The following is a 144,179-nucleotide window of genomic DNA, read 5'->3' as shown; positions in this document are numbered from 1 at the left end:
GAGGTCTGTGGGTGTTTTTTTCATGTGGTATAACTGAACCGGGGTGGTATACCACCGGAACATTGTTTTGAATGATTGCTCCTGCATCGTGACGCAGATGGAGGTTTTGGTATTTGTCTCCCAGATGTCCTGCCAGTCTATGCCCTCTAGGGTTTCCCCTAGATCGTTTTCCCACCTGTCAGTGTAATGAAGGGTACCCCATTCCCGTGTGGTGGAGCAGAGGTGGGAGTAGAGGAGGGATATCATGCCCCTGCGGTAGTGCTCGGTTAAACATATATTTTCAAAGAAAGTTGGTTTGGTTTTAGCCGCTGATTTGACCGACTCTTGGTTAGCGTAATGTCGAATTTGTAGGTATCTAAAAAAATCTGCCGGGGTTAAAGTCGTTCTCATTTGCAGTTCCGAGAACTGGACGACCTCGTTCCCTATGTATAGTTGATAGATTCGTTGTAGGTCCGCATTTTCTAGGCCTTTAAAATCTTTAGGCCTCATGCCTGGGGTGAATGCTCTATTTCGATATATGGGGGTGAGGGGGGATGATGTTACTGTTAGGTCATATTTTATTGCGTACTTGTCCCAAATGTGGATTGAGTTTGTGATGGCTGGGCAGTCGGTCCGCAGGAGCGCTCTATACTCTTTCGGGGTCCAAATGTAGAACTGTGGAAGATCCGATTGCATAATCAGAGACTCCAGGTCTACCCATCTCCTGGTCTCGGGGGGGGTGTGCCACATTGCAATTTGCGTCAATTGGGCCGCTAGGTAATAGAAATGTAAATGTGGAAGGCCCAGGCCGCCTCTTGCTTTGGGGCGGTATAGGATGTTGCAGGCTACCCTATGTCTCTTGTTGTGCCAAATGAAGCGGTCAATAGTCCGCTGTAGCGGCTTTAGGTCATGCTTTGTTATGGGGAGGGGCAAGGCCTGGAACAGGAAAAGGATGCGGGGTAGGACATTCATTTTGACCGAATGGATCCTCCCGATCCATGAGATTGGTTTGTCCGCCCAGGTCTCCATATCCGCTATAAGTTTTGCGATCTGGGGGGTATAATTTAAGTTGTGGAGTGCTGCATGATCAGCTGATAGTTTAATGCCGAGATAGGCGAGATAGGATCGGGATACTCGTATGTGGTACTCCGAGGTAATTCGGGTGGTCTCGTGTTGTGTGAGAAGGATTGGGAGGGCACTGGATTTCTCCATGTTGACCTTGTAGCCCGAAATAGTGCTGTAGTTCTGCAAGAGGGGCATTAGTGCGTGTAGGGATTTGAGGGGGTCGGTCAAGGTGAGGAGGACGTCGTCCGCATAACCGGAAACTATGAATTCCTGGTCTGCTATTCTCGCCCCTGTTATGTCGGGGTGTTCCCTGATCGCCTGTAGGAGGGGTTCAAGAGTTAAGACAAAAAGCAAAGGGGAGAGAGGGCAGCCTTGTCGAGTACCGTTGTGTATACGGAATCGTGGGCTGTTCGACCCTGTCAATTTTATTTGCGCTGTCACGTTCGTGTATAGTGCGCGTACTGCTGTGATGTAGGGGGGAGGGATGTGTAAGTGTTCCAGTAGCGTAAACATATAAGGCCAGTTCACCCTGTCGAACGCTTTCTCAGCGTCGAGGGATAGGGCTACTGCTGGTGTTTTGGTTGTAGTGAGCGTTCAGATTATGTCAATGTTTCGTCGGGTATTTTCAAAAAGTTGTCTGCCGGGTACGAACCCTACTTGGTCAGCGTGAACGAGGCGGGTAAGGTGTGGGTTGAGTCGCGTCGCTAATATTTTGGCTAGAATTTTACTGTCATGGTTTATGAGCGAGATAGGTCGGTATGCCTCGGGTTGGGAGTGGTCTTTGTCTGGTTTCGGTAGCAGTATGATGTGTGCTTGGGTCATGTCTTGAGTAGGTGGTGTCCCCTCCATTAACTCACGGAACAGAGTTTCCATGTGTGGTATCAAATCTTCTCGGAAGGTTTTGTAATAGCTACCTTCGTAGCCATCAGGGCCCGGGGCTTTGTGGCTTTTCAGAGAGGAGATGGCCTGGTTGATTTCGTCCTTGTTTATTGGGGCGGAGAGTTCCTCTATGGCTGCGGTGTGGAGTTTGGGAAGGTTAAGGTGCGTTAGGAATTCTAATGTTTTCTCACAGGTGGTCGTATTCGGCGCGCCGCCTAGAGGGGTGTGATTGTATAAATTTTCATAGAAGGAGGTGAAGACCTGTGCTATTTCTGGTGGTGTGGACTTCAGGGAGCCGTCTGGGCCTCGTATGGATGTAATGTGGGGGCGTTGTGTTCTGGGGCGTAAGGTGCGGGCCAGCAATGTGTCCATTTTATTTGATTTGTCATAAAATGTCCGTTTAGTCCATGTCAGCGCGCGTGCTGTGTCGTCTAGTAGCAATTGCCTGAGGGACAGGCGGGAGTCTTGTAGGTGTTGTAGTGTTTGTGGGTTCGGGTCTGTTTTGTGGCGCTGTTCCGCAGTGCGGAGGGTGTTTAACAAGTGGGTGAGTTTTTGGGTTTTGATTTTCTTCTTGTGTGTCGCGATTTTAATGAGGTGGCCGCGGATTACTGCTTTGTGGGCTGCCCATACTACTGTCATCGGTACATCTGGTGTCAGGTTTTCTGTAAAGTATGTGTGCAGTTGTTTTTGTATATCTGCAACAACAAGTGGGTCGTTTAGTAGGGAGGTGTTGAGCCTCCATGTCCATGGGGTGGGGTGATATAGGCCGTTCAAGTATATTGCTATGTCCGCGTGGTCGGACCAGGTAATGGAACCTATTTCCGTTTTCTGGGTTTTCGTGAATCCTATTTGGTTGGTCAGAAAGATGTCGATGCGGGAGTAGGTATCATGAGGGGGGGAATAGTAGGTGTAGTCTTTTTGGCTAGGGTGTTGGACTCTCCACGCGTCTATGAGACCTGTTGTGCGAATAAAATTATGTAATTGTTTATCTTGGGCGCCCATGCCGTGGGATCGAATTTGACCCGGTCGTGAGCTTCTGTCGACTGCTGGGGAGGGGGTTGCATTTAGGTCCCCCCCAAGTATGATAGCTCCAGTAGGTAAGGCTAGGACAGAGTCTGACAGTTGGTTCCAGAACTGTGGGGAGGGGGTGTTAGGGGCGTAGATATTGATCAAATGTATGGTTTGGGAGTAGATCTGGCCTGTCGCTATAATATATCTACCGTCCGGATCAGTTAGTACACTGGTGATGTGTAAAGGGCATCTTTTATGGACGAGGATGGTCACCCCATTCCGTTTTCGGAAGGCTCGGGCCTCCGCTGCTACTCGGTAGGTATGGTCGCGGAGAGAGACCTGGGCGGATTTTGGTAAGTGGGTCTCTTGGAGGAACGCAATGTCTGGGTTTAGTAGTTTCAACTCACGGAAGAGCGTTCTCCTCTTGCGTGGGGCATTGAGGCCCTTAACATTGAGTGAGGATATTTTCATAGCCATGTGTTCTGGCTTAAAGTGTCTCCAATGGTGTTGGGGTGTCGGGGTGAGTCGCGGGGCTCAGCCCTCTCCCACCTCTGCTCCCCCAGCATCCGGCCTGGGTGTGTCTCTCTGCGGGGCGGAGTCTTAGAATTAGTTTGTGACTGAGTTACGTGGGTAATGGGGGTTGGTACCAGTTGTAGCGGTGTAGATATGAGAATAGGGGGGGGGGAGTGGGGTTGGGGATGTGGGGTGAGGGGAAGGTACAAATGTACCTGTCTGGTCTTATGCCTTGCCAGACCGTGGGGGGGTACTTGGGCCCTAGCCTCCGTCTGGTTGTCTCCCATCGGGGGGATTCAGGTAGTGAACCAAGTCTCCGGGGGCGGCCCCTATACCATTAAACTGTCGTGTGTCGATTGCTGCTTCCAACTGAAAAAAGTCATATATATTGGTTGCCCTTTCTGTCGCTGGTGCTAATGTTCAAAGCCACTCTGGGCATTTGCGTAAGGGGTGTGGGGTCCTCTGAGTCGTGCCTTTTCTTAGCATCCTGGTGCATATTATGGGGTGAGAGGGGGGGGGAGGATAGGGAGGGGCGTTCTGCCCTGTTGGACTCCCATTGCTATGCCTGGGTGTAGGTACCTGTGGGCATGTGAGAAGAATCTTGCCCTGTATGTTTACTTGCTGGGGGGGTATGAGTTCCCGTTAACACTATAGGCTGCATTATGCGCCAGCGGGGCCCCGAAGGGTAAAAAGGGGGTGAGGAGCCTTTGCCATTCTCTCTCCCACCTGGCCCATCCTGTGCTCCCTCCATGCCAGTCTGTTTCTGTCTGTGAGGTTGCCTTTTTCTCTCTGAGAGTGGACCCTGCCTGTGGGTAGTCGTGCGGGGTGGGGTGTTGGGGATGCGTGAGGGGGGGGATGTCGCTGAGTTTCCTCCTCGGTCGTCAATTCACATGTCGTATTGCATATAATACATAATACATACACATACAGTAAGACATTATCAACAGTTTCTCTACAGTTTCATCAAGTTGTTTGCATAATGAGTTCAGTGTCCCTCCTACCCCTGTATCTGGTCTACAATGTTGCTTGATCAGGTAAGATAGGGCCTTGTTTAGGTAGCGGCCTTGTGGGCGTATGTAGAGCCCGGCTTGCCGGCGTAGGCTAGTGTACCGTGTGGGCGTCCCTACAGTGGTTGTGATGTCTATTGGGATGCAGGTTTTTGCTGCTGCGCCGTTTTTTATTGTAATTAATTAGTAATTTTTTTTTTCTTTCTTTTTCTCTCCCCCCCCCCCCCCCCCTCTGTGTGCTTTGGGTTGCTCTAGTGTAACAGGTGGAGCTCAGATGGGTGGAGTGTTTCGTTTTTTTTTTTTTTAAATTTAAATTGTTATTTAATGAAGGTTTTTTTTATTTTTTATTTATTTATTATGTTTGGGGGGGGGAGGATTGTGTGTGTGGTACTAACTGTCCACCTTCTCTGCAGTATTCCCTGTCTGTGTTCGTGGTGAGTAGGTTCCTATGGGAGGCTGTGTGGGGTGTGTGCTACCTCTAAGCTAGGTGTCTCGTCTGTGTGTGCTGGATATACATTACATTGCTGTTCATTTGGCAGGGGGTGATGATGGTCGTGCTGAAAGTTTTTAACGGGGTGGTTCTGCCGCAGTCCAGGCAAAGTCAGCTGCTGAGCAGCGCTCGGTGGTCAGCTCCAACAGTCTGTCTTTCTCAGGTACCGTGTGGGTAATTCCGGTGTAGGGCATGGGTGGTGGGAGAGTCGCAGATGGTCCCTGCGTGGTTTGCGGCAAGCCTCAACGAGCGTCTTAGTGGGAAGGGTCCGCTCCTGATCAACTGCCGTCGTGTGCCATGGGTCTCCGCTGGGTCGGGATGGGGAGTGGTGAGATAGTGCAGGCAATGGGTGACTCCAACAGTGATGGCGGTGGTGGTGCGTCCTACTCCGCGGCCAGGTACCAATCCCGTGGTAGGGGTCGGAGGGCTGGGAGTGCAGCTGTAGGAAGGCTGAGATTGTTGGGGGGTGCTATGCCCAGGTTTCGAAGGAACGGCGCAGGATTTACTCCCGGCAGGAGGATGTGGGGTCTACCCTGCTTGAATACCATTAACTTGAAGGGGTGACCCCACGCGTATTTCACTGCGTTTGCCCTCAGCAGGTCTGTGACTGGGCGCCACTCACGTCTGCGCTGGAGTGTAATGGGAGCTAGATCCTGGAAAAGGGAGATCGCTGCGCCGTTGTGGGTGATTGGGTTGTCTCTTGCCTTCTTAAGAACGGCTTCTTTCGTCTGGTAGTGAAGGAAGCGTACTATAATATCTCTAGGCCGCGTGTTGTCTTCCCTTCTGGTGCGCAGGGCCCTGTGCGCCCTATCAATATGCCAGTGTTCGTCTGGGATGTCTGGGAGGAGGGGTTGGAGAATGGTAAGCACCGTGGATGCAAGTGAGCCCTCATCTGCCCGTTCGGGAAGGCCCCTGATACGTACATTGTTGCGGCGTGTGCGATTTGCCAGATCTTCCAGGGCGGCCTCTGATGCCTCCAGGCGTGTGGTGAGTGCATTGATGTGGCCAGAGGCCGAGTTATGTGCTGCCACTGTGGCCTCGACGCGTTGCTCTAATTCCGAGGTCCGCGCCCCCAATGAGTGTATCTCCGCCATAACAGCCTTGGAGCTCCGCTCGATTTCTCCCGCCAGGAAGGACTTCATCGCCGCCATTTCGGCCAGTATGTGTGCCGTCTCCTGTGTGGGTGAGTGCCTCATCTGGGGTAGGTCTTCATCCGTCGGTGAGGTAGGAGTTCTCAGGCCGTGCTCGGCGCCATCTTGGGAGTCTTGGCGGGAGTGGCGGGAGGCCGCGAATAGATCTTTTACCGTGGCCGGAGTTTCGGTGCGTTTTTTGGTCTGCTGTCTGGGTGTGCGCTTGTCCATTGTTGTCGGTCAGCGAGTTGGTGTGGGTAGATTGCCGGTGTGATGGCTAAAGTTAGCTTTTGGTATAGGGGTCGGTGAGGAGCGCTAGACAAACACGTCCAGCTTGGCTCCCGGTCAAGCCACGCCGGAATAATCTATTTCTGAACCTAATCAAAACATCCTGTGGATGGCTTGCAAAGCTCATTGTATTTGTACAATTACATTTAAAGGGACATATAGTTACCAGAACAACCACAGCTGCTGTTGTTCTGGAGTTTACGGTGTTGCAGGCTTTTTATTGTAACCATTGCCTTTTCAGAGAAGAGGCAGTGTTTACATTGCTGCCTAGTAACATCTTGAGTTGCAGTCACTGAACGCTCCTCATAGAAATGCATCAATTTAATGCATCTCTAGGAGGAGATGCTGATTGGCGAAGCACAGCATTTTTCAACACATGCACAATAGCTTCCTTATGCTTTCCTATGACAAAACATTGGATTGGCTGAAATAGTTGTTTGATTATCTCAGCCAAAAAGGCAGAGTGGGGGCAGGACCAGTCAAAAGGAACTCCCCACCCAACCCTTCAGGGAAAACACTACATGTGAAGGACCTCCACAGGCCGTGGGATAATCAATGATCACAGGGCAGACCTCACACACTGTACAGTCCATATCCTGTACCTATACACACATGAACACACACACACTACAACCCTGTTCCCCCACCACACACACACTACTTCCCCTATCCAGACACACACTAGACTGCAAACAGCAACATGCACACACAACCACACATGCATAAAACCCCACAGGTAGTCTGCCCATACACACATCATCACAATCAGTCTCCATATAAATAAAACACCACATTTATCCTCTCCTCTACACACATGCAAACACACTTTCTATCGTCTTCCAATCCTGTCCTGCTTTTCTCCTCTGATGTCTCACATATGGGGACATCAGAAAACTTTCACCAGAAAATCCAGAGTGTCATTAGATTGCACTGCATTGCACAAACACAAGTCATTTTCCCCATGTGAAAGCTCTCCAGCAGTACCCTGCAAATCGGCTGCCCAGGAGAGTTATTCAATTGACATGCCCATTTTGGTGATCGTGTGTGCCAATCATTGCATAACATGCCCGTCCTATTGGGCTGCTCGGCTTCAACATGCCTGGGCTGAATAATTTTCACAGTTTAGTCCTGGCCCTTCCTGATAAAACTGAACTATTTACAAAATGTAAAAATGTAAATAATAAATGGTATCCCTAGGCCAGGGGCATCCTGTGTGCCGTGCAAGGCACACATGATGCCTTTGAAAGACACACAAGACTGCTGGACCACTGTGGGATAGTTGGGGCGTTCAGAAGTTCTCCCCATCCGGCCTAGAATACCAATCTGGGAGTACAAGGAAGCCTGTACAGACAGCACACACACATATCGCAACAGACATCCCAATTAAACATACGCAATACTGCAAACTGCTTATATACACACATACAACACCAAAGACCACCTCCACCACACACCCACACAATCTCACATTTCAAACTGCAAGCCACCATACAGCTTTCTACAATATACATAAACATTACCTAAATAAAAAGATAGTGACACAATAATAAAATTAAAAAATTAGTGACATAAGAGTTTTACTTCGGAAGACTGCTATCAAAAGGTTGCATACCACTGCCCTAGACCTAGAAGGGACAAGGTGGTATTATCACTGCTCAACCCTTATACAAAACACAGATTAAAGGGACACTTTTGTCACTAGAACAACTACAGTTTCAGGTAGTTGTTCTGGTGTCTACAGCCTGTTCCTGCACCTCTAGTGGCAGTCACGCTGAACGCTCCCCTTAGAGATGCATTGATTCAACTGATTGGTACTGCGTGGCATTTTCCTACACATGGTCAATAGCCTCCAGGTGCCTTCCTATGGGAGAACATTGGATTGGCTGAGATTGTCACATTTGATAATCTTAACCACGGAGGCAGAGCCAACCGCAGAGCAACCAGTGCTGCGATGGAAAGAAGGTCACTTTTTTAAAGGGAGGCAAGGGGGACCGAACACCTAAACCGTGTTTTTACAGCTACAGTGTCAGGAATACTGCAGTGTTCCTTTAAGAAACAGCACACACCAAAAAAAAAAACAGTTTTACTTTTTTACAAGGCTACTTAAATTCACCTATCTCAGCAAACAAATATGGGGATTCAGTTCCACCTTAATTATTATTTTATTATTTATATAGCGCCATCAGATTCCATAGCGCTACAATGAGATGGCATATTGTGTTAAGTCCACCACTAGATAACAGTACTCCAATATCATTGTGTCCTACACTCAGCAGTGGAACTACCGCTGGTGCAGCCGGTGCCCTGCAAAGCTAGCAAACAGGAGGGTGGCTAAAAAAAAAAAATTACATTTTTCATGTGTGTCTGTTTGTGAGTACTTGTGTGTCAACTGCTCAACCCAAGATAGGGGCGTGGCCAGCGGAGCAACCGACCAGACGCGTGTATGCAGAGCTCCTGCTCCATAGACTATATTTATTGACAAAAAGCCACGAAAACGGCCAAAAACAGGAGCCAAATTGTGCCCAATACCTCCACAATTAAGATGGGGCGCAAAAAACGAAAATCAGTCCACTCGGAAAGCCTTTACCAACCTGACATCCGAAGATCCTTTGACGGACCGAGGCCACAGGCCCAATCCAAGATGGCCCCCAGCAGACCACGAGTCTCCAGCACTTCGGAGGGCTCCGATGGGGAAGATGGATCCGCGTCCTCACAGGCGCATAGCGGAGTGCACCGCACGGCGGACTCGGATGCCGACACATCCCCAGCCACTAAAGGGGACATTAAGAGGCTGTTACTGGACCTCTGAGCGGTGTGGAAAACAGACCTAACTGGAGTGCAGGCAGAGGTCAGCGCATTAAGTCGCCGTGTAGACGAAGTGGAAGCCAGAGAAGGTGACAGGGACAGCCAGCAACTAGGGACGCAAGCACAGCTGGAAACTATGGCCCAACAGGTCCGGAGCCTGACCAGGACAGTCACCGCTCTTGAGGCCCGGCACCGCAGGAGAAATGTGCGGATGCGAGGGATACCGGAGACTGTGAACCCAGAGGCCCTAATGGACTTCACTGATAAAGTTGCTAAGGCTTTGGGCGTGCGGGGGGACAACAAAGCACCCCCACTGATAACAGCATTCAGAGTTCGGAAAGCACCCACCGCCCCAGCTGACGCACCACGAGATACAATAGTGGTGACAAGAGACATCGCGGTCAAAACGGCCATTCTCACCCGATCCAGAAGCCAAGCCTCAGTGACCGTGGACAACTGCCAGATTAAAATATTTGAAGACCTACCATTCGCAATACTGGCAGAACGTCGCCGGTTCCAACCGGTCACCAGAACACTGAGAGACCATAATATCAGATACAGGTGGGGAGCGTCTGGAACCTTAGTAGTTCCCCACGGAGACACAGTGCTGATCCTGTCTGCAGGGGAAGACCCTGCGAAGCTCCTCAACACGCTGCAGCTACCTCCTGTAACGCGGCTAACACAGGGAACAGCCGAAGATGCCAACGCTATGACCCTGACACCGAGAGGGGTGACCCGGAACAGAGCTCACCACTCGCCACAGAATGGTCCGACAGATGAAGATCAACCCCCATGATTAAGAGAGGGGCCCTGCATTTCGCCCAGGTACCGCACGGACAGCATGAGAACTCCAGTTCCTACCTTGTGGCCCACTGAGACCTGACTCTTTTTGTCATATGCCCTTACCCCTGAAGACTCACCCGCCAAGCTGTTAAACGAGAGCAACGTAAACTTTGCAAAGAGACAGACTAGCTATAAAGGCAACCCATCGCTGCCCCCATGCCGTTTTAGCATACTTTAAGACTGATCTTAATGACGGTTGCTGTTCTTTCCTTTTCATTCCCTTTTTTTTTCCTTTAATTTTTTTTTTTAATTTTTATTTTTTTTATTGTTTAGTTAATCATATATGTATACCAAGCATTTTATATGAAGTTGGTCATGCAGGTGCGAGGGGAGGGGGGGTAAGAACACATAGCAACACACTTCGAGTTGCCCCGTACCCCCCCAAATACAATACCATACCAAGGCACACTATTTCGCGCCCGCTGCCCATAGCTGTGCTCAAGCCGACAATCACACCGTGGCTCAGACGGACGCGTTATCCCAGTTGAGAATGGTACCAGCCCATCACTTACACTGCAGAATACTAGCAGCAAGTATCATGTCACTTACCTGGCGCTGACCACGCTATATCACATCAACCTTATCTATAGGCTCACTGAGAGTCCCCCCTTGGTCTAGCACACCGAACCCACACAACAGCGCCAATCAGCAACCAGTTAACAGGTCTAACCTGATTACTCCTAACACTCTTTTATGCCAGTATAGGTTTATATCTGAATATCTATTATATTATGATGTTGCTCTGGTACTCAGAGAGGGGGACCACCATGTAGAGGCTGAGGCGCGTAACGCATACAAGGCACACAGACCCATAAGTTTTAACCGGACCCACTGTTAGGTCTCTGCCACCTACGGCTCCCTCAGAGTAAATCCATGAAGATCTTGCCTTTTGTAACTACCCAGATAGCTAGCAATACACGATCAAATATAATGCTAAGACCTCAAGTCTCACTGTTCAAGTTAATGCATAAAACCTGATTGTTCCTTCTGTCTTATTCTGTTAATCCATGTTTACCTTTGAATCTTTATTCAACAAAAAACAAAGTGCACCCTATCTTGCAATACTGAAACTTGTATTTATACATGCACTTCCAAAAATAAAGAATTAAAAAAAAAAAAACAAAAAAAAAAAAAACTGCTCAACCCAAAAGGAATCTGGTCTGGAAAAAAGAAGAAATAGGGGCACATGCACAGTGGTGCTGCCGTAATTAAATGCACTTTAGTTTTAGTTATATTATTTTTGCACTTGCACTATTTAAGTAGAGTTTTTCCAGTGATCTTGTCCTGTCCAGTAGGTAGGTAGTCTTGTCCAGTAGTCAGATACTGCTAGCTTTTCTAGACTTTTCCATCTGCAGCTATGACATTTATGGGCACAGGTGCAGGATGGGTATCAGTGTCTCTATAGGTGTCTCCTCCTGCCCATGACCCATGCATAAACTTTTGTGTGGTCCTAATTTCAGTTGTAATTATTCTAGTTTAAACAGTTGTTTTTGTGTTACTGTGGATGATGGTCTTTTATTCGTCAATAGTTTGCACGTATAAAGAACACATTTTGTTGGGTCTGCTGCTGTTGTAGCAGTTACACAGGGCTAGGTTCTCATTCTTACATCTTGTCCATGAACATACTCCCCATTCAATAACCAACTTGTCAGATTGCCTTGGTTCCTAGCATCTGACGCCAACCTTGTTAATCTGCTTGACGTACGAGCAGGCATGACTCTTTGAGTTCATGTGACACATACTTTTGAGGTGTCCTTTCTGGTGAGGTGATCTGAAAGGATTGAAACCTCTGTCTCCTGGCTGCAAAGCCACCGTGCCTTTTGCAAGCCCTCATATGTTTCTATCTGTCCACATAATGTTAGACTATGAATAATTATACATTTTTGTTTAGCAGTGCAGGTATATTAAAAATGTGTGGCACTTTTTAGATTTTAATGTTAAGAAATTCATAATCATTCACGGGAAGTATCAGTTCCTCCCCATTTTTTTTTGTGTGATTCTTAATTCTAACTTTTGTAAACATTCTGCTTCCGTAGCCTATTCAAACACAAAGACAGATTTGGCATGCAATGTGAGCATGTTTTTCTTATACATTACTCCCTCTGGTGGGGAGTTTGTATATTTCTTTTAAGCCACGACTACTAAATTCTGATTTGTCTCAGTTTTGGACGATTCTTTCAAACTGTGAATTCTTTGAAATTACACATAAGAATTATTGAAGAGGAGGCGGAGCCTAACAGCCGAAGCAGACGGACGCACAACCCTGGAGCTCCGGGCCAAACCAAAAGATAATAAGCCTGAACGCCGAAAATATAACCCCCAATACCCATGGACAACTCACAAGACCTCCAACAGCCCCATGGGACGTAAACATAAAAACCAAAAGCCGGACAAACCTGCCCCAGGGCTCACAATTGGGGAGATGTGGCGGCAAGCATGTGGCCCGAGTGAATCCAATATGGCGGCGCTCCACGGAGGCTGCTCAGATTTCTCGGAAGACTACTCGGAGGGAGCTGATGAAGACTATCCCCGTGCACCGACCCCAAAGCCGAAGACAAAACCAAGCACACCGAAGAATAAGAATAATCCTGATGCTGATCTGGTGACCACTGGGGTGCTTAAAACTCTGTTAGCGGACTTACAGAAAAACATCCTTGCGGATGTCACCACCCTGAGGGGAGAGCTGCAGGGCCTGACGGGCCGTATCACGGCACTTGAAGACACCTCGCAGGAACACCAGCACATTATCGCCACGCTGCAGAAGGACATGCGAGACCTGACCCTTAAAAACAGGCAGCTTGAACGGCGCTTAGATGCCCAAGAGGACGCGAGTCGGAGGTGCAACATTAAGGTAAGGGGGTTACCAGAGGGGCTGCCGGAGGCAGAGCTGCCGCACATGATCGGGCGCCTGCTGACCACCATCCTGCCCCCAGGACAGCCTAGACCTGTTGCACCTACAGACCTATTCAGGATCCCGAAACCCGCCGGGGCCCCAGCCACGGCCACAAGGGACACCATACTCACATTCAAAAATGGATCAGACAAAGCAGCGGTCCTCACCGCCCTCAGGGTAAAACCCCCCATGCAATTCGAAAACACAAAGCTAACCTTTTACAATGACTTGACTAGCGGAACTTTGGCATGGCGCAGGACCCTTCGGCCCCTTACAGCCACACTCCGGCGACATAACGTGCAATATCGCTGGCGGTCCTTCCGTACGCTCCTCGTGCAGCAGGGCGAGACAACTCACCAGATCCAGGGTCTGCGAGACGCAGCGGCCCTTTTGCAGACCATGGGTCTGCCCCAGGACTTGCTCACGCAATAAGTACCCCGAGCCCCCACCACCCCGACTCACAACTGGGATCCAGAGAAGAGCGCACCATTTATACCACGGAACACCACGCCGGTTACCTACGCCTCAGTCACGACTTAAAAAGGAGCTTGCACCCCAACCACAGCCACACCACAACCTACCCGCGCCTCACTTTCACACATGCCCTCTCTGAGGAACTTTCCCCCTTCGGGAACCCGACTGATCTCACTTCTCGGACTGGATAAACACCTTTCCCAAGAGACTAGGCGACACCCGGGACATTTGCATAATGGTCGCACATCAATTGCCACTTTGGCTCCCAGCATCTCAAGGCGGCCTCCACACTAGTTTACCGTATCCATCTCGAAGACCTGATCGGCCTGGACGCCGATGATTGCACTGAGGTAACACCCCGGCACAATCTATGTCCCGCTGGAGGCACCATGGCCTGGAAGGAATATGGACTGTCCACACAATGGAACCCCGCACCCTCAGTTGAGAGACTCCCAGGGATCACGCGGTCATACCAGGCCGGAGCATTGGCGATCAGTGCCTCTTGTCTCAGAGCGTGGTACCCGTACAAGCACCCCAGGACTCGAGCCGCCCAAAAAACGGTTACAAGGTGCCAAGACACCATAGTTAAAATGATGTTCTAATATGTTTTGTTCATGTTCAGCCACAACTTCAGGCCGTAACCAGCCTACACAAATGTTAACACCAGATACACAGAAAGAGCAGAGGGGCCGGGAATAGTCAATAGCCCGCCAGATTACTTTATTTTTGATTTTTAGCCATGCTCTTTCCTCGTTCCGATTGACATTTTTCATGAGTTGATCACACCTAGCCCGGCACTAGAAATATTTACCTCGATAGACAAATCCCTTTTTTTCCCATTTAAAGGCATAATGTTCATTTAGATATTGATAATCTTCCTCTTGCATATAAAAGGGTAATACCGTCGTTTTTTGAACATTAAGTTTATAGTTTGACAGACGGCTATATCTTTCAATTACTTGCATAGCAACTGGGACTGACTTAATTGGGTTGGTTAACGTTAACAGTGTATCATCCGCATATTGACTTATCTTAAAATCTTTATCTTTCATTTTAAACCCTGTTATTTCAGGATTTTTTCGTATTTCATATGCCAGTGGTTCAGCTGTTAGAATATAAAGTAGTGGGGATAAAGGGCATCCCTGACGGGTACCATTCAATACCATAAACCAATCAGACTTAATCCCCCCCCCCAACAATCCTACTTGATGGTAAGGAATAACAGGCCGAGATTGCCGGAATAATCCGCCCTGAAAACCCGAAAGCTTTTAAAGTTGACTGCATAAAATTCCATCCGACCCTATCAAATGCCTTTTCTCCATCTAAGGCCATCGTTAAGAAAGGGGTTTTATTCGCATGAATCTTTGTGAATATATTTAATATCTTCCTAATATGGTTAGAAGACATCCTACCTGGTATAAAGCCTACCTGATCGTCTGAAATCAGAGAGGAGATTATATTCTTAATTCTTTTAGCAATGATTGAGGCATAAATGTTATAGTCATTATTTAATAGGGCTATTGGGCGATAGTTAGTTATTTCTTCTGGATTTCTATTGTTTTTAAATAGGGAGGATATTTGCAACCAACATTTCTTAAGGTAATTTGCCTGTATTCATCGCTAAATTATAGCAATCTACCATTCTCTGAGCCAGCCTGTCCTTATATGTTTTAAAAAAGGAGTCTGTGAACCCGTCTGGACCCGGCGCTTTATTTTTTTTCATAGCATCAATGGAGTCAAGAACTTCTTGGAATGAGATCTCTGTATTCAATTGCTCTAGTTGAGAATCATCTAGCCTAGGGAGATGGATATTCGAAAAATAGTTATTTATCTCATCTTGGGATGATATGGCCGGTAAATTATATAGTTTGTAGTAATAATCTCTAAATACTTCTCCAATTTTTTTAGGGTCTAATATTGTTACATTTCCCTGTTTTATTTTTGTAATTAATTTATTTTTTTGTAGGTTTTTAACTTTATTAGTAAGTAGTTTGTCTCTCTTGTTCCCCCTATTATAATAATTTATTTTCATATACTGTAGATTTCTATTTATTTTAGAGATCAAAATTTCATTTATTTTATTTTCTATAGTCCTAATTTGATTCGATATAGTTCTTACAGGTGCCGCAATGTTTTTTTTTTTTGTCAATCTGTATTTTATTGAGGCATATATGAAGGGTACAGAATAAAGAAAGGGAAATGCAAGGGTATTCCATAAGAGATAAGGGTAATACAGCAGTAACAGTGTCATTTACATTTCCGGATTATACTTGCCTCATTTTAATTTTATAGGGCGTAGAACAGAAGCGTATTTTAAACAAACAATCTAAGCATGTTGCAAGGTTAACACATATTAGACAGTAGCCTGAGTATTTGCACGTTTTTAGGATATCAACCAGCTGAGTTAGGCGATTATACTGTCAGCGAAGACATGTTTAAAACAACAGGTAACAAATAACGCTTAGCAATGAGAGATTAACCATAGTAGTATCATTAAAATGCCGTCATGTTTCAGGGTTATGGTATGTTGAGGCTACGACACGTTAATATACATGACATGAGACCATTTGTTAAGATAGGCAGCTGATCACTAGCTATACACGCTAAATAGGTCTGTTAACAGGTTGGTACGAGTGAATGAATAGCTTATGTTATGATTACAGGTAACATCAGAATATTGATGCGTATATAGCGTATAGTCATGTTGGGGATGAAAATTCTAGAAGATAAATGAGATGGAAAAACATGACTGGTATAACGAGTACTTTAGCAAGATTATATAATGAGTACATGGTAAACTGATTAGTGATGTGTCTACGTATACGTCTTGTCTGGCTAGGTATGCTTTTAGCAGTAGCATGCATGCGTTAAGTGTCAGCTTTCTTAGGGAGGCAAGGTTTGAAAATGCTGCAGGGCATAGTCCTACATGACTGAGTGAGCGTTGTAGCCGTCCAGGCCACAGCGAGAGTCAATAAGAGTCAGCCGACTCCTATAGTCGGCACCGGCCGGGCACGTATCGGAGAATCCCACGTAACCACGAGTGTCTTACAGTGAGGGCGCCTGAGAGCAGTCCCGGTTTCCCTCACCTTCTTCCTCTGTGCACGTTGCATTGGCAGGTGTATCTCTGCTCCCCAGGTCTTTATTTCCTGGGTGTCCGTCGTCCAGGCACCATGTTTCTTTGGCCCGAGGCCTTAGTAGGGGCCCTTGCCACATGTCCATTGACCCCATCAACAGGGTCGGGGGCCCAAGGGTCCGCCAGAGTGTGGCTGTCCCCTCGGGTGTATGGGTGGCGTGGAAGGGTTACCTCCAGGTGAACCCCCAGCTCGGAAGAAGTGTGCGTGGGCCTGGCGATGGTGTGGCGCTGTTCGTTGGCTCGTTGCGGTAGTCGTGGCTTCGTGGGACAGAGCTGGTAAGGTGTATCGTGTCTAGCTGTATGCAGGGTGGGTGTCTCGCTGTTCCCTCTGACTTGTCTTGACAGGTTTGGCAGTGCTAGGGTCTAGTAACCTCCGTGAATCTGCTGTATAGGGGCGGTTCAGTAGGGACCCGTTTTGTGGATGCCCCCTAATACTTGCTTACAGCCTGTACCTTAATCTTGCCAGCTTAGTTCTGCAGCGGAGGCCTGGGTTAAGCTATCCTGGTGGTCTGGTGATGATTTCCCCCCACTCAGCTTGATCGGTCCAGCAGCTCACGCACATGGCTGGTGTGCGGCGGCCATTTTGTAGATTGTCGCCGGTGAACATTTCTCGCCAGGGCGGGTGTTTAGGCCCCGAGGTGACCCACCGAGGTGACCCACTGCTCGATGCCCTTGCAAACCGGGATGACCCCCCCGGTCCAGAGGGGGGGGGGGAGCACGACCCCGGCCGGAGACCCGAGAGAGCGGCCGTCTCAAGCTCCATCCAGCTCCGGGCCCCAGTCGGGTTACTGTCGGCACCCGGGTAATCGGTTTCCCTGTTCGCCCCAGCTCCTGGGGGCCAGTGCGGGTTTGGTGTGGCTTGGTGGTCCCGGTTTGCCTCCAATTTGCGCTGTCTGTTGGGCCCTGGAGCGGGAGCTCAGACGAAGTGCGTCTGATCCCGCCGGCGGTCAGGCCCTGCCCCCGCAATGTTTTTTTTATAACATTCGCTTAATTCAATATATAGACTTGACAGGGATTCCTGCCGATTTTTCTTAGCCTGGGCTTCTAAGCTTATAAAGTGTCCCCTTATAACACTTTTTTTTTTTTATATTCTTTATTTTTGCTGTGCATGAAATAACATACGCATGTCTAATGCCACAACAGCAATCACAGGCAATTTGGAAACAAGTCGACAGTTACATGGCATGCAAAGAAATGCACATTTTTTTAAGGTTTATAAAACAAGCAAAATACAAGCTGATTATTTAAGTCTTGTTATAGTGGTTTGCGTCGTGGATGTCAGGCTTATAACATTTAAACAAGTAGGGGCATTCTCATAGTTTTTAATTAGCCGGGGTTCTCTGCTCATGTTGCTTATACCAGGCTGAAGCTAAAGTGGAAGCCCTGATAACGATATTCATGTCTTAATGCTGAACAAGGCTGGTGTAAGTAAGTAGTTAAAGAAATTATAGACATGGTGAGTGTTGAATATGTTCTAGTGTCAAAATCAGGCTATTATACCATGTAGCGACCACTGAAACGATGTACCTTAGTAAGCTAGCACTCTAACCTGAAATCAAAATGGTCAAAGCATAACAAAACAAGAGAGGATCTACTAGATTTGCATGGACGTAGTGGGAAAATAGCAGTCCATCAATCTATGAGGCAGCGAAAGTCACCCGACTCCCACACTCGGTAAGGGCCGGGCACTTACAGGAGAGTCACTGAGGGAAGGCGCCTCTCTAACCCCGAGTCTTTCTGGGGCTGTTATCACCAAGACATGGACTCGGAGGCATGCTAAGTCCTGGCCCCACTTCAGTGGAGAGCTGTAGGAGGTGTTGGCGGTCCGTCGCTTCTTTCGGTCTGCAGGCTTCTGTTTGTGTGGCGGGGCTGACTCCTGAGTTGCCCTCGGCCCATGGGGGCCTCTGACGGTACTGACAGGTGCTGACGGTTTAGGTGCTCTGCCTGGAGGGATCCCTCTCTTATTACCTCTCTGGCCTCTCATATGGGGCAGGGGTGGTACTGCTGCTGCGCGTTCTTCTAGTGCTGCCCAGAAGCGATCAAAAATCTCTTCAAGGTGTAGCAGGGTTTTGTCTATGTGATCTTGCATGTCGCAATGGATTTGATTCAGGCTCCGCTTTTCAGGAGCGCGTCCGGGCGCCATCTTGGGAACCGCAGTCATCTCCATGTCGCAGATAGTAGCCTTTAGTTTTGATGTGGAAATACCGTTCCAGCGGGGACCGGGATAACCCCCACCGGTCCAAAGGGGGGGGGACTCGCAGCCTTCACCTCCGACATACTAGACATCAGTAAGCGGTAGAAAGGTAAGGAGGCGGCCGTCCACCTCACCTCTCTCTCGGCTAGGCCACAGACCTCCGGTTGTCTCAGAGTTGATCGGAGCTTCAAAGCTTCTGTAGTTGGGTCATTCAGTGTTGTCCCCGGTCTTATCTACTTTATGGCACAGCTTTTGGCGTCGAGTGTGTAGAAGCCGGTTTTAATCGATTTATAAAGCCATAGGCTTCAGGAGCCCATCAGACATGCGGCTTATCGGCATGGCGGTCCGGCCCCGCCCCCCCTCCCATATAACACTTTTAAATGCGCACCATTTTGTAACAGAGGACACTTCATTATTATCATTGTCCAACCAATACATGTCTATAGCCTTTGCAATCTGTTCCCTATTAGTTTTAGAAATGAAACTTAGCATTTAATTTCCATTCTGATCTGTGCTTTATGAAGTTATTCTTTAGTTGTATTTTCACCATATTATGATCAGACCATGTGACCGTAATTATATTCGTAGATTTCACATTTTCTATCAAATTTCGGGCTCCAAATATAAAATCTATTCTTGAATATGAACTATGGAATAGCCTGCCTACCGCCATCAGACTCTCCCCTAGTCTTCCATCTTTTAAGAAGTGCCTTAAAACCCATCTCTTTAGGAAAGCTTATGGCCTCCAAGACTAACCCTTACCTCACATACCTGTCTCTTGCCCTCTCCTAAAGGGCAGCCCACCTTATTTGATTGTAAATTCCTGTCCTAATGTGTTTTACACCCCACCTCCTATAGAATGTAAGCTCGTTTGAGCAGGGTCCTCTTCAACCTATTGTTCCTGTAAGTTTATTTGTAATTGTCCTATTTATAGTTAAATCCCCCTCTCATAATATTGTAAAGCGCTACGGAATCTGTTGGCGCTATATAAATGGCAATAATAAATAAATAATAAATAATGAGTCTTACTAAAACATGTAAAGACGTGCAGTCAAGAAGGGCTTCATTTTGTATTATATTGCGAAATTTTTTAGCCTGATTAATAACGGGAATTTTTGACTTTTCGGGCCTATCTAAATTAGGGTCCATTACCAAATTAAAATCGCCCGTAACTATGGTGCGACCTTGTTTGATTTTATCTAATTGCGCAACAAAATTTATAAAGAAACTGAATCTGAGAGGTATTCGGGGCGTAGATATTAGCAATTGTATAAAGTTGATCTTCTATTGTACATATAAGAATAATCCATCCATACAGCTTCATTTTGTATTATATTGCGAAATTTTTTAGCCTGATTAATAACGGGAATTTTTGACTTTTCGGCCCTTCTATCTAAATTAGGGTCCGTTGCCAAATTAAAATCGCCCATAACTATGGTGCGACCTTGTTTGATTTTATCTAATTGCGCAACAAAATTTATATAGAAACTGAATCTGAGAGGTATTCGGGGCGTAGATATTGGCAATTCTATAAAGTTGATCTTCTATTGTACATATAAGAATAATCCATCTGCCCATCGTATCAGTTTTCGTGTATTTTATAGAGACATTTATTGTCGATGAAAAAAAAAAAATAGCTACTCCTCTCTTTTTTTTGTCTTTATAAGAGGAGCATACTGAACTAGGGAAGTCTTTAAAACTACATTTCCCCTCATCAGCTCTGCGCCAATGGGTCTCTTGAATACCTACAACTTGCGCATTTTCCCTTCTAGTATGATCAAATAGCAGTTTCCTTGCGCAGACCTTGCGCATTGATTGAGACAACATTAAAGATATGGTTCTTGTCCTACTTTTTCCTTTTTTTCCCCTTTTCTTTTCCCTTTCCTTTCCCTTTCCCTCTCTCCTCCTTTATCTTTAACTTTCTCCTTCCCCTTTCTGTTATCTTAGTTTCTTTTATACTGCCCTCTTAAGCCTAAGTCCCCAACAGGGTGGATATCTTTTTTTTCCTTGACTACTAGCTTGTATAATTGAATTTTATCTTTCATCTCGGACTTCGTCAACTTATAACATACAAAAAAACAAAAAACATTTACAAACACAAACAGCACATATACAATAGACATCCCTTAAAGGAAGTTTGGATGGTCCTGTGGTATACCCTCTTTCACAGAACCTCCAAATAGATCCTAATCAGGATCATTATTTTGATACTGAACTGCCCCTCTTGGAAAACATTTGAGCCAGTTATTTCCTTAAACCCCCGGTTAGTCGGGTGCACATTCCTAGATGCCACTAGGCATCAAGAGAGAGAGAAAAAAAAGCTAATTATCTTGCTTCTAATATATACATAAACCATTGCTTTTAGTATGATTTCTATCCTATTTCCATCACCACTTTATATTTAATAAATTCTTAAAAAAAAAAAACAATACCATAAATCATTATAAATTTCAAATAGTCCCTAGTGTTTAAGCATCCCATTCCATAAATAACATACTATGTCAATCTATATTTTTCTATCCTTGATTACAACTGTTTGTTCACACTCAATTTTCTATATAGCATTTGTAGCCTTACATTCTCATATCTATATTTTATCATCTAGCACCCATTGTAGAAATTAAACTTTAAGATTATCGTACTATAACTATAGTTGAAGTTGTCGATGCCAAAAAGTCTGAATATTAAACTTGGCTATTTAAGGACACATGACGGATATATTCCGTCATGATTCCCTTTTATTCCAGAAGTTGTGTCCTTAAGGGGTTAATCCCTCATCTTAAAACCAGTGTTTATATACGGACTGTCGATTTGAGGTCATTTATATCCTCAGAGATCCCTCTCAACCTCTTCCTAAACTGAATTCAGTGAGAAAACCCTGTGATCCTAGTGATTGTGTATTTCGAATTCCTTCAATAATAATATTACCTAATATACAAAAACTATCATATTGTCATTCCTTCAATCGTTAACTTACATCCTCTTATTACTGTGAAAACAGCAATCTCCCCTTTAATTACCAATATTATCTAAGTGAATCACCTTTGTAAACGTCAAATATCCTAAATTAAATAATTTCCAATCCTAATTTCAGACTGTTTGTGTAGAATTAATTTCCTTATATCTGTGTTACAATTGATCCCTCTATATACATTTTTGACCTTAGTTCCCAATGCCTATTTGAAGTGTCAAGTGATCAGTTGGGAGGAATCCCTGCATGTGATCTCAGTCTCATGTACTTCATCATAAACATTAGTATTTCTGTGAGTAGTGTCCTTTTTCATTGATACTATCTCTCTTCATTTCCTTTATCTGCCGCTTGGGCCGGGTGTAGAAAGGGAGAGAATGAGAGCATGAAAAGAAAAAAAACAAAACTTTTTTCTTTATATTATACAGCTTCTCTCCTCCGTCCGTTGTCTCCATCTACTGAATTATTCAATTCAAAATTCTGCTCTCTAAACCATTTCGAGATTGCTGTAACATCCGAAAAAGAGTATGACCTTGCATCATTAGAAACAATGATTTTACAAGGATAACGCCATGAATATCGAATATTCTTCTGTCGTAAAATCTTTGTGTAGATTGCAAACGGTTTTCTTTTAGCCCTGGTATAGTAAGAAATGTCCGGAAAAATCATAATGTTGCTGTGTGGATCCTTCAGCCTAATAAGTCTTGAAGCTTTTAAGACTTGTTCTTTCATTTTATATGACGAACAGCAGATCATCACATCTCTAGGTTCACTTTGGGCCACAAAATCTGGTTTCATAACTCTAACATCTTTCTAAAAAATTTGATGAATTTGTCATTTGTATGCCCAATTGTGAAAAAATCTCCATTATATAGTCTTGCAATTTATCACTATTAATAGATTCTGGGATTCCCCTGATTCTAAGATTGTTGCGTTGAGAGCGATCTTCCAGATCTGCAATTTTAAGTTCCAGTTCTTCTATTTTTTGATTTGCCTTCCTCATGGTGTCTTCTGATGAAACTTGCTGGTAATCCAGCGATTCTAATTTTTCCTCATTCTGCTTAAGGCACACGAGGCCTATTCAGAGAGTGCTGCCCTGGACCCAGCTTCCATACGGGACTGGGCCCTGCGCTCTATTTGCCTGCTGGGCAATACTAATGTGACGCTCTGCACGGAACGCAGAAAGGCGGTCCTTCTTTGCATAGACAACAAGCTGTCTGACTTGGGGTCGAAGGAATTGGGTCCCCTGTCGAAGGGTCTTCTCTTCGGGGGAACCCTTCATAAAGGAGCTTCATGAACATGTGAATTTATTAACTTCCCAGACCTCCTTGAAGAGGGTCTTCGCCAGCAGAATTCTTGGGTCTTTGGCAGGGCTGGATGACAGCGGGGTTGTGTCTTCAGCCGCTTCTGGCCGCCGAGGATCCCATGGGCCATCCTTCCTTCCATTATACCAGCCACGGTCCTTCTACTCCCAGAGGCCGGAGAGAGGTAGAGGATGTCGAGCCTGAGGACTTGTAAGAATGTCCTCAGGTGAAAACATACACTACCAGTTTTCCTCACCCTATGTTGCATGCGGGCAAACTGTTTCACTGCAGGACCAGGTGTCGAAAGGGGTCCTCAGATGCGTGGGTTCTTCAAACCGTTCAAGGATATGTCAGACTTCCTTTCCCCACCGACACAGGTTAACCCTCTCCCGGGCCCAGTCTCCTCGGGGGTACAACAATTCCTGATAGATGCAGAGATTCGAGCCCTGATCAGCAAGGGCATGATCCAGTGGGCACCGGACGCTGGAGGTTTTTTCGGCTCGGTTTTCCTGGTGAGGAAGAAGTCCTGAGACTTTCGCCCAGTGATCAACCTGAACGCCTTCGTGGTATACCATCCTACGGGACTTCCTCCGTCCAGGAGATTGGTTCACAAGGCTGGATCTGAAGGACACCTACCTCACGGTCCCAGTGGAACCCGTATGCCGATGTTTCCTCTGGAAGGGCAGGCCTTGCCAGTTCACCTGCCTTTCATTCAACTTTAGCTCGGTTTGGCTCTTTGGTGCTTCACAAAGCTATTGAAGCCGGTGATTGCACGTCTTCGATCAGAGGGCGTCCGTTGTATCGTCTAGCTGGACGATCTGCTGATTTTCTGCGAGGAGCCCTCCTGACTGAGGTGTCCGACACACTTTGCAGTCTCCTTGTTCAAATCCCTGGGTTTAGTGGTCAACCAAGAGAAGTCGGCCATCACTCCAACCCAGGTAGTCTAGTTCTTGGGTTTCGAGATAGATGCGAGAGAATGTCTCCTACGCCTCCCTCTATCCAAGATAGCGACCAGTCAGAAGGAAATAAGGAGGATTCTACGGCAAGCGATCTACACGGGCCCACTACATTACAGGGCCATGCAACGCCTGAAAGCCCGTTTTCTACGCAATAGGCCTTCCTCCGACCATCACTCCGGACATGGAGACCGAACCTGGACGACCAGCTCCACCGGGGGACCGTGGTTGGAGATGGAGTCAGGGTTCTACAAAAAATACCTGTTTGCGAGATCATTCGTGATTCGGAGCCTGGTGAGTCACCTTTCCGATTTTTGCGTTCTCCTTAGGATGGACAATATCTCGGCAGTACAATACATCAACCGTCCGGGAGGAGCCCGCTCCTGGATACTCTCAGAGGTGACGAAGGAGATTTTACAGCGCAACATCAACCTCCAGGCGGATCATTTCCGGGGTAATCGAACCTGGCGGCGCATTGGTTCTCCAGACATAAGGACGCCAGCGATTGGAGACTCTTTTGTCCCATTTTCCTCGAGATCGCAGACTGGAAGGGTACGTTCTCAGTGGACCTTTTCGCATCCAAGACGAATTATCAGGTCCTGTGATAGAATATACTGTTGAGCTTACAAAGACAGGCAAGCAAGGAAGAACATGACCTCTGGAGGAAACAAGATGCAGAACCTGATGATGACAGAATGTGGAGGAAAGGTAAAAGACTGTGTTTGCCACAAGTGTTGTACCCCATGATGGCCCAGATTGCCCATGGACCTACACATCTATCCAAGATGCACATGAACAGCATAGTAAACACCCATTGGGTAGCACCCGGATTTACTGTTGTAGCAGCTAAACACACCCAAGCTTGCTTGATTTGTGCTAGAAACAATCCAGGACAGGCTTTCAAAACACCAAGTAAGCACACACCAAGGCCACTTTACCCGTTTCAAAGACTGCAGATAGACTATATTCAACTACCTAAGGTAGGAGTGTATGAATATGTGTTGGTGTGCATTGATCTCTTTTCAGGTTGGCCTGAGGCCTACCCAGTGTCGAAAGCCACAACGAAGGTCACAGCAAGTGAGCTTCTGAAGGAACTGGTATGTAGATATGGAGTACCTGAAGTGATTGAAAGTGACAAAGGTAGTCATTTCACTGGGGAAATAATGCAAAAAATTATGAAAGCCTTAGGGATCAGTCAGGCCTTCCACACCCCCTATCACCCCCAGAGTAGTGGGAAAGTAGAAAGGGCAAATGGCACCTTAAAGAACAAGATTGCAAAAGCCATGCAAGGCACAGGGAAGCCCTGGACTGAATGCCTTCCCCTAGCACTCTTTTCTATGAGATTCACCCCCAATTCCAGACATGGCCTATTGCCTTTTGAGATCCTGTTTGGATGTGCCCCAAAGACAGGCCTCTATTTTCCCCAAACCCTCCAGATGCAGCATGGTAGTATGACTGCCTATGTTCAGGCCCTACACCAAAGATTAGGCAGGGTGCATAAACAAGTCTTTGATTCTATTCCAGATCCAGACTGATTCTGCAACTCACAAACTGCAACCTGGTGATTGGGTGGTGATAAGAGGCATGTGAGGAAAGGACTTGAACCACGCTTTGACGGTCCATTCCAAGTGCTCTTAACTACGGCTACCTTGGTGAAACTAGAAGGAAAAGCCACGTGGATACACGCCAGTCACTGTAAACAAGTCACTCCGACTGATCCACCAACATGAAGCTGTTCTTATCCTTTACCATTTTATGTGTTCGGATATGCTACTCTGACTTAAGACCAGAAAATAATAATGCATGGCAGGAAAATATATGGTTGCGGTTAGCAAAGGCTTTTAATTTAACCTTCTTTTGCCTCAACCCTCTCCTCAGTACTGAAAACGCCATTGAATCTTGTCTTATAGCTGTCCCTACCCCCATCTCACTGTTGAGGAAGTACCTACATACCCATAGACCCAATAAATCTCTACAACTATATTCATATGCCTTCAACCCATTGGTAGGCAAGCCTACCCTAGCCCTGAAGACAATTAATGTGACAGGCGCTGAACTATGTTGGTCTTTTTCATGTAATTGTTCAAGAGACCCCAATACTGAATCCCTGTTTTGCCCCACATGGTGGAAAAATACCACGAATTGTGGAGCCCTGAGCACCACTATGAATTGTACCAAAACTCACCAAGTTATGAGTTACCACTATAATGTCTATCTTCCTAAAGGATGGACTTTCTCCTGTGGAAATATTACTTATGCTTATGGGACAGGTAACATTACAGGAGGTCCCTGTGCAATCTCTCGCCTAACCATGACCATGTTTTCCAAATCTGACCTGATCACTAAAACCACCCAGCTACACAAACTGCTGAGAGACAGGAGAGATGTTAAAAACACCCTTACTTCAGATTGTAACCCTGAAATCACTATCTTATCTAAAGCTGAATACTCTGCCCTAGCGTACACCTTGGTAGGAGTCCCAGGCTTAGCACTGTATAATAACAGAGTAGTTAATGCTGTAGCCTGTTCCCTTGCAAAAGGTTTAAATGCACTTCACAGGCCCTAGAAGAGTTACTTATGGACAACCAGGCAAATAAGAAGGCAATCCTTGAGAATAGAGCAGCCATTGACTACTTACTAATGAAACATGACGGCTGTGAGGCTGTGAAGGTATGTGTTGTTTTAACCTATCTGACCATGGCACTATGATCCATAAACATATAAAAGATTTACATGACTTAGTACAGGATATCAAACAGGATACTGGATTCTTTGGGGATTGGACATTTGGGCTAGGAACATGGTTGACTTTACTATTAAGAAAATGTTGTACTTTTTGCTATTAGCTGTATTTGCCATTATTCTAACCTTTAGATTTTTTTCATGTCTACTAACCTCTCTATGTAAAAGCAAACCTACTGTTGGTCGTACCTTAACTTACATTCCAGCTCCGACTTCGAAAGCGTTTTATGATGTTACCTCGCCTAACAAATGAAGGAACTCTCCTCCGCTGATTCTGGTGGTCTCTCAGTCCAAGGGAACCATGGTGAAGCAATAAATGAAAGTCCCACAGGCTATGGCTAGCAGGCCTGGAAATACCTTGGACATTTGGGTGACCCTTGGATCAAAAGAGGGGATTGTGCTAGAATTTATCTTGATTCCAAGGCTCAAGCTTATAGGTGTCATATAATGATATCCTATATTAAAATTGGCTAACTTGGACTCAGGAAATGCTTGATGCTTAAACAACACTTAAGACCATATATGTCTAAGTTCTGGGAACAGAGAGCCCCCACCTAAGATGTCTCTAATCGAATATTTTTGTTCTCTCTTACCTTTAAACGTATTTGTTATGTGTACATGACGCTCATCCCTATGTCTTATCTGTACTCCCTTCAAATTACTGTGCTAAGAGTATTTGCACGTAAGCACTTACTTTTTAATGTATAAAACCCAGCTGATGCAGAGGCTTATTTTGAATACCAACAGGTGTCTGGTGTCGAATTCTCGCTTCTCCAAGTGCACTTGTAACAACAATTTGGGCTTCCTCTGAATATAGCAAAGATCAACATTCTGATCCACAACAGTCCCGACCTACTTCAGCTGGCTTCCGGATTCGGCTTGCACAGCGGTGGATGCTTTCCTTCAGGTGTGGCAGTCACGGGGAGCTTATGCGTTTCCTCCGTTTGCTATGATACCCAGGGTCCTACTTCAAGTTCGACGTCAACGTGTGTCTTTGGTATTGCTGACTCCTCTGTAGCAGTCAAGCCTGGGTTCCAGAACTGCTGGATCTCTCCCATCAGGATCCACTGCTTCTACCATCCCTGCTGATGCTACTCACGGACTCCCGGGGCAATCTTCACCCTTCGTGAGGGACGGCCGCCTTCGCTTAGAAGCCTGGACTCTTTCAGGGGTGCCTGGAATGTTGAGGCGTTATCGCTGTCGGCCAAGGGCCTCCTTTGGGACTCCTGGGCCCCTTGAACTAGGAGATGTTACTTGTCAGCATGGAACTCTTGGTGTCGTTGGTGCCTGGAACGGGATACCGATCCCTTTACGGGCCCGGTAACCAGTGTTCTGAACTTTCTGTTGCACCTGTTTGACCTGCGACATTCGTATCGGTCGGTTTACGTGGCAAGGTCGGTGATTTTGGCGGCCCACGTACCTCTTCGAGGTTTTCCCATCAGTCAGGGCCCGCTGATTTGCAGACTTCTCCGAGGCATGAGGCTTTCGCGGCCTCCGATGCCCAAGTATTCTTCCCTCTGGGATGTATGCAGGGTTTTGTAGTTTCTCCAGGATTGGCCTGGTAATCAGGATCTTTCCCTCTGTCAACTTTCGGCTAAGTTTGCACTTCTCCTATGCCTAATTTCTTTCAGATGAGTTTCCGACGTCCGGGCCTTCGATGTCGACGCCTTTTCTTTTTCTCCTGAAGGGGTCACCTTCAGCGTCTCTCGACGTATGAAGTTGGATTTGACGGCTAGTTTTTTACCCTTATTTCCGTGACTCACCTAAACTCTGTGTAGCGACGACGCTGTCTCATTATGTGGCGATTACCTCCGCATTTCGCCCTTCTCGTTCCAGTCAGTTATTGATTTCTTATGTCAGACCTCACAAACCGGTCTCGTCTCCTACTCTGGCGTGATGGATTAAATGGTTGTTTTGCATTGGCGGGTGTGAATTCAACTTTCGGAGTGCATTCGGTTACAGGCGCGGCGGCCTCTGGGGCCGTCTTGGCGGGCGCCTCTCTCAAGGACATCATGCATTCAGCTGACTGGTCTCGAGAAGACACCTCTTGCCAATTTCATTTTTGACCGGCGGGTCATGCTTCTTTGCTGTCGGAGTGTTTAAACGGCAAATATGAAGCCTCCTGTCAAGTTATAACATTGTAGATTATACTAGATTTAGTGTAACTATAATCTTAACTTTATTAATGTCAGGAGGCGAATATTTCCCTCCCAGTTTATCCCTTCCCTTGTACTTTTTGTTTGTTTTATTTGACCACCTCTAGTTGTTAGTCTGTTCTCAGGGCTGTGATTAGATAGGTCAGTTATTCGCCTTCCTTGGGAAAGTCTGGGTGTGATTTCATGGATGTTGTACTGTCTGTGATTGATTATGGGTCTTCATGTTTTTCACAGTACATTTCATTCACTAATCAGAGTTTTCGACTCTTGTTTCAGTTTAATGGTTCTTCTACGGATCCAAGTTCAAGATCTTCAGCTGGATAAAATTCAACGTTTCATCTTCTGATCCACGTTCATTTTCCAGTTTAGGATGAAAGTCATCGGCTGACTTCATTTGAGTTCTTTTGATACTGCTATTGGGTTATATTGTTTATGTACTTTGTTTTGTCGCAGCTTGAAAGAGGAAGTAGTTGGCTGGCAGTGCACTTTTATGGTTTAATTACTTTTTTCTGATTGGTTGTTTCTCTCTATGTTAATGTGCTGCTGCGCAGTTTTAGTAAAGAGAGACTTAAGCAAATATTCACCTCCTGTCATTAATAAAATTAAGATTATAGTTACACTAAAGCTAGTATAATCTACAATTATTTTGGCTTAAAATGGGTATTTACAATAGAAAATGAAAAGTGGGAAAAAAATCTGCTAAAAAAAGAGCTTCTTCAGATGTATTTAAATTTTAATACATAAATAAATTACTAAATGTATTTTAGTGCAAAAACAATATAGCAGCATAACCATTTTTGTTATCAACACAAGAACACCAGAATAGACATACGCCAATAAGCATAACAATATTAATGTATTGATTTTATATAGCTGAACTATTTAAGTGAGCAGTAATCAAAACATTTAACAGCCTGTGCTGGTAACGGTACTGTTCAGACAGTAACTTCCATCCTTATTTCTTTGCAGTTTCCAGTTTTAAATAAGATTTTCAGGTCTGCTGATGCAATGACATGGGCACTTAATCCAAAAGGAAATCTACAAAACAAAAACGATAAGATTAGCATTGCACATAAGTTAGATTCACTACTATAGCAGTTATTTAAAACAGTAATATTGTATTCACTATGGGATGCAGTATTTATTTATTTAATCTTGCGTTATGTCTGAAATGTTTTAGAATTTTTGAGAAGGTCTGATTTTTTTACCCATTGCCACTTACATGGGGTATCTAAAGGCCACCCCATCTTGGAACAATTTTATGTGGCATTTTACACAACTGCATTATCATTAGCATTTCAATCCAACCTGTGAATGCTGGTGGCAGATTAGCCAACTCTGCGATGAGTCTTAAAAACACCAACATATATTTAGGTTTGAGCATACATTCACACTCATTTTCTAGTAGATGAAGGAATTAATTTTCACTGCCATATGTAAAACTGTCACATGTACATAGTTTTTAATTTTTTTTATTTTACTTTGTACAACTGTATAAACTAAAGTGATATAATCATCATAATTTTTTGTATTTATTTACAAAAGTGGGAAATGAAGAAAATTAAACATTTAGACTAAAGTAGCCAAGGTGGCTGTTTTTATGGATAAATAAATGCAATATTTTTCCATAAATGCCAGGTGATACACATACCCCAATATTTGACCATTGTATATTTAGAGCCAACTGCTCAAGACTCAAAAGAAAATAGAAAAAAAATCTATCCTGTTATTCATTTAAAACGTATTATATAGTCTAAAATTAACCTTTGGGTTCCTGGAGGTGACAGTTCCTTGTTCCCTACTCAGTGGCGGACCTAACAGAGAGGGCTAGACAGAGAGCGATAGTTTCACTGTGGTCCCTTCTGATGCATTTAAAGCCTAATGCCTCAGCTGGACTGAGGTGGCATGCCCAGTGGGTAGGATTCATTATTCCTTGTTAAAATATTGTCAATGTGGTGTGTATTCATTATTCAATTTTCACAATATGAATCATGTGGTGTGTGTAGTGGATGCATGGAATGTTACCCAGTAGGACTGGTATGATTGATTATGACATCTTAAGGGTTCATTTGGCTGATTTAACAAGACCTGTGAGGTGAACTGTGTCTGGAAAGCAATAGGTTAAATCATATTGGTGTCTGGTAAATACTTGAAATGGAATAACAATTATGGCATATTTTATTTTCCTGTTTGTAACTTAAACAGTGCAGAGGTAATTATGACTGCTTCTGAGATCCAGTGATTTTTTATTACCACAGGAGCCTTATCAAATAAGTTGACTGAGTAGTGAGATAACATAACAATAACAATGTATATTGTAAGTTCAATGAAGGGTAACTAACTTAAAGGAACACTATATGGCAGTGTTCTGCAACCTTTTAACGCCCGTTGGCCCAGCGAAACAAGGAGAAATATTTCACAGATCAGCGTCAGCCAGAAATAAAAACCAATGGTATGTGTGAGGGATAATGAGTGTGTGAGGGGTTCAGTGTGTGAGGGGTGCAGTGTGTGTGTATAGGTGGCAGGTAACCGCAGCAATGCTCCGAGCTTGCGGGAGAGAAACCAGACACAGCTGCAGTTTAGCACTCCCCCGGGTCCTCTCTGTCAATTCCCTGCCGGCTGCCAGCATTACAGTGCTAGCATGCCGGTGAGGGAGATCTCTGATCTCCCCTTTGTTCCTGCAGAGCCGGCAGGGGAGAGGGAGGCACGGTTCCCGGTGCTATGATCATATGATGGTGGAATACTTTGGGTATGCGGTATGCCGATGTCAAAAGTCAGCAGGTGGTGGTCAGATAGAGGAAATGGAACATTGGAGAGATTGAAGGTGGTACAAAGATTGGTGAAGACTAGGTCAAGAGTGTTTTATTACTTATAGCATTACCGATGGATTTCTTGCCGCCTTTATGTGGTTTGTACTTTCCGATTATTACTCTTCTCATTCCAGAATGATGAGGACAGAGTGGCGCTTTAATAATGGAACATATTTCTTTTCTTGTAGGAAGCAGCTGTGAAAAAGCCATTGCAGCACAATTAAATTATAAATATTTGTTTTTCAGTTATGTAAGAAAACACTATTTTAGCCTGGCATGTTTAAAAATGTACTAAATTCTGATTACATAAATCCTAAAATTGGAATGAAAGAGTCAACACAATGTAGTCAGGTACTTAAAAGAACACTCCACTCACCAACACCACTACAGTGTATTGTAGTGGTTATGATGCCACAAAGCTAAATGTGCACTCCCTTTTTTTTTTAGTCAAAATGTTATTGCCAATAAAATAGAAATTCCTGCAATTATAGTAATGTCATAGATAGGAATTCAGTAGCACCCAAATAGTTAACCGTGAGTTGAACCATACATAAATGGCGGCAGCAGTCTGGCACTTTTGAACTGTCATGCAGTACATGTCAACAGATAAAAGCGAATGATATTCTGACATTGGAAATTAATGGTGCAGCATTGTGCAAGATTCTTTGGGTTTTTGGTCAAGTGATTTTACAACATTTAAAAAAAAAAAAAAAAACCAAAAAGGCCTGCACCCACAGCTACCTATTACCACTACAGTAAGCCATAGTGATATTGATACGTCCTTATGTTGGAGCCTAGAAACAGAAGTGTAGGGATTAAGGGCATAGCACACAGATATGTGTAATATTGAATCCTGACTTTGCCAGGTTGTGTTAATTTGGCAATGCTAGAACTAAGCAAATGACGCACATGCAGTAGTGTGTGCAAAATAAAGTACATGGAACCTGGCTTACAGATGTCAAATATGCTGCAAAAAATGCAAAGGAAACTCCCTTTGAAATATATACTTCCTGATTTTGTGCATTAAAAGACCCTAAAAGGACCCAAGACTACTCCAGCTTACTTAACCCCTTAAGGACCAAACGTCAGGAATAAAAGGGAATCATGACATGTCACGTGTCCTTAAGGGGTTAAAGCGGCACTGTCATGCCAAACTTACCCTACTCGCTTCATCTTCTCTTCCTCTGTCAGGATCTGTTCTTCATTTCTTCCTGTATGCTCTAGTTTTCTTTAAAACATAAGACAAAGTAGGTACTACTTGTCTTATGGAGGTTTCCTATGCCTGACCATCTCTGACCAGCGGAGGAGCACAGTGTGCTTCATTTCCGGTGGTCAGGGAAATTTTCCCACAAATCTTAGCTTTCCTCCCTGTTCCCGCGATGCTTCCTATCAGTATTCCCGAACATCCTGTCATTTAGACAGAACGCCGGCAAAACTGCCAAATTGTGTCCTAACAGAATGAGAACAGTTTCTCAATTCGTGTTAGAACGCAATTTGGGACTTTGTTCAGATCAGAATTTCATTCTAACGAATGAAACTCCGATCCTATTCGTGCCGCGGCTGCATCTTGCAGCTGCTTAGTAGATAACTCCCTAATTCCCACGGTATTAGGGAGCTATCTACCAAAAGGCTGAAAGACCCCTGTGGCTGCTCACTGTTAAAAAACAAACAAACCACATTGTTATTTATGGCCCCCACCCACCACTCATTGTCATTATCCCCAAGCCCCTAGTCACCAGCCCCACCCAAATAAAAAAAAAACTATCCCCCACCTACCCCCCTCACCCTAAAAATAGTGAGGGGGGAATAAAATAACTAACCTGTAAAGAAAAATAAAACTTACCATTTGATGTCTTCTTTTTTCTAAAATCTTCTTTTTTCAGCCCCAAAAAGGTCAAATAAAAAACCGTTGAACATAAAATAACAGAAAAAACCTGAGCGAAAAAAAAAAAAAATACAGAAGAAAAAGAAAAAACTGGCCGCTAAAAAAATGAATCCATCTTCACCCGACGAGGGCACGGCGCAGACTGAGCTCCGCAGGGCGGGGCAAGGCTTATAAAGCCTTGCCCCGCCCTGCAATTAGGATAAGAACACTGATTGGTCGGTTTAAGCCAATCAGAGTGCTCTGTCATTTTACACAGCGTGGGAAAATTCCAAAGAACTTTCCCACGCTGTGTAAAATGACTCATAACACTCTGATTGGATTGCTTGAAATCCATCCAATCAGAGTGCTCTGAGTAATTTTACACAGCGTGGGAAATTTCTTTGGAATTTTCCCACGCTGTGTAATTTGACTCATAACACTCTGATTGGTTGGCTTGGAATCTAACCAATCAGAGTGCTCTCTGTCATTTTACACAGCGTGGGATGATTATGATTAGCAGCATATACATCATGGTTAGCTCCGTCCCTTACAGCCGAGAGGACAGGAAAAACACCAAAGGCTTTAAAAGGAGGCTCCATTCCTAAGGTCCTCAGTCTTTATATATGCTTCCTAGTGCTGGCAAAGGGGAAATATGAAATTGTTTGTATTTCCATGATGTATATGCATACTCTGTTTTTCTATCTCTTGCTCTCAAAGAAGAAATTGTCACACATATGTACAGAATGTATACGCTTGTATGTTTCTGGTTTTAAACAACCAATACTTTGTTAATACGCCAAATAATGTACCTTATTCGGTGTCGCTTCTACTTTACCAACTGTGCTGCCAGGAATACTTGGATTTGCATGTACAAAACAAGTCCTTGGACTTGGCTGAGGTACTTCATATGAGGTGCATTCAGTTGCCTGCACTTTCTGAAAGTTATAATAAAACAAAATTACACCTGTTATATTTTGATAAAATTATACTCTGGCATTTACACTGTTACCTAAAACAAACAGCCAAACACCTTATATAGTAACTGCATATACTTATGTAAAATAATTGGCAAAGTTGACAGGATTTCTGTCAAGGTGATAGATATGAAGTTCTCCATTTGCACAACCAGAAAAATTCTAGCACAATGTAAAATTCCCATAAATGAAATAAGACACAGATTCATCTAACTGGCTGAGTGTAATATTTTAAAGGGAAACTATAGTGCCAGGAAAACAAACTTGTTTTCCTGGCACAATAGCTTACCCCGTTGTCAAGGCCCCCTCCCGCGTAGCTGAAGGGGTTAATAACCTCTTCAGTCACTTACTTGGGTCCAGTGCCGATGTCCCTCGGCACTGCCTCAGCTTCGCCCACGCTCCTCTCCCGCCGGACACCTAATGCGCATGCAGGGCAACGGCCGTGCTCGCATTAGGATCTTCCCGTAGGAAAGCATTATTTAATGCTTTCCTATGGGGATTTCGGCGACATTGAGCGGCATTTAGACGATTAAATATCGTCCAAGAAGCCGGAAGTCCCTCTAGTGGCTGTCAGAGTGGTGCCCACGGAAGGAATCCCCATAACCCAGCTCCCTGCATCACAGGGCACGAGTGGGAGCAGAGTAAGAAGATTAAAGCTCCCTCGCCGTGTACTTCCATTCTCATAAAGTGAGCTGTACCATGAGAAACAGTAAAAAAAAAAAAAAAGTTATGTGCATGAACAAAAGAAGCATTCCTTAAACCATATGTATCCTCAAATGTGAAATATAATGAAATATTTTATATTTCCATTATGTTTTTATATCCATTGCTCTCAAAGGAGAGAGTCATAATTCTGAATATAAATTGTCACTTGGTATGTTTCTGGTTATAAATAACCAATACTTTGTTAACACCTTGAATAACACACCTTATTCGGTGCAGCTTCTACTTTATAAAGTTTAGTGCCAGGAGTACTTGGGCTTGGTTGTGGTCCTTCATATAAGGTGCTTTCAGTTGGCTGGACTTTCTGCAAGTAAATAAAACTGCAATGTTTTACAATTTCCTCAAACTATACATCTACATTGCTACCTAAAACAAAAAAACAATAACCTTATAAGGTATATATGTAATCGTGTACAACTATTTGCAAAGTTGTCAGGATTTCTGTCACGGTGATAAATATAAAGAATTCTAGCACAATGTAAAACTCACATAAATGAAATAAGACACAGATTAATCTAACTGGCTAAGTGCAACATTGTTTTACATTTTACTTTTATATGGTCTTTATTATAATTTTTATCATTACAACATATACAACAGAAGTACATGCAAATAAACTTAATATCTATCATCAATTAATTTATTTAAAACAATTAACCCCTTAAGGACACATGACATGTCATGATTCCCTTTTATTCCAGAAGTTTGGTCCTTAAGGGGTTAATCATACCTAAAATGCAATCCTGGGCTTCTTATTTGCCCAAATAAATCCAGAGATTATTTTTTGAGAAATTATGCAATATTACAGGACTTACTCTGATTGGTATTGTTCTAAATAGAGTAATTCTGGTAGCAAATATGCATTTACAGATTCTAGTCTACCCAACCATGATAATTAAATTTTATTCCATATTGTACAATTACCGTATTTATTCGAGTACAACGCGCATTTTTTTTACCGATTTTTAATTTAAAATTAGGGGTGCGCGTTATACTCGAATAAATATACCTCCCAGGACCGCCGGGCTCATTACAAGCCTGGCGGTCCTGGGGGGGCGGGCAGCAAGCGTTTACTCACCTCCGTGCAGCTCCTCCAGCTTCCCAGTGTAAATCTCGCGAGACCCGCGGCCAGCTCTGACGACGTCGTCAGAGCTGGCCGCGGGTCTCGCGAGATTTACACTGGGAAGCTGGAGGAGCTGCACGGAGGTGAGTAAACGCTTGCTGCCCGCCCCCCCAGGACCGCCGGGCTTGTAATGAGCCCGGCGGTCGGTATTATCGAGCACCCACTCGAATATTTATTCGAGTATAACAAGCACCCTAATTTTAGATAAAAAATCGGTATAAAATTTTATACCGATTTTTAATCGAAAATTAGGGGTGCGAGTTATACACGTGTGCGCGTTATACTCGAATAAATACGGGTAGTTTTTTCTTCCTCTCTCTGCTCCTTTCCTTCACACCTCTTTTTTCCTTTTTAATCTGGAAGGAATAAATACAGTGAGGGAAAAAAGTATTTGATCCCCTGCCAATTTTGATCAAAAGAAATGATCAGTCTACAATTTTAATGGTAGGTGTATTTTAACAGTGAGAGACAGAATAACAAAAAAAAGTTATAAATTGATTTGCATGTCAATGAGTGAAGTAAGTATTTGACCCCTTTGACTTAGTACTTGGTTGAAAAACCCTTGTTGGGAATCACAGAGTCATACTTTAATTGTAGTTGGCCACCAGGTTTGCACACATCTCAGGAGGGATTTTGTCCCACTCCTCTTTGAAGATCCCATCCAAGTCCTTAAAGTTGCGAGGCTGACTGTAATGATATTGATGTTACAAAGTTTTGGAGTCCAGTAGCCAGATCAGCAATGTTTTCTGCCAGAGGTAGCCACTCGTTACCCAGGTGGTTGAGCCCCTGAGCCTTGAGTGGCCGTCTGGTCTTAAGCAGAGATGAGAGACTGCAACAGAAAGATGATAATCGTAGTGAGGCAAGCCAAGGTCAGTGGGAAGGAGAAGCAGCAAAGTAAAAACGGTCCAAATTCAGCAACAGGTAGGAGAAACAGGAACAAGCTTGATTAGAGAGTACAGGAACCACAATAATCTGACAAAGGTACAGAGACCGGAAGTGGCGTATATAGGCCAAGAACCAGACACCTGACAAGACACAGCTGAAGAGAGTTGTCACTGATATCATTGCTTGTAGAGTCAAGGTTATCAGATCTCAGGTATATTTGCAAAAGGCAGGCTGGTGTACTGGTAAGGAAGAGGTTTAGCAGCATGTAAACCAGGGTTTGAAACCCAGGAGAGTCAGTTCCCTTCAGCTCCCACCATAGATTTTCTATGGGATTAAGATTTGGAAACTGGCTAGGCCACTCCAAGACCTTAATGTGCTTCTTCTTGAGCCACTCCTTTGTTGCCTTGGCTGTGTGTTTTGGGTCATTGTCATGCTGGAATACCCATCCACATCCCATTTTCAATGCCCTGGCTGAGGGAAGGAGGTTCTCACCCAAGATTTGACGGTACATGGTGCGGTGCAGTTGTCCAGTCCTCTTAGCACCCCAAAAGCATAATGTTTCCACCTCTATGTTTGACGGTGGGGATGGTGTTCTTGGGTTCATAGGCAGCATTCCTCCTCATCCAAACACTGTGAGTTGAGTGGATGCCAAAGAGCTTGATTTTGGTCTCATCTGACCACAACACTTTCACCCAGTTCTCCTCTGATTCATGCAGATGTTCATTGGCAAACTTCAGACGGGCCTGTACATGTGCTTTCTTGACCAGGGTGACCTTGCATATGCTGCAGGATTTCATTCCGTCATGGCTTAGTGTGTTACCAATTGTTGGACTGGATGTAGAGGGGGATTCAAATAGTGGAAATTCCAGATAAACAAATGCATTTAAACTACAGTATGCATGTCTTTAAAGTTTGTATCACTTCATACCAAGGGGTTAAATTCACCTTATAAAAGAGGTTACCTATATAATGTTATGAAGGAGATTGATGTGGTTTCATCCAGGAAACCCACCGGGTAGAGGATCCAAGGAAATTATGAAAATATTAAAGTTTCCCTCAGATTTATGTGGCAAATTCTAATGACAAGAAAAATAGGGGGGTAGTAATCTTTTCAAACAAATTAAAAGTGAAATTAATCCACAGTGATGGGGACATAAAAGGACAATACCAGATTATAATAGTCAAAATCAACTACATAACATATACCTTACTCAATATATATATGCTTCGAATCAACAACCCTTTTTTATTAGGAAAACTTATTTTAAGATTGAAAAGATCAGGGTGGGTACTTTAATTAAGGGCAATTTTAATTGCGTGGTAAATCCCAAATTAGATAGAAGTATCAATAAGATTCAATCTATAAAAACATATCCTACCAGTTCCCAAAACGCTTTATATGATTCCTGTAGAGCGTTCAATCCTTTAATCAGTGATTATACCTTCTACTCAAATCTACATCAAACATATTTATTTATATATATTTTTTTTTCCCAGGATTGATTGCTTACATTTAATTAAGAGCATTAATATAGCACCAACAACATAGTCTGATTATGCTCCTTTATTTATGGAATTAGGTAATAACTTAATACAAAACTAGAACAAGATGGAGACTAAACGATAATTTGTTGAAATCAGATGGAAGTTTGAAGTATTATACAAAGAAGCAGAAAAGGCCAGGGAAATTAATAGCCACGTAAAAATATCTGATGTAACTCTATGGGCATCCCGTTAAATTATTAATGAGGGTATTCTGTATTAAGATGGGTTCACAAGTTAAAAGGAAAAAAAAAGCGAGAACCTACTAAATCTCTATATCGAATTGTCTAAAATGGAATATATTCATAATAACAATGCAGAGGCTAATATAGTAAATAAATTAAATGAAATGAGGGAACAGATGAAGGGGGAATGATCAGAAAACATCAGTAGAAATATTTAAAGATTAAAACAAAAATGGTAATATTGCAACAATAGAACAGGGAAATCATTACCAAATAAATGAAAACAAAAATGTAAAACTGAAATCATCAAAAAAATTCATTGTAGCAAATCAAACTTTCCTATCCCCACATAAAATTTCAAAGGCTTTTCATGATTATTATAATTCACTCTTTAATATTAATTCAAGTAATATTTGTAAATCTCAAATTAAATCTTTTACAGAATTTAAAACTTCAAAAAATGAGTAAGGAACAGTTAGAGAAGTTAAATCATGCATTAAGGCTTATTGGAGATTGAAGAGGTTATAAATACATTAAAATCAAATAAGGCCCCAGGATCGGATGGCTTTACAGCTATCTTCGATCAGAAAATTCAAACCTATAGTGGTGCCTTTACTTATGAGATGGTTTTCCCTTCTTCCAAAGACAGAGCAATTGCCAAAATAATTCCTCCAAGCTTCAATTCTCCTGATTCAAAAATGTAAGAAAGATTCTACAAGGATTTCTAGTTACAGACCCATATCACTCATAATTTGGATATCAAGATATACTCAAAGCTGCTTGTAAATAGACTCAAAGAGGTCATACCATACTTGAGTTTTTTTTGTCAGGCTCCTGACCTCTCCAGGAATAATCTTAATTTTAACCTCCTTGCACTCATAATTCATCACAACTATTTCAAGGACTGCACATATCACACAATTGGATTTACCAAAATTGAACGGATTGCATTGCTAAACTGAGATACACAGCTGATTAAATGCTCAGATTTCATTTCTAAATGTCAAGAAAACTATTTCACTAAAACACATTGGTTTTGAACATCTGTAATCTGACCTGCATGCATGCTTTCTTATCTGTTATCTACAATGCAGCCTGAAGTGCAAAATCTCGCACCTCACTCTGGCCTGACTCCAATAGAGCAGGGCAATGTAACCAGCCCCAACTGCTAACATCCCTATAAAAAATAGAAGCTATTTTAACTCCTTTACTGCTGAGGGAATGACCACCTATACTCCCTCATATCTGTATTCCTTAAGACCCCAAAAAGCGGTCGCTGCACTCAGTCCCTCTCTAGCGGTTACCCTAAAATCATTTGGCATCTTCAAAGGGACTGATAGGGGCTGCCCTGGAGGAAAATCAAAACTTAGTTCAATACCCTGACATTATCACAGCTGCTCCACCACCCTGTCTACCTGCCATCCCAATTGAAGTGATTCAACCTAGAAGCCACAAAAAACGCACTAACAAATCAAGGAATCCTTGTGTGACACCCCCCCCCCCCCACACCCCATTAGAAGACACACTGTTTTCAAAGTAAAGAGCAAAAACTCAGAATCCCAAGACTCTCGTATCATATCAATCCTGTGCAATGCCAGATCAATAAGGAACAAAACAGCTATTATTGCCGACCTTATTGAAACATGCAAATTAGCGTGCATTACAGAATTATGGCTAGGTGAAAATGCGGGCCTATTCTAGAGGCAGCTATTCCAGGCAATTACACGGTGTTCCACCGCCCGAGACAAGATCGCAAGGGAGGTGGAGTTATGATCTTTGCGAAATCATCCTTAAATCCCAGACCAATATCAGTCCACTAACCCCAATCTTTTGAATGCATAGCTACCAGCCTCTCAATAGATACAGGATTCCGGATACTGTTAATATACAGACCCCCCAGGAGATGGAAAGAAATGTATTCAGGAACTCTCAGACCTTTTGGCTGGCTTTGCCTTGAACACCCCAGATGGCTTATATTGGGAGACTTCAATACTTGGATTGATGACACCCTATCCCTGCTTGGACCGGATCTCCTCAGCTTGATGAGTGCACACGGCTTCACACAAATCGTCGCCACTTCCACCCACAGAAAGGGTCATACACTTGATCTAGTGTTCCAGTCTGGACTAGAAGTGTCACCAGTAACTGTAAATCCAGTTGTTTGGTCAGACCACAACTCCATTCACTTCTCCATTGTATCACAATCAGCCAGACCCCAGTCTAAGAACCTGGTCAAAAACCACTCATTAAAACGGGTGACGCCATTGGATGTAACATCACATATGGATCTAAGTGAACTAATGGGCACCTGTGAAGACCCCAGCTCCTTAGTCCGACTCTACAACAAAACCATGAGAGACACCCTAGAAAGCATACGCACTGTCAAAACCCACAACAATGCACCGTGGTTTGATAGCAATCAGAAATGTAGAGAACAGGCCGTAAACTCGAGAGAAAGTGGCGCAGCACACATGATCCAGAGGATAAAGCCACTCTTACCAAACATCTAAATGAATATCTATTCAAGATAACTCAGAAAAAAAATCTTCATTTTTATCACACGAAATTGCACTTTCCCACAATAGACCCAGGCCATTGTTCCACACAGTAGAAAGGCTCTACAAACCAGCATGCATGCATATCCCCACCAACTTTTCTCAGGATAAGTGTGAAGTGTTTGTGATCTTCTTCAGAGACAAGATTTCCTCAATCTGAGCCTCTACCATAGCAGGTCAAACAGTTACACACCAGTAACACTACAATGGAATGCCAGATTGGGCCAGTTTATGGTCCACTGTTACAAATGTGGATATAAAGGAAGTTAAAAAAAACATGCAAAAGTTACATCCTACTACGTGTGACTTAGACCCTGCTCCAACTCGGCTTATATCTGCATGCATTGAAACACTCACCTCAGCCCTCACAAAAATAGTGTAGTGTTCACTAAAAACTGGAGACTTCCCAGATCCTCCTAAAGAAACCTTTATTAGACACAGGGTGCATGGCTAATTACAGAACAGTATCCAACCTTCCATTTCTGGACAAAATAATAAAAAAAAAAGTAGTGATAACTCAACTGGAGGCTTGAACATCTTTAATCCTTTCCAGTCAGGTTTCAGATGCCACCACAGCACTGAAACAGCGCTAGTCCCGAGTGCTAAATGATCTCCTTATGGCGAGAGACAAAGGTGATTATACCATCCTAATCCTCTTGGATCTCTCATCTGCATTTGACACCACTGACCACAGAATGTTAATAGAGCACTTGCAGCACATCTGTTGTCTAGGAGGCACAATCCTTAACTGGTTTAAATCTTTCCTCACTTGTAGATCACAGAGAGTAACATCAAGATCAAGCTCATTGGCACAGACAGAACTGGCCTGCAGAGTTCCACAAGGATCCATCTTGTCTCCATTCTATTCGCAATTTACTTGCTACCACTGGGGGACATAATTAGGCAACATGGCCTAAGGTATCATTGTTACACTGATGACACACAACTCTACTTCTCCTTTGCTCCAGATACCACAGACCAAACATGCCGCATCAACAGTTGCTTAGCAGACCTCATAGAATGGATTAATACTAGTTGGCTTCTGGTGAACCCAGAAAAAACGGAGTTACACTTAGTGAGGGGAACCTGGGCAACAAAAATATCCCATGATCACCCAACTGGCCTGGAGCTTGGAGGTTCTGAACTCATTAGTTCATCAAAGGTATGAAACCTCAGAGTGCTGATTGACTCTGGACTATCATTTAAACAGCAGATTTCCTCCGTAATAAAATCGGTCTACTTTCATCTGAAAAACATAGCCAGGATACAACACTTAATTCCACCGGATGATATGTCAACATTAATCCATGCATTTGTATCCTCTCGGCTAGATTACTGCAATGTACTTTACTTGGGCCTCCCAGAAAAATAACTCCATCACCTTCAGACTGTACAAAATGCAGCAGCCAGACTGACCAATCAAACTCGCTCCTGCCACATAACACCTGTTTTCCACTCCCTGCATTGGCTTCTAATTAAATTGCAAACATATTTTAAAATTGGCCTGCTAACCTTCAAAGCCTTAAACAATCAAGGCCCACAGTACCTGAAGGAGCTCCTGGCACTCTACATTCCATCCTGTTCACTTCGGTCAGCCAGCCAGCAAAACCCTCCTGTCAGTGCCAGGAATAAAAAGACAGACTCAGGTTCCAGGGCATTCAGCCATACTGCCCCTACCTTCTGGAACTCTTTACCGTGCACAGAGAGGCACTTACAGACTTTAAAAAAAAAAAAACACGTTAAAGACCCACCTCTTCCATCAGGCATTCAGTCCGCTCATCTGACCTTCAGAAACTCCTAACTTTTATGTCTTCATGTTTGTATATATGTAAAGTGCTTTGAGTCTCACAGGGAGAAAAGTGCTATAAAAATTGCAAATATTTATAGTTATTGATACATCAAGACCAATCGGGGATCGTCAGGGCCAAGGGAGCTTCAGATAATATTAGGTCCTTAACCTAATCCATAGAGTTAGCGATAAGAAGATCATAGCGTCCTTTTTGGCGTTAGTTGATTCAGGTGGCACTTGCAAGTCAAATGCTTCCCTGAGCAGTTTTTAGCCTACGGCAGCAACCTATTTGAAGTCAGGGTGCCACACACAATTGGTCATGTAGTTGAAGTAATCAGAAGCATTGACACACGACATGCAACGGAGCTGCTTATCACTCTTTGGTAAGCATTATTTTACTAGTGAGCGGATCTTGAAGTGGCTGATAGGAGTGTGAAATCACATTCTTTACGCTCACTGAGCAGTTCATAGTCACTAGAAGAATGCAGTACACAGCAACAAAAAGACACATTGCACATCACCTGTCACTGCTTCTCAGTCCTACAAACACATTATCAATAGTACGGTTAATGCACTATGGTCAGCATAATGACTTGTTGCTGTGCTGCATCTAGAAAATACTAACTGCAAGAAGCATTGACATTTAGCTGTGATATGCACTGCCTGTCACTACTTGTCACTGCCTGTCACTACTACAGTGCCTCAACCACTAATAAGGACCCAGGGTTCATGTAGTAATGACTTGGAATTGCCACATCAGATTTATCTTCCAAAATTTATTTCCCTGCCATATTTAATTCTGTTTGTCTTTTGATTATTCTTTCCTATGTACAACATCAGAGAAAAAGCATCATGATGTGTATGCATACTATGCTTTAATATCTCTTGCTCTCGAAGGGGAAATGGTCACACGTAAATGCATTACGTAGAACTTTGTATGTTTCTGGTTTCAAACTACCAATACTTTGTATATAAGGCAAATAACACACCTTTCTGCGTATAGCTTTTATTTCACCAAGTGCAGTGCCAGTAGTATGTGGATATGCAGGTACGAAACGAGTACTTGGAGTTGGTTGTGTTTCAGCATATGAGGTACATTGAGTTGACAGGAATTTCTGCAAGTAAATATGCAGAAATTATACTTTTATTTACATTACCTAAAACAAGTCCCCCTTGATTGTGGCCTCCATCCAGTGGCCTCCCTCCACCCGCTAACAGACACACACATTTACTGACAGACACACACTCAGTGACAGACATACATACACACTCACTGACAGACAGACACATACACACACTCACTTACAAACACACACACTCACTAACAGACACCAAACAGACTCACTAGCAGACACACACAAACTAACACACTCAGTAACAGACACACACACGCAATCACTGACACAAACTAACACAATAACAGACAAACTAACACACTCCGTAACACACACACAGTAACACTCACTGGCACACTAACACACACTCACTAGCAGACACTCAATAACAGACACACACAACACACAATAACAGACACACACAACACACAATAACAGACACACACAACACACAATAACAGACACACTAACACATACACACTCACTTTGCCAATATTAACAGTGTCCCCCACACCCTGCCCCCTCCCCACTGTCACACTGCCCCCACACCTTGCCCTCTCCCCACTGTCACACTGCCCTCCCCACTGTCCCATTGCCCCCCATACTCCACACTGTCACATTGCCCCTCATACTGCCCTCCCACATCCAGCCACCTCCTTACTGTCACACTGCCCCCTTTCTACTGTGCCACTGCCCCCCCCACCCAGCCCCCTCCATACTGTCACACTGCCCCCTACCCACTGTCACACTTCCCCACCCCACACTGTCACCTCCCCAGTGTCACACTGCCCCCCCACTCCCAGCCCTCTTCCTACTGTCCCACTGACCCCCTAACCACTGTCACACTGCCCCCCACACCCTTCACCCTCCCCACTGTCACAACGCCCCCACCGTCACACTGCCCCTCCCCAAACACTGCCCCCTCCCCAAACACTGCCCTCCCCACTGTCACAATGCCCCCCTCCCCAGTCACACTGCACAAAACTGTCACACTGCCCCCTCCCCACAGTCACACTGCCCCATACTGTCACCATCCCACACACTTCCTTCATCCCCAAATACTGCCCCAACACGGTCAACCAGAGAAGGAGCAGGGAGAGCCTTGGGGACAGGAGGAGCAGAGGAGCCTGGAGGAGAGGAGGAGCAGAGGCAGAGCAGGGGGAGAGGAGAACTAGGGAGCATGGGGGAGAAAATAATCAGGAAGACTGGGGGAGAGGAGGAGCAGGGAAGCCTGGGGCAGAGGAAGTCTAGGGGGAGAGGAGAATCAGGGAGAGCCTGGAAAAGAGGAGGAGCAGGTGGGAGCTTTGGGGAGAGGAAAAGCAAGGGGGAGCCTGGGGCAGAGGAAAAGCTGGGGAGGAGCCTGGGGCAGAGGAAAAGCTGGGGAGGGGCCTGGGGCAGAGGAAAAGTTTGGGAGGGGGGCCTGAGGCAGAGAAAAAGCAGAGGAGGGAGGTATTAGGCAAAGGAAAAGCATTGGAGCCTGTGGCAGAGGAGGAGAAACAGGGGAGCCTGGGGCAGAGGAGGAGAAACAGGGGAGCCTAGGAAGAGGAAGAGAAGCAGGAAGAACCTGGGGGAGAGAAGCAGGCCAGCCTGTGGCAGAAGAAGAGTAGGGCTAAAGGAGAACCAGGGAGCCTAGAGCATAGGAAAATCAGGGGGAGCTTGAGGCAGAGAAAACACAGGGAGGAGCCTGGGGCAGAGGAAAAGCAGGGGGGGGGACTGGGGCAGAGGAAAAGCAGGGAGACCCTGGGGGCAGAAGAAAGTCTTGGGCAGAGGAGAAGGAGAAGCAGGGGAGCCTTGGGCAGAGGAGGAAAAGCAAGGGGTGAGCCTGGGGCAGAGAAGGAGAAACGGGAGCCTTGGGCAGAGGAGGAGAAGAAGGGGAGCCTTGGGCAGAGGAGAAGGAGAAGGGGAGCCTTGGGCAGAGGAGAAGGGGAGCCTTGGGCAGAGGAGAAGGAGAAGAAGGGGAGCCTTGGGCAGAGGAGAAGGAGAAGAAGTGGAGCCTGGGGCAGAGGAGAAGGAGAAGAAGGGGTGCCAGGGGCAGAGGAAAAGCAGGGGGAGCCTGGGGCAGAGGAGGAGAAACAGGGGAGCCTTGGGCAGAGGAGAAGCAGGGGAAAGCCTGAGAAGCAGGGGAGCCAGGGCAGAGGAAGAGAAACAGGGGAGCCTTGGGCAGAGGAGAAGCGGGAGAGGAGAAGCAGGGGTGTCTGGGGGAGAGGAGAAGCAGGGGAGCAGCAGGTATAGAACACAAAAAACAAGGGTGGAACAGCGCTAAAATAACTGATCACAAGGGGGCTGCACACCTGAATAGGAAGGTAACCCTCAAAACCTTCAAGGATAAATCAAACAGAACAAAGGATACAGGTAGCGCCAAAATAAATACAATATTGTGGTAAGTAATCAAAAGGTACCAAATAAAATATAAAAATGTCCTTTTAAGGTTATAAAAGTCTTCAAATGTTGAATAAGATGTCTCCGGAGTGGTATCACACATCAATGGCATATGCAAAAGAAAGAATAGGAGACCAATAGTGCAGTATTGTAAGTCTATGGACTACAGGCAACGTAGAACTAAAAATTGCCAACGTTTTTCATAACCAGCTCTCGGTAAAACAGCTTACAGTGATATTTCAACTCCCCACTTGTAGGATATCCCTCAAACGGTAGTTGTAGTGTAGTTTACATGCAATTAAAGAAAAAGAAGGCCCATAGTGCACTCCATATTTGCAAATAAGTAGTAGTAAGATTAAATATAATTTTGGGAGCAGACAAACCGCTCTAACAGTATGGGTGGAACAATCCCCACCTAGGATACTTTTGATGATGGACCTGATGTGTACGGAAAATAGGTTGCGCCAGGTACAAATAAAATAAAACAAAGAACTAAATAAAATTATAAAGAGACTGCCCCAAAGCAAATAGGTAGTCTAAAAATCTTACTTTTATTTAAACAAATATTAGTAAAATCACAACGCTGACTGGAAGAAGCCTAATAAGGTGAAACGCATTGTGATTTTATGAAAGATAGTGATATAACCGAGAGCTGGTTATAGCTCTGAAAAATGTGAGTTGGCAATTTTTAGTTCTACGTTGTCTGTAGTCCATAGACTTACAGTACTGCACTATTGGTTTCCTATTCTCTCTTTTGCATATGCCATTAATGTGTGATACCATTCCGGAGACATTTTATTCAACATTTGAAGACTTTTATAACCTCAACAGGACATTTTTATCTTTTACTTGGTACCTTTTGATTACTTACCACAATATTGTATTTATTTTGGTGCTACCTGTATCCTTTGTTTTGTTCAGAGGAGAAGCAGGGCAGCCTGGGGCAGAGGAGGAGAAGCAGGGAGAACCTGGGAGAGAGATGAAGCAGGGCAGCCTGTGGTAGATGAAGCGTAGGGGAAGAGGAAAAGCAGGGGGAGCCTGTGGCAGAGGAAAAGCAATGGGAGCTTGAGGGACAGGAAACGCAGGGGAAGTCTGGGGCAGAGGAGGAGGAGAAACATGGGAGCATGGGGCAGAGGAGGAGGAGAAACAGGGGAGCCTGGAGCAGAGGAGAAGGAGCCTGGGGCAGAGGAGAAGGAGAAACAGGGGAGCCAGGGGCAGAGGAGGAGGAGAAACAGGGGAGCTTGGGGCAGAGGAGGAGGAGAAACAGGGGAGCCTGGGGGAGAGAGGAAACAGGGCAGCCTGGGGCAGAGAAGAAGCAAAGGAAAAGTACGGGGTAACGGAGAAGCAGGGCAGCCTGGGGCAGAAAAGAAGCAGGGGGAGCCTGGGGCAAAACGGGGAGCAGGGAGAGCCTGTGGCAGAGAGAGAGGGGATAGCCTAGGGCGGAGGAGCAGCAAGGAGAGTCTGGGGCAGAAATGGAGCGGTGAGAGCCTATGGCAGAGGAGAAATGGGGCAGAGAAAACATATACAATTAAAATAACCGCAACTATATTAATAACAAACATTTCGCTAATATGAGGGGTACAATTTTTGGAATTAGACTGACATGGTGTACTCAAGTGAAAAATGGTTGGGAACCACTGCCTTAAACCATATGCATCCTAGTGGTGCTCAAATGTGAAATATATATTTTTAAATCCATTATGTATATGCATACTCTGTTGTCATAATTATGCATCTAACTTCGAACTTTGTAGGTTTCCGTTTTTAAACAACCATCTCTTTGTTATAATGCCAAATAACACACCTTATTCTCAATAGCTTTTACTTTACCAAGTATAGTGCAAGTAGTATTTGTATTTGTATGTACAAAACGAGTAATTGGACTTGGTTTTGGCGCTTCGTATGAGATGCATTCAGTTGTCTGAACTTTCTGCAAGTAAATAAAAGTACACGTTTTATCATTTTCACAAACTATACTTCGATATTTAATCTGCATTGCTACCTAAAACCAGAAACAAAACACCTTATAAGGTAGCTATATATATTACAACAATCGGCAAAGTTGACAGGATTTCTGTCACCGTGATTAAAATAAAATTTTCCATTTGCACTACCAGAAACATTCTAAAAAAATAATGTCTGTATTTAAAGGCATGCCCCATATATGGTCTAATATATACCATTTACTAATAATTTTGATTATCACAAAGATTAGGTTGCTGCTACGTTTATTATAATGACAGTGCCATTTTTTCCTTGTTATTGTTTGTAATATATACAATAAAAAATTTATTTTTATGTATATGCATAGTCTGTTTTCATATCTCTTCCTCTCAATGTCCTCTCATCCTCAATCCTCTCATGTCTCTGGATTTAATTTACAAATACTTTAATAAACCGAATAACACACCTTATTCTGTGTATCTTTTACTTCAATAACTGTGCTGCCGGGAGTACTTGGATTTGCATGTTCAAAATGATTACTTGGCTTGGGCGTCCCTAGTCACTGAGTGGGGGGGGTAGTTGTTTTTTACAATTAGCCCCCACCCGCCGCTTATGAGTGGGGCTGGGGGGGAACAATTCCCCTGTGTCCTTGTTGGCGAGGGACGCTGTGGCTAATATTGGTGTGGATACTGTAATGGATTGACGGGCACCCCAACTGGGTACCTTCGTTGAAGGATGATCCTAGCGCTTCCTGAGGTCTTCAAGCACTCCAGCCGACACCATAACAACCGTAGACTCCTTCAGAGAGCACGACAGGAACAAGCTCTTAAAAGAGCTTAGGAGTGATTATAGCAAAGGAATATGCAGAGCATAGCAATCTCTTGTATCAGATTCCACCAATAAGAAACAGGACTCCAAATCGAGGGTGAAGTAGAACTCAAGCTTTTTAATCAAACACTTTGCTTTTATGCACATTTTATACGCATAGTACCGCCCACAGGGTTTTGCAGAACAACCAATCAATACGTACAATACCCACAGACACCCCCACACAAAATCCTCCCCTCTGCCAATACAGAAATAGTTTTACACATGCACTGTAACTTTAAAAATATGCATTCAATCTTCATAACATTACATATTATTATTCAGCACTTTAATTATAAACATAGTCAAAATTCAGCCAATTCCATACAGGGGTTAAAAAATTAACTGGAAGTCCTTTTATGACCGACCGCAAGCACATTTTCATGCCCAAAACAGTTCCATAGATTTGGCCTGTGCGGTCGGTCAATTTTACACTGAAAAAAATGACTAAGTCCCATTCGAACGTGCGTTCAAATTGCCGAACGGGACTTGGTCTATGCAGCTGAAAATTCAGTGTAGGAGAAGGTAAGGTCAGCGGTGTTCGTGGAACTGTGTAGCCGATTTCAGTTCCATGAGTTTGGCTCCACACACCACTGACCACATTTGAATGAAAAAAGATGGCGCCGCGACATGTTCGTTTGTGCGAACGGCGGCCCCCCAGCGGTCGGCAATTTACCTACAGCAGTCTTCAAGCCTGGGAGGTAAATTGCCTGTTCGCTTCCAGTTTTGGGTGGTCCGTCTGTGTGGTACTTGGTTTAGTAAGCCCCATTTTCTGAAGCAAGTGGGAAAAGGGCACAAACCAAGTATATTAGGGGGACAAGGGACACAGTCTTAAAGGGGCATTGTTCCCAAAAGTCACAGTATGTCCCCAGATGGTTCTTAAAGGGCCAGCAGCAGCATAATAAAATACAATATGCCCAAATACTGTATTTAAGGGGCCAAATCTCCCAGGGGCCATAGTCAGCAGGCAGGCAAACAGGCTTCTCCAATGCCCAGTGGCGAGGTTGGTTTCGCCACAGATACCTTTGCCTCTGTGCCACTTGAGGGGCCCCGGTGTGATACAGCGGACCTTCGGGGGTTGGGACACTTCCATGTGCGATGTGAGATAGGGAAATTGTTAATGTGTAAAATTATAAGTGCGGTGTAAGTGACAAAGAACTTATACCAATAAGTGGAGCGCTTTAACACATATAGCTTACCAAAAATGGTCGAAATGATCTTACATTCAATGATGTTGTGTAGGGTACATATCGAGAAAAATATAAAAGGGTACAATATAGTGCAGATGGTTTTAGGATAATAACATATAACACAATCAGTGGTATCTTAAAAAAATGGAACACTCACATTTAAAGGAGCCTGTATGTGAGAACACTGGCTCAGTATTATGGCTTGTGTGCTTATTTGGGGTAGCACGGCCCGTCTCCTTCAATGTGGGGTGTTCCTCAAAAGAAAAGAATGGAAGAAGCAGACCAATGTGTGGAAGGTGTATAAAATAATCTCAATGTTTAAGAGATAAATGGTGTGCTCACCTGGTCCTGAGCCTGTGGGTCCCGGCTCTAGGTGTAAAAGTATTGTGCCAATTTGAGTGGGGATGGCACTACCCCTAGGAAGATATAGCTGAGTTTTTTTCCCAAGAAAAGGACTTTAAAGGATTGTAAAAGAAAAGTAGTACATTTATTCTATTGTAAAACAAAATAAAATAAACCGTATAATAAAAAAGTCCTTAATTAAAAAGTCCTTTTGTAGTAGCCAAAACGCGTTTCACTCCTTGCTCTGGAGCTTCCTCAGTCAGCTGTGATGCTTGGTCCTCTAAATCTTCCTTTTAAATGTTTGTAGGGGTCCTCCCCATTAAGGGTTGCAGTCCATATTGTCCAATCACAGTGATAGTTACATTTTTCCTGTATGGCATTTTGTGTGTGTGTTTCTTTAATAGGTACTGGTGTTGGGCGCCTTTTTTTCCCTTAAATTTCATTGGTGGACAGTGGTTGGCGGAAATAATCCATTTGTGTTCGGGCGATTGGCGGAAATGACGTCACGGACCCACGTGATCGTCACTCCGTCATACCCCGGAAGTGTGCCGGCCTCTCCATGGCGCATGCGTTCCTCTGCGGTCAGACGGAGGGGGGAGACCATGTGAAAACCACTCCGGAATTCTCCACCCATTAAGGAGTGCCGGAGTGGTTTTCGGCTCCTCCCCCAGTTCGCCGCAATCATGCAGAGTAAATGGAGATAGAAGCAGGCCAGGAGAGGCTGGAGGATAGACCTTACAAACGGTCTTATACAGAAAAAACGAAGTGTATAATCAACTACTGTGAATTAAAGTGCAGTAAAGTGAAAGTGCTAAAAATAAAGTGCATCAATGTGGAATGTATGGATAACAAGATATCCTTCCTTAGTTATGATGTGATAGTAACATCTTTAAAGACATATCTTGAGGTGATAATGATTTTACATATTGAATGGTATTCATAGATTATAAATCAATAGGAACTATGACAGACAAAATAATGATAATGACAATTTTGAGTACAAATGATCAATGAAAATAATTTAATGCCTATGAATTGGAGATAAAATTGAGATAAAATTTAAATCTGAAAAATAAAATCTGAAAAATAAAATGAAATATGAACATCCTTCTGTAATAGGAGGTACTCTTTTGATCAGTATTCAGAAATTGTTAATGTGTGCTTAACCCCTTAAGACCGCAGCCAAATGTACAAGTTGTGAACCAAAAAAAATGTAAACAAACCAGATTTTGACTATATGTCTGTTCAACAATAATTTACCTCTTTCATATTAAATGCACCCACACTTATTATATATCATTTTGTTCAGGGGAAACAGGGCTTTCATTTAACATCCAATATTTAGGTATGGAACATAACGTAATATGAATAAAATATAAAAAAATGAGAGAAAATATGATTTTTTTTAAATTTTCTTAGTTCTATGTGACATTCTAACTGTGAATGTCATAATACTGTTTGCTTTTACTGCAATAAAATACACATATTTGTATTCAGCGATGTCTCACGTGTAAAACAGTACCCCCTATGTACAGGTTTTATGGTGTTTTGGGAAGTTACAGGGTCAAATATAGCATGTTACACTTTTCAGTTTTTTCACATTGAAATTTGCCAGTTTGGTTATGTTGCCTTTGAGACTGTATGGTAGCCCAGGAATGAAAATTACCCCCATGATGGCATACCATTTGCAAAAGTAGACAACCCAAGGTATTGCAAATGGGGTATGTCCAGTCTTTTTTAGTAGCCACTTGGTCACAAACACTAGCCAAAGTTAACGTTAATATTTGTTTGTGTGTGAAAAATGCAAAAAACTAATTTGAAAGCCAATTTTGGCCAGTGTTTGTGACTAAGTGGCTACTAAAAAAGACTGAACATACCCCATTTGCAATACCTTGGGTTGTCTACTTTTGCAAATGGTATGCCATTATGGAGGTAATTCTTATTTCTGGGCTACTATACGGTCTCAAAGCCAACGTAACCAATCTGGCGAATTTCATTGTGAAAAAACTGAAACGCAAGCCTTATATTTGACTCTGTAACTTTTGAAAACACCATAAAACCTGTACATGAGGGGTACTGTTATACTCAGGAGACTTTGCTGAACACAAATATTTGTGTTTCAAAACAGTAAAAAGTATGACAGCAAAAATATCGTCAGTGTAAGTGCCGTTTGTGTGCGAAAAAGGCAATAAATTTCACTTTCCCTGACGATATCATTGTTGTAATAAATTTTACGGTTTTGAAACACAAATATTTGTATTCAGCGATGTCTCCCGAGTAAAACAGTACCCCCCATGTACAGGTTTTATAGTGTCTTGGAAAGTTATAGGGTTAAATATAGTGCTAGCAAATTAAATTCCCTATACTTTCGGCCTGGGTTGTTAGGCAGGTCCCGCTAACTGTAATTAATTAGGATACCTAATTATGTAAAATTATTACATAAATATATATGTAAAATTATTATATATACACGTGTGTGTATATATATATATATATATATATATATATGTATATATATGTATATAATTTGTTTACTATTATTTTTATTTATATATAGGTATACATATAGTGATGTATACGTATATACTTGGGTATATTATTTCGTTCTACGTGTATTTTGATCTATATATATAGATATATATATATATATTATCAAAATACAGTTAGAACGAAATTACACACATATATATTTTTAATTATTTATTTTTTTATTTTAATTTTTTTTACGTATTTACATATTTTTTTATTATAATATATATATATATATATATATATATATATATAATTATGTATATATTTAATCAATATCCTTCTACGTGTATTTTGATATTAATATATATATATATAATTATATATATAAATATTAAAATACACTTAGTGTATGTGTAAATGTGTGCGTATATATATATATATATATTATATATAGATCATATATATAATATATATATAAATGATGTAAGTGTATTTTATTTTTAACTCTAATTTTTTTTTTTTTTTTACATTAAGGGGTTAATAGGGGAGGAGAGGGGCAGAGAGTGTCAGCCAGTGATTTTACATCACTGGCTGACACACAGGATCAGTGATCACAGTGACAGGCTGTCACTGTGATCACCTCCTGCAGATCGCGGTAATTGGCCACAGGGGGAGTGCCTGGGTGGCCAGGCATGCCCCCCACCGCGATCTGCAGGGGGATCCTGCCTGCAGTTACTATGTGTCAGCCAATAGGCTGACACATAGTAACTCTGATCGCAGTGACAGGCTGTCACTGCGATCAGATCGCAGGGAGAGGCTGTCTCTGCATTCAGATCGCAGAGACAGCCTCTCCCTGCGATCATACTCTGCAGATCGCGGTCACTGACCGCAGGGGGACTGCCTGGGGGGCCAGGCATGTCCCCCGACCGCGATCTGCTGCAGAGAATTCCGCCGGCTCCATGTGTCAGCCGATTTTAAAATCGGCTGACACATGGTAAATACCGATCGCAGTGACAGCCTGTCACTGCGATCGGAAGCTGCAGACCGCGGTCCCCAGGCACAGGGGGGCTGCCTGGGGGGCCAGGCATGCCCCCCGACCGCGATCTGCAGCGGCCATGTTCTGCCGGCCACGTGGGGCTGAAGACCGCCCAGGACGTACTATGCCGTCCTGCGGCGTTTAGAGCCACCAAAATAAGGACGGCATAGTACGTCCTGCGGTCTTAAGGGGTTAAACCCCTGTACCCGATGAATAAACTCTACCTACTTCTCATTTACCAAATATCATAAACAAAAACTTACACTTTCGCATAGCACACAGGTTATTTTATACATTTGCGTATGGATAGTCGGAGGCTTAAATCTATAGGTATATATTTTAGATATTTTGTGTCTTTATCTATCTATATACAGACACACCATGTATGAAAACATTTCCATATAAACATGAATTTATTTTGTTTTGTGTGTTTTTTTATTTTCCTCCATCTCTCATCTCACTGTGTCACACATCAGGGTTCTTAACATGTTAATTTGCTATATTGTATTATTCAAGGTTTCACTGTTACTAAGAAAATGTTGACTATAGTACTGTTATAATATTCTCCCGTCTCTTCAAAATGTAACTTTCACCTCTGAGGAACGGTTCCTTGTCTGTCACCTCATTTGTGTTACATATGATTTACCTGGGGTAGTGGTTCTGAAATCTCTTTCTCGTCTTCTCTTTTCAACACACACTTCACCTGGGCGGCCACAGCCCTACTAATCCCTTGGGTGTGTTACCTTTTTTCTCAGTATCAGGCTTGGGGAGTTATTGACTTGCTTCCATACCAATGCCGGTGGCACCTCTCCCTTTTTAGTTGTCAAACAGGTAACTGCTACTCTTACCACTTTCTGCTATCTACAGCTCCTCTTTCTTTCTCCCACCTGCACCCCCTTCTTTTTCCTCTTCCCTCCTTGATTACTGACATTGCTCCTCCCCTGAAGACTCACAATATATCTGATTAATGCATTGGGTCTCAACTTCCATAACATACGAGCAAGTGCACGGTGCAAACTCAGGGCCCTGCGCGCATCTGTGGCGTTCTAACCCCATCTCTCCCTGCCCCCTCCCCACACTGTAACCCATTCTCTCCCTGCCCCCTCCCCACACTGTAACCTACTTCACGCCCTGCCCCCCCACTGTAAACATTTCTCTCCCTGAACTGTAATCCTGTCAGTATATTTATAATGACAGACATTTTGTGTTAAGACAGAAAAAAAGTGTATACTGTAAGTCATCATCAGAACAGAGGTGACTCAATTTTGTATTACAATGCAAAGACAAAACACATTTTTACTTCTCTGTAACTATTGATTTAAGCCTGAGCTAAGGAATGCGACTAATGTAAATATTTGGCAAAGATAAGATATGATGTCTGCAACAACCCAGAGACAAATTATATACACACATACACACACACTATCCACATATAACTTACTATAATTATATTAATCATATATAAATAGTACTAAGTTAATATAGAATATTCATGGATATAATATCAATGAAGAAATGTCATTATTTACTAACATTAGTGACATATATGTGTAATATGACTATGTGCTACACAGCTTCACACAGGATTACCAATGACAGATAACACTAAGTAATTAATTTAACTTTTTGAAAACTGAATCTTACAAAGTTCCACTGTATAGAGAGGTGAAGAAGAGTTTAGCATGTGTCAGAAATCTAACGAATGGCGAAAATCCAGACAACCTGGATTGTAAAAAATAACTAAAACCTTTGAAGATTGACAGCTTCTTTGACAAATAGATATCATAAAGATAACCCAGATGACATCAAACGCATCACAAATTCAGTTAACCCATTATACAAAAAGGTAAATGGACCCCTGTCAAGAATTTTGTGATGTAATTGCGCCATCTATTGACCAAAATCAAGATGATAGTTGCACCATCTACTGACCAAAATCAAGATGATAGTTTGTAGGGAAGACACACCCACAGTTCTCTATTGGTCCTATCAACTAGTGACGTATAGAGAACTTTTATTTAAAAAAATAAGGACAAAGGGGAGAGGAGGAACACTCAGACATTCAGACACTCACACTCTGAGGATGGACTCACACCTAACATCTGGAGCCAAAGCTGGACACACCTAATTCTCTGTATATTTTCAAACTAACACTTATATTTGAAATTCTTTAAAATTCAGAACGTTTCTATTTTCATACAATTCTCTATACCGTACATTATACTTGCATTCAAAATTCCTGGGATACATCTCCAAGCCAGAGATAAGAATATCTACAACATAACTGATAATTATGCTGGTTTAATTTAATTCAATTAATTTAAATTAATTGATTTTGCCAAAAGGCAGAATATACTTGGATAAAAGCTGGTGAGTCCAACATTAAGGAGTCATGATTAGTTAATAATATATAGAATTCGTAATTCCATTCCTGCAGGCGAACCAATGAACTCTATATCCCTTTTAACTTTAAAATAGAATACCAGGCAATTATCCAGATATATTAGCTTACGTAATTTAGAAATAGTAAATCTTAATTAGGAAAGTTAAAATTCTGCAAACGTTAAATCTGGTTAGAATTATTCTTATTGGACGGACATAGGAATGGTCAAATGATCTAGTATGAGAAATATTGTATTTGTCATTGAAATACAATAGGATATCTTGCCTATGAGAATTGTAGCCAGCAGTGAAAGAGTTAATTCAGTGTGATTTGACTGTCAGCCAAGTTTTTATTGCTTTAAGCTGTGCTGCTGTGAGATGCTGTTCTGTATTAAGGAATGTGTAGTAACCTGATTTAAAATAGAAGTGTCCTGTCGTAAATCTCGTTGAAAACTGCATATATGTCGGTATAACTTGCTATTTAGCTGTCTATAATGTGTGTTAAACCACTGCCATATTGTATACTTATATTATACCTAAATATTCACTGATTATTGTCATGCAGGTTACATATTATAGTCACAATAAATTATAATTTTATAATTAACTTGTGATTATTTTGTGAAATAAAATCCTCTAAAGAAACTTACTCCAGGATCTATGAGAATTAAAATAGTGGGTAATTCTCAGCTTTAATCATTAATCGGGGAAACAGTGCCAAGATATCAATTTTGATATAATAAAAATTATTAATTTAATGTTTGATAATTTTTATGAAAATATTTTTTATATTTATCACCCCATAAATATCCTCACAATCCTCTCTCCCTGCCCCACTGTATAAATTTCTCTTCCTGCCCCCCTACTGTAACCCTTTCAACCCTGCCCCCCACAACTGTAATCCTTTCTCCCCCTGCCCCTCACAACTGTAATCCTTTCTCCCACTGCCTACCCATTTCAACCCTGTCTCACCCTGTCCTCACACTAAACCTGCCATGATCTGACAATTGTTTGCACCTAAAACAGATTGCCCTGGTGTGCCAATGATATGCCTCTAATGCCGATTGCCCTGGTGTGCCAATTGTATGCCTCTAAAGCTGCCATGTGCCAAGTTTATGCATCTACAACTGTTTGGCATTGTGTGCATCTGTTTGTCATGATGTGCCAAGTTTATGCATCTAAAAGTGATTTCCATGATGTGCCAAGTTTATGCCTTGTGTTTACAGAGTTTGGGTTTGAACCCCTTAGAGTTTGGGACCCACTCCTTCCTGATTGGGGCTGCAACACAAGCATCTAAGGTTTGGGGACGAGTTAGTTAAGCGTATAGGACGATGGGAATCGATAATATTTTGTTCGTACATGCATCCTCAGCTGATTTCTTAAAGGGTTTTGGGAAAAGGGGGGAGGGGGGGTTGTATCAGAATAGTCACGTTCTTGTTCTCTTTACAGGTCAAGTAGCATGGTCCGTCATCTATTGGGCAAGCAGGAGAGCATCTGTTCTGAATCCATGAATGCAGCTGGTGACATCATTTCATTGTGTTGGATGGGTTTTCAGGGTTACAATTGGTCAGGCGTGAGCAAAGAAATTAGCAAATGCTTTGGGCCTTATCCCCCAATGGGAATTAGTGAGAATTATGAAGAGGGACGTGGACCGGATCAAGGAAATGGTTCCTGACGTGGTTGTGGTGTGGTCCGAGATGGTTCCTCTGCTGCATTGGAGGCATGCTGGAGACCTTGCTGTGGTAGCGCGTTATAGGGGGAAGGTCAACAAGACAATATCAGCTTTCATACAGCGGACAGGAGGGGTAGTGGTGAGACATAGGCTATTTATATGTCGGATGTTGGTTAGGACATACTTAATCTTAGGTTCCAGTAGGGCATCAGCAAGGCCTTATTTCTGCTGGGTGGGGGCACTTAGGTGGCTTGAGGTGGTCAAGACCTGAGCTGTGAATTTAATTACGTGCAGGGTTAGGGTGAGTGGAAAATACTCACAGGGGTTACAGTGGTTTGGTAGGTTCAAGCTCGTCGGTGGCTCCGAACCTTGGGATATAGGGGTGTCACGGTATACCGCTATGGTTGGTCATATATTGAAAAGCATGCCACTTGGTTGGTGTGTTATGTAATTAATTACTGTCATATCATGGTTTATATGTTTGTGTGGGTCATTGCCTGGGTTAATTACATGTGTGGGGGGGAGGAGAGGATGTTTAAGTAATGGGTTTTGGTGGGGGCAATAACCTTATGTTTAGAATGTGTTTTGTAATAAAGTTGTGGACAAATACTTTCCAACTTTAAATTGTAATCTGCATTTTAATGGGTATGGGTAATAGGTTAAAGGACCACTATAGGCACCCAGACCACTTCAGCTTAATGAAGTGGTCTGGGTGCCAGGTCCATCTAGGGTTAACCCTGCCTGCTGTAAACATAGCAGTTTCAGAGAAACTGCTATGTTTACATATGGGTTAATCCAGCCTCTAGTGGCCGTCTCATTGACAGCCGCTAGAGGCGTTTCTGCACTTATCACTGTGATTTTTACAGTGAGAAGACGCCAGCGTCCATAGGAAAGCATTGGGAATGCTTTCCTATGGACTGACTGAATGCGTGCGCGGCACTTGCTGCGCATGCGCATTGAGCCGATGCCGTCCGAAGGAGGAATTTTCTTGCATGGAAAAGACCGTGGAGTCTGAAATATATGCAAATGGTTGTCTGGTCACCCCTCACCCACCCTCCTCCCTCTCCCCCTTTTTTCACTCTGTGCAGGCACACATGTACACTCTGACTACTTCATTTAATCACACACCCTGGTTTATCCCCATAATTTTTTCTTTCCCTCTCACGAGGAAACTTATCTAACTAAATGTTCCTTGCATTATATAACAGCATCATATTGCACAATAGGAATCTTTTTTTGGAAGGAGACGTTATTTTTTTTTCTTTTATATCTGCATGACACCTTATGTAAATGTCATATAATGATTGTTTACTTTAGAATATTTGGTGCCTTAAGAAGAGTTTTTCCCTGTATCCTGGAATACATAGCTGGGATTCTTGTTCTTCATGCCACAAGAATCAATTTTGATGTATCTGATTTCTGTTTTTATCTTGCAAGTGCAATCTGTATTAAAACATTTTCACTGTGATTGGAAGCTCTGCTCCATTATTTATTTTCCTTTCCTTCCGTATGTACTGAATTTGTCATGAAGAACGTCTTCAGTTATATTGATATGCCTTCAATCAATTTGGGTTTGTGAGGGAATTTCATTGCATTATACCTCACACCATACTACTCTGTCTTTTTGTTATATTTTCTTGTATCGTAGATAACCCCTTTTTGGGTATTTTTTCATTTTAAATTGAAGACCTGGAGGAGTCTTTATCTACATACTTACGGTGGATAGGGGTAATTTCTTTGACTGATATATCACCCCCACTGAGTGCTTTTTCCACCGATTTATAGGTGTTTGTTATATTTTCTACTTTAGTTTTAATGTTGCCTGGAGACCACTGGAGCCATCTTATTGAATGGTGTAACACTGAAGGTGTGTCCTCAGGTGCTGCCCCTTCTCTTTTGGTGCTTGTGTTGGGCCACTGTGATAGGCTGAGAATGCCACCTAACATGCTCAGCCTACTAATACTTGAGCTACTGTTTTTGCATTAGTCCAAGCACAGTTGGAGAGGCAGCAGACTGGATCCTGGGGACAAATCATCAGCGTAAGATGCCGCCAGGTGACTTCAGCCATCACAACCACTTCTCTGAGATAAAGTAGTTAAGGTGCCTGGAATGTTGCTTTAATTCTGTATTATCAATGCAGGTTAAGAGGGGTGGTCTCTGAGTAAAAAGTAATATTCCAGGTTTTTGGCAAACTACTTTCTTAAAAACAAACAAACAAAAAAAAAAAAACAACACGGGTACAGAGCAAGTGCTTTTAAACTGAAAGTATTAAAAGTGGAGAGAGAAAGGGGCGGAGCTTAGCTGCCGAGCGAGCCAGACGTTTATGGCGAGAGCTCCCGCATCTGAAACCCTGATTCTGGGCATTACGCCCGACCACCAGATCGTGCCAGCTGCGGATCACTACCCTCCAGCTCAGGAGGGGATGCTGAACCTGGGGATACCCGACACGGGGCTCCCCGCCGCTAAAACTACCACACCGCAATCTGCGGTCTACACGGGTGGGAGCCGCGGAGAGACAGCCGCTCTCCCGGTTCTCAGCCGCCCCCCCCCCACATGGACCGGAGGGGGTTATCCCGGTCCACACCAGCAAGAGAGGCCAGAAACTCAGACGGACTAGCAGATGCTGGTGCACACTCCAACAGCACAGAAAATACAAGGCCCAAAATGGCAGACAGGCCTGGTCTCATTACACGCGGTCTGAATCAACCGCAACCTTGTGCAGAAAGCCCCACAGCACAACTGACAAAGCTGGCGACACAGGCACAACCTGCAACAGGCAGCACCCTTGCCACCCCACCCAGACACACCTAAGAGTTCTTCCATCAGCTCTGCACCATCCTTTGGACAAAGTTCCGAGGCAAGGACCGGCCCTTCAGGCTAGCGGTGCAGGCGGCAGCAGCGTGGATCCGTCCGGTCACCCGACGCCAACTATGTGAGTACACACCGCGAGCCCCCAAGGCACCCTCCCGAGGGAGACGACCCCAGAGATCTAATTGGCGGGCAACGGCGACATGCCTTGCGGGCGCTAACACCCACACGCTCACATATCAGTGCAAGACCGCTGTGCAAGTACGACCTATCCATCACCCAGCAATGCCAGAGACCACCGACCAGCGAGGCACCACCCGGCAATCAAGAACCCACGCTGAGGGCCCTGTGGCTAACCGGGATGCAGCGAAGTACCCGGCACACAATAGACATGCAAAGAGCCCCCTCAGAGACCAGTGGAGGCGATATCTCCTCGAGACGCCAACCCTGCCACTATCCATGGCCTACCTGTCAGACGATATCGTCGGATCAAAAGCAGGCTAAAACGCTCCTGACTCCACAAGCAGACCGGCTCCATCTGACAGCGATTGGATCCAGAGGCCCGCTATGCATCTCCAAGCTGCAGGACTGCTCTGGCAGGCATCGGCTGAGTGAACTCTCGGACTGAGCAAGGGGGAACTTAACCCCCACCAGCTTCTCCTGTACACATCGATCACAGGGAGAGCAACGCTAGTTAACTTTTTGTCTCTTATTTTATCCAGCGCTATTTTGTTTGCCCTTAACTAGTTTAGTTTATGACCATATGGAAGCCTCCTTGGGACCATTACCTAATTCTTGCTTACACCGCTTTAGTCACCATGTTTTAGTCACCCATCTGACTAGTTTGTCTCTCGTCATTTAAAATATACTCACTTTCCATGTAAGCCTCTCCCTCATGCATAATCTACTGTTTTTACCGACACATGTACTTCAACTCATTATAATAGACACAACCTGTCCACACAATGCTTAATCGTTATAGACGCTACCTGCGCTGTGACCATAGTCTTGATATCGCTAAAGCACACAACAGTTTAAATGCTCTCACAAGTTTTTAACAACTAGCACACCACAGCCACACTAAACATATTATTAACAAGCGCAGTACCAGCTTTAACATACATATGTGTAACAGGAGGGGATGACATTGTCCCATCGGGTCCAGGAGTAGTTCCGGACACGAAGGCAATAGTCTGGGATGGTCCACTGTAATCTCGAGAAGTTGAGGGAACCATGACTGCATCTCCCAGAAGGGAGTCACCATGACCAATTCGGCCCGGTGCCTGCGGGTTTGCAGGAGCGAGCGCGGGATCATGGAGAACGGGGGAAAGGCATACAGGAGGTCTCTGCTCCAGTCTTGCATCTACTGCCTCCGCTGTCGGATCCAGCCTCCACCTGAAGAAACGTGACAGTTGGGTGTTGAGCCAGGATGTGAAGAGGTCGATGGTAAAAGGACCCCAGAGAGATGATATACTGGAGAACACGTCCGTGTCCAATCTCCAGTCGCTGGTGTCCGAAAGATATCGTGATCCCCAGTCCGCCTTAACATTGTGCAGGCCTGGTAAGGTATTCCACGTAGACCATCAGGTTCCGCTCCAGGCAAAACTCCCAAAAGTCTTTCGCCAATCTGGCTAGCACCGCACACTGTGTACCGCCCAGGTGGTTGATATCTCACTGCCGAGACATTGTACATGCGGAGGAGAATGCATGCCAGAGCCCGGTCTCTCGCAAAACTGCGAATCGCGAAGGAGGCTGCCGGGAGTTCCAGCGCGTTGATGTGTAGTCGGGATTTGGATTCTGACCATCGACCCACTGTCAAAACTCCCTCGCAATAGGCCCCCCAGCCATGGAGGCTCACGTCTGAGTCGATGGTGAATTCCGGCAGTGAGCCGAAGATCACCTTGCCGTTCCATGTTCCTGAATCTGCCGAGAGGGAGGTGTTAACACTCCCAGCAATACAAATTGCTCACTGGACCCAACCACGTAGGTCTTCAGGGTCGACCATGCCGTTTCCTCGCTCTGGCGTCTTCTGCCAAGTCAAACAATTTGGCCAGGGGACCGAAAATATCCAGGTGTTTGTCCTAGCATGACTTCAAGGCAGAGTCTAGCCCTTTACATGCGTTTCAGCCCAGTTTAGTGAGGAACGGTGTCATTTTGGGGTCTACCTCAGGAGTGTCACACACTTTATTTGGCACCACAGGCATGGGACACTCCGCCCTCAAATTGTTACGTGCCGCTTTGCTAAGAGGGCGCCGTACCCAATTCTCAAGGTACATGGCAACATGGTCAGCCGGGAGCCACTCCACCAACCTCGGATGATGTAGGTCATCCAGGTCGAAGAGTGGGACACCCAACGGATCCATGAGGGTGGACCCCGAAGCTGCGAGGTGCCTAGTCCCTGTATCGCCTCCAGACGTCTCTGCCTGAGAAGAGGGAAGGAGGTCAAAGCCCATATCTGCGGCATCCATCTCAGAGTCACTGTCCGACTCAATCTTAGCCTCCTCACTAGACCAGATATCAGAGTGGCTCTCTAGCTGTGCTCTGGCACATTTCCATAGACGCGCCCGTTCTGCCTGGCGCGGAAAGGCTCTTTTGCGTGGATGATACACGCTTTCTGGGGCGATCCTAGCCAGTCATACAAATTATGGAGGCAGAGGGGTGTTTGGACTTCTGGTTAGCCTTTCTGGGTGCCTCTCCCGATGGGTCCACAGCAGGATGCGACAGCGGCGTTGTGGAACCCGAGAATTGCGCAACCGAAGGACGTAGGGCAATAGGGTTTGGGATATAGTATGGCAGAGGTGTAGATGACAATGGCCCCATGGCTGCCATAATGGAGACTGTCACCGGACGCTGTAGTGCTAAGAATTATGCCCGTTCAGGGTGGATGGGCCTATCTACTAGAGTGGGTGGAGTGCCCGAGGTGACAGGGGTCTCCCCCAGAGTAAATGGGGCATCAGTCTCCCCAGAGGGTGGGGAGCTGGAAGGTACCCTGTATTTAGGCATAATGGAAAAAAACAGGACCTAGTCCCTAGTTACTAAGTTAGCAGAATAGTATGGGTTAGTCACCCAAACTGAAAGCAAACAGGTATAAGAGAGATCTCACCAGGTCCCAGACCAGTGGCACAGGCACACACGAGGTAGTCAGAAAATGGCTGCCGGCAATCTCGCGAGATTCGCAGCAAAATCCTATGAATTCGTCAAGTTAGAGAACCGAACGTTCGGTAAAAGAAACGAATTCGTGTAAATAGATAGACTAGTATATAGGAAGAGGAAAAACAGACGAACGAGCAGGCTGTTCATATAAAATTGGTTGAACGCGGCAAACAAGTGAATGATGGTATATGCCGGTAAAACTAACGAACAGAACAGCACAGAACACAGTGTTTGTGACGAATTAGCCGAACTGGCTTGATTCCTTCACGAAAAACAGCCGAACAGAACGGAGAAATGGGCGCCAAAAGGACAGGGAGAGGTGAAGCAAGACGGAGATAAGGAATTGAAACGGAGATTAGAAAACCACAAGGACAAAGTCAAGTGAAGGAGAACAATCAATAATACAGCAAGGGAGGTCTGGACCCTGGGTTCACATGCAACACACATATGTGTAGCAAACAAGCAAAGGAAAATTATGAACAGAGAAAAAATTTCTAATAGTAAATATAAAACAAATAAAGAATCAATAAACAGATAAAAACAATACAGAGTAATACCAAGAATAAATAACAATAAATAGGGGGGCGGGGCCCGACCAGCATGGCGGACGGTCGCAACATGCAGGAGCTCCCTACTAATCTACACTTTCAAGCGACTTGCCGGGACTCCTGCCGCTCACAACCTGACCCAAACGGGTACCCACCTGCCGCAGACAACGGCTGGAGTGTCCCGGTGTGGAAAGCCAAGACGCTGACCGACAAAAGGCATGTGAAGCGGTTGCGGCCTAGCGGGGGCTGCAGGCGGGGGAATCGGCCGATCTCTCGTCCCTCTCCTCTCCTACTAACGCGACCTCACAGAGTCCCGATCCTCCCCTCCCCCCACAGTTCCGGGGGGGATATCCCGGTCCACCACGCACAGCATGGGGTTGACCCCGACCCATATACAGGTGACCATACTAGCTGCATGGAGGACGGGGGAACACCAGCCACGTGGAAGCCCGATGAAGCATTGGGCGAGCTGAGATATGAATCGAGGCTGGAGAGAATATTCCAAGACTTTTGGCGCAAACTGGAGGTAAAAATATCCCGTCCAGCCCAGACCCTCCTGAGGGCTGAGCCCTCACACCACCGACTGCCTGATTCACGGCAAATCAGCAAGCAACCTGTCACTAAAAGACCTCCAGCATGGCGGTGGAATAACGAACACCAGACTAAAGCAGACAGCGAGAAGGGCCAGCCACGACCCCACATTTCAAAGGAATCTCAAACGCAAGCCAAAAGGCCTAACTCAGTCAGCCAGGCTCAAAGTCTTACCTCAAGGCCCAAAGCTTCACCCACAGCAGCAGGGGCGCGGTACTACGACAGACCGCCCAAAGACTCACTCACTTACCAGAGGCTTCTACCATGGGCCGCCTACAACACCTTCCCAGGCCGAAGACCACATGGAGTCAGACTCCAAGACACCGACCACACCGCCGGAGGCTTGCCCGCCGCTGGCGGCGGCAGCAGAACACCTGAGCCCCACATGGCGCCCGACGAAGGGACGACCCGGCCTCTCCGAGCAACCGAGTCGGTGGAACACAGGTGAAGGTCTTCATGATGACCTGGGGCTGGCCGACGGCCGACACTAACACGCACCATGCCACACCCCTGTGGCTTCTATTGAACGACGGTGCCTTCTCCACCCTACCCAGCAGAGGTATAGGCTGAACTGGCCCCACTAACCGACAGTCCCACCACCACCACTCTCAGCCAATGGCTGCAGTGACCTAGCTTGAATGACCCACATGGACTCTCCTTGCTGGACTCCCACTTGTAGCTATACTTACCACGTTGCCTACTGGTATAACTTATTATTTTTTTTTTTTTTTTATTTTAATTTTTTAATTTTTTTTTTTGTTACACAAATTTAGAGGGTTGGGGTTTGGCCTGGCATGCTTAGATCTGTCTTGCTTTTCTAATGGGTGTTAAAATTATGCTTAGCATCCTAGGACCTGATATTTTACGATACCGACATATAATGACCCCTAAGAAGCAACCTGCCTTTGACAAGCGCACAAAGCTCACGGATCCACATAGGATCGCCCGCAGGTTTACTCCAACTTGTCAGTCAATTTATAAATGTTAGGCCAAAAAGCCACTGGAAGAAAGGGACTAGGATTAGTATGCCTAGTGATGCATTAACTCAAGTTTGACACCCTCCAACAAGATAGTGAGCAACTAGTCATACTGCAGATATTGTAAACATTTCAATGATTTTTCTATACACTTATCTACACAAAGTTTTGTTCAATTACATGTCACATACTACTAAAAAGCACTAATAGATTATCTCTTGATTTTAAATATGTGTAAACTAGCAGTAGCTCAAACTGTAGAAGCATGTTCAACACTCGAATGTGCTATGTTAGCGATGCCATACCAATGTTATTATATGTTTACGAATTTGTCTGCACCAGATGTCGTGGCAGTGCAAACGTATGTGTTCTTATTATGCACAAATAAAAGATTGACAAAAGTTTAAAAAAAAAAAAAAAGAAGTCAGAATTTCTTGCACATACTAAGATTTCATGTGTTGCACTTTAACCTCTCCATATGGGCTTTATTTTAACTTTTCCAGATTAAATTTTTCATGTACTTTTGTACACTTCAAAAAAAATAAAAATAAAAATAACAATAAATAACAATATCAATAGCAAGCAATCAATAAGTAAATCAGAGAGAAAAATGTGAACTGTACTTATCTTTGGAGGGAAATGAAAGGTAAGTGCTGCCTATTATACTGGGACCTGAGCAGGGAGGGGCCTATGTTAGTGTATGTTCATTATTTTTTTTATTCTGTTTGTATTCTTTGCTGCTATTGGTGGACAGTAAAGAAAGGGATATGCAATATGAGCCTCCGTGTCTTGTTGTAAAATTAACAGTTGTCTTGTAAACAGACAAGGATGAGTAGCCAAGGGCTTTACTTACAGCTCAGTTCTGGAGCCCCGTTTAGCCTATACCATCTCGGGGTAAAGCATAGTCCCAGATTGTTAAAGCATGCAGGGACAATCCCCGTGATTATGCAGAACTTCAGGCCCGACATTGAGGGTGCAGTCGATAGGCCTCTTGTCTGCAGACATTTTTCTCCCTTCTATTCCTCCCTCTGTGTAAGCCCAGGCTTGTCTTGTGAGTTTTCAGTGACAAGAGTCAACGTGTGAGGTAAGTAGAGTTTATTCATCGTTTCACTGGGAGCTCTCTAAAAGTGCAACTTGTCGCCATGATAAGCAGGCCCCATCCCCCATCCCCCATCCCTTTTTTTTCTCTTGATTTATTGTTGTGTATACAGTAAGCAGCCTCAATTGGACCCTCAAGGATGCTACAAAGAAAAAGTAGTGAGCATGGGTTTGTCTCTTGTACTTGCTGTGATTACCAGCGGTGTATTTACTGCGTGGCTGACAAGGCATTTGCCTTGGGCGGCAAAAAAGCCCCTCTAAGGCTGGCATGCGTAGATGTTGCAGGGCGTGCAAGGGAGCACTGTCCTCTGTTCAGCTCCCTCGCATGCACCGCATTGATGCCGGAGCCGGAATATTACGTAACTCCGGCATCACTAAGAGGCGTGCAAGGGAGCTGAGCAGGGAGCTCAGAGCTCCCTCGCCGCCTCCAATATGAGCCTGCCTGACCAACCACCTGCCCGCGTGCCTGCCAGCCCAGCCAGCAGCAACCCCACAGGACCCTAGGGAAGAATCCACTCCAGCACTCCCAAAGGTGCTGGGTGGATTGAGTTAAAAAAAAAAAGATGGGTGTGTGTCTGTTAGGGAGTTTTAATATGTATGTTAGTGAGTGTGTAAGTATTTGTGTCAGTGAGTGTGTGTCACTGAGAGTGTCTATGTATGTGCCAGTGTGTGGGTAACTGTCACTGAGTATGTATGCGTCAGTGTGTGTTTGCGTGTTTCAGCATATGTATTCATGTCTGTCTGTGTGAATGCGTGTCTGTCACAGAGTATGTGTATGTCTGTTAGTGAGTGTGTCAGTCAATGTGTATATATGTCTGTCAGTGTGTATGTCAGTGAGTATATGTGTGTCCCAGTGTGTGTGTGACACTGAGTGAGTGTGTATGCATTTCTGTCAGTGAGTGTGCATGTGTCAGTCAGTGAATGTGAGTGAGTGCAACTGTGAATGCGTATGTCTGTGAATGTGTATGTTTCAGCCCGGGTTTTGTTATGCCTAGGTGTCAGGGTAATATACCCCAACACGCAAGAATAGTCCAGATAGTCTAGAGGCAAGAAAACAGGATACGTCTTACCGGACCTTAGAATGGCCGGACTTAGACGAGAACAAGAAAAGACAGAGTCCAGAACAAGCCGAGGTCAAGGGAACAGAGAGACAGCGTAAAGTAGAACAAGCCAAGGACTAGTACACAGGAGAGCAAACCGTCGGACTAGACAAGCAAGGATAAAGAGAAAGCGGAGTCAGGAACAAAGCCAAGGTCAAGCACCAAAAAAACCAACTGAACAATACAAGCACTAAAGGGAACTGAACAGAAACCACGATAGGGCAAGGTACTAAGGAACAGGTGTGTATAAATACCCTAGAGTTCACTTTGATTGGCCCCGGTCATATCCATGCCCCCAAAACGTGAGTGAATGGGGAATGTGGCATGACAGGGGCCAATGGGAGACAGTTTCAAATTTCGGCTCCCACTGTCCCTTTAAGAGCGTGCCCGAGACACGCGGCGCGCTCTTAGAGTCAGGCGGGACACGTGAGCGCTTCTCGCGGTCACTGCCCGCCTTCCTGATTTCGCCGTCGGATGAGCCACGCGCGGCTCGTGCAGAAGCAGGACCGCGCGCGACAAGAACAGAGGACCCCGGCCACCCCTGGAGAAGGCAAGTACCGCTACAGTACCCCCCCTGAAGACACGCCCACCGGGCGGGGAGGACCAGGCCTGGCAGGAAAGCGAGAATTAAAAGAACGCACAAGGCGAGGAGCGTGAACAGCGTCAGCGGAAATCCAACTGCGTTCCTCAGGCCCATAGCCCTTCCAATGTACCAGATATTGGAGGCGACCCCAAGGAAAACAAGAGTTGAGTACAGCAGCCACTTCAAATTCCTCATGACCCTCCACAGAAACTGGAGGGGGAGGAGGAACATGTCTGGTATAACTGTTGCACAGGAGGGGTTTTAACAAGGAGGTAAGAAAGACGTTAGGAATACGTAGATTCCTAGGAAGATCCAAGGCATACGAAACAGGATTAACCACATGTAAGATACGAAAAGGACCAATAAAACGAGGAGCCAACTTCATAGAAGGCACACGAAGGCGAATATTGCGAGTGGAAAGCCAAACCCGGTCCCCCACGGCATAGGATGGAGCCGCCCTGCGATGCATGTCTGCCTGAACCTTCTGGCGAGCAGCGGAATCCACCAAAGAACGCTGAACCTGCTCCCAAGTAGTACGTAAACCAGCCAAATGTTCATCCAGAACTGGCATGCCCTGTAAGGAGAATGCAGCTGGAAGAACAACGGGATGCCGGCCATAAATAACGTAAAAAGGGCTCTTACCGGAGGATTCATGAGCAGCGTTATTACGAGCAAACTCAGCTCAAGGAAGAAGGTCAGCCCAATTGTTCTGATGGTGGGATACGAAACGACGAAGATACTGCTCTAGTGATTGGTTGGCACGTTCAGCAGCTCAATTGGACTGGGGGTGGTAAGCGGAAGAAAACGAGAGAGAAATACCCATCTCTGAACAAAAGGCTTTCCAGAATCTGGAAATAAACGGACATGATCGAAGTGGGAATACCATGCAACCAAAACACCTCCCTGGCGAGGACAGAGGCAAGTTCCTTGGATGAGGGCAACTTGACAAGAGACACAAAATGAGCCATCTTAGAAAAACGATCCACTATCATCAGGATGACAGTTTTACCATTCGAAGGGGGGCAATTCAACAATAAAATCCATGGATAGATTGGACCAAGGCCTCTCGGGTATGGGCAATGGATGCAACAACCCACAAGGAACTCTGTGGGATGACTTCATACTGGCACAAGTAGTACAAGCATGTACGTAATCGGTGACGTCCTTGCGTAAGGAAGCCCACCAGAAATATCTAGAAACTGCTGATAATGTTTTAGAAATACTAGGGTGTCCAGCAGTTTTTGTGTCATGATACAATGACATAATGTCCCGTCTCTCGGGAACATCCACGAACAGTTTATCAGCAGGCTTCTCTCCAGGTGCCATGTTTTGTTTAGCCTGTATAGCTTGTAAGAGGGAAGAAGAAATAGATAGAACAGTAGTAGCTATTATTCTGTCGGGGGGGAATGACAGGGGTAACATCAATTTCTAGTTTGTCAGCAGTTTCAAATTGTCTGGACAGAGCGTCTGCTTTAGTGTTACGATCACCTGGTCTGTATGGGATTATGTAATTGAAACGAGATAAAAACAGAGACCACCTGGCCTGCCTAGAAGACAATCTTTTTGCTTCACTAAGGTAGGAAAGGTTTTTGTGATCCGTAAAAATGAGGATGGGATCCTTAGTACCTTCTAATAGATGTCTCCATTCCTTGAGTGCTAAAATGATAGCAAGGAGTTTGCGATTGCCTAAATCATAATTCTTTTCTGCTTTGGACATCTGTCTGGAAAAGAAGCCACAAGGATGCAATGGCTTTTCAGGTGAATCTCTTTGAGACAATACAGCACCTACCCCTATATCAGAAGCACCAACTTCAAGAATAAAGGGTAAAGAAGGGACAGGATGCTGTAAAATAGGGGCAGAAGCGAATGAAGCTTTCAGGAATTCACAGGCCTCAAGCGCTTCCGGTTTCCAGACATGAGTATTACCATCCTTTTTGGTCATTCTGGTTATGGGTGCTACAATGGCAGAAAACTCTTTAATAAAGCGCTTATAATAATTTGAAAAACCCAGAAAACGCTGAATGGCTTTCAAACCCTGAGGTAGAGGCCATTCCATGCTAGCAGAAAGTTTCTTGAAATCCATACAAAAACCCTTTTCAGAGATTATATAACCCAAGAATTGGACTTCTGATTGATCAAATAAACATTTTTCGAGTTTACAATATAGACCGTTAACAAGAAGAGTCCTCTAAACTAATTTAACATGCATGTGATGAATATGTAAATCATGTGAATATATTAATATGTCGTCCAAGTATACTATTACGAATGTGTGTATGTACTCACGTAGGACATCATTGATACATTCTTGAAAAACTGCTGGAGCGTTACAAAGACCAAAGGGCATCACAGTATATTCGTAATGACCACTCCTGGTATTGAATGCAGTCTTCCATTCATGATCCTTTTTGATACGTATGAGATTGTAAGCACCCCTAAGGTCCAATTTAGTAAACAACGTGGCATGTTTAAGCCTATCAAATAGTCAAATAGACGGTGATTTTATTAAGGCCCCTATAGTCGATACAAGGCCTTAAATCGCCATCTTTCTTGGATACAAAGAAGAAACCAGCTCCTGCCGGGGAAGAGGATCTTCTTAAAAAATCCCTTTTGTAACGATTCTTTAATATATTCCTCCATAACAAGATTCTCTTGAGGAGACAAAGGATACACTCTCCCTTTGGGAGGCATAGCACCAGGTAGTAAATTAATAGCACAGTCGCAAGGATTGTGAGGTGGCAACTTTTCAGCCTACCTTTTATCAAAAACAGATTTAAGAGACAAGTACTGAGGGGTATAACAGTAGACACAGGAGGAATATTAGTAGAATTCAAAGGGGTGATTTTAACAATACAAGACTCTTGGCAAGCATCACTCCAACATACTATTTGTCCTGACTCCCAGTCAATAGTGGGATTATGAGTACGCAACCAAGGATACCCTAACATGAGGTGAGAGGAAGGAGAAGTAATGATCTGAAACCGAATGGTTTCAGAGTGTAACACCCCTGTAGACATATGCAATGGTACAGTTTCATGTGTGATAACTGGAGAGCATAAAGGTCTACAATCTATGGCCTCAACGGCCAAGGGTGTCTTCTTCTCTCCAGTGGGTATGTTATTTTCCTTAACAAAACCGGAATCTATAAAGTTTTCGGCCGCACCGGAATCAACCAAGGCTAGTACATTCCCTGCTATGCAGTTTCTTCCAAGGTGCAGGCAAACAGGGAGAAGCAATTTATTAAGAGGCAAATGTGAGGACTCTGATGTCACCTATACGGTCTTAGGTGCGATAGTTTTCCGGACGCACGGGACATTCTTGTCTCATATGGCCCTTCCTACCACAATAAAGGCAAAGTCCCTCTTTTCTCCTATAAAGTTTTTCGGCGTCAGTAAGTTTAGCAACCCCTAACTGCATGGGTTCCTCCTCTGGCCCTTTATATTCCTCGGGAGTTTCAGCTCTAGGTGAATTAAAGGAAACAAAGCGTCTATTTCTGGACTTGGTATATAGCCTGTCACGAATCCTGTTATCTATATCGATGAGATAGTAGATAAGGTCCTCTAAGGGTACAGGAAGATCCTTAGCTGCTACCTCATCCAACATAGTTTCAGATAGGCCTTCCATGAACGCAGTAGTAAGCCCATAGTTAGTCCAATCTACCTGTGAAGCAAAGGTACGGAACTGAATAGCATAATCGGCTACAGATTTAGATCCTTGCTTAATTCTCATTAACGCCCTGGCGGCATTTTTTGACCTTTTAGTCGTGTCAAATGTTCTACGAAAAGCTGTGAGGAAGCTATTATTATCATGTACCATAGATCCATTAGTCTCCCAAATAGGATTTGCCCACTCAAGTGCTTTATCAGTAAGCTGGTGCATAAGAAAACCCACCTTAGATCTATCAGTGGGAAATGAACGTGGATACATTTCAAAGTGGAATTCCACTTGATGAAGGAATCCCCTGCATGTCTTAGCATCCCCTCCATACCTAGGTGGAGGGGTTAGATGTGCTGAAGCATTAGGCATATTAGCTGTGTCTGGTACAGGGGTTACAGGAGGCGCTGGTACAGGCACCGGAGCTGTTCTGGATAAAAGTGTCTGGATTGCTTGAACCATTTGATCCATACGGTGATCCTGTTCTGCAAATCTAGCCTCATGAGTGGCCATCTGTTCTCCTAAACCTGCGGGGTCCATGGCCCTATCGTAATGTCACGGTAATATACCCCAACACGCAAGAATAGTCCAGATAGTCTAGAGGCAAGAAAACAGGATACGCCTTACCGGACCTTAGAATGGCCGGACTTAGACGAGAACAAGAAAAGACAGAGTCCAGAACAAGCCGAGGTCAAGGGAACAGAGAGACAGCGTAAAACGTGAGTTTATGGGGAATGTGGCATGACAGGGGCAAATGGGAGACCGTTTCAAATTTTGGCTCCCACTGTCCCTTTAAGAGCTTCTCGCGGTCACTGCCCGCCTTCCTGATTTCGCCGTCGGATGAGCCGCGCGCGGCTCATGCAGAAGCAGGAACGCGTGCGCGGAGAGAACAGAGGACCCCGGCCGGCCCCTGGAGAAGGTAAGTACCGCTACATAGGGCAGCACAAAACCAGAATACATCACTGGTGATTACCTAATGTACGTAGCTAAACAAACTTCAAGAATTCCACTCTCTCACTTTCTGGAATACTGAGGAATATCTAGTGTGAACATCACAGAACTAAAATGTTCAAGTGAGCTCAGTGATTCTGCTCTTTGCTCTACATACGTATACATACAAAAATACAGGGCCTTACCCCAGATCAGGCAACCCAGCCACTTACCGGTATTTTGTGTTCACCATCTCAGGATAGTACAAGCACTTTTATAAGCACTTCCTTCTGTGACACATTTTAGTGAGGGTGGACTTATGGAAGCCGTGATCTATGCAAACTGTTTCTGTTAAGCACCACAATCTATGCTAAAGACATAAGCTGTAATAGTGCAATAGGTGTCTCATAGTAGAATATAAACTGTAATCTTGCTTGTTCTAGTTGTTCAGCCCTTATCTAATACAGAAAACACTCATCTGTAATGGTTATCAGGCATATATCCAGGAGGAGGACTTAGAGGAACACACTAAACATCAGATCTACCACAGCTTAATGCGTGGCTCGTCAGGTCGCCATGGTGACTAGAATATTTTCCCTGGCACCTGGGATTTGTCAGCCTCTAACCTAAAGTGCCCGCCTGCGGGAGCATGGAAGCGGCCAGCTCAGGGAGCGTTGCAGCTGTCCGCCCTGGGCTGTATGAAGGCGGCCGGCTCAGGGAGCTTGTAACCGGCCACCCTGGGGAAAATGGGGCGGCCGACTCAGGAAGCATGAAGTCGTCTGCCCTGGGTTGTATGGAGGCGGACGGCTCAGGAAGCATGTAGCTGACCGCTCTGGGCTGTATGGAGGCAGCCAGCTCAGGGATCGTGGAGGCAAGAATGGAAGCAGGTTCAGCGTGCAAGGGACAGGACCAAGAGGCTCCTGAAAGTACGACTTCTGGAGAATATAAATAATATGAAAAAGAACTTGGCCACACATTCTATTCCGATACACTAACCATTGTCGTCCTCTATTCTCCTTCACTGGTTTAAAATGTATAGGTATTGAAAGTGTATTGGTTGATTGGAGAGGGGGAGACAGGGTTAAAAAGTTATCACAAAGAGACCTACTGGATCCACAGGCTACAGACATTGGAGCCTGGTGGATTAAATGTGGATGTGGATCTAGTATGTTTTCTATAAATACATATCACTATTAGTTAGTTATTAGAAATTCTTTTGATTTTTTTTAGAATGGGATTATAATTAAGCACTGTATTTCACAGGAGGAATTAGGTTAATTAATAATATAACTAATAATAATAATAATAATAAAAAAGACATTTTTGGTTTGATTATGAGAAGGTTAACACATAAAATTAAATTAACTATAAATGAAAGTTAATATTAGATATTTAAACAATACATCACAAAATTAGGAGATGAAAGATTAGATACAGTGTTAACATTGTAAAACTGTATTACACTACATTTCTTTTTATTTATCTCTATTTAGATTACCAGCCGGTTCCCTCGTTGTGTTTTTGTATATTCTTGTGTTCAAGCGGATTGCTAGCTGGGAGCGATCTGAGGGAGGCTGCATTTACCTACTATTGATAAGTATCCTTGTATATAAGTGTGTGAATAAGGTGCATTTCTTTGTTTCTTTGGTCAGCGTGCAAGGGAGCAGGGATCTTCCTGACGCTCCTCTCAGCTCCCTTGCGCTGTGTAATGATGCCAGGAGCCAGAATATGACATGATTCCAGGCACCGGCATCACTACAGACAGTGCGAAGGAGAAGAGAGGAGCTGCAGGAAGATCACTGCTCCATCGCACACAGCAATATTAGCCCCACTGGACCCCAGTGAAAGTCCACACAGCTCTCCGAAAGGTAGGGAGGCTGGGTGGATTAGAATGAAAAATATAAATTTGTGAGTGTTCGAGAAAGTGTATGTGTGTCTCTGTGTATATGTATGTGTCTGTCAAGGAGTGTGTCAGTCTGTGCGTGTGTATGTTTGTCAGAGAGTGTGTCTCTGTTTAGGTACCTGGGGGTTAAGGTAACCCCTCCGATCACACGATTGGTGTTTTTACTCACCTTCTTCCCCATGCTGTGCTAGTTTCACTGTTGCTTATCCTGCCTCCACAGCTGAGATCCACTCGGCTCTCCCAAAGGTAGGGGTGGATTAGAATTAAAAATATAAATTTGTGAGTGTTAGAGAAAGAGTGTGTGTCTGTGTGTGCGTATATATGTCTGTGTGTGTGTGCATGTATATGTCTCTGTCAATGGGTGTGCCAGTGTGTGCATGTGTATGTCTGTTAGACAGTGTTTGTCTGTTTAGGTATCTGGGGGTTTAGGTACCCCCTCTGATCAAATGATTGGTGTTTTACTCACCTTTTTTCCCACGCTGCGCTGGTTTAGCTGTTGCTTGTCCTGTCTCCATAGCGGAGATCTTAATGATCTCCGCTAAGCCAATGCTTTCCTATAGGAAAGCATTGGGAGGATATTCATATTACACATGTTCTCTATGGGCAACATTTAGCGCCTCCATGCAGAGCACTGACACAGGACTCTCTAGTGGCCGTCTGAGTGACTATCACTAGAGGTTTTAGTAGGCAGCAATGTAAACGTTGCCTTTTCTCAGAAAAGGCAGCGTTTACATTGAAAAGGCTACAGGGACAGGCTATAGGCACGAGAACAACTACATCAAGCTGTGGTGGTTCTGGTGACTATAGTGTCCGTTAAAATAAATGGCTCCTAACATTTTAGCTGGCTTCTAAATTCCAAACACATTTCTCAAGCCTTCAGTTTAGTTATTTTGACTGAGATTTTTTAATTGATGTTGAATCCACAATAGTTACATAGTAAGCCAGGTTGAAAAAAGTCCATTAAATTCAATGTTGAAACCTATTCTTTTATGCTGTTGATAATGGCTATACCTCACTGATGATTCCTAACAAGGTTGAAACGATTGTCTGGGATTGCTGTATCTCTCTTGCAGAGGGACCTTACTGGTATTTCAGATCTGGACTGCCTGTACGGGTGCAACCATTCTGATATGCTTCAGACATGTTCTCTCTGTAATGGCACAAGATGAGCTAAAACCAGCTTGAGATCTGAGCGGGGACCCACCGAAGGGCAGGCTAATTGAGCTGTTGACCGTTCTCACCTCTCTTGCTACTTTGTTTTTCTTTCATTAAGTTTAACCCCTTAAGGACCAAACTTCTGGAATAAAAGGGAATCATGACATGTCACACATGTCATGTGTCCTTAAGGGGTTAAAGGGCAATCCAGAAGTGGACCTCTTGTTCACGGTGCCTAGAGGGATATTGGCTATACATCACTGATGATACCTTACCAGGTTGAAACATAGAAACATAGAATGTGACGGCAGATAAGAACCATTCGGCCCATCTAGTCTGCCCAATTTCCTAAATACTTCATTAGTACCTGGCTTGATCTTATAGTTAGGATAGCCTTATGCCTATCCCATGCATGCTTAAACTCCTTCACTGTGTTAACCTCTACCACTTCAGCTGGAAGGCTATTCCATGCATCCACTAACCTCTCCATAAAGGAATACTTCCTGATATTTTTAAACCTTTGCCCTTCTAATTTAACCCCTTAAGGACACATGACATGTGTGACATGTCATGATTCCCTTTTATTCCATAAGTTTGGTCCTTAAGGGGTTAAGACTATGTCCTCTTTTGAGGTAGTTTTTCTTCTTTTAAATATAGTCTCCTCCTTTATTGTGTTGATTCCCTTTATGCATTTGAATGTTTCTATCATATTCCCCCCTTCCCTCTCCCCCCCCCCCCCATCTCCTCTTTCCTCCAAGCTATACATGTTAAGATCCTTTAACCTTTCCATGTACATTTTAACCCTTCTCTGAACTCTCTCTAAAGTATCAATATCATTCTGGAGATACGGTCTCCAGTTTTGCGTACAATACTCCAAGTGAGATTGTGTTGTGTACAATGGCATGAGCACTTCCCTCTTTCTACTGCCAATACCTCTCCCTATACAACCAAGCAGTGTGCGAGCATTTCCTGCTGCTCTATTACATGGTCTGCCTACCTTTAAGTCATCTGAAATAATTACCCCTAAATCCCTTTCCTCAGATGTTGAGGTTAGGACTATCAGATATTCTGTACTCTGCCCCATGGGCTTTTATATCCAAGATGCATTATGGGAATGGGCAAGACATCCTGAGATTTAGCAATGTCGCACATCCTATAGAAGAAAGACCTTAAATTGTATAAGTCTGCCACAGTCAGCATAATTAGCAATGTTGCACATCCTATAGAAGGAATACCCTATTGTTTAAGTCTTTGCCACAGATAGCATAATTATGTCGTACATTATTTTGAAGCATACAGAAAAGAGTTTAACCGTTTCATTTCCTTTCAGTCAGCAATAATGATTATAAACCTTATAAAAGCATAAAATACATATGAACAAGAAAAGTTAACTATTTCATATTCCTTCAGGGCCCTCCACCCCCTCTGTTCCTGTGCATCCAGTTGTCTGGTTGCAATTACATGTCTGTTAGTCCACTCATTGTACAGCACTACGGAATCTGATGACGCTATATAAATAATAAAATAATAATAACCACCAAATTCTAACGTAACCCAAATGGACTATATGTTCGCCTCACTAACTTATTATTTATTTATAAAATATTTTATTAAGCTAGATTTTATGCTATCCTTCACATACAGGGCCACCCCTCCCAGTTTATTGCCTTCCATGTCTTTTTTCTATAAAGAGTATACTGGTATTGCTATGTCCCAGTCCTTTTTCTCATTATACCATGTCTTAGTAACCGTGACTAAATCTACATTATCAGTTGCCATTATTGTTCATATTATTTATTATTTTATTATTTATATAGCGCCAACAAATTCCGTAGCGCTGTACAATGGGTGGACTTACAGACACATAATTGAGATCAGACCACTGGACGTAGAGGAACAGAGGGAGTTCATGGATCCTATTCCCTAAACTGCGAGCATTTGTAGACATGACTAAGCTTATTTATTAACACACTTGTTACAGGCACCTTCTGTCCTTGTTTTGGGGGAAATTAGAGTGATGTTTCATCACCCTTTTGCCCCCACTCCCAGTTTAAATACATCCTAGCAAAACCTCTGAACTGCTCACTGAGAACATTTGTTCCCTTTTGAGAAAGATGCAAACAGTCTTTTTTGTACAGTTTATTTCCATTCCAAACAGAGCTACCATGAGAAATGAAGCCAAATCCTTGCTCCCGACACCATACACCAAGCCACAAGTTAAAATTCCTAAAAAACATGCGCCTGTTGTTCTGAGTGTTATGCACAGGCAGAATTTCAGAGAATAACAGTGTGGAAGCAAGAACAAAAAACTTCCTTAACCTCATTGCAAGCCAAGACATTTGTCCCTAGATGGACCAGTACATCCAATTCACCTTCTTGCTTTGCTCGCTTAACAATATTAAAAATACGTCTCCTGTCTCTGTGAGCAGTAGCTCCAGGAAGACATCTCACAAGACCACTATTGTCTAGTTCCACATCTCTTATGATAGAATCCCGCAACAACAACTGCTTTCTATCAGGCTTCACCATAATCTCTGAGCCCGTCTCCACAACGCCACTACACTGGGTGCCTGAGCCCGTCTCCACAACGCCACTACACTGGGTGCCTGAGCCCGTCTCCACAACGCCACTACACTGGGTGCCTGAGCCCGTCTCCACAACGCCACTACACTGGGTGCCTGAGCCAGTCTCCACAACGCCACTACACTGGGTGCCTGAGCCAGTCTCCACAACGCCACTACACTGGGTGCCTGAGCCCGTCTCCACAACGCCACTACACTGGGTGCCTGAGCCCGTCTCCACAACGCCACTACACTGGGTGCCTGAGCCCGTCTCCACAACGCCACTACACTGGGTGCCTGAGCCCGTCTCCACAACGCCACTACACTGGGTGCCTGAGCCCGTCTCCACAACGCCACTACACTGGGTGCCTGAGCCCGTCTCCACAACGCCACTACACTGGGTGCCTGAGCCCGTCTCCACAACGCCACTACACTGGGTGCCTGAGCCTGTTTCCACAACGCCACTACACTCAGTGCCTGAGCTTCTCTCCACAACGCCTCTACACTCAGTGCCTGAGCCGGTCTCCATAACACCATTACACTCTAAAAGTGCTGAAAATGAATTATGTAGAGCAACAGACTGTGCAATATGCCTTTTATCCACAAATCTAAGTCTACCAGATCCTACAGTAATCCATCTGCCATTCTTAGGACGTCTCTGCGGCAGTGGCTTTGCAACAGTTCCAGCCTGAGCGTGTTTAATGTATATATTAGAAATCTCAGACTTCAAAAATACAATTTCCTGACGCAATAGAGAGAACTGTCTACAGATGAGACCGTATCCAAATCTCCAAAAAGTGGAACGTGAAACAAATGTATAACAACTATTACACTGAACTAAGTCTGCCATCTTAAAGAGGCGAGTAATTTAAATCAAACAAATCCTTAAAAAAAAAAAATGTATGTCCTCCGGTATACGACAGATTACCTAAAGTTTCTCTCCAGAATATCTCCAAGCACACACTTTGAAGCAGCGCTCTCCAGAATATCTCCAAGCACACAGCAGTTCGAAGCAGCAGCCAAGCTAATGACCACAACCCTTCTTTAACTCCTAAAAGCACCACCCACTAGGAATGTTTAACACCTGGGTAGGCGTAGGCTTATTTGCAAACAATAGCTAATTAACCAACATCAATAGCAAATACCTAGCTAATCAAATGCCTTACCAATTACCAACAGGAAATCCAACCATGTGCAATCACTAACCTTTTACTATAGATGGATCTTACCTGTAACAGTAAAAAGAAAACTCTTAGCAAAATCTTAGACAGTTGAAGAATCAGTAAAACTCTACAGAATATCTCCAAGTACACACTTTGACGCAGTACTTAGAATTAGCAACCAAGCTATATTAGCCAAGCTAATGAACACAACCCTTATATAACTCCTAAAAGCCTGTGCATACAGCAACGATCGTCTGGGGTTGCTGTATCTTTCGTGCAGAGGGAACTTGCCAGCATTTGGGATCTGAACTGCCCGTACGGGTGGGACCAGTCTGATATACTTCAGATATGTTCTGTCTCTAATGGCACAAGATTTATATTGCAAACAACGGTCCTGGAATGAAGTCTGTTGAGATGTCAAGTGGCAAAGCCTGAAATTTGAGTACCGTATTTATTCGAGTATAACGCGCACACGTGTATAACGTGCACCCCTAATTTTCGATTAAAAATCGGTATAAAATTTTATACCGATTTTTAATCTAAAATTAGGGTGCTTGTTATACTCGAATAAATATTCGAGTGGGTGCTCGATAATACCGACCGCCGGGCTCATTACAAGCCCGGCGGTCCTGGGGGGGTGTGCAGCAAGCATTTACTCACCTCCGTGCAGCTCCTCCAGCTTCCCAGTGTACATCTCGCGAGACCCGCGGCCAGCTCTGACGACGTCAGAGCGTCAGAGCTGGCCGCGGGTCTCGCGAGAGTTACACTGGGAAGCTGGAGGAGCTGCACGGAGGTGAGCAAATGCTTGCTGCCCACCCCCCAGGACCGCCGGGCTTGTAATGAGCCCGGCGGTCCTGGAAGGTATATTTATTCGAGTATAACGCGCACCCTTAATTTTAAATTAAAAATCGGTTTAAAAAAATGCGCGTTATACTCGAATAAATACGGTAGTTGAATATTGTATTTTGACAGAACAGCAAAAACAGGACCACAGAGCCTAACAAAAACTGTGGTTTCTTGTGAAAGTAGCCTATAGTCTTCATCTTGAAATGTAATTGGACTCTGTGTTTAAGAGATAAAGGCTCCTTAAGGATCCAGATTTTTTCTGTTTTTCTGTACTAGAAATACATTGAAGTATGAATTCCTTTATTTAATAGTGGACAAATAACTATTTAAAAAACATTTAAAAGTGACCACATAATGAGTCAACATATACTCACCAAAATATGCATCATATACATTGTGCTCTGACCATTATATGTGGTCTATATTTACCTTTTTTTCAAGTTTAGCAGAAGACACAGTACAAGGTTTTTGATTACTTTTTGGTGTCATTTTAAACACCTTTTTGCCTGTGGTTAAACATAAAAAAAAAGGAAAATTAACTATTTAAAGTAAACATTCTACATTTCAGTAATATATGTGCATTGTTTTAGGAGTATACTGTATTTAAATGTTATATAGCCCCAAACTATAGGCAAAGCTCAACATATGAAACTCCACAAATTCCCTCTTTGCCAAATTGTTAAATTACCCAAGATATAATTCATAATGCCAGACATCATTACAGCAGAGGAAACTAGTGTATCATATGCTATAATGCTAGATCTTTAGAACGTAGAATAGGTTCATCCACTTACATTCATTGACACCTGGTATAGTAATGGAATTACAATTCACAGCATCTTGAATTAAAGGATCTCATTAAGCAGCCCATAACCTTAGCAGAGACATTTAAAACAGCACAGTTAAAACTTTGGTCTTGAAAGTTATAAATGAAAACTCAAGGCACTCACACGTTCGGTTCAATATTTAGATTAGATAACTTTGTTACTATTTGGAAAAACGTATTGCTCCATTTTAAAACGCTGTATAAAGTACTAAAAGTTGCCCAGTCATTATGGAAATCATATATAGAAAACAGGCTGCACCAAATATAAAATATTATTAGTATATACAACGAAATATATAAGAAAATATATAAAATCTATATGAAAATATATAAAGTCCAAAGTATTTCTTCTATTGGTCTTGTGACAAACTTTCCTTTACCTATGAGTTTGCCACACGTTTTTGGAGTGGCTTGTTTGCCAGCATCTTGCCCCAGGACTATGGCCCATGTATTAAACCTGGCTCCAGCACTGCGGACAAGCTTTGCTTATGCCTTTTCCCCTCTGTGGTTCGGTATATGAAGCTACTGAATGGATTCTACTTATGGTGTTAGTTTACCGAACAAACAACCGAAAAGTCGCTCCACACACACAAGTGGAGTGTGCAGCCCATTCACCGCACAGGCGGAGAGTTAATAAGCGCATAATTGACAAACGGCTGGGTGGTCTCCGTTCGTATAGTTGAACACATTGCGGCGGCCATCTTGTTTAATCGAATGCGGTCAGCGGTGTTTGCCGTCTAGTTCATGGAACTGAAACCGGACACTCGATGGCACAAACACCGCTGGGACTTCCACCTCCATCTATGTTCGTCTAAGTATGCACGAACAGAGCGCCGTTCGGTAGAAATAATGTACTGACCGCACTTAATGATGTATCCTGGTTTTGTACTGCCCTAGGCATGACAAAACTCAGGCACCTCTCCCCCTCCCGCCCCACCTTCTAAATACACACACACACACTCACTCGCTAACCTACACGCAAACTCACACACTAACAGACACACACTCACTCACTAACACGCTCACTAACAGAAACACACAGCTTTTTTTTTTTTTAATTCAATCCCCCCCAACATGCTGGGGGGGGGACGCTGGGACACCTGGGGACGCTGGGACACCTGGGGACGCTGGGACACATGGGGACGCTGAGACACATGGGGACGCTGAGACACATGGGGACGCTGAGACACATGGGGACGCTGAGACACATGGGGACATTGGGAGACACTCAGACATTGGGACACGGAGACACTATGTCCCCATTTCTCCCAGTGTCCCCATGTCCCCCAGCCAGTGTCCCTAGTGTCTCAGTGTCCCCAAGTCTCCCAGTGTCTGTGTCCCATGTCTCTCAGTGTGTCTAGTGTTCCTATATGTCCCAGTGTCCCCATGTCTATGTCCACAACTGTCCCCATGTCTCCCAGTGTCCCCAAGTGTCTGTCTCCCAGCCAGTGTCCCCTAGTCTCCCAGTGTCCCCTAGTCTCCCAGTGTCCCCTAGTCTCCCAGTGTCTGTGTTCCCATGTCTCTGTGTCCCTAGTGTCTTAGTGTCCCCAAATGTTTGTGTCCCCATGTCTCAGTGTCCCCAAGTGTGTCTCCCAGCCAGTGTCCCCTAGTCTCCCAGTGTCTGTGTTCCCATGTCTCTGTGCCCGTAGTGTCTTAGTGTCTGAAAAAGTTTCGGTTTCCCCATGTCTCAGTGTCTGTGTCCCTAGTGTCTCAGTGTCCCCATTTCTCCCAGTTTCCCTAAATGTCTCAGTGTCCCCATGTCTCCCAGTGTCCCCATGTCTGTATGTTCCCGGGTCTCTCAGTTTCCCCATGTCTCTCAGTGTCCCCGGGTCTCACTGTGTCCCCAGTATCCTAGTGACATGGGGACACACTGAGACATTGGGACACTGGGAGAAATGGGGACACTGGGACACTGGGAGACTAGGGGACTGGGCGACATGGGTACACTGACACTGATACATAGGGACACTGAGACACTGGGTGACTTGCGAGACTGAGACACTGGGAGACAGGGAGACATTGGGAGCAATCCATCTATACAGCAGAATCAAACTGTGAGTAGTTTGTTGGTGATTTTACAGAATTGTCTCTGATGTCACTCCTTGTGATTATACAAATGATTAAGGCTGGTATTTTTTCCCCAAGAAAGGTGGCAACCCTAACTACTCTTCACATACTCTTGCTTAAAGGAGCACTACAGGGTCAGGAACACAATCATGTATTTCTGACCCTGATATGTTAAAACCACCACCCTGGCCCCTTCTTGCCTCCCTAAGTATAGTAAAATATAACTTGTATTCAAGTCTGCAACTGCTGGCTCTGCCTCTGAACTGACTGTCTGCTGACATCATCAGAAGTGGTGGTCTGAGCAAATTAAGATACTTGCCCATAGGATTGGCTGAGACTGTTAACTAGGGAGATCAGGGGCAGAGCCAGCACAAGTCCAACATAGCCCTGGCCAATCAGCATCTCCTCAAAGATAAATTGAATCAATGCATCTCTATGAGGAAAGTTCAGTGTCTGCATGCAGAGGGTGGAGACACTGAATGGCAGTGCTGCACACTAGGCAGTACTGCCCCAGGAAGCACCTCTAGCAGCCATCTAAGGAGTGGCCAGTGGAGTTATTTTCTCTGAAAAGACAGTGTTTACTGCAAAAGGCCTGAATGGAATGATTCTGCTTACCAGAACAAATACAATAAGCTGTAGTTGTTCTGGTGACTATAGTGTCCCTTTAAGTTTGGAAGCTTAAGAGGGATGTATGGGAACAAAACATGTGTGGACTGGCTGACAATAAAATTAGTTTAGGTAATGCTGTTGGTCTCTCTAACACTGTGGTATGTCCCCTCCTTTCTTCTACACTCACTACATACACCTTTTCTCTGTCTCAGACTGTATATCAGGAACTTCTGCCTGCTAGTAAGAAGATAAGGAGACAAGTGGACCAGCGAGCGCTAGGGGACAGTCCTTAGAAAGCATGGAGTGAGCGCATCATTAGACGCATTTATGTCAAGCTCAGAATGCTGCCTGCATAGTATGCCCTTAGTTGGCCAGCCTGCAGGATTGGCGGGCAGCCTGACATGCATTCATGCCAGGCTGTCCTTCAAATTCTTTGGACAGACATGCCGCCTTTTTGGGCATGTTCTCCCCTTTTGGCAGGTCTGGTGACGTGATTCGCACCAGTGGCCCACCCTTTTACCCTGCCCATTGACTTCCTGCTTCACTTGGACACTGCTGTTAGGGGGTATGGATTTATTGGAAAGATGAAAGCATAAATGAGAGAGAGATTAGCATAGAGTATATGTTTTCTTATAGCTGCATCCTATGAGTCTCCCTCCAACACCATCTCCATCAGATACATGACGCTTGGGAGGTATGACCGTTTTAGTGTTTTTGGTCGATAAGATTCTGTAAATAGGCCCATCATAATTGTCAGCACCAGGCCCACTGGGCTCTTAATCCGGCCCTGGTACAGACCCATAGACAGACTGACTACCTGGAAAATTGGGTACCCAGGTTCCCAACCCGGCCACAAGGCCAGACTGAGAAAGAGATAAAGTGTTATAGATGTCAGGAGATTGGACATATTGCACGTAACTGTCCACAGACTGCTGAACCTATGGAATGTAATTTGGGGAGGGTGGAGAAACATGGTGCATTGTTATACACACAAATGTCTGCTTTAACAAGTACTGGTGGTATTAATGATGTCAAATCTGTAAATATGGAGGGGAGGAGTGTGCAAGCACTCTTAGATTCTAGGAGTGAGGTTTCATTGGTAAAGAGATCTTTACTTCAGAGTGAGCAAGTAGATAAAATTTCACGTGTTGGATATAATATGCATACATGGTGACACCCACACGTACCCCACGGCCGAGGTGGAATTTGCTACCGCGGTAGGGGTGATAAAACAGAGTTGGGGTGGTACCATCATTGCCTTATGATGTGGTATTGGGGCGTGATTTTCCCCTCTTTTGGAAAAACAGAAATTTTTACTCACCGTAAATTCTTTTTTTCTTAATATGGTGGCAGTAACATATGGGTTTTGCTCCTCCCTGTGGACAAGACTTTTAACAAGCTATTTTATAAAAAGGATCCTCCCCCTTTAGGTATAAATGCTGAGACCGCAAAACCTACCCCAGTACGTAACAAGTAAAGAAACCAGACCAAGCAAACATCCAATACAAAAAATTATTTAATAAAGAGGGAGGGTAATAATACTGCCACCATAGTAAGAAAAAAAGAATTTACGGTGAGTAAAAATCTGTTTTTTCTGTCATATGGTGGCAGTAACATATGGAATATAGCAAGAATCCCTCTGGGCGGGACCTATGCCACGACGGCTTGTAACACCTTACGCCCAAAAGCAGCTTCAGAGGCAGAGAATATGTCTAGCCGGTAGTGCTTGATAAAGGTGTTGAAAGACGACCAGCATGCCGCCTTGCAAATGACTTCTGGAGATGCAAGTGCTCTTTCTGCCCATGAGGTAGCCATGGCTCGAGTAGAATGGGCCTTGATTGTAGCAGGAGACCTGAGGAAGAATACGCCAAATCGATAGCCTGAATAAGCCAACGAGATAAAGTACCACGGGAAGCTACCTTGCCCTTTCGGTGACCCTGAAAATTAACAAACAGGTGATCCGAAACTCTGAATTCCTTTGTTCTGTTTAAATATATACATAACGCTCTTCTGACGTCCAACTTTTTCCATCTGTGTTCTTGAAGGGATGAGGGCACACTAAAAAAGGAAGGTAAAATAATAGGTTGATTCACATTTTTTGAAGATAAAATTTTAGGAAGAAAAGATAGTCTCGGGTAAAGAACCACCTTGTCCTCATGAAAAATGGTGAATTCATCTGAGGAGGATAGGGCGTGAAGTTCTCCCACTCTTTTGGCTGACGTGATGGCTACCAAAAACAATACCTTAAGAGATAAAAATTTTAAAGGAACTTCCTCCAAAGGTTCAAACGGGTTTGTAATAAGGGCCTGAAGGACTAGGGCTAAGTCCCATGTTGGAAACACCGATCGTTTAGGAGGTCTCTTGAGGCTGATGGACCTAAAAAATCTTCTGACGAAAACATTGGCTGCCAAATCCTTAAGAAAAAAATTCAAAGCTGATATTTGAACCTTGAGAGTTGAGACTCCCAAGCCAGCGTCAAAGCCTTCTTGCAAAAACTGGAGAATGTTATCTATGGATGGTTGTAATATCGGGACCCGGTGATCCCTACACCAGTAAAGAAACTTGGACCAAATTCTAAATTATATCCTAGAAGTTGATCTTCTAGTGGCGTGGAGTAAGACTGTTATTCTCTCATCTTGCAAGTTTCGAAGGATAAGCCTTGCAGTAGCCAAGCCGTCAACCTGAACATTTCTAGTACTTTCAAGGGTAGGTTCCTGTTCACAATGAGATGAACTGAAATGGGAAGCTCCCAATAGTTGATAGTCATCTTCTTTAGGGCCGCAAACCAGACTCTGTTTGGCCAATAAGGGATTATCGCCAATATCCTCGCCTTGTCCGTTCGTATCTTGAGGAGGACCTTTGGGATCAGGGGCAGAGGTGGGAAGATGTAAGCCAGCTGAAAATCCCACCTTAATGATAGAGCGTCTATCCAACTGGGTTGATCCGTTCTGAATAGGGAGGCGAAGTGGTAAACCTTCTTGTTTGATTTTCTTGCCATCAAATCTACTTCTGGTACTCCGAATTTCCCAGTCAAGATTCTGAATACGTCTGGGTTTAGAGACCATTCCTTTGGTCCCACTTCCCCCTGCTCAAATCGTCGGCTATTACATTGTCGCTGCCTCTTATGTAAACCGCCGTGATGTCTTCCAGATTTCTCTGCGCCCATTCCATAACTTCTGCACAAAGAATATAAAGCCTTCTTGCTCTGGTTCCTCCCTGTCGATTGATATAAGAGACTACCGTGCGATTGTCTGATTGTATCTTGACCGCTCTTTGAAGTAACCAAGGTCTGAGGTGATGAAGAGCATACACAACCGCCAATAATTCTTTGAAATTTGTAGATTCCTCTGCTTCCCTGGAAGACCATTTTCCTTGGAACATGGTGGAGCCTAAGTGGGCTCCCCAACCTGAGTTTGAAGCGTCTGTGGTGACTATCAGCCAGACCTTTGGTAGAAAGGATAAACCTTTTAAAAGGCACTCTGAGGTTTTCCACCAATCTAGCTGCGTTTTCACCTGAGGGGACAGCAAGAATATTTCGTCTAGATCTTCCTCCTTTTTTGACCAGGAAGTCAGGATGTTCCACTGTAAAGGTCTGACCTTTGATCTTGCCCATTTGACTGCCGGGGAGGTGGCCGTAAGAAGCCCTAAAACACTCATGGCCTCTCTGAAGGAACAACTTTTCATCCTTTGGAGGTTGGAAATCGTTTTTCGGATCTTTTTCCTCTTCCGTTTGGGAAGAAATATTGACATGGAGGCTGAACTGATCTCGAAACCGAGAAACTATTACTCTTGTTGGAACGCAAACTGATTTTTTTAGATTCAAGATCCAGCCATGGTCCTGAAGAAACTCTATAGTGACCTGCAGATCCTCGTGCAGTTGATCTTCGGTATGTGCCATTAGAAGCCAGTCGTCTAAATATGGGATAATTGAAATACCCCTTTCCCTCAAATGAGCAGTTAGAGGAGACAGGATCTTTGTAAAGATCCTTGGAGCGGACGACAGACCGAATGGCAGGGCCCTGAACTGGAAATGAACGGTGTGACTTCTTATTGCAAATCTTAGACATTTCCTTGAAGCGGTGGCTATCAGAACATATAGATACGCATCCTTTAAGTCTATCTTTACCATAACGTCGCCTCTTTGTAATAGAGGAAAAATTGATGCGATTGATTCCATACAGAATCTGTGATAGGGGATAAATGGATTTATCTTCTTCAAATCCAGAATGGGCCGAAACGAGTGGTCCGGTTTTGCAACCAGAAACAGTCTTGAATAGACTCCCCGAAATTCTTGTTTTTGTGGAACTCTATAACCCCTTTGTGTAGAAGCAGCCTGGTCTGATAATCTAGAGCGCGGGATTTTTTTGCGGACTGGTAAGTTGATAGTAGAAACCTTGTTCTTGTTTTTTCCAGAAAAATAATCTTGTGTCCCTTTCGGATAATCTTTAGAACCCAAGGATCCTTTGTGGTCTGTTCCCACACCGGAAAAAAATATTGGAGCCGTCCTCCCACACCTCTGGCGTCAAAAACGTCTCCCTTTGTCTCTGAAGGTTCTTTTGACCTCATTACTTTACTTTGTTCAAATTTTCGGCTTTTATCCTTTCTTTGAAAAAAAATGTGGTCTCTCTTGAAAGGATCTCCTACCCTTGGATTGGTAATTTCTGTACCTTGGTCTCCAGGAGAATTTTCTATCTTGAGGAAGTGCCTTCTTGGTTTCTGACATCTGTCTTATGATTTCCTCTAAGGGAGCGCCGAATAATTTAGATTTTTCCAGAGGAAGTTCACAAAGGACTGACTTAGAAGCTGTATCTGCCGACCAAGACCTCAACCATAGGGCACGTCTTGCCACAGAAGACAAACCCATGATCCTGGAGGCCAATTTCAGCACTTCTACTGACATATCCAAAAGGAATTCATTCGCCAAATGCATGTTCTGAAACATGTGACTAAGATCATCAACATGGCCAGACGATAAATTTTCCTGTACTAAATTTAGCCAAACTTCATTTGCTCTGGCTACTGCTGCCCCTGCCAGTAAGGCTTTGCATTGGAAACCGGCTGTCTGATAAGCCCGCCTACACGAGGTTTCGGCTCTCTTATCCATAGGATTCTTTAATGCTGCAGTTTCCCCTATAGGGATAGTGGTTCTCTTAGCAATCTGTGCCACCTGAACATCAACTTTTGGGAGATCTTCCCACATAACGTCGCTAGCCAGCCTGAAGATATCCTTGAAGTGTCTGGAAATAAAGGCACGCTTTTCCGGGTTTTTCCATTCCCTAAATATAAAATCAACCAGGCTCTGTTGCACAGAAAAACCTCTCTTAGGATTTTCTGATCCCTGAGGTAGGATTGTAAGATTCACTTCTTTAATAAATTTACGGATTGCCTCTGAGGGAAACCCCACTGGTTCACTCGACGAGGAACCTGAATCCTCTGATTCGATAGAAGAAGAACATTCGCCTGAAGATGATTCAGATGAAGAAATTATTTTTCTTTTATTGATCTTTTGTTGAATGGGGGCTTCTACCCTTTTAGATTCCTTAATCGTGTCCAAGGTCTGGGACAAATTCTCCTGGAACCAGGATAGGAAAGATTGCATATCCTTTTGCTTATCTCTTTCCAAAGAGATTGCAGTACACTGACTGCATATTTTCTTCCTAGACCCGTCTGGAAGAGGAGTTGCACATTTGCTGCAAACAATATGTTTGGACTTCACCGTAGCCTTTCTAGGCGTGGGGGTTAACTTCTCCTTATCCATCTCAGGTGGACTAGACATATCTGTAAAAATAAACGGAGGCTCTTTCAGAATATAGATTTTTCTTCAGAAAGTATTTAAAAGTAAAGATTTTTTAATTAATCTTACCTCAAAATACCTCTGAGCCGTGTGGGGGGGGGACAGGTGACACGGCGTACCTCTTCTGACCTGCATCCATGCTGACAGTGGGTACCAGCACTGCCTTTTAAATTTAAATTTTCGCGTTTTTTTTTGTGTATATTTCTTTAAGCATCCGTTTGCGCATGCGTCTTTGCGCACCCGGAAGCTTAGGTGGAACGCAAATACCACCAAGGCATGCGTTCCACCGCTGTGCGCTTGCTCAGAGCGAGCTCCGCCTCCTGGAAGCACTTCTCGGCATAAAAATAAACAGACCTCTGCTTGCTCCGTAACGGCAAGATACAGGAGCATGGGCCACTCAGCTTACCACCCGGGCAGCTCTCGGACCGGATCCCCCAGACAACATCCCGTGTGCCTCACCAGACGACGAAAGTCCTGTCCTTCCCTATCGGGACAAGAAAGAAGACTGGGGTAGGTTTTGCGGTCTCAGCATTTATACCTAAAAGGGGAGGATCCTTTTTATAAAATAGTTTGCTAAAAGTCTTGTCCACAGGGAGGAGCAAAACCCATATGTTACTGCCACCATATGACAGAAAAATATGGGAAGATACAGTAATAAAACAGGATAAGCGTACAGAGGTTGAGGCAGAAACAGTGGGTTTAGAGAATGGTTTCCCTTTTTCTACGATTGATTTGGAGCAGTATAGTGAAAATGAACCCACTGTAGTATGTTTGGGTGAGGAAGGGGAACACGATGAAAGTGATTCCAACCAAGTAGAAAATCTAAGGGAAGAGGTGGAGTTCCATCATATAGGTATTCGTTCAGGAAATTTTCGGGCTGCCCAATGGGAGGATCAAACATTGGTAGCTGACCGTAACAATGTTCAGGTAGTGGAAGGTACTCCTGTTAACCCGGAAACCCAATTGTCCCTTCCCTATTTTGCAGAAAGAAATAATTTACTTTACCGAGTAGAGGGGAGGGGGGTTGAAGAGGTTGAGCAATTACTGGTACCTCAATCCCACAGGAACCTAGTCTTAAAACTAGCTCACAGCCATGTATTAGGGGGGCATCTTGGGATTGAAAAAAACAGGGAGAGAGTGCTAAGAAGATTTTACTGCCCAGGAATCTGCTCTGCTATAGAGCGATTTTGCAAGTCATGCCCAGAATGCCAAAGAAAGGCTCCATTCCAAGCTTTCCATAATCCCCTCATTCCTCTTCCCATTATAGAAGTCCCATTAGAAAGAATTGCTATGGACCTGGTTGGTCCTTTACTTAAATCCGCTAGGGGGCACCAATATATATTGGTAGTACTAGATTATGCTACCAGCTATCCCGAAGCTATACCTTTAAGAAATACCTCCGCTAAAACCATTGCCAGAGAGTTAATGTTTATGTGAAAGATTTAAAAAAACCTTAAAAGCAATGCTCCGCAAGGTAATTGATAAACATGGTAAGAATTGGGATAGTTTGCTTCCATATCTAATGTTTGCTATCAGAGAAGTCCCCCAAGCTTCCACAGGGTTCTCACCTTTTGAATTGTTATATGGCAGACATCCTAGAGGTCTCCTTGATGTTGCGAAGGAAACATGGCCTCATAGGAGTGTTATTGAACATGTGGCACAAATGCAGGATCGCATTGAGGCCATAATGCCAATTGTCAGGGAAAATATGGAGAGAGCACAGGAAGCCCAGAAAGCTAGTTATAACAGGAATGCTAGACTTAGGGTCTTTCAACCTGGAGACAGGGTTATGGTACGAATCCCCACAGTAGAAAGTAAATTTCTTGCAAACTGGCATGGCCCATACGAGATCATTGAACGAGTCAATGAGGTTAATTATAAGGTGAGACAACCTGGTAGAAGAAAGCCTGAACAAATATACCATATACATTTACTTAAACCCTGGACAGACAGAGAGGCCTTGATGGCCATGACACACAAAGTTCCTCTGACCAAAGTAGACAAAGTACCAGAGGTTAACATTGCTGACACTAGCACCTCATCAGAAAAATGAGGTCAGAGAGTTTGTTCTTAGAAATCGGGATGTGTTTGCTCCAGTACCAGGAAAGACTCATGTTATTGAACATGACATAATTACGGAACCTGAAGAAAGGGTTAACTTAAAACCCTACCGAATCCCAGAGGCCAGAAAAGAAGCCATCAAAGCAGAGGTCCATATGATGCTTGAGCTAGGGGTTATCGAGGAATCACAAAGTGAATGGGGTAATCCTATAGTGTTGGTACCCAAGCCAAATGGAGAAATCAGATTCTGTAATGATTTCAGAAAGTTAAATGAGATATCAAAATTTGATGCTTATCCCATGCCTAGGGTTGATGACCAGATAGGGAAATTAGGACGATCCAGATATCCGACTACATTAGATCTGACTAAAGGTTATTGGCAAGTTCCCCTAACAGAGCGGGCCAAAGAAAAAACTGCTTTTTCCACACCAGAAGGTTTATTTCACTATAAAGTCTTACCTTTTGGGTTGCATGGTGCACCTGCCACCTTCCAAAGAATGATGGATGGAATCCTTAGACCCCATAGTGAATACGCGGCTGCCTACCTTGACGATGTGGTTATACACAGTACAGATTGGGAAACACACCTTCCGAGTTCAGGCAGTAATAAAGTCTATACGAGATGCAGGTCTAACTGCCAATCCATCCAAATGTACGATAGGTTTGGAAGAGGCCAAGTTTTTGGGCTACACTATTGGGAGGGATCTCCTGAAACCACAGAAAAGTAAGGTAGATGCTATTTTGGATTGGCCACGTCCTGTGACAAAAAAAAAGTTAGGACATTTCTAGGCTTAGTGGGCTACTACTGTAGATTCATACCCAACTTTGCTACGATCGCAAACCCGTTGACAGAGCTAACTAAGGCAAAAGGCCCTGTTATGATAAAGTGGACTCTCGAGGTAGAGAAGGCATTTAGTACCCTGAAGGAGGTTTTGTGTGCTGACCCAATTTTGGTTGCCCCAGACTTTACAAAATAATTTGTGGTACAGACAGATGCGTTTGATGTGGGCCTAGGAGCGGTTCTCTCAGGTACACAGAGGAGAAGAACATCCCATTATGTACCTGAGCAAGAAGCTGAATCCCCATGAACAGAGATACTCAGTGGTTGAGAAAGAATGCTTGGCCATAAAATGGGCACTGGAAACACTTAAGTTTTATCTGTTGGGGAGAAGGTTCAAATTTGTCACAGATCATGCGCCTTTGGCGTGGATGAGACAAAACAAGGAAACAAATGCCAGAGTGACTAGGTGGTTCCGAAGTCTTCAGCCATATAACTTCTCTATGGAGCATAGAGCTGGTAAAGACCAGGGGAATGCAGATGGTTTATCCAGAGTCCATTGTTTGTGGTCAAAGGTCGCTACGACCGATGGGTCTAAGCTGGCGGGGGTGGGGTGGGGGATATGTGACAGTCTATGGGAGGGTAATAGAAGGAAGGTATCTAGGACCCAGAATCCTCCATAGTCTGTACTCCTTCACCTGCCCAATTAGCAACTGCTGAGGCTTTAATTAGCAGGTCTCAGAGCAGAAAGGGGAGAGATACAATCTGACCTGCAGAGAGAGCAGGTCTGTGAAGAGCAGCACCAAACAAAGTGCTAAAGGTTGGTGAAACCAATGTTTATTTTTGTTGATTTGTGTAGTTTATTACCCTGGTTAGTAAGGGACATTACGTTATGTTTAGTTGGTACTCAAATTTGAGCTAGGATTTTGTTTGTAGATTTTGCTTTCTGTTGTGCTGCAGTTTTGAACAAATTGATTGCTGCATGGATTTTTGTGCACGATGTAAATAAACCACACAATTTTTGCATAAGAGACTGTTGTTCTATACCTGTTACCCTAGAGGACTGTGTTGCTTTGCCCATAAAGGTCTATATACAATGGACACCTATTGCAGCCATGCAAAAATACATGTCAGATATAGTTCATGACTAAGTCTGGTAATACATTCACTAACTATATCTGACCTGTATTTTTGCATTTTTAACTTATATATATACACAGGGAGTGCAGAATTATTAGGCAAGTTGTATTTTTGAGGATTAATTTTATTATTGAACAACAACCATGTTCTCAATGAACCCAAAACACTCATTAATATCAAAGCTGAATATTTTTGGAAGTAGTTTTTAGTTTGTTTTTAGTTATAGCTATTTTAGGGGGATATCTGTGTGTGCAGGTGACTATTACTGTGCATAATTATTAGGCAACTTAGAAAAAAACAAATATATACCCATTTCAATTATTTATTTTTACCAGTGAAACCAATATAACATCTCAACATTCACAAATATACATTTCTGACATTCAAAAACATAAAAACAAATCAGTGACCAATATAGCCACCTTTCTTTGCAAGGACACTCAAAAGCCTGCCATCCATGGATTCTGTCAGTGTTTTGATCTGTTCACCATCAACATTGCGTGCAGCAGCAACCACAGCCTCCCAGACACTGTTCAGAGAGGTGTACTGTTTTCCCTCCTTGTAAATCTCACATTTGATGGACCACAGGTTCTCAATGGGGTTCAGATCAGGTGAACAAGGAGGCCATGTAATTCAATTTTCTTCTTTTATACCCTTTCTTGCCAGGCACGCTGTGGAGTACTTGGACGCATGTGATGGAACATTGTCCTGCATGAAAATCATGTTTTTCTTGAAGGATGCAGACTTCTTCCTGTACCACTGCTTGAAGAAGGTGTCTTCCAGAAACTGGCAGTAGGACTGGGAGTTGAGCTTGACTCCATCCTCAGCCCGAAAAGGCCCCACAAGCTCATATTTGATGATACCAGCCCAAACCAGTACTCCACCTTGCTGGCATCTGAGTCGGACTGGAGCTCTCTGCCCTTTACCAATCCAGCCACGGGCCCATCCATCTGGCCCATCAAGACTCACTCTCATTTCATCAGTCCATAAAACCTTAGGAAAATCAGTCTTGAGATATTTCTTGGCCCAGTCTTGACGTTTCAGCTTGTGTGTCTTGTTCAGTGGTGGTCGTCTTTCAGCCTCTCTTACCTTGGCCATGTCTCTGAGTATTGCACACCTTGTGCTTTTGGGCACTCCAGTGATGTTGCAGCTCAGAAATATGGCCAAACTGGTGGCAAGTGGCATCTTGGCAGCTGCACGCTTGACTTTTCTCAGTTCATGGGCAGTTATTTTGCGCCTTGGTTTCTCCACACGCTTCTTGCGACCCTGTTGACTATTTTGAATGAAACGCTTGATTGTTCGATGATCACGCTTCAGAAGCTTTGCAATTTTAAGAGTGCTGCATCCCTCTGCAAGATATCTCACTATTTTTGACTTTTCTGAGCCTGTCAAGTCCTTCTTTTGACTCATTTTGCCAAAGGAAAGGAAGTTGCCTAATAATTATGCACACCTGATATAGGGTGTTGATGTCATTAGACCACACCCCTTCTCATTACAGAGATGCACATCACCTAATATGCTTAATTGGTAGTAGGCTTTCGAGCCTATACAGCTTGGAGTAAGACAACATGCATAAAGAGGATGATGTGGTCAAAATACTCATTTGCCTAATAATTCTGCACTTTATATATATATATATATATATATATATATATATATCTATATCTATATCTATATCTATCTTTTAAATTGTTAATAAACTGGTATTTTTTTGATAAACATCCAGTTTTTATTGCTTCAGTCTATAGCGATACATTGTTTTTATTGCCAAAGCGAAAAGTTCCATGTACGGTGTTGCTTAACATTTGGATACTTTTATAGTTGACACTACAAAGTATATCATTTGGAACAGGCATTATCCACACTACATTGGGTATTGAGACACGTGCTCTGTACATATTGGCCACATACCTATCCAGAAGCTCAATTTATTTAATTTATTTATATCTATTTTTTATATCCTATTTCATATTTCCTTTATCGTTTCATTTTAATCTTCTTTCTTATCTATTTATTTCTTCTTACTTTTATCTCTTACTTCACTTTACTCACTTCTCTTTCTATTTGTTTTTTATCCATGATCCCCTATTGCACTTAAAAGCACAGTACGCATTACTCTGATCAACTTTACATCAATACTGTTATATATCCTATATGATTTTCAACATACAGTTCTACAGTCATTAGTCCCAGCTCCTGGAGTCTGCACACTATATTTTAGAGTGTTTTTAACAAGAGACGACACACCTATAAATCTGTAAGACTGCTCATCTTCAAACTGTGTAGGAACTAGGGGTTGACTAGCAAATTTCTTAGCGTTCTGTGCTCAGCCTTGCAGGTTATCCTTGCTTGTTGTTGGGGTTTGGTGAATTATGACTTCATGATACCTTTGCATTATTTGCTAATAACATCCGCCATTGTATTACTGGAGAAACATTGCTTTGAAAGGACAACCAGAAAGTATCGGTGTCCTCTATTATAAATGTTTTAAGGTTTTGTTTGTATCTGGAGTGCGCTTTTAGTTTTGTAAAAAAAAAATAAAAAAAAAATATATCAATAGTTAAGTTAGGTGTCACTGAACATTAAATACAATGTTATGGAATTCTCTTTATCTCACAATGAATACATGCTTTACCTGAAACAGTGGTTGATAAATGCTGCTTCACAGAAGGGTCCTTTGATTGGATAGTCTTTGTTCTAAAACAACAAAACAATGGAATGCTGCATCAAAAAGGGGCTATACGCAGTGTTTTGAAAATTGTAGCTCCTACTATACTGTGTTTTATTTCACTGGTACAGATGTAGTTTAGCCAGATATATATGTGTATATCTAAATTAAACATGCCATGTGCTTTTATTTGGAAATATAGAGGTGCAGCCAGAAATTGGTAACTTGTGATGCATAATTAGGATACTGTGCATTTTAAGTACTGTAACCGCCAATCTAGATAAAGAGTTGGAATTTTTATTTTACTTATTTTTTACAACTTGGCCCTTTTGGCCTAAAATGTAACATTTCCAACTCTTCACTCATCTTTTATTAGCCTCAATATAATATAATGCATATTCAGTATATTAGTTAATACATTCTCCTAAAAATTTAATATTCTGATTTCTTAGTAGGTTTCTCATAACAATGCTATCATTAAATCTATTAGTATGATGTGCCTGTGATTGATAAGAGGCTTTTGTAAAGCAATTTGTATGGAAATAATTATCCCTAGCTAGATCCTTGTAAAAGAAGGGATCGGTACAAAGTTTAGAATGTTAAATTGGATCGCTCAAATTTAAAATAGGTATTTATTATAAAACTAAATATCATGTATATGGCATATTTTAATAAGTAACAACCTTTGTATAAATAAGGGTTGTGGTGATGTTGCGCCTATAAAATTGACATCTTGAATTTGGAAATAGGTATTACTTACAAAATTAATTATCAAGTGTATTTATTTACCCATGGACTACCGAATCAGATGTCAATCAAGTCAGTAATGCAGAACCTTTACAAAATTGCACATTGCTTAAAACATGTTTAGATCTCCAAAGACTTCAATAGTTTCATACAAACAAAAAAATAGGATACAATGAACAAATATTGCCCCATTTGACGATTCAGGTCACCGGAGGTAGCAAGCATATACAGTAGTTGTGTGTTTTTATTTATATATATATATATCAGGTGTAGAATCAAATTCGGGGGCAGAGTCTAGTTCCCCCACCTTCTTTAAACTTCACCTGCTGCCACTGCACACAGGTAATGGCTGGTGCAGTCTTTCTGTACTCTACCCATTATTCACAGTTAATATTTTTTTAAAAAAATACTAGTATGATTATCTGTGCAGTGATTATCTTTGCAGTGGCAGCAGGTGAAGTTTAAAGAAGGTGGGGAACTAGACTCTGCCCCAAATTTGATTCTACACCTGACAAGCTGAGCTCTGCCCTGATCACACGTGTACTCAACTTCAGTCCCAATGAGAGGCCATGCCGCATTTAACACTGTCAACCTATATATGACTGCCGCGGAGGCACAAAATCTGTTCCCATCCGTCTGGTGCTTTTCCTTTGATATGCCATCGCCAATATATTTTTTAAGCATTGATTTTTTTTATTTTATTAATATTGCAATGTGACTCATCCAAGGTAAAATACAATAAATATACATGGAAGAGTGAGCTGTGAGCATTGTACAAAAAACTCCTATACCTACTAAATATGCAGAATTACTGATAAAATGTATTAACCTAATTGGTTTTAATTGTCCTCACAAATTATTGTTTTAGAGATCAAAAATATTTTACATAAAGCAGATATGAAGATTAACAAAAAACATCTAAAACAAGGCTAGAACATCACGTTATATCAACAATTATTATGTGACCCTTGCCACATATCTTGATTCAGCACAGCTTTGAGTTTTTGGTCATGTTGGGTAACATTGTTTTTTTTTTTTTTTCTTGCTGCTTTCTTATGCTATTATAAGGTATAGATCAAAGAAAAAGTAAAGTAACTGAGAGGCAGTTGAGACATATCAAAACATTAACATTGTAAAAGTGTCTTATAAGCAGCAGTCCATTGCTATCGGGCGCTAGGAAGCCTTCATGTGGTGGCTGCAGCATAGGAGCCTTGTCTGGGTTGTCTCGGTACAAAGGCTGTCATCCTCTCTGGGAACCCACTGGGCAGTGGTGCAGTGGTCCGGTGGAGTCGGGAGGTGCTGTGCGCTGCATAGCATCTTGAGGAAGTCCCAGCATAGGCAGCAGGTCCTGTGCTCCCTGCAGATCATAGACTTCGTGTTTGTCTACACCCTTCATGACGAGTATGGTGTAGTTGAGGCGCCATCTGTATGGTATGGTGTCTGAGGAGCGAGGTAAACGGCTTGAGGGTCCTCCTCCAGGCTAGAGTGCCCCCAGATAGATCTGCAAAATAGGAAAGTGTCGTTGCTTCAAATGTGTATGGGGCGCAGTCTTTGACCGCTGCTAGAGTTGCTGCTTTATCCTTCCCATGTTGAAAGCGGATTATGAGGTCTCAGGGGGCCGCCGTTGGGGCTTTGATGCCCTGAAGATCAGTCTAAACTGATGGCCTTAGCCTGCCGCGGCGACAGCAGCGCCGTCATGTGCCTTATCTGATACACCCCTCAACTTCAGGCTACTCACCCGACGTGCGTCTTCCAGGGAGGCAAACCTCCGGTCAAATTCTTCGTTTCAGCTCTGTAGACCCTTGATCTCCTGTTCTAAGGAGATAATGTGGGTAGTGTTGGTTGCAGAGGTTCTCCAGGGAGCCCAGCCTTCCTGTCAGCCCTTGTATATCCATGCAGAGGATAGCCATGTCCAACTGAATTGTGGTTTGGAGGTCTGTCAGAAGTTTCTTGAGCACCGTAGTAGTCACTGGTGCTGTATCAGGGCTCAGGGGTTTGGATGTTGCTACTGTCATACTGGGTAAGTCGGGCGTGTCCTCTCCCAATGAGAAGTCATCTGATAGTTCGGAGTATGTCTCTGGGTAGTCAGCCATCTTGGGCCTAGTTGCTCCGTGTGCCTGTCTCCACATGGCCCTGATAGCTAAGCCTCGTCTAGGCTGGTCCAGTTTCTGTTTTTTGGTCGACCCATGCTGGTACACCGATTGCTACCCGGTGTTTGCAGCTGTTATGGTCCGATTTTTTTTGCCTGAATAGGGTGTTAATGGATACAATTCTTAGGAGCTCCAGTGCCATGCGACGATCGGCACCGCCCCCATCGCCAAATATTTTAATCAAGGAAAAAAAAGGTACTTTGAATGAATAAATTAATTCTGCTTGCATGTATTTATTAATCACATGGAAATCACCCCAATAGTTCTACATTTATATTACGGTATATCTAAGACTTTTAGCTGCATTGGTAAATTTTAAGTTAATGTTAGGCCAGTTAAGTGTTAAGTCATATGTACACATTTTTGAAGTTAAACTGTTATTATTAATTTTAAAAAGTTTAGGTTTAAACTCCAGATCCTTTAGAAGTTATAAAAAGATTCACTGACATACTGTAAACAACACAAGATCAGAGGTAACTGGGAATGTTTTCAACTACTTTCTGGTTATTTCTTGGTGTACTCATATTGTTTATACTGCTCAGCCCGAGGTACTGCTAGTGCCAGCAGTGGACTAAAGGGACAGTACCAATTAGCGAGGAGAGGAATTTTATGTTGGAGGTGGTGTGACACTCTTAATTTAGAGGTAACTAAATTAAGAAGTAACTGCTGGAGTCACTTGGCTTATTACATTGGAAGTGCTGAAAGTTGGAGCATACTGTTCTGCTTCCTGGTTGTGAGTGGGATTTCATACTTCGGCAGATATTTACTGTATTACACTATGTATTTTTCTTTTCTGTCTTTTTTTCGCATTATGAAATACTGTATGAATATGGAAGAAATTATTAACACATACTCATCAAAACATACTCATTATTTATGTGAAATTCCAGTGCCTTTTGAGTTTGGTTTAAGCCTTCAGTGCAAGTTTGTTTTTACTTACTCACCTAGTGCACTTTAAAGTTTTGCACAGCGTATTTAGCACGCATATTTTTAAGCATATATTTTTGCACTTTATACACAAATATTTATATTTGCACAGTGCAGTTTTATACTGCACTTTTGTATTTACTATTTACACATACTGTGCATATAAAAATGTTTCAGAGTTCCTAAAAATATAGCACATCTTTTGCTTTGTTTATATAATACATATAAACATATTTTTGGTGCATGAGACTTGTATAGAAAGAATTACAAATCGGATTATACTATAAATTAGCAACAATCCAATATTTTTTGTATAGTATAAAATTATGTGGCTGAAACCCCTGAGGAACTCTTTGTATGTTCAAAACTATAGAAACCAGTTTGACACCTGGAGATGGCACTCGCACCATCCTAGTACCATGACCACAACAGGCAAAAGTGTTTATAGTGCCCATTAACAACATATTAGGGTCCAACACATACTAAATTGCAGATTTAACATAATCCTAACCATATACCCCTTAAGGAAGCTGTGTTTCTCCAACGTTTTGTGAAAAATTCGGATTATAGAAGCCACAATGTTCGCACCTATATTTTAGAATGCTGAGACATCTGTTTAAATATCAAGTTGAACACTGTATATTTACTACGATGTAAAGCAATCAAAGGTCAACATTAATTTGTAAATAAAATTAAAAATACATTTATAAAAAAAAAATTACCTTTTATTTGTCTTCATGCAGTTCATTTTAGGAAATTCTTCTATGGAAAATAAAAAGTATACATATATAAAGTCATTAAACGCCTGTACATTAAAGGTAAAGACAAAAAACGTATTTTATTTTTTTACTTGAAAACAAAATAAAACACCTTACTGAAAATATTGGAAACATTTTCTGGTTCTGGATGTAAATCTATATCCACCGCTTCTTTGCATTCTAAGAGTGTAGAATTCTTCTTACAGAAGAAGTTCCCAACGCTGGAACTCCACTCTGATTCATCTAGCGACAAAAAAATATAAAACAAATCAACCTACAGCTACATGTAGATAATTTTCACCTTACACATGTGTGACAAACTCCCCTCTCCAAGTGAGTTTCCCAAGAGCTCCTGGAGGAGCCTGCTTGCCAGCCTCCTGCCCCCAGACTGCAGGGAAACCTGTAAAAGGCTACCAAACTTGACCAACCGTTAGCACGGATTTCATGAAACAGTTTTGGGCATAGGACCATATGCACGGACGGTCAAAATTATGACTTCCAGGAAATTCCTGAACTGATCGGGGCGATTTTTGGATATGTTGGTCACCCAGATAATGGCTATGAGGGATGTAACATTTGTGGGGGATATCATGGGGTACTTTTGGGACATTTTAGAAATGTATGTTTTTTTTTCTGTGCTTGGAGATAATTGGATTAGAATAAATTACAGGGATTGTGTGTCATATGAGTGCCTTACATTGTAAATGTGTTATTACTGGTTTGTAAGTTTGTGTCCCTGTCCCCAACAAGGTCCATGTGGGCGTACCCCTTTGCTTGGGGACTTGCATAAAAGGCCAAATGTGACACCAAAAAAATAAAAATAAAAATCTATTCCAGCTTACAAGACAAAACTGTGTGTCGTCCTGTTATTGGAGGGAAAGAAGATTTGTTTCCTGTGTTTGCTGTTCCGGCTTGCAGGGGAAAGTCCTTGTAAGGACTAGAGCTCCCAGGACTGAGTGTCATCCAGTGCCTGGGGGTGTCTAGAGCTAATTTCCCATTCGGCTCTAGGAAGGAGCGGTTCCAGGGCCCCAGCGACTGTGGGCAGAAGTGGAGCGGTGTGTCCCCTGTTCCAGCTAGGAAGCGGTCTTTGGAGGAGTTACCTAGTAGGGGTACAAGGAGCTCCATTACATTGGTGGCAAGTGGTGGGAAAACCAGCACTACTGCAGTATGGAAGGCAAGTACGGGAAGTATCCGGCTTCGATGCCAGACTCCAGCAGTGACTACAGGATGGAGTACCCTATCCCAGAGGATAGAGAGACAGAGTGGAGGGTGGCGCTTCGAACCAATCTCTGGAAGGACCTCAACGAAATTTGACCCTTCCAGAGTGAGGAAATCCTGCCCACCAACCAGCGCCAAGCGGAACAGCTAGAGCTGCGGATGCCGTTCCTGGGAAACCAGCCCTCAGAGGAATGGGTAAGCGAACTGGAGACGCTAGGTGAGACTGAGGTGTGGCTAGATGATTGCTACCGGGTCCTGCGGTGGCATGCTTATCACCTCTACCCGTGACTGATCGAGTACAAGTGTATTGAGCGGGGCCCTACAATGGCCCTGGTTTGTTGTGGGATACTATTGAAACTAGTCTCTGGTTCGGACCAATCTCTGGAAGGACCTCAACGAAATTTGACCCTTCCAGAGTGAGGAAATCCTGCCCACCAACCAGCGCCAAGCGGAACAGCTAGAGCTGCGGATGCCGTTCCTGGGAAACCAGCCCTCAGAGGAATGGGTAAGCGAACTGGAGACGCTAGGTGAGACTGAGGTGTGGCTAGATGATTGCTACCGGGTCCTGCGGTGGCATGCTTATCACCTCTACCCGTGACTGATCGAGTACAAGTGTATTGAGCGGGGCCCTACAATGGCCCTGGTTTGTTGTGGGATACTATTGAAACTAGTCTCTGGTTCGGAGAAACCGACATTGCTTACTTCTGGTCCATCCGAGCTAAGCTGGCAGAAAACTGGGACCTTACTGAGATCGCCACCATTCAGCCAGACCTATCTTTTCTTGCCAACCGGGAGTGGGAACTAGAACAGGATTATGTTTGCCTATTCCGGGTAACGCCGCCTGTCTCCGACATGATGGGGCTTACGGACTGTATACCACCGGGAGCGTGGAGTTTCGTTCCCCCTCCCCAGCAACTAAGCCTGTCATCAGGAGACCCGGGCACTGTACCACCTACTTCCCAACCAGCCCCAGAGATAGACCCAGGGCCGTCTTTAATATTGATTGGACCCTGGGCAAGCATCTGCTTGGGCCCCCTGGGCATGCAATCACTCCCTCCACCCCAACCCAGAGGAGAAACTAATGTAGAGAGTGCCTTGGTGCAAAAAAAAAAAAAATTTCAGGCCTGCCCTGTAGCACAAGATTAAAGAAAATATAGATCCCCATCTGTCATACTACAACTGCGATGCTATGCCAGCTGGGGATCTACCATCCTTGCAGGGTTGTATTTTTGAGCAGTGTTTGTGCAATTGAATGTCAGCATGTTATAGAGTGTATGTGTGCATGTAGGGGTGTATTTGAATGTACTGTTACCATTGGAATGCAGTGGTGTACTTGTGTGTAATGTTTGCGTTTGAATGCAGGGATGTGTGATTGTCTGTAGTGTTGGCTTTTAAATGCAGGTGTACTTTTGTGTGTAGAGTTGGTGTTTGTATATAATTTTAGCGGTTTAATACAGGAATGTGTTTGTATGTAATGTTTGTATTTGCATGCAGGGGAGTGTTTGGATGTAGTGTTGTGTTTTAAATACATTTGTACATTTGTGTGTAGTATTGGTGTTTCAGCAAACTGGTGTGTTTGTATGTAATGTTTGTGTTTGCAGGGGTCTGTTTGCATGTTGTGTGATTTCTGTAACACATATACACATACACATTAATACGCAGATACACACATAAACACACTGACACATGCTCACACCTTGACACATACTGGCACATACACACACACACACACACACACACACTCAGATACACACCCTTTGACAAACAGATACAAGCACTTTGATACACACACACACTGGTACATCCACACACAGAGATACACACACTCAGATACACACATACATAAAGGTATAAATGCAGGGGTGTATATGTGTACAGTGCTAGAGATGGAATGTAGGAGTGTATTTGTGTTGGCATTAAAATGCTGGGATGTATACATTACCACACACTCAGATGCACACTTATACACGCTGACACATACACACACACACACAAACACACACACAAGTACACACACACTGACACACAAGTACACATACACAGGTATACATACACACAGAAACACTGACACACAGACAAACACAGCCAGATACACACACTGACACAAACACAGCCAGACACATACAAGGACATAAACACAGCCAGATACACACACACACACATATGTGTACATTTACATATTTTAATCTCTGCCTTCTAAAAGCTCTTGGACAGCAACTCCCAGCAACCTTGGCCAATATAATGTCTCAACTTACATACCCTGGTCCAGAATTTGGCAAAAGTGACATTTGGAAATGGTGTACAGCCTTTGATAACACTTGATGCAATAAAATGTTAAAATAAATACTTTTTAAATTTATATTTAATAGGGAACTGTGAGGTTCTTCTAAGATTTTTAACATGTACTTATTCCCTGTGTGTTACATTACAAACACCAACACTTGAATAAAAGTGATATCATAAATTAGCATAACAAAAAACAAAACATATTTAGCCACCCTCCTGTCTCCTTACCTTTTGGGTACAGAGGGGTGGCTTCCCTGGTGTCCAGTGAGAGCTTGCTGGCCCAGGCTGATGGGAGTCTGCCATCAGCTTTCTCAGTCCCTCTCCCCCACAATGCCTCCATGTGGTGTGTGCCTACTCCCCAGCGGCACTGAGGAGGAAGTGATCTGACCTTCCTCCCAGCATGCCACGGAGAAGAAAAGGGATCACAGGGCAGTGTGTGCGGGGACTAGCTGTGAGCATACACATAGAATGTCTATGGCTGTATGTATTCAGCCAACCCACATATTACAGGGACCCGGTCCATAGCAGTATTAAAGGGCTGTGGCCCCTGATTACCTCAGGTGCTGCAGGGGGCCCATGGGGCAGCTGCCTTAGGGCCCCTATGAGTAACTGGGCCCGGGGCAGCTGCCCCTTTTGCCCCTCCTTAAAGACGGCCCTGGATAGACCTTATCGCCTGGTCCTGGGAAGACCCCCAGTTGGCAGGTGGAGATGGGACCGAGGTCTCTCCACCGGCCCTATAGGGATGCTGGGCAGCCTGCCCAGATCTCCAACCCCAGATGGAGATGTTAGGAGTGGGGAAAGTTGGTCTCACTCCCCAGCAGCAGTCTGAGGTTCAGGGAACAGAGACACCCGGTCTGGTTCCCCAGCGGCAGCGTGTGTTTTTAGAAGAGACAGTGTCTCTCTCCCCAGCGGCTGAGTGCAGTACAGGGAGTGGAGACAATCGGTCTCACCCCCAGCAACAGTGTGCAATACAGGGTATGTGTCGTCCTTCCTCCCCGGTGGCAGAGTATATTATTGGGAGAGGAGACGGGCGGTCTCTCTCCCCAGCGGCAGTGTGTGTTACAGGGAGTGGAGACAGTCTGTCTCCCTCCCCAGCAGCTGCTAGATACACCTTGGGAGGGGACGGTCGGTGCCCCTCCCCAGCAGCTGGGGCTGTCGTCCAGGGACCAGCCCCCTAGCCTAGTATAGATTGGGAGAAAAACATATTTAAAATAGTTTTTTTTTGTTTTTTGCCCCAGCTCTTTATCCAAGACATTGACTGACAAGGGAAAGCAGAAAAGCCCTCCCGCAGGCGCTTCCAGCACTTTCTAGGAAGCATAAGAATGGAGTGACGTCACTCCATTCCAACGCTGGCAACAAAGCCAGCGTGCTAATGTCACTGAGGAGGTTTGCCCTGCTTGGGCAAGTTACAGCCTTGCAGACCTTTGGCATTCTAGTTGTCAATTTGTTGAGGAAATCTCACTCCATGTGTTCTGAAGCATGGCGTGATGAGCACTTCTCACCTACTATAAGGTCAAGCTGCTCAATAGGGCAAAGATCTGTTGACTGTGCTGGCCAGCTGGCGGTTTCTTCCCTAAATAGTTTTTACAGTTTGCTGCTGTGCTTTGTGTCCTTTTTTCGGTGTAGGAGGAAACTGGCTCAAATCAAGCGCTATCCAAAGGGTAAGGCATGGCATTGCTAAATGGAAAGATAGCCTTTCTTCTAAGGTTTCTATTAATCAGAACAAGAACAGACTGATTAGTTTCAGAAGACAGTTTTTCTTTCTGTCCATCTTGAGCCTGTAATTGAACCTAGTATTGCTGCTGCTCCAGATACTAGTCTAATAAAGGACAGTTTTATTGCTTATTTAACCCCTTAAGGACCAAACTTCTGGAATAAAATGGAATCATGACATGTCACATGTCATGTGTCCTTAAGGGGTTAATCAGCACAACAGTTTTCTGCAGTGCCGTTTCCAGCTACAGTAGTCATTTACAACATTAACAATGTCTACACTGTATTTGAAATTCATTTAATGTATGGAAAAAAAGGGGGAAAAAGGCTTTATAAAAAGAAAATGTTAATTTTCCATCAGCTGTGTAAAAGTTCTTATATCCTATTCTGTTAATAGACCTTTTATCACTGACAAGAGACTACTGCAGGCTACAGCAAGGAATTTACAGAGCAGGAGAAAATAAATTCTAAATGAACACACTATGCAATAACTTTTTCAAGCCATGTGTAAGGAGGCTCTGTGAGCCACAGCTAGGAGAGGTGTGGTTGAGACTTGGTTAACAAAATGTTTAAAGGGCTACTCTGGGCACCATAACAGCTGTATTCCAATGAAGTTTTTACAGTGCAAGGAGGTCCCAGGTTCTGTCTTCCCTTAAGGGGTTAAACCGTTAACGTTTTAACCTCAAATTCTGGAAGACCTCTCCCGATTTCTCTGCCCCACTTCCTTTGAAGGTCCTGATAGAAGCTTTGACCCATGTGCCGCTGATAGGCTGAGAGTGTTATCTGACACTCTCAGCCTATCACCAGCTCCCCATATATTATCTTTTTCACTCCATTTTCTGAACGGGGAACTAGTGCCCAGTCTGAGGCTTGCCTTATTCCTTCAGATCAAGTGGAGTGGCAGAGCGATCAGGTGTCGTCCTCTACAGTTTGGGGTTAAACATTTTATTAAATAGTATATTATTTAAGGTAAGATGGCATCCAAGTCCTCCTTGTAGCATAACATCATCATTGTGATGGCATTTTTATGGTACCTGGATTGTCTAATTTACTTGAAAACCACTTCATTAAGCTAAAGTTGTTTTGGTGCCTAGTTATCTGCATGATCACAGCCTGCTTTTGGTGACCTGCATTGGATTTTCTATAGAGCAATGACTGGTTTAATTAGTGTTAAACATCCAGTGTGACTGACGGGTTAATCCCAACTCTATGAGAAAACAAATTCACAATTTAATCATAAGAAGCTCAGTCTCCTCTGAGAAACTGAAGAAAATCTGTCTCCTTCTATGTGAATTTATAAGGAGACTACTTTCACTTTTAATAATCAGATATGTTTGCAATATTAACTCTGCTTCTGAAGCCCCTGTATTTCAATATGAACTTAAAGAGGTAATGTAAATCACGCAACCAATGGAGCAAGACGTAGTGGTATGGCCAAGCATTCCCTGATCTCATTCCAATGTAAGCGGTTAGCTGAAGCTATCAGCCAATAAATAATGTCTGCGGTTGTGCAAAATTAACATTGCTAATGCCAAACTACGAACCTAAACTTTAGCAAATCAGTGCAGACAGGAAGGGGGTCTGAGAGAGCCGGCTTACATTTAAAAAAATGTAAGCGGATTCATGGTCTACCATTGGATGGTGTTGGGGCCAGGATACTAGATTTGCAGGTACTGCAAGCCAAGATTTTATACAGCCCCAAAGAAAATATGCAAAAAAGATATAGCATGCATGTTCTCTCTGGGAGTAAATCTTCTAAACAATTATTTTCTTATTATTTTGGACAGTGGAGTGTTCCTTTAATAAACATACTGTGCTTGTTACACAGATATGTACACAACATATATTACCCAAAGTATCAGGTCTACGAAGTAGTTCTGGAGAAGAAAGTGTATTCAGATCACTTGATGAAACAGTTTCATCTGAATCCAGCATAGCATCTTCATCGTCAGTTACCACAGGTGAAACATCACTTTCTAGACTGATATCTAGGGAAAGGATACATATACAAGGAAGAAATGGTCATTTGCACTTTGCTTATTAACAATTAATTATTCTCACGTCGAGTGAAAAAAACTCTAGTGTGTTGACATACTCCCGACTGGGATTACTATAAATGGTATGTGGAATTTGATTCCATCAATACAAAATACAAGATTCAAAGTGTAGACTCGTACATAGCAGGTAATGGATACAGGTATAATATACGTGTCATGCACATAAGGACATTGGGTCTCATACTATATACAGGCTATCTTATCTTACATTTATACTCCGTATAGCCCCACAGGGGGTCTGACTGTCTCGTTCACATTTCTCTCTCCATGTTGATTTACAGTTCCCTTACCAGTTTATATTGTACAGTTACAGTTATTTGGTACGCGATCTCCGAGAGTACCACATATCCCATGTTTTAAAAGACAAATGATTTGGTGGGAATAGTGTTTTTAATCCCTTCTCATTTGAGCTTTGTGTGTCCAGGTCAGTAAGTAAGTGCCTGAGGAACAGCAGGGGGGTTGCTTGTTTCCAATTTTGAGCAATTAACCATTGTGCTGTCAGCACAACATGTAGTAGTAATTTTTGTGCGTCCCCTCGAAAGTCCTATCGGTAGGTCAGTTAGTAACAGCTGTTGGGGTGCTAGGGGGATGGAGCATCCAGTTGCCGCTTGTGCTACATTATGGACACCAGCCCAGAAGGTCTGAATGCGGGGACAGGACCACCAAATATGTAGGGCAGTGCCCTCCGCATCGTTGCATCTCAAGCATATGGCAGAGGTGCTGGGGCATATTTTGTGTAGTCTACTCAGTATCATGTACCACCTGTATACTGTTTTGTAGTGTTCTATATGGGTAGAGCACTTAATCAGTAGGCGAGGTAGGTGGAAGAGGAGGTCCCATTTTTTGTCTGGGAGGGAGCAGTTTAGGTTGGATTCCCATTGCTGTGCTAGTTTTGACGCAGCAAATGGTATATGACGTGCTATTAACCTGTAACTCATGGAGATCGGTTTACATGTGGTAGGAGTTGACCCGGTAATACATAATTTTTTCCATGCGGTGGGTGTTGTGGGTGGTATGTTGGCTACATCATTCCTGTGGTAGTGTTTGGCCAAAAATGATCGTAGTTGGACATCGGAGTTCTGGGACGCCCTGTGCAATAAGTGTCGCTTCTCCAATACTTCGAAGCTCAGTAGGGTACCCTGGCTGTATAGGTGCTCCAAGTGGGTGGCACCCCGAGTATGCCACAGTGAGGCATGGAATGTGGGGATACAATATGTGAGGGACATGGCTGGTGTGGCCAGTGACAAGCCAAAGTGGCCACATAGCAGATGTGTGTGTTTGTCCCAGAGCTGCAGGAGCAATCGAATTGTAAGGGGGGCCAGAGACAGTTTTTAGTATCCATACCAGGTTGGCCAAGGCATGTGGGGCCATAAGCTCCCTTTATAAGTGCACCCATAGGGGGGGCATGGAGGAAATGTGGAAGGGCTGTGGCTAGGACAGTTGCGCAGTAGTAGGTTATTGGCAAACCTTGGGTAGTATTGGGTAGCGCTAGGCCACCACTGTATTTCGGTGCGCTGAGCAGGGTTTGGTACACCTAAGGTTTGCCCCCCCACCCCCCCTCCACACAAAGTGGTTTGTGTCGGACTGGACCGTTTTGAAGAACTACCGGGGAAGCTCTAATGGTAGGTTACGAAATAAGTATAGCAGCCTGGGGAGGATCAACATTTTGATTGCTATGATCCGTTCCGTCCAGGACAGGAACAGTGGGAAACATTTCTTAAGTAGGTTGCGGCAGCTATAGGTCCGTGTGAGCCTTCGTGTATGGAATCCCTAGATATTTGATTGTGTCTTTTCTCCATTCGAACGTGTAGGTTTGTTGAAGTTGTTGGACCAGAGTAGCCGGTAGGGATATGTATAGTGCCTGTGTTTTGGAAGCATTGAGGGAGTAGTAAGACACTCTCCCCTAATCAACAATCATCTGCATGACCACTGGGAGCGTTGTAAGTGGTTGTGTTATATACAGCAAGATATCGTCTGCAAAGGCCCCCACTTTGATCTCTTTACGGCAGACTGTTATTCCCTGGACCCGTTGTTCATTCTAATTCCTTCCAACAAGGGTTCTAGTGCCAGGACGTATAGCAGTAGGGAGAGCAGGCATCCCTGCCTTGTCCCATTTTAAATCTTGAACGGGGAGGAGAGGAACCCCGATTGGAGCACTTGTGCTGTGGGACCAGAGTACAGTGCAAATATTTGTTGTATCACCTGGGGTGGGACGCTGTAGGCCTCCAAAAAAAAATCTCATGAAGGGCCAACCAAGGCGGTCAAACACCTTCTCTGCATCTAGCGCAAGCAGTAGACCGCCCTGTCTAGGCCCCCTAAGCTGCAGGAGGACCACGGACAGTTTGCGAGTTATCTAGTCTTTGTCTGCCTTTTACAAAGCAGCAAAGGGGCGAGTCTGTTTGCTGGGATCTTTGCATAAAGTTTAGCGTCCGTGTTAAGTAGGGAAATGGATCGGAAGTTTTTACAGTTGTCAGTCGGTTTGTCAGGTTTCGGTAGGGTCACTATGGTGGCCAGTAGCATCTCTGGCGACAGGACTCCCCTCTCCATCGCTTAGTGAAAAGTCCCTAGTAAGTGAGGAGCTAATGTTAAGGCATATTTTTTATATTATAGATTGGAGAGCCCATCTGCTCCAGGGGATTTACCCTCAGGTAAGTCTCGTATGGTGTCCTCCACTTCAGGTAATGTGAGAGGGCGTGTAAGGTCCTCTATTTGCGCTTGTGAAAGCTGTGGTAGTTTAAGTCGGTCAAGGAATGGTTTTCACTTTCGCGTCAGTGGGAGTGTGTGTGTTGGGGTCATCTTTCAAGCTGCATAGTTTTGAGTAAAGTTGGGCGAAGGTATCACTGATCTCTTGTGGCTCCAGTTTCCTTGTCCCGTCTTCCCCTATAATGTGTGCAATTTTGTTAGTGGAAAGTCTCTCGCAGTCTCGCCACAAGGTATTTGTTAGCCTTCCCCCTGAAATGGTAAGTGGTGGCTTTCAGTCTATTTAATAAGTATGCGGTTTTCACCGCGTTTTGTGTGTAGTTTGCGGTAAGCTTGCTTAATTTCAGCAAGTTCTTTAGTCTGGTTGGTTTTGTTTTGGTCTGACAGGTCTGCAATATGCTTATGGCACTGGATAAGCTCTTGCTGGCGTTGCCTTTTTAGGTATGCGGATCGTTTAATCAACATTTCCTGGACGACCGCCTTATGGGATAGCCAGACCGAGGTATCAGATACATCTCCCCACCATTGAGGCGGAAGTAGTGGTCTAGTTCGTATTTTATATGGGAGGCAAAGGCAGCATCTGCGAGCAGAGATTCGTTAAGTCTCCAGTTCCCCTTGCCCTAAATTGGAAAGTGTTGTGTAGTGTCACGTAAACTGGACAGTTGTCTGACCATACAAGTGACCCTATCTTGCAATCCACTTATTGAGCTAATGACGTGCTATCCAACAGGAACGTGTCTATTACGGGAGTAGGTATTGTGCACTGCGGAGTGGAACGTGTAGTCCCTCACCGTAAGTTGTGTGACCCTCCAACCATCGTAGAGACCATATTTAGAAATGAGGGTAGTGAGGTGTTGGATAGTCTTCTACCCCTACTGCGAGATGGCTTCGCAGATGTATTCAGCTGTGGTGACTGAATGAAGTTAAAATCCCACATGGTATAAGGCCTCCCTGGCGGTGTTCCTCCACTGTTTGGAGGAGTTTGGTTAGGAAGTTTGCGGAATCGGAATTTGAGAAGTAGGCCTTTTTAATGCAACCCAATACCCAAGGCCTATTAGTATGATGAATCTCCCCTGCAGATCAATCTATTGCCTCAGGCTGGTGAGAGCCACGTCCCTGCTTATGAGAATCGATACCCCCTTTGTTTGGTTAGTAGATTTAGCGTGAAATTGGGTGGGGAATTGCTTGTTAAATAATAGAGGCTCCGCCGGTGATTTGAAGTGTGTCTCCTGGATACATGCTATATGTTGGCGTTTCAGGGTCTGGAATAGTAGGCTCCTTTTATTCGGGGAATTAAGCCCTTTTACATTATACGAGATCACTTTCATGGGGGTGTAGGTGGTTACCGGAGTTGCAGTGACTCAGTTCCTCCAGTGGTACAGAATGTACTTTACTGTGGGGTGTACGAGTGTAGGTCACAACAGTACTTAACCGTCAGAGCTGATGTATAGGAAGTCACATTGGTGTAATTGATCGAAGTCAAACTTGGTGAAGGGGGGGGAGGGGTAGAAAGTAAGGGTAGGACAAGGAAACAAGGAGATGAATTGAAAGGAGCTCAAACATCGTGAGCTATTACGTACCTAGTTGTGCTAGGCACAGGTGGTGGGTGTCGTGGTCCTCGGTCAGTCTGCTGTATCGACGACTGTAGTGGTGGGTGGGGGGGAACCACGCATTGGAGTTAATGGAGCAACTTATATCATGGTTATGCATTTGTTGGGAAACCTCGCTACATAAAGCCCAAAGAATTTAATTGGGTACCTTGCCTAGACAGGGCCTGGTATGTAAGCTTGACTGCTATTGGGCATCCTCTGTGCTAGCCGTCAACTAGCAAATTGTGACCTTTACCGTGCAATATATCTACGGTACATAATTAAGATACACTTATACATATATTCCCCTTAATAATGTCCGTAGGACTAAGTTAGGTAATTAGCAAAGGTACATCTTATGAACATTTTTGGAATGGTCTAGCAATTCTGTAGCAATATACTCAGCCTCAGGCCGTGGACCAGTTCGCAGACAATCTGGGTATCTTAGTCGCTGATTGCAGCTGTACGTCCGGTCTAGGTAGCTCCCAATCCACCAGCTTCTTTACGCCTTCCTCCACAGAGATGGAGTGGTTGGAGATGTCGTGATGGACGATGAGTTTTGCCGGGAAGCCCCAACGATACGGAACCTCATGTGTTCTCAATGTGGTGGTGACAGGAGCCAGGGACTTGCGAAACTGGAGTATGTACGTTGACAGGTCCGCGAAGATCTTTAGACCCTATATGGAGCAGGTAAGTCGCCATTTCTCGTTGCTTTAACAATCCTTTCTTTCACGTGGAAGAAGTGTACTCTTGCGATGACATCTCAGGTGGTCGAGGCTGGGAGGTGTTGAGGTCTCCTGAGTCTATGCGTTCTGTCTAGGACAACTTGATCTGGGTGTACTTCAGGTATGAGTTCCTGGAAGAAGGTCTGGAGGTAGTTGCATAAGGCATCATTGGTGATGGTTTCAGGGATACCTCTAAAGCGCAAGTTGTTTCTCCTGCATCTATCCTCCAGGTCAGCAATCTTCAGATTCTGACCTCAGAGTCTGTTGTACGTGGTGGATCTGGTCCGCCATGCGGATATGCGCTGAGGCGTGCTTACTGACTTTTTTCTTTTTACACTGATTTTAAAACATTTTGAATACAAAATGGTTCTACATTAGAACCCCAAACTTTCAATCCAACAAACAATGGTATTTCTGAGTACACAAATTTTTCTCCAAGATGGCATGAACCTTTCTCCAAGTGTCGCGTACAGTGGATAAGTGTTCGTCTAGAGCCGGCATACCCATGTGAGAAAACGAAGCCGGAAGTAGATTAGGATGACGACCATACGTGACAAAGGAGGGACTGTGACCAGAAGCAGAGTGCGTAGCGTTATTCCTGGCGAATTCAGCCCAAGGAAGAAGGTCAGCCCAGTTGTCCTGGAGTTGAGACGTAAAACAACGGAGATATTGTTCAAGGCTTTCATTAGTCCTTTCAGGATGATAGGCCGAGGAGAAGGCAAGCTCAATGCCCATGTCTTTAAAAAAGCCCCTCCAAAACTTTGAAACAAATTGTGAACCCCTATCATACACAATGAAGTCTGGCATTCAGTGTAAGCGTATAATTTCCTTGGTGAATATTCTGGCTAATTCAGCAGAGGAAGGCAGTTTCCTCAAAGGTATGAAATCTGCCATTTTTGAGAAGCGATCGACTATAACCAAAATAACAGTAAAACCCTTAGATTGTGGCAGCTCGATTATAAAATCCATAGACAGCTGGGACCAAGGAACTGATAGCAAAGGAAGGGGATGCAGAAGACCACATGGCATTTGATGGGAAGATTTAGATTGGGAACAAACGTTACACGACAAAACGTAAGCTTCACCTTCCTTTCTAAGAGATGGCCCCCAATACTGTCGAGTAATCAAATCAATGGTCTTAGATACCCCCATATGTCCAGCCATTTTACTTTCATGGTAATGGTTGAATACTTCCCCTCTCAGCTCTGGAGGTACGTAGAATTTATCAACAGGCTTATCACTAGGTGCCCTATCTTGGACCCTTTGGATTTTGTGCAAAAGAGGGGAAGAGACCCTGGTTCTAGTTAAAGCAAGGATTCTCCCAGGAAGTATGATGGGTTCTGTTATGACCTCATCTTTATCAAGAGTAGCAAACTGTCTGGAAAGAGAATCTGCTTTGGTGTTACGATTACCAGGTCTATAGGAGATTACATAATTGAAGCGGGAAATAAAAAGAGCCCAGCGGCTTGTCTGGGTGAAAGCCTTCTAACATTACTTAAATAGGATAAATTCTTATGATCGGTGAGAATCATGATCGGAACCGTAGATCCCTCAAGTAAGTGGCGCCATTCCTTGAGAGCTGATACTATGGCTAATAATGCTCTATTACCGATATCCTAATTCTTTTCTGCAGAGGTCAGTCTACGGGAAAAGAATGCACAAGGATGCAACAGAGCGGTAGGAGATTCCCTCTTGGAAAGGATAGCCTCCACACCGGTCTCGGAGGCATCAACCTGAAGGATGAAGGGCCTAGAGGGGTCTGGATGTACCAGGATGGGAGCGGAGGCAAAAGATTTCTTCAAGAGAGTGAAAGAAGCCTTGGCTTCTTCAGACCAATTGACGTGATTAACTCCCTTCTTGGTCATAGCAGTGATTGGAGCTATAATCTGGGAAAAGCCATTCAAGAATAGACGATAGTTTTTTTTAGGGTCCATTTGAAATCCATCAGTAGAAATAATATATCCTAAAAACTGGATAGAAGTCTGATCGAACAGACATTTCTCAAGTTTGCAATACAAGCCATTAGCAAGAAGGGTTTGTAAAATATTTCTAACTTGTTGGTGATGTATCTGAATATTAGGAGAATGAATAAGAATGTCATCAAGATACACAATAGCACAAGTGTGCAAATAATTTCGTAAGACATCATTGCTAAAGTCATGGAAGACTGCCGGGGCATTACATAGACCAAAGGGCATTACCGTATACTCATAATGACCGCTTTGAGTATTAAATGCAGTCATCCATTCGTCTCCCTCTTTAATGCGAACTAGATTGTAAGCTCCTCTAAGGTCTAATTTGGTAAAGATTTTAGAACCACGAAGCCTGTCAAAGAGCTCTGTTATCAGTGGTATAGGATACGCATTTTTAGAGTGATTTTATTTAAACCCCTATAATCAATGCATGGACGCAAATCCCCCTCCTTATTGGCAACGAAAAAGAAGCCAGCCCCGGCAGGGGAAGAAGAACGTCTGATAAATCCCTTACTAAGTGATGCTTGTACATATTCCTCCATCACCTTATTTTCATTTTGAGAAAGAGGGTAAACCCTTCCCTTGGGGGGCATGGTACCAGGGAGGAGTTTGATAGCACAGTCGTATGGCCTATGTGGAGGGAGACGGTCTGCCTGTATTTTGTCAAAGACCTTCGCCAAGTCTTGGTATTGAGGTGGTACGTTAGTGGAAAGTGGAGGAGCTAAAGGAACATTAAGGGAACAAAGGGGTTTAACCTGACTTAACCCCTTAAGGACCAAACTTATGGAATAAAAGGGAATCATGACATGTCACATGTCATGTGTCCTTAAGTGGTTAAACAAGAACGGTTACAGGACGTACTCCAAGACAGGATTTGACTTTCCCTCCAGTCAATAACAGGGTTATGTTTTTGTAACCACGGAAAACCAAGAACCAAAAGGGCAAAACGGGGAAGAAATTACCTGGAAAGACAACTTCTCTTTATGGGTATCACCTATAGATAAAATAACAGTTTTAGTTTGATGCGTAACATAGGGGACTGTCAATGGTCTACCATCTATGGCCTCAAAGGCCAAGGGTGTTTCCTTCTCCTCCAAAGGAAGAGAAAGCGCTGTTGCAAAGGTCCGGTCAATAAACTTGTCTGCAGATCCAGAGTCAAAGAGGGCCATAGTGAGATGACTAACACTTTCCCATAATAGGGTTACAGGCAAAACACACCTGTAAGAATTTGTTTTAGGGGACAGAGACAATACACCCAAGGTCGGTCCCCTGAACGAGCTTAGGCGGTAGAGTTTTCCGGACGTGATGGGAAGTTGTTACGCAAATGCCCCTTACGACCGCAGTATAGGCACAACCCTTCCCTTCTTCTGTAAGATTTCTCAGCCTCAGAGAGTCTTGTGTTACCTAGTTGCATGGGTTCAGAATCAGATTCAGGGGCTGGCAAAGTGGGTAATCCGGTTATCATTGAACGAGGAGTGGTTCTTCCTAAAAAGCCCTCCTCGGTCTATCTAGATGGAGATGCTTCTGTCTAACCCGGATATCAATATCCGACATGTATTGTATAAGGTTTTCTAGGAGTTCTGGTAAATCCCTGGCTGCCACCTCCTCCTGTAAGGACTCATTAAGAATATAAACAAAAAAAAGAGTATACACACTACAGATATGTGATAGAGACGTATAGCTGGAAGTATTCCCAGGTGTACCTCACAAACACCTAAAGACAATATGCAACCAAGTAAAAGAGTGGGAAACACCCAGAATACGTAAATTTATATATAAAATGTAAAACAACTTGGCATCAGGTATAATCCGTGAATAAGCTCTGTATTAGGATCAGAAAACTGACATAGCGTAATACAGTATAGAATAAAGTATATATATAAGTTTTACAATAGATACACTCACAAACATTAGATATTTAGATATTTTATTCATCTGTATTTTGGCTGTCTACATACATCTACTCCTCTTATTTGGATCTGTGACCATACTGTGTGGAGTTCCATGTTATATGGAGACATGCTCTTTTAATATGCATACATGTAAGTGTGACCAATAAATGTGATTTTGTATTTTTATAACAAACTTCACTATCTTCGATTTCCTTTATCCACATATATTCCATGGGATGATTTTCAAGCATATTCATCATACATCATACTACCCCTGCGAGGGTGAGAAGCCTGATTTCACATGTGTGTGAGTGTATCTATTGTAACACATACATATATATATATACACATACATATATACATACATACATACATACATATATATATATATATAAACACACACTTTATTCTATACTGTATTACGCTATGTCAGTTTTCTGATCCTAATACAGAGCTTATTCAAGGATTATACCTGATGCCAGGTTGTTTTACATTTTATATATACATTTTCTTATTCTGGGTGTTTCCCACTCTTTTACTAGGACTCATTAAGACCCTCAAAAAACACAGCTGTCAGAGCACTGTTATTCCAAGTCAGCTCAGAGACCAAGGTACGAAATTCGATAGCATAGTCGGCCACTGATCTAGATCCTTGTTTGATTTTTAACACTGCTCTGGCTGCTAGTCTCTTTCTGCATGGGGGATTGAACACATTACGGAAGGTCCTGAGGAACAGTTCAAGATTAAAGACAATCACATCATCATTCTCCCACAAGGGATTTATCCAAGCCAGGGCCCTGCCTTTTAATAAGTTCATAATGAACGCAATCTTGGACCTATCAGTAGGGAATGAATCAGGGGCTACCTCAAAATGTAATCCTACCTGGTTCAAAAATCCCATGCATAACGATGGATCCCCGGAATGAGGAGCAGTTAGACGAACAGATGGAGTGGAATGAGTTGCAGGGGGGTAGAGCGACAGCACCCTCAGAACTACTGTCCTCTGCCTCTGGTTGAAGACACGCAATTCTAGCGAGGATAGTATGTAAGGCTTGGGCAAACTAATCCATTCTATGGTCTAACCCCTCTATTCTATTTTCATATGCTGCCATTTGTTGTCCCAGGTTTGCAACACGCAAACCAGAGAACAATAAAGGCGAACACAGAGACGTATTACCGGACCTTAAGGTGGCCGGGCTTAACGTAGGAATGAGAGATAGGAATAGTCAAACACGCCAAGGTCAGGAATACAGAGATACGGGAAAGCGAATAGACAGAGCCAAGGTCAGGGAGCCAGAAACGAGAATAACCGATAAACAAGCAGAAGTCAGGAACCAAAGAAAAAGACAACTATTCAGAATGCACTCTCAGGCTATAATAAACCACGACAGGGCAAGGAAGTGATGTCAGAAGGAGGTTAATATAGGGTAAGGTGAATACTGATAGGCAGGAACATAATTGAGGGAGGTATAAATAGGTAGTAGCAATTGGCAACTATCTCTTTAAGAGAAGATTATACGCTACCCCTCCTGGTTACCTTGTGCGCGCACGTCCGCGGATGCTTTCCCAGATGCGCGCAACACCCGCCAGCGATCCACACCGTCCGACAGAAGAGGACGGACGGAGGGACGGCGCGGGACAAGGTATGACAGTTGCCATAAGGCAATGGATTATCAGAATGTCTGTCTTCCCAATATCTTCCCTTGCAAATAAATGTAATAAGGCAATTTGCGCTTTTTTCTCAAGTGTTAAACCTCCTATTTTATATATTAGAGCGAATGCTTTGTTCCAAAATATCTTAATTCTAGAGCAGGTCCACCAAATATGTACCAGTGAGCCATCTAGCTGGGAACACCGCCAATAATTCAGAGGATTTGACGGAGATATCTTAGTTAATCGTGTTGGCACCATATACCATCTATACATAACTTTTATATGTCTCCAAAATGTTGAAGCGGTGGACATTTTTACAATTACAAAGGACTGACACCAATTTTTATATTGTATACATATTGCTTAATCACTCTCCCATTTCGATAGAGCTTTAGGAATATCTGGACCTCCTTCAGTTTTATTAGTTCCAGTGCCACCGAGCTTACCGACTGGATTATGTGGGACCTCTAGCTTTTTAGTGAAGTCTGCCATAAAGGACTTCATTGTTGCTACAGTGAGGGGGGTATCCTCCAGGATTGAGGTTGGTGAGGAGGGGGGAAATGGGGAGCCCTCCCGTGATCCCTGGACGCCGCCATCTCTGATTTCCTTGCGGCCGTCGCGGGGTCTGGTACTCACTGCTTTAAACTTTGTCTGATTTTGTCGGTTTCTTGTTGCTGCGGTGAGACATTGTGCTGGTCCCTGCAGGTTTTCTACAGGTTTTAAAGCTGTGTAGGCCGGTTATATTTCTCCCTAAGCGCTTATCCCGTCGGAGCTCTAAGGAGACACGTCCATGCGGCTCGGGTGTTAGGGCCCCCCCCCAGCGAAGAAGAGTTGCTTTTAGAGTGCCATTTTGTGAAATGTTGGGGTTTTTTTTTTTTTTTTTATCAGATATAGTTTCAGACAATTGAATATAAATAAATAAATTACACTGTACTCTGGTTCAGTGCCCAAAAAAATTCTAAACACACTGCACTGATGCCATTCAAATGGGGATGAAATCAATATTGTCAAAGGGTTATTCCAAGTATCATGACTACTTTACTGATTTGAAGTGGTCATGGTGCCTGGATTATGTATATGCAGCATTCCGCTTTGAAACACTTCACATACAACATAGCTTAACGTCTTATGAAGTTTGGAGTAACCCTATAATGCCGAAATTAAACTTTCACAATAGCAATAAAGCGAATGAGCGGTCTTAGAAGCCTGCAGGACCCTCAGTCTGTGTAAACTGTGAACTGTGAAAATAGTTTAAACCAAGGGGCAACCAGTAGCCTGCTAAGACCATACTTACTACTGCAGTGGTTATGCCATGCTTAGACCTTAAAAATGTTGTATACAATTTCTCTGAACTGTTCTTAAATAGTATTTAACTATTCAAATGGTTTCCTATCAAAACAAATTATGCAAGTGCCATTGCAAATTGAAAATGTACACCACAACTACTTATAATTATTACTTACACACCTATAGAGGTCTCGCTTTCTGAATTGCTTGAAGTGCTTTCTGACACTGCTGGTAGAGTAGTCTACAATTGAAAAAAAAAAAAAGTCACAATAAAACACTTCACCTGCAGCAACCAAACTGGAATTCTTGTAGGACAATTCCAAGTAACAAATAGTGCAAAAGAATTGGTGCACAATATGAAATAACATTAAAATATTGTACCCTTAAGTGTTTAATTACAAATGCCACTTAATACAATAAAGTGCTGAATTAGCAATATACAACATGAACAATCAAGTACAGTCGCTTAATCTTCAGAGGTTCAAAACAGTGACACAAACATATGCAATATGTGTAATAGTGTAAATCACAACACAATTAGTGCTGCTAACCTACCGTATATACTCGAGTATAAGCAGAGTTTTTCAGCACATTTTTTGTGCTGAAAAAACCCAACTCGGCTTATACTCGAGTCAGAGTCTGTATTATGGCAATTTGCATTGCCATAATACAGACCGGGGAAGAGGGGGGCTGGCAGAGCTCTCCTCCTCCGCGCGGTCTGTGCAGCTCCCTCTGTCAGCTCCCAGTGTAAGTCTCGCGAGAGCCGCGGCTCTCGCGAGACTTACACTGGGAGCTGACCGAGGTGCTGAACGGACGGCGCGGAGGAGGAGAGAGCTGACAGGAGCTGCAGGACAGGTAAGTACAGCTCTGCCAGCCCCCCTCTCCCTCCCACTGAACTGCCAATGACACTGGACCACCAGGGAAGGAGCCCCCGCCCTGCCATATATCAAGCAGGGAGGGGGGACGAAAAAAAAAATAATAAAAAAAAAATAATTAATAATAATTCAATTAAATAATAAATAATAATAATAAAAAAATATAATAATATTAAAAAATAAAATAATAATTAATAAAATAATTAATAATATATCAAAATGCCCACCCCCACATACACAAACACACACTGCATCACACACACTCACACTTCATTCATATACACACACTGCACTCACACACACACACACGCACTGCACTCACACACACACACACACGCACTGCACTCAAACACACACACGCACGCCTGCACTCACACACACTGCACTCACACGCACTGCACTCACACACACGCACTGCACTCACACACACACACGCACGCCTGCACTCACACACACTGCACTCACACACACTGCACTCACACGCACTGCACTCACACGCACTGCACTCACACGCACTGCACTCACACACACTGCACTCACACACACTGCACTCACACGCACTGCACTCACACGCACTGCACTCACACACGCACTGCACTCACACACGCACTGCACTCACACACGCACTGCACTCACACACGCACTGCACTCACACACGCACTGCACTCACACACGCACTGCACTCACACACGCACTGCACTCACTGCACTCACACACACACGCACTGCACTCACACACACACGCACTGCACTCACACACACGCACTGCACTCACACACACACACACACGCACTGCACTCACACACACGCACTGCACTCACACACACACACACACGCACTGCACTCACACGCACTGCACTCACACACACTGCACTCACTGCACTCACACACACGCACTGCACTCACACGCACTGCACTCACACGCACTGCACTCACACGCACTGCACTCACACACACACACACGCACTGCACTCCACACACACACACACACGCACTGTTCTCCACACACACGCACTGCACTCCACACACACGCACTGCACTCCACACACACGCACTGCACTCCACACACACGCACTGCACTCCACACACACGCACTGCACTCACACACGCACTGCACTCACACACGCACTGCACTCACACACGCACTGCACTCACACACGCACTGCACTCACACACGCACTGCACTCACACACGCACTGCACTCACACACACACACACGCACTGCACTCACACACGCACTGCACTCACACACGCACTGCACTCACACACGCACTGCACTCCACACACACACACACACTGCACTCACTGCACTCACACACGCACTGCACTCACTGCACTCACACACGCACTGCACTCACACACGCACTGCACTCACGCACTGCACTCACACACGCACTGCACTCACGCACTGCACTCACACACGCACTGCACTCACACACGCACTGCACTCACACACGCACTGCACTCACACACGCACTGCACTCACACACGCACTGCACTCACACACGCACTGCACTCACACACGCACTGCACTCATTATATACACACACTGGAAATAAATATTCAATTAATATATACGCACACACACTGCATTCATTCGCACACACACTGCATTCATTCGCACACACTGCATTCATTATATACACACACTGTAAATAAATATTCAATTAATATATTTTTTTAGGATCTAATTTTATTTAGAAATTTACCAGTAGCTGCTGCATTTCCCACCCTAGTCTTATACTCGAGTCAATACGTTTTCCCAGTTTTTTGGGGGTAAAATTAGAGGCCTCGGCTTACATTCGGGTCGGCTTATACTCGAGTATATACGGTACATTGTTTGTGTAACAATACACAAAAAAGATTGACAAAAGATATACTTGCATCAAATTCCCCCCAAAAAACCTAAAGACCTAAAAAAACATAACAAAAAAATAGAACAAATCTAGTGCAATATTGCTGAAAAAAATATAAAAAAACCCAACAGTGAGTGGATTAAGTGCCACAATAAAAAAAAAAAAAACATTCCCCATCAAGTGTCACTTCCTAAGCACTTCACTGTGACACTTGCTGGGGAACATTTTTTAATAAAGATATAAATTATTATAACTGCGACTTCAGCTGTTGGCGAGTCTGTGCAATATCGAATCCCACGCACACATGGGGCTGATCCCCCTGTGCCATATAGTGTTGATTGGCACTTAAAGGACCACTATAGTGCCAGGAAAACATACTAGTTTTCCTGGCACCATAGTGCCCTGAGGGTGCCCCCCCTCAGGGTCCCCCTCCTGCCGGGCTCTAGGGGGTGGAAGTGGTTAAATTTACCTCTTTTTCCAGCGCCAGGAGGGGGACTCTCCTCCTCATCAGCTGAATGCGCATGCATGCAAAAGCAATCAAGGCAGATGCAAGGAGGTATGTGGAGATCAAGGCAGATGCAAGGAGGTATGCATTAATCAAGAAAATCAAGAGCAGAGAGAGCAGTCGGGGGCAAAAGAGTCGGAAGCAGAGTCAGAGCGAGAAAGAAACATTCCTTGACACTTAGCTACCTGAGAACATCTGGTGAGAATATCTATTTAACTGGTAAATATACTGGCTTTATTTAATTAATTTAAATTAATTACAATTTTCTAATAGCATGATATATGACTGGATAAATCACGATCAGATTTTGATATTTAGAAATCTTAGTTAACTAAGAAATATATATTAAACTTTCTATTCTGCAGTTAGAAAAGATTAATCATATATTTATGTGATTAATATCACATGTTAGCATATCGTGACATTTATCCAGCTGTATTGATTTGCTCTAAAATAAGATTAAATATCTGTTTAGGCAAATTAAAAAAAATTCAGCTTGTAGAATTTGGTAGATTTCTTCTCATTGGATGGATCCAGGAAATGACTAGGGGCTGGTTTTAACGTTATTTTATTTAAAATAACATCAGGATAGATGTTAAATGCCTAGAAGAGGTCTAGCCAGCATTGAACGGGTTATTCTAACTGTCAGCTAAAGCTTTTACGACCTTACGCTGCATTCTATTCTCTGTGTGAAACTTTCACATTCTTTCTCTGTGAAGAAAGTCGTAAATCTTGTCTTGACGGCTAACGTTGTAGATTCTAAACTGTCTTAGCCATTAGGAAATGTTTTTATATTACCATATTGTATTGCATACTCATGTTATACTGAATTTCCATTGATTATTATCACGCATGTTACTTATTATTATTATTTGAATATAAAAATAAATTGTATCTATTTTTATAACAAATTGTGATTTTCTTTATATGGAATACATTTCACTTACATGATAACGTTCTTTGGGATCTGAGAATTAACCCCTTGAGGACGCAGGACGGTTCAGGACAGTCATCGGCATTTTTGCGTTGCCGACCGACGACGGTCCTGAACCGTCCTAAATTTAAAATGTACTTACCCGATCGCCGTCGTTCCCCCGGCGGCGATCGGCGGTGCTCCCGGTGTGGGGAGACTGCCTGCAGCCCAGACAGTCTCCCCATGGCGGTTTAGGACCCCTGGGGCCATGTGATCGCCCAACAGGGCGACCACATGGTCACAATAGGTGTCCTAGACTCTGCCTGCAGGGGGACTGTCTGTGCTGACAGGCAGTCTCCCTGCAACTGTAAAATCATAAAAAAATGTAAAGTTATAGTTAATAAAAAAAAAAAAATATTATTATATATGTGTATATATATGATATATAGACATATATTATACCTATATAATATATGTCTATATATCATATATATAATGTCATGCTAAGTGTATTTTTATATTAATATGTACATATATTAATATAAAAATACACTTATAATTAATTTGCACACGTATATATATAATATATATAATAACTATATATTGTATATATATATATATTATAAAATATGAATAATAATTTAAATTAAAAAAATTAAAAATAATAATAAAAAATTGAAAAAAAATTATATATCTATACGAAATTTTATTCTAACTGTATTTTGATATTAATATATATATATTTATATCAAAATACACTTAGAATGAAATTGTATATATATCTATGTATATTTAAATAAATAAAAAGAATGCAAACTATTCATATGTCGATATACAAAATTACATAAATAATTATATAAATATACACGTAGACTTCAAATATATAAATATGCATATATATTTAAATTCTACGTGCGTATTTATGTAATATTTTTACATAATTAAGTTATTTTATTGATTGCAATTTAAGGGACCTGCCTGCCAACCCAGGCCGAAAGACCAGAGAATTTAATTTGCTATCACTGTATTTTACCCTGTAACGTTCTACGACACCCTAAAACATGTACATGGGGGGTACTGTTTTACTCGGGAGACTTCGCTGAACACAAATATTAGTGATTCAAAACAGTAAAACATATCACAGCGATGATATTGTCAGTGAAAGTAACTCTTTTTGCATTTTTCACACACAAACAGCACTTTTACTGATGATATAATTGTTGTGATACATTTTCCAGTTTTGAAACACTAATATTTGTGTTCAGCAAAGTCTCCTGAGTAGAACAGGACCCCCCATGTACAGGTTTTATAGCGTTTTTGAAAGTTACAGGGTCAAATATATAGGTCAAATATTTTTACATTGAAAATGGCCAGGTTGGTTACGTTGCCTTTGAGAGCATATGGTAGCCCAGGAATGAGAATTACCCCCATGATGGCATACCATTTGCAAAAGAAGACAACCCAAGGTATTGCAAATGGGGTAAGTCCAGTCGTTTTTAGTAACCACTTAGTCACAAACACTGGCCAAAATTAGCGTTCAATTTAGTTTTTTACTTTTTTCACACACAAACAAATATGAACGCTAACTTTGGCCAGTGTTTGCGACTAAGTGGCTACTAAAAAAGTCTGGACATACCCCATATTGAATACCCTGGGTTGTCTACTTTTAAAAAAAATATGTACATGTGGGGTGTTATTTAGCAATTTATGACAGATAACAGTGTTACAATGTCACTATTGATACATTTTAAAAATGTATGTTTTGAAACCGCAATATCCTACTTGTACTTATAGCCCTATAACATGCAAAAAAAAAGCAAAAAGCATGTAAACACTGGGTATTTTTGAACTCAGGACAACATTTTGAATCTATTTAGCAGTTTTTTTCATTCGCTTTTGTAGATGAGTAAAAGATTTTTCACATAAAATTCAAAAAAAGTGTATTTTTTTCAATTTTTCATCATATTTTTTCATTTTTTTTTAAATTAAATTAGATGAGATTATATAAATAATGGTATGTAAAGAAAGCCCCTTTTGTCCTGAAAAAAACAATATATAATTTGTATGGGAACAGTAAATGAGAGAGCGGAAAATTACAGCTAAACACAAACACCACAAAAGTGTCAAAAAGATGCCTGGTCGCAAATGTACAACATCGCAAAAAAAGTCCAGTCCTTAAGGGGTTAAAATAGTGGGTAATTCTCAACTGTTTACTATTATTATCCCATAAATATCCCCACAGTATGCTATTGCAAACTGCCAGATTCAGCTACACACAGGGATGAGCCCCCTGCAATACTGTTGGGGGGAACCTCCATATACCCTCTATTGTCCATACCCTGGACAATAGGGTAAATATTATTCCATGTTTCACCCTGACAGTGGTACCTAACAGACATTTTGATTGGGGTGAGCTCCCACTGGTGGTACCTCCCACAGTTAGAGGACTTAGGGGCACTCTCCCCCTCTGGCTATTGGAGTCTCTCTACGCCTCCCCATATGTATAAGGGCATTAATCCCCTTCTCTTACCATGCCGCTCCTTAGACCGGCACTGCAGCCAAAACACATTATATATCTATATATCTATATCTATATATCTCAATACCTACGGCTCTGTGGCAAGCCCCAATACAGTCATTGCAGGGGGGCCCCCTGACTGGCTCGGCTTATAATAAGCTGTTCTAAAAGGTGTCCTCTCCCTTACAGGACAACCCGTGGTGCATCATGCCAGACTCACCGCAGACTCAGGACTTTCAGTCCATCATCAACGCTGCAGTTCTGGCCTCTATGGAAAAGGCCATTTCAAAAATACTGACGCACCTTCCTCCGGAAAACCCCACCTAACCTATGGGGATGACGTCCCAAGACACGGAGGATGTTGTGGGCTCGGAAGTCTCTACCAAAGGCCTACCACCGCTACCCAAACGGCACAAGAAGGGCTTAGCAGGCCCAAGACTAAGGGAAAAGGGCCGATCAAATGCCCCAGACACTTAGCCTTGCTCGAACCTCCACTTCCCACACTATCAACGGGGGAGGAGGATGACTACCTACCTACAACACTGGACGTGGTAGACGAATGGCGGGCATAAGACTCAGAATCGGACGTAGACGTCCCATTATAGGACCCTATCTTCACTGGGGATACCTATGCTGAGGGTTACCCCCCACATGACTAGGGGGAAGACTTTGCCTTTGAGGACAAAGGCCTCTTCATGGACACCAAAGGCTGCCCACTGTTTCACCCCAGGACCATCAGACACCCTCGGTCCTCTGAGTGGAGTCTACAGACTCACCTTGTTAAGTTTGTACATTATTGGCTCAGGAAGCCCCTAGATCGGGTAGTGCGAATTCGCCTACGGGCGGAGTGCCCCCGACCCACGCTCCCGGACAAGATCGCCGTGACTCCGGTGTTTGAAGAAACGATGGTAGTATTTATATCCCGGACGGGATGCGACCCTCGCAAGGGAATCGAAAGAGGGCTCAAAGCAACACAAGATAAACTGCTAGACTTACTGGGTCCACTAGGCAAGATACTATACTTCGCGGACCTAGCAGTAGCCCAAAGCACCCAACTTGACGCTGGGGCAATTCGTGAATGGGCCAAAAGGGGCATCTGCATGCTTGGTAGTACCAATTCCGCAATCTGCACCGAAAGACGCAGGGCCGCCCTCCTACGCATTGACATGAATCCTGCAGACGGTACAGGGCTACATCATTGAATTCTATGCCCCTCCCCAGAAATACCTACCGCCACCACTTTCGGTTGCCAAAGATCACGAGAGGCTTAGACAAAGAAATCCGCTCACTATTTTCCAGAGGCGCGGTACAATACGCCGAGGACGAGGGCGGTTTCTTCAGCAATATCTTCCTGGTTCAGAAAAAGACCGGAGATTTCTGCCCAGTCATAAACCTAAGGCAACTGAATTCCTTCGTGATTTACCGCCATTTCAAAATGGAAGGAATTCATCTTGTACGGGGTCTCCTACTGAAGGGGCGACTGGTTCACCCATCTGGATATCATAGATGCCTACTTATCTGTGTCCCTCTGACTAACTGTTCCTCTGCTTGACTCGATACAGGCAATTTACCCAGGTCCCCTCCACTATCGGGCCATGCAGAGAATGAAGGCACGCTACCTACGGTCAGGATTCATGTACGACCAGAAGGTTCCACTCGACAACAAAGTGCGGACGGAACTTTATTGGTGGCTCCAGCACATGCAAGCGTGGAACGGGAAAGCCATATTTGTCCCATCACCAGATTTCGTGGTAGAGTCTGATGCCAGCCTATGGGGCTGGGGAGCACACTGCACAGAGTCTGGATGAGGAGACCGATTTACAGATCAACTGCTTGGAATTGATCGCAGGGTCCTTCGCCATTCGCAGTCTAGCTCGCAACACGTCCAATTGTTGCATCCTCCTGCGCATGGACAACATCTGTCCAATATATCAACCGCCTGGGCGGTGCTCGCTCTCAGACTATCGGAAGCGGCCAAGGACATATACAGTTTCTGCCTTCCCCGCAACACAACCCTACGGGCGGAATACCTACCAGGAATATCCAACTGCACGGCGGATTGGTACTCACGACACTGGAGGGACAGCAGCGACTGGGGCCTCCATGAGACGATCTTCTACAAACTAGCCGATTGCAGGGGACCGCTCCATCGCAACCTTTTCGCCTCCCGGTCCCAGATTCTTCAGCTGGCTTCCGGACCCGGAATGAGAGGCGGTAGACTCATTTCTCCAGAGATGTGCCTACGCCTTCCCTCCATTCTCCATGTTTGCGAGGGTTCTCCACCAAGTTCGAGTTCAGGGAACCTCGCTACTTCTCATCGCACCACTCTGGCCAAGCCAGGCATGGTTCCCGGATCTATTGGAACTACAGGTACACGGAGGTGTGGAAGCTGCAGAAAAAGTGATAATAAAAACACACAAAACTCTTTAATTCCGTACTTCACAGAGACTGACACCAAAATCTAATTTGATCGGGCTCAGAGCGCTGAATTCCAGAGACCTTGCCCCGGATAAACCCAGAGATAGCTGCAGGATCCAAAATTTCCCACTAAAGGAAGAAATTCTACAGTCAAGAGAGATTCTATATGAGGGACATAATGTCACTATCTACCAAGACCTCTCTCAAGCCACTCTATACGCCAGACACAAATCAAGACCTGTCACAAAGGCCCTTAATGAAAGGAATATAAGATTCAAGTGGAACTTTCCCTTTGACCTTACACCATGGCAAGACGCTAGCGATCACCACTCCAGCTGATGTCCAACCTTTTAAGCAAGCGCTAGACATTCCAATCGAGGAAATAGAGGACTGGACTGGTCTCTTGTTTGATCACTTGGCCCCTCAGCCGCAGAGGCATAGATGGCAAAGGTCCCCTAGGAAACAGAGAAGACAGACCTCTGCACCCAAGGACACACCGCAAACTGCTAGGGATAAAGTATCCGGAGCAGATGTAACCACGTTGGAGATATCCTTATCCTTATTATAGTTAGATTGTCGGCTATCAGTCTCAAGCAGCCATGAATAGAATATATACACTTTAATAACTATTTACCACTTTAATAGCGGATTATGATGCCGCTGTTAAACCAAAGGTCATATGGTATTCTCTTACACACAGATTGCAGAGATGCTATGCCCTACAGCTTTTGGATCTGGGACCCATGACTTTGAGACAATGGTCTCTTGGTCATGGTTACATGAGACCCTATAGAATAATGACAGAGTAAATGCAGGAACTTTAAGCTACTCACGTTACCCCCAAAGAAATGCACTGATATAATTGTGAGCACCCGAGTGTCAGGATCCAGACAGGGATCCAACACGCAGAGTACTAAAACTAGATAGACGTATACCGGACCTTAGAGTGGCCGGACTAACGTCACATAAACAGAAAATAGTCAGGGGCGAGCCGAGGTCGAGGGAATGAGAAGACAGGTAAGTGAGGTCCAAGCCGAGAATCAAGGGTAGGAGAGAGGGTAATAACTGCTTGATCCAAGGATAAATCTGACTGCCATTCTGGGGTCAAGAAGGAATTTTTTTTCCTAGCTTGTTGCGAAATTGTGCTTCAAACTAGGGTTTTTTTTTTTACCTTCTTTTGGATCAACAGCAAAAAAACAAATGTGAGGAAGGCTGAACTTGATGAACGCAAGTCTCTTTTCAGCTATGTAACTATGTAACTATAAAGAATACCATTGCGAACCAACCTTCTAACATTTAGAAGAGCAAGTAATTTGAAAGACCTTCTAACACACAGCCATTTGGAACCATCACAAAGAGTATCCACATGGCTCCAACCCACAAAGGGAATCTACAAGTGTGGACACTGTAAGGCATGTGATTTTATTCTACCTACCAAATCGGTTGATAGCAAACAAACCTAGGGAGATCACCATCAATGCCTTTATAAACTGCAGTTCCGTCAATGTAATTTATCTCATAACATGCATTTGTTGCTTACAGTATATTGGCAAAACTTATCAGCAATTATGTTGCAGACTACTACAACACATCAATTCCATATGACAAAGCCATGCTGCTACATCAAGAGTCTTAAAGTTCCAAGCGACTCAGAAACGGTCCCTCAATCATCGCAAAGGAGATATTAATATAGCGTTATTAACCCCTTAAGGACACATGACGTGTGACGTCATGATTCCCTTTTATTCCAGAAGTTTGGTCCTTAAGGGGTTAAAGGCAGAATCGCGCTGGATCTACCTATTCAGGACCTTATATCCCAAAGGATTGAATTAAGAGTTTAATTTTACTCCATTCATCCACTCCTGAATGGCTTTCATTTAAAGGAGCACTATAGGGTCAGGAACACAAATATGCATTCCTGACACTATAGGGTTAAAACCACCATCTAGCCCCCCTGGTCCCCTAATGCATCCATAAATACAGTAAAATCTTATTTGTATTCAAGTCTGGAGCTGCTAATTTTGTCCCCATTTTCCTTTAGACTTGCCCACTGCCTGCTGACATCAGCAGAAGTGGTAGCCTGATCCAATCACAATGCTGCCCCATAGGATTGGCTGAGACTGACAAAGAGGCAGATCAGGGGCACAGCCAGCACAATTCAAATACAGCCCTGGCCAATCAGCATCTCCTCATAGAGATGAATTGAATAATTGAATCTCTAGGAGGAAAGTTCAGTGTCTGCATGCAGAAGGTGGAGACACTGAATGTTTGAATGCATTTTAGGCAGCCATGACCCAGGAAAGATCTCTAACAGCTGAGGAGTGGCCAGTGAAGTTATCACTAGACTGTAATGTAAACACTGCATTTTCTATGAAAAGACCATGTTTACAGCAAAAAGCCTGAAGGTAATGATTCTTCTCACCAGAACAAATTCAATAAGCTGTAGTTGTTCTGGTGACAATAGTGTCCCTTTAATCTAACATGTTTTTCATGTTTAATTTTGGAAAATGTGACCCTTCACAGCCAAATTTGTCTTTAATTTTTAGGAATTACATAACCTAACCTGAATATAATGCCCACACAAGATGGCCACGGATGTTAATATTGGAATGTGTCTATAACTGGATTTATTACAGGACCAGATCTATAGCAGAATCAAGATCATACTAAGACCTGTTTTTTCTTATGTAGGAGTTGTCAGGATTACTAGTTGATCCAGCAAGTAGAACTGTGTCACACCTAGGACTAATAGGTAACGTCTTACCGGGCCTTAGAATGGCTGGACTTAACGTACCAGAGAATTGTCAGAATACTTGCAGAGGTCAGGGACACAGAAAGAGACAACAATGAGGGAAAGCCAAAAGTCAAGGATACCAGAATACCGGGAAGTCAAACAAAGCCAAAGTCTGTAACGGACCGTTTCAGCCAAAAAGGGGAAAAATGCGTTTAGGCGATAATCCCCTTTTCCATAGACCAGCAGCTACCATAAGCACCAACTTCCCGAACTCCCAAATTGCACGAATTCACCAACTCTCGAACAGCAGACACACGAACCCTGGAAGCAGCCGAACAGGAAAAGCAATATGGACAGCTTACACTCCTGGCAGTCGGCATACAGTCCCCTTCCCCCCAAGAAAGAGACACACTCCAGCTTCAGGGTTAAACAGCAACTCATTTACTCAGGGCTACCTGCCCAGTATTTATGCAGGTCTCCCACCTGGTGGACACTCCCCTAGGGGACCAAATGGAAGACTGTAACAAAGGACAGACATAAACCAATTACAGACACACAGCAGTAAACATTCCCACAATACATCCTGGTTTCCTCCCTTCTGCCCTGGAGATAATTGGAGAAGTAATCCAATTACCTCCCAAGCCAGAAACCAAATTCCATTACACATGTGGGAACCTAAATACAGTATTATGTTTTAAAATATATAAAGTCACTTTGATTACACCCAACACAGACATGTTACATATCCCCAGATAGCTCAGGTCTGGGTGCACATTATTAGGTGAATGGCACCCAGACTACATGAATACAGTTTAATCGCCATGGAGCCAAAGTCTTTAATCACACAAATAGGCTCCATGGCATGGCTATCTGGGTTACTGCAATTCACATGAAACATAAAATACAGAGTGAACGGCTGTTCGGCTACATCCCCACGAATAGGAACCAGGAGACGGACGGCTCAGCGGTGTTCATGCAAATAAGTGTCCATTTATAGTTCCATAGAATCCTCGCTGAACACCGCTGGTCTTTCGCACGATTAAAATGGCCGCCGCCTCGTGGTCGGCAAACGAACAAAGGCCACCCAGCGTTCATCAATTAAGCTGCGGTTAACCGCAGCTTCTGGGCGGTTAATTGACGGCACACTCCAGCTCCTAGGTGGTCCCTCATACGGTAGTTTGTTCGGTAGCTGGAATCCACCGAACACCCCGGCTGAAAGGCACGAATATGCCTTTCTGCAGGTAACATCAGCTTTTTAAAGTCTGGTCCATAGTCCAAAGGAAGCAGGCGAGCAACCAGGCTTCTCCAGCTCATAGTGGCGAGGTTGGTTTCGCCACACTTCTCCCCTTTACCAATTAGACTAACAGGGTACCTGACCTCCTGCCGGTCAGTGCCCTGGTTAGTCCAGCAACCCACCCACAAAACACAACTATTAGTACAGCCCCCCCACAATAACTGGGTACTACACCTGAAAAAATTACAAACTTGTCCAGGTCCAGGTGTCTCACCATGACTGTGTGGGGAACAGTTAGGCTGCCTTGGTGGGTTGCTGAGAGGGCAGAGACCAGCGGTACTCTGTCCTGGTGCCAGCACTACCACGGGAGTAGTCTGGTTGGAGCCTGGTTGCTGGAGACTGACTGTCTCCCCTTTAGGTACATAGCTCGGCTGCCGGAGGGGGAGACCGACTGTCTCCCCTTTGGATACATCGCTCTGTGGCTGGGGGACAGGACCGACCGTCCCTACCCCTGGTGCTGTAAGTGCAGAGACTACGGTCCCATCTGCACAGATGTGGGGCTTAACATCTCCCCTTGGTGGGTTAGGCTGCCGCTGGAGAGAGGGTGTAACAAGCTCCTCTCTCTGGATGGTAAACTGCCGCTGGGGAGAGGGGTTAGCAGGTTCCTCTCCCTGGCACTCTCTCTGCTGGTGGAAAGGGGGACTGGCTGTCTCCCCTTTCATTCTCTTGTCCGGCTGCTGGGGTGCGAGACTGACTGTCTCTGCTCCCTGCAGGACACACTGCCGCTGGGGAGGATGGACGACACCATCAGCTCCCTGGGGCACACACTGCCGCTGGGGAGGGAGGACGCTGCTCTCCTCTCCCTTCGCTTCACACTGCCGTCTCGGCATCTCACTTTGCTGCTGGGGGGCAGGAACAACAACCTCTGCCCCCTGTAACTCAGCCTGCCGCTGGGGAGGAAGGACTGCACCTTCGGCTCCCTTGGACACACACGGCTGCTGGGGAGGATGGACGACACCATCAGCTCCCTGGGGCACACATTGCCGCTGGGGAGGGAGGACGCTGCTCTCCTCTCCCTTCCCTTCACACTGCCTTCTTGGCATATCACTTTGCTGCTGGGGGGCAGGAACAACAACCTCTGCCCCCTGTAACTCAGCCTGCCGCTGGGGAGGAAGGACTGCACCTTCGGCTCCTTTGGACACACACGGCTGCTGGGGAGGATGGACGACACCATCAGCTCCCTGGGGCACACATTGCCGCTGGGGAGGGAGGACGCTGCTCTCCTCTCCCTTCACACTGCCTTCTTGGCATCTCACTTTGCTGCTGGGGGGCAGGAACAACAACCTCTGCCCCCTGTAACTCAGCCTGCCGCTGGGGAGGAAGGACTGCACCTTCGGCTCCCTTGGACACACACGGCTGCTGGGGAGGATGGACGACACCATCAGCTCCCTGGGCCACACATTGCCGCTGGGGAGGGAGGTCTGCAAACCCCCTGGCCCGCTCTGATTCCCACGGCAAGTACTCTCGCACTGCTTGCTTCACACGCTGCACTCTATATTCTGAGGGGTTGGGTCGGCATAAAGCCAGTATCTTGGTGACCTCTCTGTCATACGCCTCTTGAGTGTAGCTGGGTGCCATGCTTGCTCTGCTGCAGTTGGTTCCTTGTAGATAGGGGCGCTGTACGGGTACTGGCGTTGCCCTCACTTTGTAATCCAGGAATGGTGTTGTCTGTAGCTGTCCCTCTGGTTGTAGGAACGATCCCGCCGCTTGCCACCAATTGTAACGGACCGTTTCAGCCTAAAAGGGGAAAAATGCGTTTAGGCGATAATCCCCTTTTTCATAGACCAGCAGCTACCATAAGCACCAACTTCCCGAACTCCCAAACTGCACGAATTCACCAACTCTCGAACAGCAGACACACGAACCCTGGAAGCAGCCGAACAGGAAAAGCAATATGGACAGCTTACACTCCTGGCAGTCGGCATACAGTCCCCTTCCCCCCAAGAAAGAGACACACTCCAGCTTCAGGGTTAAACAGCAACTCATTTACTCAGGGCTACCTGCCCAGTATTTATGCAGGTCTCCCACCTGGTGGACACTCCCCTAGGGGACCAAATGGAAGACTGTAACAAAGGACAGACATAAACCAATTACAGACACACAGCAGTAAACATTCCCACAATACATCCTGGTTTCCTCCCTTCTGCCCTGGAGATAATTGGAGAAGTAATCCAATTACCTCCCAAGCCAGAAACCAAACTCCATTACACATGTGGGAACCTAAATACAGTATTATGTTTTAAAATATATAAAGTCACTTTGATTACACCCAACACAGACATGTTACATATCCCCAGATAGCTCAGGTCTGGGTGCACATTATTAGGTGAATGGCACCCAGACTACATGAATACAGTTTAATCGCCATGGAGCCAAAGTCTTTAATCACACAAATAGGCTCCATGGCATGGCTATCTGGGTTACTGCAATTCACATGAAACATAAAATACAGAGTGAACGGCTGTTCGGCTACATCCCCACGAATAGGAACCAGGAGACGGACGGCTCAGCGGTGTTCATGCAAATAAGTGTCCATTTATAGTTCCATAGAATCCTCGCTGAACACCGCTGGTCTTTCGCACGATTAAAATGGCCGCCGCCTCGTGGTCGGCAAACGAACAAAGGCCACCCAGCGTTCATCAATTAAGCTGCGGTTAACCGCAGCTTCTGGGCGGTTAATTGACGGCACACTCCAGCTCCTAGGTGGTCCCTCATACGGTAGTTTGTTCGGTAGCTGGAATCCACCGAACACCCCGGCTGAAAGGCACGAATATGCCTTTCTGCAGGTAACATCAGCTTTTTAAAGTCTGGTCCATAGTCCAAAGGAAGCAGGCGAGCAACCAGGCTTCTCCAGCTCATAGTGGCGAGGTTGGTTTCGCCACAAAGTCAATAACCAAAAACAACCTATCTGGAACGCACTCTCGGACAACCACTAAGGGAAACCACGACAGGGCAATGAGCTGAAGAAATAGATGAGCTTAAATACTCCTCTTGCGGATCCAATTGTCCGTAACCGGCCTTTGACCCCAGAACAGAAAACTGCAAATGCCACAGGACTATACAAAACAAATTACCCACCATTGCTGGAGGAAAAAGTTAGACCTACATAATTGGGACAGACCTCACTTATCCTTACTGGGCAGAATAAATATTCACAAAATGATGACGTTACCCAAACTATTGTATCTGTTCCAGACCCTACCGGTCTCAATACCGGTTTCTGCCCTTAGCTGACAACCCTGACTTTCAAGATGGACGAGGCAGAGAGTTCCTTCAGAACCTGCTAGGAAACACAAATCCCCCACTATCTGCAGTACTGAAGGGAAATGGGGTGCCCGCTATACAGGAACTAGTGGTAACTAAACGCCTTTATTCTCTGCTAGACACCACAGTTGATAGGATTCTTACGAAAACAGTAGTCCAGCATTGGACACACAGGGATCTTACCCCATTGGAATCTGTTTGTATCGCACCTATGATACAGAGCTGCCTTTCAAACCTGTACCGCCTGATACAGTCGGGAGGGGGGGAGGGGGTAGGGGAACGAAGTGTCACACTTCCAGAGAACAGAAATGAGTAACCTCCATATACAACTGAACGGCATTGACTGGACATGGATTTTTTAAAAAGAGCAATGAACGCCTCAGTAAGTCTAGCCAAAAGAGAATCTACAAACGAGTAACAAGATGGTATAGGACCCCAGTGCACTTCCACGCTATCCAGCCCTCACTAAGTGACGAATGGTGGAGGTGTCGGGAGGCAGACTTCCAAATATCGGTACACTGGAAATCACATATACCTACCGTGATTCAGTGGATTGAGATAGTGGAAAACACACGCACTTTAGAGTACCTGCATTGGGCAACCCCTGGTATGAAGCAAATGTACTTAGAAACTTGGCTCCCGTGGACACAGTATTGGACATCCCATGGAGCCAATGGCCCCTGGACACCGTAAGAGGGGACCGATACACCCTTTATAGAATTCGATACCACAACAAACTGATTGCTTAACTGATGGGTTGGTTGCTTATGTAGTTCTCAGTTCCTGCATAGCCCAGTCTCTAACACACCATAGAAAAGCCTCTGCGGAGACACCAGACAGTTCTTGAATGAATGAGGATGCTGAACACACACTATATAAATGCCCCACAAGGGGACAAACCCACAATGACTGAAATTAAATAAGACCGTTAGACCGATACAGACCACTCCCCACCACCTTTATGTTAACCCATACTTATCTTTGCTTAATTGTCTTCATTTTCTACATTAAATCTGTAGATGATGTTGAATGCTTTTGCACCTTAAACTGCCATGAGACGTACAGTTGTGCACCTAAAAGATGGTACCATAGAGGTTGCTACCCGACAATTTAAGCAATTTAAAATGACTCACTTGAATGCCATCATTGCTCTTGTGGTAAGGACCCTTGTCCTGCACTGTATCCAAAGTGAGATTTTCTGTTTTTTCTCTGACAAGACAACAGATTAAGAAATTAACATTGTTAAAATAGAAGATAAAATTTACCAAAAACACAAGGAACTAGTTTAAAATAAAAACATTAAAGCCGTTCTCTCACCTTCTAGGATCTTTGCATATTTTGGTGAAATGGGATATTCCCCGATAGGTGGAAGTTAGGTCTCCCCCCTGAATATTATAATTAGTTCTCCACCTGCTGCCAATGGGTGGGGACTGAAGACATTGTACATTAGATCCTCCTCCCTTTAATATTCTAATCAGTGCACCCACCCACCACAAATGGGTGAGGCGTCAGAGGCTATTAGGTCCCCTCCTTTAATCTAAAAGTCAGGGCTCACACCTGCCACAAATGGGTTGAGAGAGAGATTTTTTTTTTTTACACTTTTATAATAAGGCAGCTAGATAGCGCTGACTAGACTTAACATACTTAACCCATGCACTGCACATGGTGTTTAACTATTTAAACTCCAGAAAACAGTTAATCTGTAAAACAGGTGCTTAAAGGGACTTTCCTATGGGCATTTCAGCGACGCTGGAGGTCCTCAGATAATGTGAGGACGTCCAGCGACGCTATATCCCGGAAGTTAACCCTGCAAGGTAAATATTGCAGTTTATGAAAACTGCAATATTTACAGATGCAGGGTTAAGGGTAGTGGGAGTTGGCAGAAGTGTTCTGGGTGCCCGGAGTGTCCCTTTAAAATAACTTGTGTGATAATCCCCAAAAATATAATTAGCAGCTACTTGTGTTGGTCAGGGGTGTTGAAATTAAAAAACAAAACAAAAAAAAACAACTACTTGTCCAGGGACTAAAGCATTTGCCCAATCTACTTGTTTGCCGACAGTGGGAGGGAGGGGGTGACAGAGTATAGGAGTGAGTGACAGGTGGCAAAGTGAGGGAAGGAATGGGTGACAGAGTGAGGGGGGTGACAGTGATGGCGGTGGTGACCGACGGCAGATTGAGGGAGGGAAGGGGTTACTGGTGACAGAGTGGCTGAGGGAGGGTGTAAAAAAGAGTGGCTGAGGGAGAAGGTGACTGGTGACAGTGGGAGGTGGTGACAATGACTGATGGAGGGACTGACAGAGTGACTGATGGAGGGTGTTAGTAATACCTTTGTTTCCCGGGTGGTCCAGTGTCCTGGTTCCCTGGTGGGCTAACACTTCTGGAGATCGCGAGATTCAGCACAGTCTGCAGCACACCCCCGGCGGAGCTGCAGACTGTGCTGTATCTTGCGATCTCCAGAAGTCAGAGCGTTGCCGTGGTGACCCGCAGCAACTGATTGGCCAGAGTTCGTGAGATACAGCACAGTCTGCTGCTCACACCCAGCGGAGCTGCAGACTGGAGAGGCTGGCTCTCTCCCTGGGCAGACGGGGGCCTCGCACACAGAGAAGTCCGCCGGACCCCTTCCCGATGTCGTGTCCTGACCAGTTACATTGCTGCAAGCCCGAAGCAGGGCTAAAAGGAATAAATAACTACCTGCCCAGCGCCCAGAACTGCATGTCCTGGGCGTCGGGCAATGGGAATTGCGCATCCCCGTGGGTTCTCTCCTAACACACCATCCTCACATACATGCATTCAAAAAAGAAATTAGTGGTGAATGCACTGCAAATCAAGGTGAAGTGCTATTAAAATAAAACTTAAATATCCATTCACCCTTAAACAGAGGGGGTGACAAAAAAAGTTTCAATAGACATAAAATAATCATGTAATATTGCTTCAAAGGGACACTATAGTACAGTGATGGCGAACCTATGGCACGCGTGCCACAGGTGGCACGCCGGGCCCTCTCTGTGGGCACGCGGCCATAGCTTTGCCATCACTGCAGAGTAGGCGCCTGCCTGCCCAAAACGGCAGGCGCCTACTCTGCTTCCGTGTCGGCAGGACCGGAAGCAGGGGGGAGGGATCGAGGAAGCAGCTCTCCCGTCCTCCCGCGAGCTGTGTGGAGCGTTGCCCCCTACACACAGCACCCCTATCCCCCTACACACAGCACCCCTATCCACAGCACCCCTACCCCCCTACACACAGGACCCCTACCCACAGCAGCCCTACACACAGCACCCCTACCCCCCCCCACACACACACAGCACCCCTACCCCCCAACACACACACAGCACCCTTTCCCCCAAACACACACACACACAGCACCCTTTCCCCCAAACACACACACACACAGCACCCTTTCCCCCAAACACACACACACACAGCACCCTTTCCCCCAAACACACACAGCACCCTTTCCCCCAAACACACACAGCACCCTTTCCCCCAAACACACACAGCACCCTTTCCCCCAAACACACACACACATCGAGGATCGAGGAAGCAGCTCTCCCGTCCTCCCGCGAGCTGTGTGGAGCGTTGCCCCCTACACACAGCACCCCTATCCCCCTACACACAGCACCCCTACCCCCCTACACACAGGAACCCTACCCACAGCAGCCCTACACACAGGACCCCTACCCACAGCAGCCCTACACACAGGACCCCTACCCACAGCAGCCCTACACACAGGACCCCTACCCCCCCTACACACAGCACCCCTACCCCCCCCCCTACACACAGCACCCCTACCCACAGCAGCCCTACACACAGGACCCCTACCCCCCCCTACACACAGCACCCCTACCCCCCCCTACACGCAGCACCCCTACCCCCCCCCACACGCAGCACCCCTACCCCCCCCCACACACGCAGCACCCCTACCCCCCCCCCACACACGCAGCACCCCTACCCCCCCCCCACACGCAGCACCCCTACCCCCCCACACACAGCACCCCTACCCCCCCACACACACAGCACCCCTACCCCCCCACACACGCAGCACCCCTACCCCCCCCCCACACACAGCACCCCTACCCCCCCACACACACAGCACCCCTACCCCCCCACACACACAGCACCCCTACCCCCCCCCCCACACAGCACCCCTACCCCCCCCCCCACACACAGCACCCCTACCCCCCCCCACACACAGCACCCCTACCCCCCCCCACACACAGCACCCCTACCCCCCCCCCCACACACAGCACCCCTACCCCCCCACACACAGCACCCCTACCCCCCCCCACACACAGCACCCCTACCCCCCCACACACAGCACCCCTACCCCCCCCACACACAGCACCCCTAACCCCCCCACACACAGCACCCCTAACCCCCACCCCCACACACAGCACCCCTAACCCCCCACACACAGCACCCCTACCCCCCCCCACACACAGCACCCCTACCCCCCCCCACACACAGCACCCCTACCCCCCCCCCCACACAGCACCCCTACCCCCCCCACACACAGCACCCCTATCCACAGCACCCCTACCCCCCTACACACAGGACCCCTACCCACAGCAGCCCTACACACAGCACCCCTACCCCCCCCCCACACAGCACCCCTACCCCCCCCCAACACACACACAGCACCCCTACCCCCAACACACACACAGCACCCTTTCCCCCAAACACACACACACAGCACCCTTTCCCCCAAACACACACACAGCACCCTTTCCCCCAAACACACACACAGCACCCTTTCCCCCAAACACACACACAGCACCCTTTCCCCCAAACACACAGCACCCTTTCCCCCAAACACACACAACACCCTTTCCCCCAAACACACACACACATCGAGGATCGAGGAAGCAGCTCTCCCGTCCTCCCGCGAGCTGTGTGGAGCGTTGCCCCCTACACACAGCACCCCTATCCCCCTACACACAGCACCCCTACCCCCCTACACACAGCACCCCTACCCACAGCAGCCCTACACACAGGACCCCTACACACAGCACCCCTACCCCCCCCTACACACAGCACCCCTACCCCCCCCCCCCTACACACAGCACCCCTACACACAGGACCCCTACCCCCCCCTACACACAGCACCCCTACCCCCCCCCCACACAGCACCCCTACCCCCCCCACACACAGCACCCCTTCCCCCCTCACACACACAGCACCCCTACCCCCCCCCCACACACACAGCACCCCTACCCCCCCCCACACACAGCACCCCTACCCCCCCCACACACACACACAGCACCCCTACCCCCCCACACACACACACACACAGCACCCCTACCCCCCCCACACACAGCACCCCTACCCCCCCCACACACAGCACCCCTACCCCCACCCCCCCCCACACACACACAGCACCCCTACCCCCACCCCCACACACACACAGCACCCCTACCCCCACCCCCACACACACACAGCACCCCTACCCCCACCCCCACACACACACAGCACCCTACCCCCCCCCCACACACACCACCCTACCCCCCCACACACACACACACACAGCACCCTACCCCCCCCACACACAGCACCCTACCCCCCCCCCACACAGCACCCTACCCCCCCCCACACACAGCACCCTACCCCCCCCCCACACAGCACCCTACCCCCCCCCACACACAGCACCCTACCCCCCCCCCACACACACACACAGCACCCTACCCCCCCCCCCACACACACACAGCACCCTACCCCCCCCCCCACAGCACCCTACCCCCCCCCACACACACAGCACCCTACCCCCCCCCACACAGCACCCTACCCCCCCACACACACAGCACCCTACCCCCCCCCACACAGCACCCTACCCCCCCACACACACAGCACCCTACCCCCCCCCACACAGCACCCTACCCCCCCACACACACACAGCACCCTACCCCCCCCACACACACACAGCACCCTACCCCCCCCACACAGCACCCTACCCCCCCACACACACAGCACCCTACCCCCCCCACACAGCACCCTACCCCCCCACACACACAGCACCCTACCCCCCCACACACACAGCACCCTACCCCCCCCACACAGCACCCTACCCCCCCACACACACAGCACCCTACCCCCCCCACACAGCACCCTACCCCCCCACACACACAGCACCCTACCCCCCCCCACACAGCACCCTACCCCCCCACACACAAAGCACCCTACCCCCCCACACACACAGCACCCTACCCCCCCCCACACACACACAGCACCCTACCCCCCCACACACAGCACCCTACCCCCCCACACACACACAGCACCCTACCCCCCCACACACACAGCACCCTACCCCCCCACACACACACAGCACCCTACCCCCCCACACACACACAGCACCCTACCCCCCCACACACACACAGCACCCTACCCCCCCACACACACACAGCACCCTACCCCCCCACACACACACAGCACCCTACCCCCCCACACA

The 144,179-nt window shown here is 44.5% G+C and overlaps 1 protein-coding gene across 1 annotated transcript; it reads right to left on the bottom strand.

Annotated features, from left to right (window-relative positions):
* Positions 1–29,714: 29,714 nt before the first annotated feature.
* Positions 29,715–109,433, bottom strand: LOC134600873 (meiosis-specific kinetochore protein-like). Its single transcript, XM_063445263.1, has 9 exons — positions 109,342–109,433; positions 102,392–102,517; positions 102,239–102,278; positions 97,660–97,721; positions 82,179–82,255; positions 35,407–35,505; positions 34,314–34,439; positions 31,712–31,835; positions 29,715–29,868 (listed from the first exon to the last, which is right to left on the bottom strand). The coding sequence occupies exons 1-9, from the start codon at positions 109,424–109,426 to the stop codon at positions 29,852–29,854; spliced, it is 756 nt and encodes a 251-aa protein (XP_063301333.1). The 5' UTR covers positions 109,427–109,433; the 3' UTR covers positions 29,715–29,851.
* Positions 109,434–144,179: the final 34,746 nt, after the last annotated feature.

The sequence above is a fragment of the Pelobates fuscus genome, chromosome 3 (genome assembly GCF_036172605.1).
Source record: "Pelobates fuscus isolate aPelFus1 chromosome 3, aPelFus1.pri, whole genome shotgun sequence".
Classification (NCBI taxonomy): domain Eukaryota; kingdom Metazoa; phylum Chordata; class Amphibia; order Anura; family Pelobatidae; genus Pelobates; species Pelobates fuscus.
This window is presented reverse-complemented; position numbering and strand designations above follow the sequence as displayed.

Coding starts and splice junctions, on each gene's coding strand:
- LOC134600873 (XM_063445263.1), bottom strand. CDS start 109,426: ATGCTGGATTCAGATGAAACTGTTTCATCAAGTGATCTGAATACACTT. Junction 35,506..82,178: donor CTGCTAAACTTGAAAAAAAG/GTAAATATAGAC, acceptor ATTTACTTGCAG/AAAGTCCAGCCAACTGAAAG. Junction 34,440..35,406: donor TAGAAGCTGCACCGAATAAG/GTGTGTTATTCA, acceptor TATAACTTTCAG/AAAGTGCAGGCAACTGAATG.